Source organism: Schistocerca americana, chromosome 4 (assembly GCF_021461395.2).
Source record: "Schistocerca americana isolate TAMUIC-IGC-003095 chromosome 4, iqSchAmer2.1, whole genome shotgun sequence".
NCBI classification, from domain to species: Eukaryota; Metazoa; Arthropoda; class Insecta; order Orthoptera; family Acrididae; genus Schistocerca; species Schistocerca americana.
Genome location: NC_060122.1, coordinates 49,641,192 through 49,785,370, shown reverse-complemented (window position 1 = coordinate 49,785,370; position 144,179 = coordinate 49,641,192). Strand labels below are relative to the sequence as shown.

Sequence of the window (144,179 nt, the reverse complement as noted above, 5' to 3'; positions counted from 1 at the left end):
TTCCTTATTAATAGAGGACACCCCTTGATGCAGCTGTGCTGATCATCTTATGCCAACTCATATTTCTGTAGAATCTGCCCTGCGAGTTGATGTGAGATGAGCCATCAACTTCTCTACCACACTACCCGAAATATGTGGGATGATGAGATAGTAGCTAAGCCAGCCATACATTTCCTGAAGGAAGGTGGATTTTGCAGTACACACTTTACATATGATGCATATTGTAGACGCATTTCAAATTTTCATTATTTAATTATTTCCTTGTTGTGGGTGCCAGTGTACCCCCTAGTTCTCTGGTTGCCTCAGTCCAGTTATGCCCTGCTCACCATAGTGATTTGCCTGGACAAAATGTGAAGAAGCCTTAAAATTGTACAGAGAAACTGCTCTAGCAGCTTCCGTATTATGTGCTTAAATGCGCCAACAGTGGAGAATTCATCCATTGATGGTAGCTCTGTTGAGCTTCACTCTTACACATTAACTTTGAGCCCTCAGTTTTGATGTCATGTTTCCCTTTCTATATTCTGCAAACCACTATGAGGTGCACAGCAGAGGGTACACCCCATTTTACCCATTATTAAGGTATCTTCCTGTTCCATCCATGTATCGAATGTGAGAAGAAAGATTGTGGGAATGCCTCTGAGCATGTGATAATTGTCATCTTATCCTCACAACCCCTGTTTGAACAGTACATAGATGTTAGTAGTATATTCGTAGAGTAACCATTTAAAGCTGGTTCTCGCAACTTTGTTAATAGTCTATCTCAGGGTAGTTTGTCTGCTTTAAAAGTTTGCCATTTCAGTTCCTTCAGTATCTCTGACACTCCCTCATGAATTAAACAAACCTGTGACCATTTGTGCTGCCGTTCTCTGTATACTTTCAATATCCCCTGTTAGTCCCATCTGGTATAAGTCACACACACCTGAACAGTATTCTTGAATTGATTGCACGAGTGATTTGTAAGCAGTATGTTTTGTAGAGTGATTGCACATCTCCAGTATTCTTCCATTAAACTGAAGTCTACCACCTACTTCACCCTCTGATCATTCCATTTCATACCCCAACAAAGTGTTACATGCAGGTATTTGTATAAGTTGGCTGATTCTAGTTGTGACTCATTGATATTGTCATCCAAGAATACCATGTTTTCTCGTTTTGTAAAGTGCAAAATTGTACATTTGTGAACATTTAGAGCAATTTGTCAATCTCTGCACCATGTTGAAAACTTGTCAGGATCTGACTGAATATTTCTGCAGCTTCTCTCAGATAGTGCTTCATTATAGATAACTGCATCTTATGGAAAAAGCCGGGTTTTACTATTAATGTTGCCTGTGAGGTCATTAATATACAGCAAGAACAGCCAGGGTCCCAACACTCTACCCTGGGGCACACCCCAAGTTACTTCTACATCTGATGATGAGTCTCCACCCAAGGTAACATGCTGTGCCATTACTACCAAAAAGTCCTCAATAAAGTCAAAAATTTCACTTTGTACCCCATATGATCGTACTTTTGACAATAAGCATAGGTGAATAAAATGCTTCTTGAAAATCAAGAAACATGGCATCTAAATGATTGACTTGATCCAAAGCTTTCAGTACGGCATGTGGGCGAAGTGTGAGTTGGTTTACACATGATCAGTGTTTTCGAAAACCGAGCTGGTTGGCATCGAGGAGGTCTTTCTGTTCAAGGTACATTATCATGTTTGAGGTCAGAGTATGTTCTAAGAGTCTACATCAAATTAACATCAAGGATGTTGGATGGTAGTTCTGTGGGCCACGTCTACTACCCTTCTCATAGACAGGTGTGACCTGTGCCATTCTCCAATTAGTGGGCATGGCTTTTTGCTCGGGGCAGATATGGTAGTGTAGTGAGAATAGGGGCTAACTCAGCTGCAAATTCAGTATAGAATATGATGGGGATTCTGTGGTGTCACCACCAGACACTACACTTGCTAGGTGGTAGCCTTTAAATCGGCCGCGGTCCGTTTGTATACGTCGGAACCGTGTGTCGCCACTGTCAGTGATTGCAGACCAAGCGCCGCCACACGGCAGGTCTAGAGACTTCTGAGCACTCGACCCAATTGTACAGATGACTTTGCTAGCAATGCTATACTGACAAACTATGCTCTCATTTGCCGAGATGATAGTTAGCATAGCCTTCAGCTACGTCATTTGCTACAACCTAGCAAGGCGCCTTTACCAGTTTATATTGAGATTGTAATTAATGTATCAACAAGAGCGATGTTATCCAATTATGGATTGAAGTTAAGTATTCCTGCAACTACATTCTTTTCTTACTAGACTCAACTACTTTACCTTGTTCCAGACCTCACGCCAGTCTGCATGAACTTCAACGCATGCATTTCGGCCTCCTCTAGCAACACAGTTTTGGCTCTTCTGCCAACACATCAGATTCCATCTGGCTTGAAGTACTGTTCATTTAATTCATCTTTTCAATGGTACAAGGACTAAATTGGGGCAATTCTCCTGGGTTTTGAAAATGGAGTTAAGCATTTCAGCTTTAGCTTTGCTACCATGAGTTTCAGATCCCGTCTCATTCTCTAGGGAATGGACCTGAACTTCAGTGCCACTTACAGCCTTTACATATGAGCAGAATTACTTTGGATTTTTTAAATGTCATTTGACAATATGATGCTATGGTGGTCATTGAAGGTAATATACATTGCTCTCTTGACAGCCAAACATGTTCATTCAGCATATCTCTGTCTATACTCCATCAACTTGAAAGGAGGCAAAAAATCAAAACGAGAATTGGTACCTGGGATGTCAGAACTCTGCTACAAGCAGGAAAACTAGAAAACCTTAAAAGAAAAATGGAAAAGAATCATATGGACCTCGTAGGAGTTGCTGAGGTAAGATGGAATGGACATGGAGAGTTGCAGTCAGATGAATATGTATTCTACTACTCAGGAGGAGAAGTAAAAGGAATTAATGGAGTAGGAATGATTATGACAAAGGAATTGGATAAATGTGTGGAATATGTAGACTATGCAAATGACCGGGTTATTGGTGTAAGGCCGAAAGGAGCACAAAAAGATTTACTTATTGTCCAGGTGAATATGTCAACTTCAGAACATGATGACCAAATTGTAGAGGAAACGTACAATGTAATAGAGAGAATAATGGACGAAAATAAAAAACGCTGCAAAATAGTATTGGGAGACTGGAACGCCATTGTGGTAGAAGGGAAAGAGGGAAAGATAGTAGGCAGTCATGGTCTTGGAAAGAGAAATGACAGAGGTGAATGGTTAATTCACTTCTGCAGGGAAAGGCAGCTGATAGTGACAAACACATGGTTCAAGAACCATAAGAGGAGGCTCTACACTTGGAAATCACCAGGGGGTAAATATAGAAACCAAATCGATTTTATACTGGTAGATGAAAGATACAGGAATGGAATCAACAAGGTGCACACATTACCAGGTGCAGATATTAATAGTGACCACAACTTACTTATGGCAGAAATAGAAATAAGAATGAAAAAACTGAAAAAGGTGACAATGGTGAAGAAGTGGGATTTAGAGAAGATAAGGTCCAACAAAGAACAAATTACAGAAATGCTGTCTCGGGACTTTCTAAACACATTACGAGACAAAGAAGCACCTGATAATGCCAACGAGTACTGGAATATGCTGAAAGAAGGAATCATTAATGCAGGACAGCAAAATATAGGATATGTAAAAGGGAAAAGGGGAAAAAAACCATGGGTCACACGAGAAATGGTTTCCAAGATGGAGGAGAGAAGAAAATTGAAAAACAAGAACACTGAAGATGCAAGAAAGATATACCGGAGGTTAAATAACGAACTGCGAAGAGGAACAGAGCAGGCTAGGAAAAAATGGCTAAAAGAGGAATGTGATGAAATTGAAGAACTGGACAGGAAGGGAAGATATGACTTACTATACAACAGAGTAAAGACTAGGACATGGGAACCAAACAGAGCAGGAAGTGCTACTATGGAAATTTTGAGTAAAGACGAAGAGGTAGTGTACAAAGATCATGATGATGTCCTCCAGAGATGGGAAGAATATATAAAAGAGCTATATGACACAAATAGCAAACCAGAAACTCTGGAACTTGAATCACACAACAGTGTAAGTGATGAAGAGAAAGGACCGACCATCATAATGGAAGAAGTAAAGTCTGCCATTGCTGCAATGAAAAATGGCAAAGCAGTAGGTACAGATACAATACCGGGAGAAATACTAAAATGTTTGAACCACAATGGAATAAGAGAAATATTGAGGTTATGTAATAAAATATGACAGTGGTGAATGGCCTGAGGACTTTTTGACAACAATAATGATTCCATTACTGAAAAAACAAGGAACCAAGAAATGCAGTGAGCACAGAACAATCAGCCTCATTTCACATGCAGTCAAAGTGATGTTAAGAATAATTAATAAAAGACTTGAAAAAGTAATAGAGGAGAATCTCGGTGAGGAGCAGTTTGGCTTTAGATGGAATACGGGCACAAGAGATGCAATAGGGCTCCTACGAAATTTGGGAGAAAGGTTTATTGAAAAAGGAAGAGACCTATATATGTGCTTCATCGATTTAGAAAAGGAATTTGACAATGTGGTTTGGGACACGCTGGCGACTATTATGAGGGAAAAGAGTGGACTGGAGAACCAGAAGACTTATAAACTCATTGTACCTTAATCAAAAAGTTTCAGTTAAAGTGAGAGGAGAAAGTACAAACTGGATCAGACTAGGTAAAGGAGTAAGACAAGGATGCTGTTTATCACCTACCCTTTTCAACCTGTACTTGGAAAATATGATTGATTAATGCTCATTAGATGACAAAGGAGTAGAAATTGGAGGAAGAAGAGTAGGGTGCATGAGATTTGCTGATGACATGGTCCTTCTAGACACAGAGGAAAAAGAATTACAAGATTTGGTGGACACCATTGCAACTAACGGAAAAAAATATGGAATAAAAATTAACACAAATAAAACAAAAGTATTGGCAATAGGAGGAAATAAGGAAATAAAAATTGTGCTGAATGGAGAAACACTAGAACAGGTGAAAAATTTTAAGTATCTTGGAAGCAGGATAGACACCGACTGGAAGTGCACCACAGAAATTAAAACAAGGATAGCAATGGCAAAACAGGTGTTTTATAACAAAAGGAGAATCTTCTGCAGTGGTCTGGACAGAGAACTCAGAAAGAGACTCATAAAATGTCATGTGTGGAGTGTTCTTCTATATGGCACTGAAACATGGACTATGAGGAAAAAAGACAGAGAAAGGCTGGAGGCTTTTGAGATCTGGACATGGCAGAAGATGGAAAGAATAAGTTGGATGGACAGAGTAAAAAATAAAGAGGTACTGAGAAGAGTGGTAGAGAAAAGACAGTTACTAGATGTAATAAAGAGAAGAAAAAGAAATTGGATTGGGCATATATTAAGAAAGAATGACGGACTGATAAAAACAGTTTTAGAAGGTTATGTAGAAGGGAAAAGGAAGCGAGGAAGGAAGAGATTCCAGATACTGGATGACATGATGGACGGTACAACATACAGCAGCCTTAAGAAGGAAGCATTGGATCGCAGAAAATGGAGAGGCAAAGGACCTGCTAATATAGCAGATAACTGATGATGATGATGATGATGATGACGATGATGAACACTTTCATTGTAATCAGGAGAACAGGAAGAAACTTTGAGAAGGCCTTCCCTTTCCATATTCTCAAGGCATGGAAAGGTATTGCTTGGTCCCAAAAAAGAGTCAAATAACTATGTAATGGAACACTTCTAGTTGAAACTGCTAATTCAACCCAGGTATCTAAGCTTCCGGGATCTAAGGACCTAGATGAATACCCACTAGAGGCCTTAACTTTAGTGAGGGTGTTGTTACTAGCTCCAATATGCTATATCTGTCTCGAGGTTTGTCCATTTGTTCCTAACCCAGAGTGATGGTAAAAATTGGAAGAATTTGGCTGTACCTCTATGGGATGTAATGGGAGTGCTACATGTGGCCATTGCTGAGGCTCAGCTCACAAAACAGGCAATTATTGTATACTTCTTGCAAAATATATGAACTGCTCCTAGGATCACCCAGTGTGGAGCAAGAAGTGCGAGGTTTTACAACAAGGAATGGAAAATTCAGGAGTTGAAAGTCAAGCTATGGTGAAGCTATAAAAGCTTTCAGAGCTACGCAATCTCACGTTCTTGCTACTTCTTTCACATGAGCCCTTAAGACGCCAATTGCTGAGCGTGATGCCTCTGCACAATCTCAGACCACAGATTAAAGTATGAGCTATGAACTTGTTGGAGAACCTGTGGGGGAAATGCTCCAGTTGAAACTGAAGTCTTCGAAAGCCATCAGCAGTGGGTGTCACCATCTAAGGCACACACCACTACCCACCATCAGAAACAAACTAAGCCATACCTCTAACCCATCTGTAAAGAAAAACGTCATTCAAAAAGTAATTCAAAGTCCAAGAAAGTGGTAGCTAAACCTTCAGATTGGTGAGCTTTCTCCCTCTCTGGTGGGAACTAAGCTTTGGAAAATACGGCCTTCCAGTGACAGGATCTGGAGAGCTAAGAACTGGCTAACATTCCCCCTGATCTCACCAGCAAATCACCTCTGAAGGAGAAAGAAAAGACCAACCATCACTAAACAATGGTTGCCACATGAACTTCTGCATTGCAGTTGTATTTAAATTGATACCGCTCACATTTGGAAGAATGACAGCTCCTGGTCCAGGAGAAACACTTCTGCATCTGGTGACAAGATACTCATTTTAAAGTCAGACACATCAGCATTATGAGGTTACCACCCCTACAGGAAAAATGATGACACTGGAGGTAGGGCTAAAGGTGGAGTGACTGTTTTCATTGATGACAGTCACCCCTCCTCACCTATCCCTCTTACCACGACCATGGCAGTAATAGCTGAGAAAGTTCTCACACCCTTTAATATCACAGCATGTTCTTTGTGCCTTCCACCTAATGATGATTTGGTTGTAAACATACTGACAGAACTCTTCAGGCACTCCCACACCCATTCCTCATGGGGGACTTAAGTGCACACATTGTGTTGTAGGGCTCACCTACCACTTGCTGCAGCGGTCAGATGCTCTAGCGATTCATCCGTTCTGAGAATATCTGCTTTCTGAACTTGGGTCAGATGATGCACTTTTCCACAGCTCCAATGTCTTTTTTCAGCCACTGACCTTTGTTATTATTCCCCAGCTGCTGCAGACTGAGTTCAGTGGGAAGTGGCTACAGATTCACATTCCAGTGTCCTCTTCCCAGTGTGGATCATTCTGTCGACAGGGGCTGACAGGAGACCATGCAGATGGATGATAGAAAGGGCAAATGGGTTGCAGTATAGTTGATAGGCTATTTTTGAACAAAAGGATTGTGCACAGGACACAGTGGTCCATATCAGTTGTGAGATCCATTCAGCTGCTGCAGAGTCCATCCCCCAGTCTAGTAGCCACCTCAGATGATGGCCTGAGCCTTGGTGGAATTAAGACTAGATTGGCAATCAGGGCCAAATGAACAGTTCTGCAGAACTTCAAACACCATCCAAATACAGGAACCCCCCTGCGGGTCCGGGGATTAGAATAGGCCCGAGGTATTCCTGCCTGTCGTAAGAGGCGACTAAAAGGAGTCCATCCCCCTCACGGGGGTAGTTAGCGCCTGCGTCCGGAGACGGACGGTTTCACGACCTATAATCGTGGTCTTTTTGGTTTTTCACTTCTCGTTTCTTCCTTCCTTTTGTTGGTTCCTTTCTTTGCTCTTCTCCACTTCACTGTCTTCCATACTCTTTCCCTTGACTTTTCCTTGCCTTCTCATTGCCTTCTTCTCCTTGCCTTCTCATTGCCTCCTTCTCATTGCCTTCTTCCCCTTGCCTTCTCTGGTCTCCACCTCGGTGTTTGAGACAGTCTGTCCTCTTTCTCCCTCTCCCTTCTTTTTCCTCTTCTTCCTTCCTCCCTGTGCGTGTCTGAAGGCCGACCCACGCGTTCGCACGCGTAGCCGGTGACGGGGTAACGCGTAAGTCCCCGCCCTGGGTAGACATGTAAGGCACGCGCGTACCCCCTGGTAAAGGCCAGGCCCGGGGAGGGGTGATTGCCTGAGCTGATACCTTCTGACCATGCCGATTGGTCCCTCCATCTGTTTCTCGGGAGGTGTGACCTGAGGTGTAAACATTCACCTAAGGCGGGAGTGCCCTCTGAGAGGGTCCCCACAAGGAAGGAGCGCGCCATCGGACACGCTGGCAATCATGGGGGATTCCTCCGCAATGGATTCTACTCCATCGCTTTCGACTTCGACCCACAAACGGAAACGTGACCAGCCAACAGTGACAAAAGTACTACCGCCTGCCCCACAGTTCCTCGTAGTTTCTCGATCTGAGGACGGAAAGGATTTTTCCTCTGTCAACCCTTTCGTTATTCAGAAGGGCGTAGATGCCATAGCCGGATCTGTCAAATCTTGTACCAGGTTGCGTAACGGTACGTTATTACTAGAAACTGAGAGTGCCTTTCAGGCTCAAAAACTGCTTCGGGCCACACTCTTGTACACGTTCCCTGTCCGGGTGGAGGCCCACCGCACTTTGAATTCATCTCGTGGTGTAGTCTATAGTAGCTCTCTCGACGGATTGACTGACGAGGAGCTTCAATCTTTCCTCGCTGAGCAGGGCGTGACAGCTGTCCATCGGGTCATGAAAAAGGTCAATAATGACCTTGTACCGACCCGGACACTTTTCTTAACCTTCGATAGTGTTAAGCTGCCATCGCGCATCAAGGCGGGCTACGAGGTTATTTCTGTTCGCCCCTATGTCCCGACACCTACGCGCTGCTACCAGTGTCAGCGTTTCAATCACACTCGACAGTCTTGCTCCAATGCGGCTAAATGTGTCACTTGTGGCAGGGATGCCCATGAGGGTGACTGTCCACCTCCGTCTCCTCGTTGTGTGAACTGTCAGGGTGACCATGCCGCATCCTCCCGCGACTGTCCTGTCTATAAGGAAGAACGCTGTATCCAGGAAATTCGAGTCAAAGAGAAAGTGTCCACCTCGGCTGCTCGCAAGCTATTAGCTAGTAGGAAGCCCACGCTGCTCCCAGCGGGGAAATACAGCACTGTCCTCGCCTCTCCTCGGACTACCCGGGAGGTAGCAACCCAGACATGCGATCTGACCTTCAGCACCACGGTCGTCCGTTCGGCCAGTGCTAAGATCGCACGGTCGACGTCTCCTCTTCCTCCCATCACCCCACAGACACCAGCCACTTCCTCAGCTTCTGCTCAGTCGAAGACCCCGAAGTCAGATGCACGGGCCTTCAAGAAGGAACCATCCCGTGCAGACTTCCTCCGTCCCTCGACCTCCCAGCCTTCGACCGGTACTTCCACCAAACGTCCTTCTAAAAAGGCGCATAGGAAGCACAGTTCTCCTTCTCCGCCGCGGCGCCTTTCTTCTCCTGCGCCACCCAGCGGTTGCCGCCCCAGGCCGTCATCCGTTTCGCCTGGCCGCACCGCTGGTAGCCGAACATCTGGCCGTTCACCGGCGGAGGAAGCTCCCCCTCCCAGCCATCCTCCCGAGATGGCCGATGACCCTATAGACCCCATGGACGATGACTGTCCGCCTCCTGCTAGCGGCGGCAGTGGTCGCTCGAAGCCAGGCCCTAAGCGGCCTTCGAGGTGACCCCTTCTCTCATCTTCCTTTTCTTACGATGGCACTTATTAACTGGAATATTCGCAGCATTCGCTCCAACCGAGAGGACTTGAAGTTGCTGCTCCGCTTGCATCGTCCGCTCGTCGTAGCCCTCCAGGAAACGAAGCTACGCCCATGCGATCAAATTGCCTTGGCACACTACACCTCTGTGCGTTTTGACCTACCCCCTGTGGTAGGTATCCCCGCTCATGGAGGGGTTATGTTGCTGGTCCGGGATGATATTTACTACGATCCCATCACGTTGCACACCGGCCTGCAGGCAGTTGCCATCCGCATTACTCTCCCCACTTTTAAGTTTTCCTTTTGTACCGTTTACGCTCCATCGTCATCTGCCGTTACCAGGGCAGACATGACGCAACTTATTGCTCAGCTACCTGCACCATTTTTGTTAACTGGAGACTTCAATGCCCACCATCCTCTTTGGGGCTCTCCAGCATCCTGCCCGAGGGGCTCCTTGTTAGCAGACCTTTTCAACCAGCTCAATCTTGTCTGCCTCAATACTGGCGCCCCTACTTTTCTTTCGGACACATCTCATACCTATTCCCATTTAGACCTCTCTATATGTACTCCCCAACTTGCACGCCGGTTTGAGTGGTATGCACTTGCTGATACATATTCGAGCGACCACTTCCCGTGTGTTATCCATCCTCCTGCAGCATACTCCCTCTCCGTGCTCCTCTCGTTGGACCATCTCCAAGGCAGACTGGTGGCTCTTCTCTTCCAGGGCGACCTTTCAGGATCAAACCTTCACAAGCTGCGATCGTCAGGTCGCACACCTCACAGAAGTCATTCTCGCTGCTGCTGAATATTCCATCCCTCACCCTACTTCTTCTCCACGTCGCGTACCGGTCCCCTGGTGGACCGCAGCATGTAGAGACGCTTTACGTGCTCGTCGACGTGCTTTACGCACCTTTAAACGCCACCCTACAGTGGCGAATTGTATTAATTATAAACAATTACGTGCTCAGTGTCGTCGTATTATTAAAGAAAGCACGAAAGCCAGCTGGGCTGCTTTCACAAGCACCTTCAACAGTTCTACTCCTTCTTCTGTTGTCTGGGGTAGCCTGCGCCGGCTATCTGGCACTAAGGTCCACTCCCCAGTTTCTGGCTTGAAGGTCGCGAATGAAGTCCTTGTGGCCCCTGAGGCTGTCTCCAATGCCTTCGGCCGCTTTTTCGCCGAAGTTTCGAGCTCCGCTCATTACCACCCTGCCTTCCTCCCCCGCAAACAGGCAGAGGAGGCTAGGCCACCTGACTTCCGCTCCTCGAATTGTGAAAGTTATGATGCCCCATTCACCATGCGGGAACTCGAAACCGCACTTGCCCGATCACGGTCCTCCGCTCCAGGGCCAGATTCTATTCATATTCAGATGTTGAAGAACCTTTCTCCTGCGGGTAAAGGTTTTCTTCTTCGTACATACAATCGCATCTGGATTGAGGGACATGTTCCTGCATGCTGGCGCGAGTCTATTGTTGTCCCGATTCCTAAGCCGGGGAAGGACAAGCACTTGCCTTCCAGTTATCGACCCATCTCGCTTACCAGCTGTGTCTGTAAAGTGATGGAGCGAATGTAACTCTAGATTGGTTTGGCTGCTCGAGTCTCGACGCCTACTTACCAATGTACAATGTGGATTTCGTAGGCGCCGCTCTGCTGTTGACCATCTGGTTACCTTGTCGACCTTCATTATGAATAACTTCTTGCGGAAGCGCCCGACCGCGGCTGTGTTCTTTGATTTGGAGAAGGCTTACGACACCTGTTGGAGGGCGGGCATTCTCCGCACCATGCATACATGGGGCTTTCGCGGTCGCCTCCCTCTTTTTATTCGTTCCTTTTTAATGGATCGACAGTTTCGGGTACGTGTGGGTTCTGTCCTGTCCGACACCTTTCGCCAGGAGAATGGGGTGCCACAGGGCTCAGTTTTGAGCGTCGCTCTCTTCGCCATCGCGATCAATCCAATAATGGATTGCCTCCCAGCTGATGTATCAGGCTCCCTTTTCGTGGACGATTTTACCATCTATTGCAGCGCGCAGTGTACACGTGTCCTGGAGCGCTGTATTCAGCGTTCTCTTGACCGTCTTTACTCCTGGAGTGTCGCCAATGGCTTCCGTTTTTCTGCCGAGAAGACGGTCTGTATTAACTTCTGGCGCTACAAAGAGTTTCTCCCACCGTCCTTACGACTCGGTCCCGTTGCTCTCCCACTCGTGGAGACAATCAAATTTTTAGGCCTTACCTTTGACAGGAAACTTAGCTGGTCTCCACATGTCATATTTGGCCGCCCGTTGTACCCGTTCTTTAAATGTCCTCCGTGTTCTCAGTGGTATGTCGTGGGGAGCGGATCGAACCGTCCTACTTCGTCTATATCGGTCGATCGTCCGCTCCAAGCTGGATTATGGGAGCTTCGTATACCCCTCTGCACGGCCATCCATCTTACGCCGCCTCAACTCCATACAACATCGGGGTTTACGACTTGCGATCGGAGCATTTTATACCAGTCCCGTAGAGCGTCTTCATGCTGACGCTGGCGAATTGCCACTCACTTATCGGCGCGATATACTGCTTTGTCGGTATGCCTGTCGGCTACTGTCAATGCCCGACCATCCGTCTTATCGTTCCTTTTTTGACGACTCTCTTGACCTTCAATACGGGTTGTATGTCTCTGCCTTGCTACCCCCTGGAGTTCGCTTTCGTCGCCTCCTTCAACACCTTCATTTTTCACTCCCTGCAACCTTTCAAGTGGGCGAGAGCCGCACGCCACCTTGGCTCCAGGCTCAGGTCCGCGTTCACCTCGACCTCAGCTCGCTCCTAAAAGAGGTCACCCCCGGTTCGGTCTACCACTCCCGTTTTTTGGAACTTCGTTCGAAGTTCAACAACATGACTTTCATTTATACAGATGGCTCTAAGACCAATGACGGGGTCGGGTGTTCCTTTATTGTCGGGGCACAAAGTTTCCAATACCGGCTCCATGGCCATTGTTCGGTCTTCACAGCTGAGCTCTTTGCCCTCTACCAGGCTGTTCTTTACATCTGCCGCCACCGACATTCTGCTTATGTCATCTGCTCAGATTCCCTGAGCGCCATCCAGAGCCTCAGTGATCCGTACCCGGTTCACCCTTTCGTACACCGGATCCAACGCTCTCTTCAGCAGCTGGTGGACGTCGGTACGCCGGTTAGCTTTATGTGGGTTCCTGGCCATGTCGGTATCCCTGGGAACGAAGCTGCAGATGCCGCGGCCAAGGCTGCGGTCCTCCAGCCTCAGACAGCTTCTTGTTGTGTCCCTTCGTCCGATTTTAGCAGGGTCATTTGTCGGCGCGTTGTGTCGCTGTGGCATGCCGATTGGGCTGCACTTACCGACAACAAGCTTCGGGCCTTAAAACCTCTTCCCGTGGCTTGGACGTCCTCCTCACGCCCTTCTCGGCGGGAGGAGGTCGTTTTAGCAAGGTTAAGAATTGGACACTGCCGGTTCAGCCATCGCCATCTGCTGACGGCAGAGCCGGCGCCGTTCTGCCCATGTGGGCACTTGCTGACGGTTAGACACATTTTAATGTCCTGTCCAGATCTTAACACACTGCGCCTCGATCTTAACCTGCCTAATACTTCAGATGCCATTTTAGCGGATGACCCACGAGCAGCTGCTCGTGTTCTTTGTTTTATCAATTTGACAAACCTCGCTAAGGACATTTGATGATGTTTTTTAATCCTATGCCTGTCAGTCTGTCTTTTATCGTGTTTTCCCTTTTAGTTGTTGTGGTCAACTTGTGCCTCGCGGTGCATTCTTAGAGTAGTTAGGGCGCTAATGACCATTGAAGTTGTGCGCCCGAAAACCACAAAAAAAAAAAAAAAAAAAAAAAAAAAAAAAAAAAAAAAATACAGGAAACCTTCATGCCTACAGATCTGTGAGAGCACATGGGAGGTGAGTGATAAAAGAACAGGTCTTCCTGGAAGAAATTCTTGACGTATAATAATTGGTCCACTTCTGCTGTGCAAGTTTGGGACTCAGTAAAGTGGATTTCAGGCAAGCGCAGTACACTTCCCCTTACAGGCTTGCCAAGGAATTTGGTGTTGATAGACATGACAAGCCATGGCGCAGGTTTTAGCTGAAAACATTTTTACTGTCACCAAGTCATCCAGACAAGCTCCTGCTTTACAGGTGTTCCATAGGATTGCAGAGATTAGGAAATTCAATTTCTTGTCATGTAATGAGGAAGTCCACAACCTTCTGTTCTCCATTTGGCAACTGGAATTAGCTTTGTCTGTAGCCAGAGACACAGCTCCAGGACGTGATAAGATCCACTATGTCAGGCTTTGTCATCTGTGCTCTGAACTGAAAGGATGGCTCCTTTGTTGATTTAGTCAGATCTGGTTTCATGGACACTACCCCCATGAATTTGAAGGAGGCAATATTAATTCCATTCTGGAAACCAGGCAACGACCTTAGTGCCCCTAACAGTTACTGGGGTGTAGTCCTTACAAGTGGTATGGGTAAGACTCGTCAACGCATGGTCAACTGCCACCTCCTCTGGTTGCTTGTGTCGTGAGGTCATGTGATCCCCTAGTGGTGTGATTTCAGCCCTTACACTACAATTCCACTCTGGACAGTCAAAATTTACTGGAGACAGCGATACAGGAATCCTTGTTATGCTGAAACCATTTGGTTTGGGGAATTGTTAGACATCCAGAAAGTATGAAACGTTTTGCAGGTACAACATCCTTTGCCAACTTCATGAATGGGGACTACATAGACATCTGCCACTTTTTATCCAGTTCTTTCTTGTGGACCGGCATTTTTGATACACATGGGAAATGCCTTGGGTGACTGATATGTTAAAGAGAATTGTCATGCTAGGCAGTGTATTCAGTGAAATTTCCTGGCAGATTAAAACTGTGTGCCGGACCGAGACTTGAACTCGAGACATTCACCTTTCGCATGCAAGTGCTCTACCATCTTAGGTACCCAAACATGACTTAAGCACTCTCTGCTGCAGAGTGAAAATCTCATTCAGTTTACTCAGTGTCACACTGTTCGCCATCACTGTCAGTGGCATTTCCTCCACAGTCAGGAGAACTGTCAAATACTCTTTGTTTGTGGATGACTTTGCAATCTTCTACTCTTCCTCTGATCTTACAACAGTGACAATGTAGCTGAAAACCTGGACCAGGACTACTGCTTTTTGGTAATCACCAGAGAAGATTACACACGCCAATTTTAACTGTCCTTGTCAAAGTTTTAACCAACCAGTATTCACAATGAGGGACAATATTTTACGTTTTCGAGAAACTGAGCACTTTTTGGGTTTATTACTTGACTCAAAATTAACTTGAAAGACATATGAACAAAGGGCTTTCAGTCACTAAACACTTTTAACTGCCTTAGTGTACAAATAAGGGACGCTTGACAGGTCCTCCCTCTTGCAGTTTTATACGGCATTTGTTCAATCACTTTTAGTTTACGGCAGTGTGGTCTATATATCAGTCCTTATTTCCTATCTCAAGGTGTTAGGTGCTGTCCACCATGAGGACATTCTGATATTCACTGGAGCCTTTTGGACCAGTCCATTTCAGTCTCTCTGGATTTGGCTGGACAGGTGCTGAAAATCTCTCTGTCCCAACTTTGGTTTCGTCCATTTTAAGCACGTACCACAGTTTTATTGTCGTTTATACAGATGGATCACAGGACAAGAATGTCTTCAGTTTTGCTGTTTTCCCTCAATGGGTTTTCAAAGTGTGTCTTCCAGAATAATTCACAAATTATGATGCAGAGTTAAATGACATTCTAATGGCACTGAAGGGGATACAGACATCACCGTACAAGGTTTCTTGTCTGTTTCGACTTGCTTAGTTTACTACAAGAACTTCACCAATTGTATCCGGAAATCTGGAAGACCAGTTGATTCAACACATCAATGACTCACTATAGTGATGCAAACACTGTGGCAAGGAAGTGATAATTTGCTGGGTACCTGGCCACATCATGATACAAGGAAACTATATGGCCAACAAAGCCACTGAGGATTCATGTTAGAATGGTGCTGTTCATCAGTGTCCCATTTTGTTGCATGCCATCATCTCATTTTCTGACAAATGCATCATGTCAGTAGGAGACTAAATGGTTGCATGAGACACAAAACTAACTTAATTCTTGTTGTCATCTGTCTTCTGACTGGTTTTATGTGGCCCATCGGAAATTCCTCCTTGGTGCCTACCCCTTAATCTCAAAGCAGCACTTGCAAGCCATGTCCTCAATTATTTGTTGGATGTATTCCAATCTCTGCCTTCCTCTTCAGGTTTGCCCTCTACAGCTTCCTCTAGTACCATGTAAGTCATTCCCTGATGTCTTAACGTCTTATTATCCTGTCCCTTCTCCTTTTAGTGTTTCCCATGTATTCCTTTCCTCACCGATTCTGCGTAGAACCTCCTCATTCCTTACCTTATCGTCCACATAATTTTCAACATTTGCCTGCAGCACCATATCTCATATGCTTTGATTCCCTTCTGTTCTGGTTTTCCCACAATCCGTGTTTCACTGACATACAACACTGCTCCAGACGTACATTCTGAAAAATTTCCTCCTCATGTTAAGGCTTGTGTGTGACACTAGTAGACTTCTGTTAGCCTTTCTGACAGGGCTAGTCTGCTTTTGATTTCCTCCTTGCTCCACTGGTCATTGGTTATTTTGCTGTCTAGGTAGCAGAATTCCTTAACTTCATCTACTTCATGCCCATCAGTCTTGATGTTAAGTTTCTCACTCTTCTCATTTCTGCTACTTTTCATTACTTTCGTCTTTCTTTGATTTACACTCAGTCCATATTATGTACTCATTACATTGTTCATTCCATTCAGCTTATCATGTAATTTATCTTCACTTTCACTCAGGATAGCAATGGCATCAGTGAATCATATCATTAATATCCCTTTGCATTTTATTTTAATTCCAGTCATGAAGCATTCTTTTATTTCTATCATTGCTTCTTTGATGCACAGATTGAACAGTAGGGAGGAAAGACTACATCCTGTCTTTCACACTTTTTAATCTGAGAACTTCATTTTTGGTCGTCCTCTCTTATTATTCCTTCTTGGCTCTTGTATATATTGTATATTAGTGTCTGTCCCTATAGCTTACCCCTATTTTTCTCAGAATTTTGAACATCTTGACCAGTTTACATTGGCGAATGCTTTTTCCAGGTCAACAAATCCTATGAATGTGTCTTGATTTTTCTTTGGTGTTCCTTCCATTATCAACTGCAATGTCAAGATTGCCTCTCTGCTCCTTTTGTAAAGCCAAACTGATCGTCATCTAGCACATCCCCAATTTTCTTTTCCACTCTTCTGTGTATAATTATTGTCAGAAACTTGGGTGCCTGAGCTGCTAAGCTGACTGTGTGATAATTCTTGCACTTGTCAACTCTTGCAGTCTTCGGAATTGAGTGGATGATATTTTCCTGAAAGTCAGATGATACGTCCCCAGACTCATACATTCTATACACCAATGTGAACAGTCAATTTGTTGCCACTTCTCCCAATGATTTTAGAAATTCTGATGGAATCTTATCTGTCCCTTATGCCTTACTTAATTTTAAGTCTTCCGAAGCCGTCTTAAATTGATTCTATTAATGGATACCCTATCTCTTCTAAATTGACTTATGGTTCTCCTATCACATCTGAAAAATCTTTCCCCTCATAGAGGCCTTCAATGTACCCTTTACACCTATCTGCTCTCACCTCTGCATTTAACAGTGGAATTCCCATTGCATTCTTCATATTATTACCCTTGTTTTTTGTGTCACCAAAGGTTGTTTTGACTTTCCTGTATGCTGAACTTCTTTGATTTGTTCGGAATTTCCATGGAGCCTTTTTGTCTTAGCTCCCTGTGGTTCCTATTTATTTCCTTCCTCAATGACTTGTATCTCTATGTTCCTGAGTTTCCCTGAACTTTTTGTACTTCTTTCATTCATTGATCAACTAAAGTATTTCTTCCGTACTCTGGTTTCTTCACAGTTACCTTCTTTGTACCTCTGTTCTTCTTTCCAACTTCTGTGATTGCACTTTTAAGAGATGTCCATTCCTCTTCAGCTGTATTGCCTACTGAGCTGTTCCTCACTGTGCTGTCTATAGCCTTATAGAACTTAAAAGTGCATCTCATCATCCCTTAGTATATCTGTATCCCACTTTTTTGAGTATTGATTCTTCCTGACTATTCTCTTGAACTTCAGACTACTCTTCATCACTATTTCGATAGAGTCTGTACCTGCTCCTGGGTATGCCTTACAGTCCAGTATCTGATTTCCGAATCTCTGTATTGCCATGATGTAATCTACCTGAGATCTTTCCTTATCTGCATGCCTTTTCCAAGTATACCACCACCTCTTGTGATTCTTGAACAGAGTATTTGCTATTACTAGCTGAAATTTATTACAGAACTCAATTGGTCTTTCACCTCTAACTCTCCATGTCCCAGGCCCATATTCTCCTGTATCCTTTTCTTCTTCTCCATCCCCTAAAACTTCATTCCAGTCCCCCATGACTATTTTATTTTCATCTCCCTTAATGTACTGTATTGCCCTTTCAACATCCTCATGTACTTTCTCTGTATTTTCATCTTCAGCTTGTGGCATCAGCACGTACGAGGTGTGGCTAGAAAAAAAAACGGACTAGTACTGGTGAAACAATAAAACGAATGCAATAAGGCTGAAAGTCGCGTGGCCTGTCACGTGACTCTCGCTCCACCTACTGCTAGAGTTTCATCTGCCTCCTGCACCCAGTCTCCCCGTGGCGTCTGTTTTAAGTAGTTGAGTGTACTGTGCATCAGAAAATGTTGAGTGTACAGAAAGAACAGCGTGTTAACATCAAATTTTGTTTCAAACTACGAAAATCTGCAAGTGAAACGTTTGTAATGTTACAACAAGTGTACGGAAATGATTGTTTATCGCGAACACAAGTGTTTGAGTGGTTTAAACGATTTAAAGATGGCCGCGAAGACACCAGTGATGACACTCACACTGGCAGACCATTGTCAGCAAAAACTGATGCAAACATTGAAAAAATCGGTAAACTTGTTCGACAAGATCGCCGTTTAACAATCAGAGCAGTGTCTGAGTTAACAGGAGTTGACAAGGAAAGTGTTAGGCAGATTCTTCATGAAAGTTTCAACATGAACAAAGTGTGTTCAAAAATGGTTCCAAAGTGTTTCACAATTGAACAGAAGGAACGCCGAAGAATGATTTGTTCTGACATCCTGGAAAACATTGAAAGTGATCCCACCTTCTTACAAAATGTTATTACTTGCGATGAATCGTGGTTCTTTACTTACGATCCCGAAACTAAACACCAATCGATGCATTGGAAAACTCCTGGTTCTCCACGACAAAAAAAAAAGCACGAATGTCAAAATCGAAATTCAAGGCAATGATTGTTTTTTTTGACATCAAAGAGATTGTGCACATTGATTGGGTACCAGAGGGACAAACAGTGAATCAACATTACTACATTAGCGTCCTGGCTACCCTACATGAGCGAGTACGGAGAAAACGGAACGATTTGTGGAGAAAAAAGTCACGGATCCTTCACCAAGACAATGCCCCAGCTCACAGTGTGTTGTCAGTGAAGACATTTTTGGCAAAACACAACATTCCCATCTTAGATCATCCACCCTACTCACCTGATTTGGCCCCCTGTGACTTTTTTCTTTTCCCTAAAGTCAAGTCAGCTTTGAAAGGAACTAGATTTGAGACTGTTGAAGCAGTAAAAGAAAAAGCGACTGAAGTAATGTATGGACTTACCGAAAATGATCTGCAGCATTGCTATGAACAGTGGAAAATTCGTATGGAGCGGTGCAGAGACCGAGGAGGAGAATACATTGAAGGAGATAACATGAAATTGTAAATAATTGTAAATAAATGTTTTTTCCAGCAGCAGTATGGTTTTTTTCTAGCCGCACCTCGTATACCAGAACTATTGTTGCTGGTGTCAATTTGTTGTCGATTCTGACAAGAACAAACCTATCACTGAACTGTTCACTATTCCACACTCTCTGCCATACCGTCCTATTCATAATGAATCCTACACCTATTATACGATTTTCTGCCGCTGTTTATAGTACCTTATACCCATCTGACCAGAAATCCTTGTCTTTCCATTTAACTTCGCTGACCACTAATATATCTAGATTGAGCCTTTGCATTTCCCATTTCAGATTTTCTAGCTTCCCTACCACATTCAAGCTTCTTACATTCCATGCCGTGGGATGCAGGATGTTATCCTTTAATTGATCATTCAATCTTTTTCTCATGGTCACCTCCCCCTTGACAGTCCCATCCTGGAGATCCGAATGGAGGACTAGTCCAGAATATTTTGGCATTGGAGAGATCATGACACTATCTGTTACAGGCCACATGTTCTGTGAATTCACACTACATGTATTTAATACAGAGGTTTCCATTGTCTTCTGCATCCTCATGACATTGATCATTGCTGATTCTTTCGCCTTTAGGAGCAGCTTCGTACTCAAGGACAAGAGAGTGCTCTGAAAATCTGTCAACTCCTCTGCCCACTTCGACAAGGCTGAGACAGCATCTATGACGACAGGTCATACAAGGAATGTCAAGAAAGGTAGGAAGATATATTTCTTTGGCAAGGCAGACAGGATACAAATTTCAAGATACTCAGCAGTGTGCAACAAATATTCAGTGATGAGGATGAAGAGCTGGAGAACAAATGGAAAAAAATTCAAAGGCATCATTCAATATGCCCTAGACAAGTATGTTTTGAGTAAGGTTTTAAGGGATTGGAAAGATCCATCATTGTTTAATAGCCATGTTAGAAAAGTGCTATGTAAACAAACAGCACTTCATCTCAGATTCAAGAGAAGTAAAATCCTAGCTGACAAACAAAAGCTGAATGAAGCAAAAATGAGCGTAAGGAGAGCAATGAGAGAAGTGTTCAATGATTTCAAAAGTAAGATGTTGTCAACCAACCCGAGTAAAAACCATGAGAGATTTTGGTATGTAAAATCAGTAAGTGGGTCAAAATCATCTACTATTCTCTCAGTGACCACACTGGCACCAAAACGCAAGATAACAAAGAGAAGGCCAAAATACTGAATTCAGTCTTCCAAAGTTGTTTCACCATGGAAGATCATAACACTGTCCATCCTTTCAATCATTGTGCGAACGTTGAAATTAGATGGGAGATATTGAGATAATTGATAGCGGTATTGAAAAGCGGCTACAATTGCTTAGTAGTGGAAAGGCTGCAGGACCAGATGAGACACCTGTGAGATTCTGTAAAGATTATGCAAAAGCACTTACTCCCTTCCTAGCAGTAATTCATCATAGATCGTTTGAACAATGAAAGGTACCTAGCAACTGGAAAAAAGTGCAGCTCATTCCTGTTTAATAAGAAAGGCTGTAAGACAGATCCACATAATTATAGACCTATATCATTGATGTCAATCTGTTGTAGAATTATGGAACATGTTTTACGCTAAAAAATTGACTTCTTGGAAGAAAATCAACATGGATTCCACACAGATCGTGCAAAACTCAGCTGGCTCTGTGTCTCCACGAGATCACAGCGCAGTGGACAATGGCGCTCATGCTGATGTTATGTTCCTTGACTTCAGTAGGGCATTTCATAGCTTTCTGCATTGCCGTTTAATGAAAAGAGGGGGGGGAGGGGAAATTCGAGCTTACGGAGTATCAGAACAGACCAGCCCCTCTGTGGGTCTGGGGGCTAGAACCCGAGATATTCCTGCCTGTCATACGAGGTGACTAAAAGGAGTTTCACACATTTCAGCCTCTATGTGATGGTCCCCTGTAGGGTTTATTTATTTATTGTTCCATTGGACCACATTTAGGAGAAGTCTCCATGGTCATGGAACGAGTCAATACATGAAATTATAACACAATTGTAGAAACAGATAAAATGAAATATAAGAAATATATTCAGGCGACAAGTCGTTAGTTTAAATAAAGAAAATCAAGACTGTAGCACTGGAATTTGCTTAATTTTTTAGCTATTCCAGGAGCTCCTTGACAGAATAGGAGGAGTGAGCCATGAGGAAACTCGTCAGTTTAGACTTAAAAGCGTTTGGGCCACTGCTAAGATTTTTGAGTTCTTGTGGTAGCTTATTGAAAATGGATGCAGCAGAATACTGCACTCCTTTCTGCACAAGAGTCTAGGAAGTGCATTCCACATGCAGATTTGATTTCTGCCTAGTATTAACTGAGTGAAAGCTGCTAACTCTTGGGAATAAGCTAATATTGCTAACAACAAACGACATTAAAGAAAATACATACTGTGAGGGCAGTGTCAAAATTCCCAGACTATTGAATAGGGGTCGACAAGAGGTTTTCGAACTTACACCATACATAGCTCAAACAGCTCATTTTTGAGCCAAAAATACCCTTTTTGAATCAGAAGAATTACCCCACAAAATAATACCATATGACATAAGCGTATGAAAATATGCAAAGTATACTACTTTTCGTGTTGAAATGTCACTTATTTCAGATACTGTTCTAATGGTAAGTAAAGCAGCATTTAGTTTCTGAACAAGATCCTGAACATGGGCTTTCCACAACAGCTTACTATCTATCCGTATGCCTAGGAACTAGAACTGTTCCGTCTCGCTTATAACATGCCCATTCTGTCTGACTAAAATGTCAGTTCTTGTTGAATTGTGAGTTAGAAACTGTAAAAACTGAGTCTTACTGTGATTTAGCATCAAATTATTTTCCACAAGCCACTAACTTATATCATGAACTACATTATTTGATAATGTTTCAATATTACACACAAGATCCTTCACTACCAAGGTGGTGTCATCAGCAAACAGAAAAATTTTTGAATCACCTTGTAATACTAGAAGGCATATCATTTATATAAATAAGAAACAGCAGTGGCCCCAGCACCGACCCTTGGGGAACACCCCATTTAACAGTGCCCCATTGGGACTGAACATCATTACCACTCTCAATATTGCGGAGGATTACCTTCTGCTTTCTGTTCTTAAAGTAGGAGGCGAACCAATTGTAAGCTACTCCCCTTACTCCATAATGTTCCAACTTCTGCAGTAATATTTTGTGGTCAACACAGTCAAAAGCCTTCGTTAAATCAAAGAAAACACCTAACGTTCGCAACCTTTTATTTAATCCGTCCAAAACCTCACAGAGAAAAGAGGCTATAGCATTTTCAGTTGTTAAGCCATTTCTAAATCCAAACTGTACATTTGACAGCAAATTATGTAAATTTAAATGCTGCAGTAACCTTGAATATACAACCCTCTCGATAACTTTAGCAAACACCGATGGCATAGAAATAGGTCTATAATTGTCAACATTATCCCTGTCTCCCGTTTTATAAAGTGGCTTCACTACTGAGTACTTTAATCGGTCAGGAAACCGACCACTCCTAAAGGAAAAGTTACAGATATGGCTAAGTACTGAGCTAACATACGTGGAACAATACTTCAGTATTCTGCTAGATACCCCGTCATATCCATGAGAGTTCTTGGTCTTTAGTGATTTAATTATTAACTCAATCTCCCTCTTGTCAGTATCATGGAGGAGCATTTCAGGTAACAGTCTCGGAACACTTTTTTCTAAGAGCGCTATATGATTCCCTGTTGGGACTAGGTTTCTATTTAGTTCACCTGCTATATTCAGAAAGTGATTATTAAGAACTGTACATATATGCGACTTATCAGTAACACGGACATCCCCACTACGCACTGATTCTATATTCTCGACCTGTCTCTGCAGACCAGCCACTTCCTTTACGACTGACCATGTGGTTTTAATGTTATCCTGAGACTTAGCTATTCTATCTGCATACCACATACTTTTTGCCTTCCAAATAACTTTTTTAAGCACCTTACAATACTGTTTGTAATGGGCTGCTGCACTTAGATTTTGACTGTTTCCAACGTTTTGATATAATTGCCACTTTGTTCTACAAGATATTCTTATCCCATTAGTCAGCCACCCAGGCTGCCTGTTTGTGCTAGTACCCTGTTTTGAACATTCTAATGGAAAGCAACTTTCAAAGAGCACGAGAAAAGTCTTGAGGAAAGCATTATATTTATCGTCTACTGTATCAGCACTATAAACATCTTGCCACTCTTGTTCCTTGATAAGGTTTACAAAAGTCTGTACAGCAACTGGATCAGCTTTCCTAAAAAGTTGGTAACTATATTTAACATGCGTTGCAGCACAAGAATCTTTTAGACTTAAAATTTGTGCATCATGATCTGAAAGGCCATTCACCTTTTTGCTAACAGAATGCCCTTCTTATAATGACGAATGAACAAAAATATTGTCTATGGTTGTTCTACTGTTCCCCTGCACTCTCATTGGAAAGAATATGGTTTGCATAAGATTATATGAATTATCACTTATACAATTAATATTGAAGTCACCACATATAACTAACTTCTTGTATTTCCTATAAAGTGAACCAAGAACCTCCTCTAGCTTTAGCAAAAATGTTGTGAAATCGGAGTCTGGGGATCTATAAATAACAGTAGCAAGAAGTTTAGCTCCACTAAATTTAACCACACCTGCACAACATTCAAACACCTTTTCAGTGCAGTACTTTGAAACATCAATTGACTCAAATGAGATACCATTTTTTACATACATGGCTACTCCCCCACACCGCAAAGAGCTCCTAGAAAAGCTGCCAGCCAACCTGTATCCTGGTAAAGGAAGCCTCTGAATTATCTCCTTATTTAAGAAGTGTTCAGATATACCAATAATTTCAGAGTCAACATCTATAAGCAGTTCACTAACTTCATCTCTAATACCTTGTATATTTTGATGAAATATACTAACTCCCTCATTAATCGGATACCCAAGCTTTGTAGAATGTGGTTTCTTTGTTAGAGAGACTTCCATTAAGCAGAAATACCTACCAGTTGACTTCAATCTAAACAAGGTTTGACCTCCATTCTACAAAATTTTTTCAAAGAGCGAACCAATTGGGGAAGGGCACCTTACAAGGCGTATCGTGTCCATCATGCATTGACATCTTTAGCACACTTTCTTGTCGTCGCATTGCAGTCCTGCCCATTCTCCATCTCATGGGAGAGGACACCTTCCTGCGTGCATTTTCCACAATTCACTATGCAGCATCGATTTCTGCATCGACAATGAACATGGACTTCTTTGCACCTGATAGCCAGCATGGTAGCCAGTCCGTAGTGGTGGGGCCACCATGTACCCTGTTTGTTGTAGTCCCCTGACCACACAGTGATTGCTCTGCTGATGATGCCTGTGCCGTTAACTCCCTGTGTATGCCAAGGGGTAGACGCCCAGCCCCCTGGGGCAGCAGGACTCCCGATAATGGCCATCCTGACAGGTGGCCTTTGCTGCAGCTAGGCGGTGCCCATGGGGAGGGCCCCTGGTTGGAGTGGGTGGCATTAGGGCAGATCACACGTGATGAAGTGTAGTCCATCATCTCTTGCTGGTGGTGAAACACCAGCAGTCTCTAAGCGATGACGAACTCGATTAAATGCACAGAAGTATGACCCCAAATCATTCCCCTCCCTGGCCACACCATGGGAGGAACATCAGGCTAAAGATGGCAGCGGATTTTATTCGCCCCGGTACCTTGTATGTTCAAGAGCTGATGAGGAAACTTTCATGACGATGAAGCCTCAGTTTTTTGTTGAGCATTTAGAGGACAAGTTCAGGGAGGTGGAGGGCTTAAATGAGATCTGTGTCAGTCTTGATCAAAACAGAGTCCTCTGCCACGTCACGGGAGTTACTCACTTCTGACATGGAGGGGAATGTTTCTGTAGCCATCGCGCCCCATAAGAGCTTAAATATGGTCCAGGGTATCACAGATACCTTCTTTTGCAGTCCAACGATGAGCTGCACGCCAATTTAGAGCAGCGAGGTGTATATTTCATCCAGTGTGTCCACTGGGGTTGGAAGGATGATCAGGTTGCCACCAGTTCCTTCAACTTGGCCTTTGAGGGTGATATGTTGCCCGAGAAGGTCAAGGTGATGGTGTACCGGTGTGATGTAAAGCCCTATATCCCTCACCCAATGCGGTGCCTTAAGTGCTGTAAGTTTGGTCATGTGTCTTCCTGCTGTACTTCCAGCATAACATGCCAAGATTGCGGACGCCCATCACATCCCAATATTCCATGTGCCCCGCCTCCCATCTATGTCAGCTGCAGAGAGCACCATTTGCCTTGCTCCCCTGACTGCAGGATTCTCCAGAAAGAAAGGAAAATCATGGAGTACAAGACCCTGGACCAACTGACCTACACTGAGACTAAGAGAAAATTTGAACATCTGCTGCCTGTGCGTATGACATCGTCTTATGCTGCCGCTACAACAGTTTTGACACCATCAGCTCCGCCAACCCAGGTCACCTCTCGGAGCCAGAAGAGTACACCTGCCCCCTTGACAGTGGGGGGCATTTCTGTCCCAGTTGCTCCTGCACCACCTACTTCAGGAGCAACACCCCCTCAACCATCAGGGACATCCGTCCCCATTTCTAAGCTGGAGGAGCGTAAGTCGTCTTCGGGTTCTCTAGTGGGAAAGATGACACCCGCCAGTGTCTGAAGATTCCAAAAGCAGCTGGCTGTAGGGCTTCATGCTCATACCCAGTCCCGGAGACTGAGCCAGTGAAGTCCTCCCAGCCAGGGAAACCCAAGGAGCAGCGAGAGATTTCCAAAATGAAAACTCCCAAGACCAAGGAAACTGTGGTGGCACCCAAACCACTGCTACCTACAAGCTCTGTGGCTGAGGATGGGGTGGAGGTTTTGGTGTCTGCTGAGGACCTAGATCTCGCCAGAACCTCAGACACAATGGATATAGACTGCTCAGGCAATAAATCAGAGGCAGCGCATGACTCTGAGGCGTAAACTGCCTCATTAAATGTTCCATGCCTTCCCAGTCTCACGATGTCATCCTCCAGTGGTGGCAGAGCTACGGCAACTGTTGCACTTTACACCTGCTACCTGCATTGCTCTCCAGGAAACATGGTTCCCAGAAATGCAGATTCCTGCCTTCCACAGATATAAGGGATATTACATGAACCATAGTGACTACAATAGTGTCAGGTGGAATTGGCATTTATGTCCTAAACTTGGTCTGTAGCTGAAGCTCTGGCTGTCAGAATAAGGATGATGTGGGAAATAACTGTCTGCAATGTATACCTTCCTCCAGATGGTGCAGTACCCCTGAATGTATTAGTTGCACTGATTGATCAACTCTCTAAACTTCTCCTACTTCTGGGAGATTTTAATGCCCATAACCCCTTGTGGGTTGGTACTACGCTCACTGGCAAGGTCAGAGATCTCAAAACTTTACTGTTGCAATTCGACCTCCTCCTCTTACATACTGGGTCCACCACACATTTCATTGTGGCTCATGGTAGTTACTCGGCCATTGATTTATCAATTTGCAGCCCAGGACTTCTCCCAGCTATCCACTGGAGAGCGCATGATGGCCTGTGTGGTAGTAGTTGTTAGTTGGTCTATGGAGGAACGTGTTAGTGGAGTGGTGATAAGAAAAAATTGTTCCTAGCAATTAATTTCAGTTTGAAAAAGGTTTTTTGTCCCTATCAGGTGGACTTTTTATGTGCAATTTTAAACCCTGGACATTAGTTTTATTTGTAAATTTATTTCCTACGGAGATTGTATAATTTTACGGGATGTAACACTCACTACTCTAACAGTCTCATTATGTGTACTATTTAAATGAACCACACAAAATTATATGCTTTTGTGTGATGAATAGTCAAATGCTGCAGGCTTTGTTTAGTGCAGTAAAACAAACTAGAAGCATTTAGACAACACTTATTTAATTGTAAAAATAAATGTTATGTAGCATAAATTAAAAATTTCAAATCATTTTTGCCTTGATCCCAGTTTAAACATCGGGCTCCCAGAGACCCCTCCTTGTGGTATGAAATGGAAAAAATTTCCCATGCTTCATGACAGAGCATATGGGAACAATGCAGGAGACCTGCACTGCCATACTAGGCAGGGTCCTAATGGAGGTGGTTTGCCATTGCCTTCCTCCAACTGTAATGGGGAGATGATGATGATGATGATGATGATGATGATGATGATGATGATGATGATGATGATGGGGACACAACAACACCCAAACATCTCGGGGCAGGTGAAAAATCCCTGACCCCGCCGGGAATCAAACCTGGGACCCAATGCTTGGGAAGTGAGAACGCTACAGTGAGACCATGAGCTGTGGAGCTCGTGGCATACGTTACAGAAAAGTCACCTCTTGAGTTACGGTTTAAATGACTTCCAGCTGTTGATACACTACCAAATACAGCAGCGGCCTCGTTTGTACTGTGCGTACAGTTACAATGCAGTGAGGCCAGTACACTGATGCTAGCAGTCAAATATGTGTTGTTATGGGTGAATACTATCGATGGCCACTTGGAGGGGTGTGTCACCATGTTTTAAGTATGTTTGTAGTTGGCTGTAGGTGTATGAACTTGCAATAGTTCCCATGTCAGTAGTGAGAGGTTGGCTGTCATCAGTATGCTCTGATGACTGACTGTGCCCTCTGGGAAGCTCTTCATAACTGTATTACGCTGTAAAAAATCATTTACACACATCTTTGTCAAATTACTTTGAAAAAATTACTTCACTACAGTCTTGACACTATCGTATAACATTTCATTGTAGTTTCTTTGGAAAGGATGTTGAATAGTTAACTGTCTACTCAGCAGAATTTAATGTAATGCTGGTGGTGAGCATTGCTTGAAAACTGAGAAACCAAAATGAAGGAGAGTTAAGGCCTAGATAGCAACAAGCTCAGTGTGCTGACCAGAATTTGCTTAGTGAGCTACAGTGCGAGAACAGAAAGATTAGGGAATGGTTCAAGAATGGACAAACCAACATTTCAATTTGTCTTTGTGACAGTAATCTCACATTTTTGCTGGTAAGTAGTGTGGGATAGGGTAAGGATGACCTGCTAACGTGGAAAACACCAAGGAACGCACAGCCACATAGTTTGTCGATTGCAAACATAATTTGATATCTAGTGGGGTTATACAACGTGATGTCCAGTCAGAGCTGGGTGCCTGGTGTGGCGGCTAGAGTCTCGCAATCTACTAACCACTGCACAATGTGAATTTCCAACACACCATCCTACAGTTGACCATCTCATAACCTTGTCAACCCGTGTCATTTCTGCGGAAATAACACTGTACGTGCATTTTTTGACCCGGAGAAAATGTAAAATACTTGCTTGAGGACTGGTATACTCCGTACTCTCTACACATGGGGCTTCTGAGGCTGCCTGCACCATTCCCTTCAGGAATTTTTAAAAGACAACTTTCAAGGTACATAAGGGTTTTGCTTGTCAACCCCATTTATCCAGGAAAATGCTGTGCCTCAGGGATCCGTCCTGAGTGTTGTCCTCCTTGCTGTCACCTTTGATACTGTTATGGCCTGTATCTCGCAGGGCGTATCGGGCTCCCTTTTCATTGATGATTTTTCGATCTATTGCATTCTCCCACAGACTGGTCTCATTGAGCAGCGTCTTCAGTGATTGTCTTTACTCACGGAGCATTGACAAAGGCTTTTGTTTTTCCACTGACAAAACGGTTTGTAGGAATTTCTGACAGTGCAATGGGTTTCTTCCACTGTCTTTACATCTTGAGCCTGTTGCTCTTCTGTCTGCTGAAACTGTGAAATTCCTGGGGCTCATGCTTGATAGGAAATTTTCTTAGTCCTCCCACATCTTACTTGGCTGCCTGCTATACCCTGTCCCTCAATGTCCCATCAACAGCACTTCCTGGGGAGTGGATTGGACCTTCCTCCTCCAGTCCAACAGATCCCTTGTCCATTCAAAACTAGGCTATTGGTGTTCTTTTTATGCATCCATCTTGCACCATCATGGCATCTGTTTGGCTGCTGAAGCATTTTACGCTAGCCCAATTGAGAGTATGAATGCAGAAGCTGCTGAATTACCACAGTCATACTGGTGTGATGTTCTCCTCAACAGGTGCACATGATGTTTGTCTGCCATGCCTGGCTACCCATCCTCTCCCCTCTTTCTTGATGATTCTTTTCACCACCAGTGTTAGGTGCATCCTTCTTCTGTTACTTCCCTTTTGGCTGCTGCTCCAGCATGCTTAAATACATGCTACCTGACACTTTACCAACCTCGGCTTCTTGCGGCAGCCTGTGTTCACTCCAGACTTCATAAGAACACTAATCCAGATTTGATCTATTGCATAAGTTTCTCAACCTTCGCACAGAACGTAGCAATAGCACATTTGTGTACACTGATGGCAGTAAGACTGACTGTGGTATCACGTGTGCCTTTGTCATTTGCATTGACAAATTTCGGTACCAGCTTCCAAAACACAGCTAAGTATTTACAGCAGAGCTCTTTGTTCTGTATCAAGCCACGCATTACATTTGGCAACACAGGCTTTTCAATTGTTATCTGCTCCAGTTCTCTCATATCCCTTCAGATCCCCAGTGCTGCACAAGGTCCATCCCTTAGTGCAACTTGTTCAAGAAAGCTTCCACTTGCTCACTCTTTATGGAGCTACTGTGATGTTTATGTGGGTACCTGGTCATGTCGGTCTGATCAGAAACGCAGCTTCTCTTGTTGCTGCCAAGGCAACAGACTACCTCAGCCTGTTAGTTCTTCCATACCGTCTGATGATCTCTGTGTTGCCATCAGTCCGCAGGTGGTACCCTTGGGCATCACCACTGGTCCCCCCTTCATGGGAACAAGCTCCAGCAAAGTCCATCTGCTTGTCATCAGCCTTTGACAGTTTGGCATTTCCTGACAGAATTCCCTTTTTTCAACCACTTATCTTCTCATTTATGTTTGCTGCCTGAGTTATTACCCATTTTAGCGAAAGCTCCACAGGCGGTTGATCCTGTCTTACCTTTAATCTATCGTAGCAATACAGCAAATGACATTTAATATTTAGTTCAGGACCTCTGTTGTCTCTATGGAAAATTTTATGCAACTTTCTCCACAAGGAATTTTTCAGTTTTAACTGTCTCTCTTCTGTAGATTCGACTTAACGTGCACTTACTTTTAACTTCTTTTTTGTCTTAGTTTTCAGATGCTCTGACATGGGCACATATGACCTTAGTTGTTCTTATGCCCTAGAATAAAACAAATAAAACAATCAAAGTGTTAAGAACATACTTGATGGGGTTTCTAAAAACAAATTCAAATTCAAATTGAATTTAATGAAGATTTCAGATGTGGAAACCTTTTGCAGCTTTGACTGGGCTCCCTTTATGAGTGCTGACAGGAAATGCACAATTGGGTTCTTTAGAAGTGAAGCAGTGTTTCTTCATGTATAAGGAACTATTGAACTCAGTGTCCATGACTTGGTGTGAAAGCTGAAGTGATTTGTGTAATCTGATATAACAGAACCCTGGACATGGGACAAAAATAGTTAATGTAGCTGATGTAAATCAAAGTAATTCCATTGGCAACTTTTGATCTGTATTTTCAGAACCTTCTTGCCCCTTTGTGGCCATAACTTATGGCTTAAAATCCTTTTACTATAACCATTTTTTAGGGGAAGAGTAAAGGAAAAAATATGTGAATGATGTACTTGGCTAAATGACATACATAGATAATTTAAAAGTAAAATAGTTCATAAACTGAAATAAGATATTTGTTCTATTACATTGTAGTGGTAAAATTGAGCAAATTGGAATATATTTTGCAATAAATATTTAATTATCAGTCCTTTGCCTTTTAACAACGACAGTATTGCTGAACAGCCTTGAATTCTCTGCATAACAGTTACTCTTGACACATGCACTGAAGACTAAGTTTATTATAAATCAGCATTGTACTGTAAGTGACAGTTGCATGGCATTAGATTGTTAGCCATCTGCCTCCGGGCCACCCCTCTTACAGACTTTCAGGAAAACCAAGCAGATCTATGCTGATCCATCTTACTTCTTCATCACAATTGGACTTGTAGCAATATAACTGATTTTAATTCTGAATATTGTCTTTTTAATGAATAATATAAGATGATTTGAATTACTAGCACATTAGTAAATCCACAAAACATTAATTCTTACTGCAAAAATGTGTTTAGTTCGTATAAGTTGTTAAGCTTGGATATATTCATTCAATGGTGTCATGTTTCTCTAACTAAGATTCAAGAAATTGAAATTCCTTTTCAAACTTAGTGAAGAGGCAGGACATTGAAAGACAGTAAGTACCATCATATAAAATCAGTGTCTCTGACAGGATTTAGATCTTGTTTTCCTGTCAGCTCTCTCACACTACCTGTTTGTTGTTTTACTCCTCCATTTGGCCTCCTGTCTCTCTTCTGCATTCAGATTCTCATCTGAGATCATGAAAACTTTGTACTGCCTGTCCCAATTTGTCATTGGCATTGACTGAATTTTTAAAGATGATTTCAATATTTCATTTATATTTACTGATTTAGCCTATATGACGACTGCAGGGTTGTCTTACTGACCTCCAAAGTGGGAGATAGTGCCACTTTCTTCCAAGGTTGTCTTCAGTGTGGCTATTGTGTGAGGATGAACACTGTGAGCAGCAACATACCTTCCAGCAGCAGGTCAAACATGTTCTTTTATGCAGTTCATATTGATGCTCAAGCTAACTGACTATGTGCTAGATTGCCATGTGAAATGTATATTTACGTGATGAGCCTCATATGATTGAATTTTGTTGCAAGAAGAATGAAATAGTCACCTACTGCTCCAGTGTAAACTTAGAGGTGGACTGTGGTGTGTCTTCCAAAATGTGGAGTTTCAATGGAGTAGTTAAAACACCGTAGGATAGAAGAGCTCATGTCAAAGAATTGGATAAGTAGTTCACTGTGACTTTTCATATTAGAGCACAAGCATTACACATGCACCTAAAATTAAGTAGCTTGTCCCCAAGTTGACCTGGAAAGGAAAGTTGCTACTCACCATTAAACAGAGATGCTGAGTTGGAGATAGGCACAACAAAAAGACTGTCACAAATATAACTGGTTATAGTAGTTACAGGCACTCCTTTTAGGGTATGCAGTACTGTAGTCCAATGTAACACAAATGAATATTGACAAATACTTAACACAGGTTTGTGTATGCTTTTACTTCCAGTTCCAAGAACATCTACCAGCCAGTGCAAGCAGCTGCTTTTTATGCCGTGAAGTGGTGGGAATTACAGGGACTCCCATGACTGCCCTCACCAACACCAGCAGAATTAGCTTCAGCCAGAGGCTGGCTGAAATTATACATATGAGGAATGTAGAAATTGACAGAAAAGGAATGCTCTGTGAAGCATGCTGTTCTGAAATTAATGAGATAGATGAGAAGGAAATGCGAGTAAAGCAGCTTAAGAAATTAATTATACTTCGTGTGCTCGCCAGGGACCCTGATTATGGTAAGCACTGCAGATGTTCCACAATTGAGTCACATTATCTGATTTTTAGTGTTTATGATAATTTTGTCTTGAAACAAATTATTGTGATTTCAGCACATGGGAAAGGGTGGGGAGGGGAATGGTGTGATCATTCTAGTTCAGAGTGGTTTATGGCGGTTATGGAACACTGAGAACCCTGCTATTTTGGTGGAACACCTTGCTTATTTTGAAGGTTAATAAATGTAAAAAACTGAGAATCCTGTTTTATTCAGTGATTACTTCAATTTTCAATTATAACAAACAAAATAGAGATCAGAACAAAACAAAAAATCCTTTTGCAGTTTTCCAAAAAGTTTTATTGTTCTGGTATCCTGGTTGGAGACAGTAAGAAAATTATGAAACATGTCCAGTGAAATGTTCTAAACAGCATTACTCTCCTTTGATTTTCATAGCATTTACTTGTGTGCTCCTAAATCCAGAAATTTAGGTGTAAAGAAAACAAAGTTCACAAGAGATGGCATGCAGTATGGCATCTGAACTACAGAATTCTATATACTGTGCACCTAAATGTGTTAATCATTGGCCTAGTTCTTTGCAACCTTCATCAGATACAGCTTTGAGGACTCGTGTCTTTGGCACACATTGCAACACACTTCTGTGCTATACTGTTGTTTATTACTTCCGCTATCTCTGAAGGAGCTGTGTCAGTGTGGGTTTTATCACAAATGTGTTGCTTTAAATGAGTGGTTCCTGACTGGAAACAAAATAATGCAAAGCTGTATATGTGGAATACGTACCTACTAGACGTGATGTTTCCATCGCTAACCAATCAAATTGTACTCTATACTTCACTGATTAGATCCCCCCTATTTACTTCCTCAATGTGTATGCATTGATTCCAGTCTTACTGCTCACTGCATTGGCTGTCCCATGTTGCAGGATTATTTACACATACATGAGAAGACATTACTGGATGTAGCCAAGCATTATAGACATATTGAATGTCTTCAGAGTGAAACATTATCGAGGCCTGATGAAAGAAATTTGACTTCTACTGCAATAGCACATTGAAACAACTGAATAGTGACACATAAAAATTTCTTTTGCACTCTGGGTATCAGTCTGTTTCCTTCCTAACCCAAATCTCCACAGTAGTGTACCCTGTATATTAGCCTTCTTTGCTTGCGGGTCTACTATATTTCTGTGGGATATCTGACATTGCAGTGCATTTGGACTGAAAGGCCAATATTACATCAGGCATGAATATTTATAAAAGTGTGGTGTCTGTTCCTTTGGATGTCTATTAATTAATTAATTAATTTATTTATTTATTTATTTATTTAGCGTCCAATAGATCACACACGTGATACAGGATTTGTCATTTGATTACACGTAACTCATAACAACACATACACAAAATAAATGGACGAACATATACAAACAGCCAAACAAATTACATACACATAGTACATAAGTAGTGTACAAGAACTTATTACACAAAAACAAAAGTACGTGCTCATGATAAACAATCACAGACCATGAACTACGCCTTGTACACAAAATGTATTACAGATGATTAACAGATTTTTCATAAGTACCATAATTATGAAGTTGAAAACACAATTAAATTAGTTTAAATTTTTTAAAAAGTAAGTACAGGTTTCAATCCACAGTTTGAGACAGGTCTTTGCTTACTCTAGTAGCATTTTTCCATCAAGTATTTTTTTTTACTTAATGCTTTAATTATTTTTACCTTTCAATTCTTTAATTGCCTAACATGTTTCTGACTTCTAGTTTTTGCTACATAGGGAATGTGGAAGTCTTTACAATGCCTTGTATTGTGATCATGGTAGCTTGAGTTGATTTGGAGATCGCAGTTATTTTTACTGACCGTTTCCAGGCATTTAAAGATATATATCAATGGTATTGTCAGTATCTTCAGTTGTCTGAATAAGGGTCTACAGTGAGTTTGTGGTGGGCTGTGTGTCATGATACGAATAGCTCTTTTTTGCATAATAAAAATGTCATTTAGTCTTGACCTGGTTTTCTCCCCAAAAGCTTGTGCCACAGCTAGCAACTGATCGGAAATAACTAAAGTACACCGCTCTAATATATTCCTTGCTACATACCTTGGATATTATTCTTAAGGCAAAACATGCTGAGCCAAGTTCCTGAGTAATATAAAAACTGTATTCATTCCAGTTAAAATCTTGGTCAATTCGCATTCCCAGAAACTTCGTGGTGCACATTTTTTCTATTTCTTTGCTATCCAGCATAAGGCACATATTTTCCCCTTGTCACTTTCTCCCTTACTGTATAAAGTTCGTTTCCTTTCTATTTAATGTCAGCTTATTTTAATATAACCATGACTGTATGTATGAGCATTTTTTCTGCTGTAGTACACAGTGATTCTTTTTTATCACTAATTACGATACTCGTGTCATCTGCAAATAGTAGAATTTTGGCTGGGCTATCTGGAGCCTGTATGTCATTGATATAAACTAGAAATAACAATGGGCCCAGAATGCTGCCCTGAGAAACAACTATTTAAATTTGTTTTGGTTCAGATATGGGTTTAAAATTGTGAAGATTCTTGGATGACCTCAGCTCAACAACTTGTGATCTGTTTTGCAGATAGGATTCAAACCAATTTTTAACGGTACCCCTGAAGCATATTGCTTCAAGTTTCCCTAGTAATATTACATTGTTCACAGTATTGAAGGCTTTGGCTAAATCTAGATTAATTCCAACAACCTGTTTATTTGACTCAAAATTTCTTACTATTTCTGTGCAATATGGCTGTTTCTGTACTGTGCCATGTTGACTGTTACTTATTAGTTTATGTTTTTCTAGATATTTTGTAACCCTGATTTTCATAAATTCCTCAAGTATTTTGGAGAAGTATGGGAGGAGAGATATAGGTTGGTAATTTTCTATTTTATGTCTGTCACCATTTTTGTGTAGAGGTATCACTTTAGAGATTTTATTTTATCCGGAAATATCTCTTCACTAAGGGACAAGTTTGCTATGTGCACTATAGGTTCGACAACACGTGGAGCAATTTTTTAATTATTGATACAGGTACATCATCCAAACCAGAGGACAATTTGGATTTCAAGCATTTAATGACTTTTAGAACTTAATGCTCGTCTGATGGGATTGCCATCATGCTGGTATTTACCATTGGAGACATCACTGTTAATTGTTGCTTAAAGTAAGGGGAATATTAACAAAATAATTGTTTACATTATTTGCCATGGCTTTTTTTCTATGGGGATATTTTCATTATTTTTAAGATGGATTTCCTGTTCTCTAGTTTGACACAATTTATTTTCATTTTTCTTTTTTTACCACATCATTCTGGACTTGTTACTAGCCTGCCTTATTAATCTATCATTACTTAATAATTTCGCTTTTGATATTACTTTGTGGTAAGTCTGTTTGTATGTTCTCACATACTCAACAAACTGCTGATCATGACATGTTTTTAACTTTAAACTTAGTAATTTCGTGGTTTCACTTGACGTTTTAATTCCGGGTGTACTCCAGGTCCCTTTGGATCCAGATGATCTGTAACTCAAAAGCTTTTTTGGGAAGCACATTTCAAAGTATGCCATAAAAGTGGAAGCAAATGTATTGTAAGCATCATTTGTGTTTGTTTGTGCCAAGACCTCTGGCCAAACTGCATTTTTAACATTATTTTTGAACTGATTACAATTTTCAGTAGAGAAAAATCGTTTGTACTCCTTTTTATTTTCCCCTCCTTGGGAGTTGCAGTGAGATTAAAGGTTAGTGCATTATGATCTGATAATCCTATATTCACATTTGTAACTGCAACTTCATGTGTGACCACATTTGAGAGGATGTTATTTATTAGGCTTTCACTGGAATCTGTTGTTCTAGTGGGAGCTGATACGTGGGGAAACAAGTTGAAGCTTTTAGTATGTCTAAAAACAAGTATTTTACTGAACTCTGGACCAATAGATTAATATTAAAGTCACCACAAAGAATTATGGCAGAGTTCTCATTTGAGAAAAATGTCGAGCATTTCTTCCAAATTCTTAAGAGAGACTTCAGTATCTCCAGATGGTGATCTGCGAATTGCTGCAACAATTACTTTCTTTTCTATGATTAATGGTTTAGCCTCATATCTTATCTTAAATTTAAGCTTGGGATTTAGATAAATGCATACACCACCACCTTTGACATTTTGCCTATAGTACTGACTGGCAAGTTTATAATGTGTGTGACCAAAAGGACTTAAACTATATCTGTACATTGTATAAGGCTCAGTCACAACTTCTGTGCATGTCTATGACAGGTGGTGTGGGCAGCCTATCAAGTTAGGCTGTGGTCTCCTGATCTCACATTTTGTGCTCGCTTACTCAGTTGTGCAGGACTCTTGACACTTGTCTCACTCCTCTGTCAACACAGCTTCCCTTTCATGTCGTTTGTCCCCTAACACTGCAGTCAGGTGTCATGTGGTGTAATTATTTAATACAATGATGTCTTATATTCTGTACCTTATCTTCTATACTTCTTCTCAAACTCTGTTATAATTACTTTAAAATTCAAAATTGATGCCTTTGACGCATCACATTTAAATAAATAACTTACTATGTCACTTTTGACTTAACAAATTATTTATTCCCTTCATCATCACACTCGTGAACTACACTAAAAGATCACCTTCATTCAGTATAAAAGAGACACTCACAATAATTTTGAAGGTTCCTCTTCTGTGTCTCACAACATACATCAGTTGTTGAAATAACTCCGTCGGCAGCCTATTGCTTTACAGGACAGTGTGGTGACCCCACAGAATACTTATTTTAACACATGTAGTTTGGCACCCAAAGCTGCTGCGATAGCTGTACAGTGCTGAAGGTGCATATTGTCCCCTGATGTAAGTCACCACACACAAAATAGAAATCACACTAATGAACAATATCTGTACGTTTATGTTTGACATGTTTTCTATTGCTCTTTTCATAATGTGTACACAAAACTTCTTTCAAAATGGCATTCATTGATAAGAAGTCATTGATATGTGCATCTCTCCTCTGGAGTGGTACGTACAAGCACAGTCTGTGAACATGGTGCCCAGTGAACACAGTCCAAAGTTTTTTAAAATTTTTTTTTCCTATATGCCATGAATGTGGATTTCTTTTTGTAACTATGGCTTCTGAGATTGGTTATAGCCTCAGTACATCATTGTCCATGATAAAATACGCAAATTTACCCTCAATTGCAGCCATAATTTAAGAGCATGTCACTAAAGTGAACATAAAGTACTTGAAAGATGTTTTCTCTCTGTGTGTACAATAGTATCCAGTGCAGAACAACAGCGGCTACGGTCACCAGAGGCTGGACCCAGTACTGCAGGTGCAGCGAAGTCACCTGGTGAGTAAGAGCCCGTGAGTAAGAGTAAGAGCCCACTGTGGCAGGCTTACATTCCTGCTTTGTACACTAGAGAATCAAATGTATCTGGACACCTATTAGCGGACATTAAGATTTTGTGTTCTCCTTTGAGGACTTGAACTCTTCTGGGGACACTTTGACATTTCGAAATCTCTGTGGGTGGATGCCAGCCCATTCTTCCTTGATAGCTGATACCAGACAAGGTAGAAATATTGGACACAGGGTATGGAGTGAAAATGCCATTTTTAACTAATCCCTAAGACGATCCATTGCTTTCAGGTTGGAACATCGGCAGGCAAGCCTTCTTCAGGAATGCCACTGGTTATAAGCCTTTGCCTAACAATGCTGATACATGAGAGGTACAAGTGTTGAGCTGATCAAATTGGTCGTTGTCTGTGAACTGTTCCTCTGCTGTGTATAGTACACAATACTGTCAAATATGTACTTACCCTTCTGCATTTATCATATCCTGAATAACAATAAGGGGAGAACAAGTTAAAGAGGAGAAATTGCATATTGTTACACTGCCTGCTCTGCACTGCATTGTTGGCAGTAGAGGTAATGGCAGATAATGTTCACTTAGTAGTCACCACATCCAAATTCTTCCGTCAGACACCCACAGAGTATAGCACTGTTTGTCACTCCAAATCTCGTTTCCACTCATCCACTCACCAGCAGTCATAGGTGTTTATGCTACAGTCAGTGTGACTTTATGTTGAACAGAAATATGTTGTTTCCAGAAGCTGCTCAGCCATTGTAACCAGTTTTTCTAACTCCCTGTACACAGCCATTTCCTTAGCGGGCTTCTAGCTGCACTTCAAAACTGAAGAGTGACTGCAGCAGCTAACTGCAAGCTGGTTTTTACTATTTCCTACCACAATGATAGAAGCACTTGTCCATCAGCATACTGTGTGTGCCTGGTCTTCATGTAGCATTGGTTGTTCCTTCACATTTTCACTTAACTGTCACATCGCTGACAGCTGACTTGGGCAAGTTTGGAAGGGCTGAAATTCATCCCTGTGTTAATTATTCAGGTGTAATGCAAAGAAAAGTCCATGTTCAGTGTACTCAGATCCCTGACTGATGAATTCTGCTTACAAAACAGTATTACCTGCCACTTCTTGTAATATACATGATGGCAGTATCTGTTCCCGTAAGAACAATTACCCTGGATGACCATGCAGCTTTGCTAGAAATGAAATAATTAAATGGACACCCTAGCTGAAAACAGGCGGTCATGTACTTCATTGGGGACATGTTGAAAATGTGTGTCCCGACCTGGACTCATTCCCGGGATCGTCTGTGTACATGGCAGACGCTCTATCCATTTGAGCCACCGCGGGCACGGAGGATAGTGCGTCTGCAGGGACTTATCCCTTGCACACTCCCCGTGAGATCCACATTCCCAACATATCCACACCACTACATTCGTAGTGTGCCTAACAGATGTTTGCTGATCATACTCATTACTTGTGGCAGATTAATCTACCAAGTCCCGTTCGAGTTTGGGCATATCGTGTGCGTTCGCACAAGAAGGTCAATGTCCGGGAAGCCGTATTTTAACTATATATGATGGTAGTATCTGTTCTTGAAAGAACAATTACCTTGGATGACCATGCAGCCTTGCTAGAAATGAAATGGTAATTAAATGGATCGAGCGTCTCCCATGTAAGCAGAAGATCCCGGGTTCGAGTCCCGGTCGGGCCACACATTTTCAACATTTCCCCAATGAAGCACATCACCGCCTGTTCGCAGCTAGGGTGTCCATTTAATTATCATTTCACTTCCTATAATAGTAGATCCACCTCTCATTGAATTAAAATGCTCAGTTGCACGTTACATAAGGGTGCCCAGGTATTTTGATTGGATAGTGGGTTTATAGTTCTTATCTATGTGATTTCTGCAACCCCTTAGTCAGTTCACCATTCACAATTGAATTAGAATCCAGAAATCACAATATATTTTATTATATTTATGTTTTTGAATATTGAGGACTTTGATTTGGGGCGAGTATTTACTGACTTACAGAAATACAAAGTTTACCTATATAGCTGTGGAAATATGTGTGCTGAGAATTACAGGGAGGGAAAAGGAAACAGAAAAATGGACAGGGAACAGGCAGGAGTAGGAGACGTAGTGGGGAGGTAGTGGAGATGAGTGACAAATGTAGTGATGGAGTGAGTGACAGATAGGATAAGACAATTACATGCTCCTATCCTAGAGAGGTGAGTGGGGGGAACATTGAGGTGACAGTCTGGTGAGAGGCATTGAGTGGATATCAGGCTACATGGACTACAAGCTGCAATGCCTGTAGCTTGAGACCAGAATACCAGGAGAAGCCAGGGAAGAGGCTTAATCAAACAGTGGGACTCCAATGAATGAATGAATGATGTGAGTAGAAGAAACTGAGGATGATTTGTATTTTAAAACTGAACATTTTTGTACAACCTATTAGGGTAGTAACTTAAATGGAAATATTGGGGTGTGAATCTAGTTTACAAATGGTCATAGCTGATGCGTTCAGCACTACCATAAATAATTTGATACTAACATTTTCAGGGGCTCCCTTAACCTTTCTGTGGTCAATCAGACATAAAGGTCCTGCCAAAATGTTTGTTTCAGAATCTGCACAACCATAGGAATGTTCCATTTCATTGTGTACTGTAATCTGTTGTTCAGTTTATGTACAATTAAAACCCAGAAGCTGACAGGTGATGCTAGAATGTGTTTTTTTTTCTTTGTTGGTACAGAAGTGAGTACAGTATGTTTTGTAGCAGGAGCTTCCTATCTTTGGCTTAATTGTGGATGGAAAAGACAGTGTAGATATTATTTATCTTTGTTACATTATTTGCTAGGTATATACTATTTGACATATATTTTCACTGATAACTCATTCTTGAAGAAAACTGATGTCTGTGTCTTGTAACTAAAATTAATGCATGTCTTTATTAATGAAAATCATATAAAAATCGTGACTGTAGTTGGAAATCTACCACCACAAATGTACATATACTGTTCTTTTGATGTACTGTTTTTCTTCTTTCTCGTGAGATAGTGTACTGGAGACATTTGTTTTCTTTTCCTTATTTTGTCTTGAATGTCTCAATAGTTTCTTGGAATTAATTGTTTACAATTATTTATGGAGCTGTCTTTTGAATTACGGGGAGGGTGGTTATGAAGAATACAGTCAGCAGAAATAAGATTTCTATGATCTACTTTATAACATATGAAAGCTGATCACCTCTGAAATGAAGGTGCTGGGAGTGTATAGTAGAGTGAAAACAACTGAAGCATGTGGGATGAATGTGTCAATGCTTTTGGAGAGAATGGCTGATAATACAGTATCACTTCCTGTTCACTAGATTTGTCTCTGGTGCCAGTACCTTTGTTCATAAAATATTTCCCATCAAGACTTTCACTACAGTTTGATCCCAGACCAATCTGTTAGTCTTTCTGCCTCACCTCTCTACAGGGAGTCCAGCAGGGAGCTGCCTTGCCCCATCTGCCACCCACACTCGTGGTCATATGTCCCACCTAATGTGGATGATCCATGCACATGGAGAGAGATGTGCTCAGGTAGCCATGAACATTAGAACTTCATTGGAACACAGAAGGCACATGATAATGTTGGGCAAGTGAAACAGCTTCCTAGTGCAAGCAACATAAAAATACTCCTGATATGCTGTAAGGTTGTCACTAATATGAGCTAAGCTGAGCACTGCAAGTTGCACTGATGATGTCCTAGATTCCAATGTTGCTGTGCTCAGAGGAAAAGTGTTGACTGTAACAGCAGCCAAAAGTATGAACTGTCATCCCCATGGAGGAGATGGCAGTGGCATCCATGAGGCACACACCTGGAAGAAAAATACAGAAATTGGGCCAAGACATCAGTAAGGAGGGATGATGATGTGGAATGGTGCAGGTAGAAAGATACCAGGATGAAAGAAAGAAGTGGCACAAGGCATTTTAACACGGAGCAAAACCATTCAAACACTATGCAGAAGCACTTGAACACAGAGATGAAGGCTACCTAATGGATCACAAGACACTGGTAAAAAGCTTCCAGAGACAAAAAAGGAATTATAAAAGCACTAGAAGAGAGATGTTCCTGAGTGGACAAGAGGAAGAGTGTTTCATTGTGGCACAGATGGTACATGCCAACATGAAGCAAATGAAACAACTTTCTGATGAAGGCAAGGAAGAGAATGCCCTGATGCATGAAAAGATTGCCACTAATATGAAAACTATTCTTGAAGCTTCCAGTTGAGCACCCTGTCTGTAACAACTGACAAACACTGCTGTAGGTTGCACTGGCAATGCCAATATTGTGGGCCGCATTCTTATTAATATAGTCATGCATTCCAAAGTAGATAGTTGATGTCGAGTCTGGAACTTGGGTTGGCTAGTGAGCCACTGCACATTCCCCTACAAAGGCTATGTAGTGGAGAAATACTGTTAAGTTGTCCAGTGTTGCATGGCTCCAGGGTGGAAACCGTGCAGTGTCTGTCATTGGCAAGATCCGCTGCACTGAGGGTGAGTTTCAGTTTCAAGCCTGTTAAGATGCCAGCAACTGACATACCTCTGTTGTGTGGCATAAGGCAGAATTGTAAAGCACCAGCCAGATGCTACTCCACCCACTTCCACCTCATTCCTATTATGTCTCCTAATCCATCCTGTTCCCATACGCATCAGATTTTCTTTCTGTCTCACCTCTACAAAAAATCCACCTGAGAAATAATCTGCCTCACCTGCCACTCATTCTCCTCACTACTTGTACCCATCTGTAAGTAAAGAAAGGAGTGTTACATTGAATGTGTTTGATGTGGCATTATTACTGCACAAACAGCAAAAATGTGGTAAGTGATAAACATTTTTGCTATTACTTTCTGTGGGGTATCTGTGAGAGAAATTCATCATAATTTGAAATTATTGGTGAAGTTTTCTGCAAAACACCAAGTGCTCTCATTGCCAAATACTGGATGAATATAATGTCGGTACATGAATGCAATTAGTGAAGGTGCATAAACAAGCTTACACACAGTTCCTAAATGTTAAACGTGACACTGTGTTAACTGTGTAACATAAGATTGTATGTTTTATTAAGCAGATTTTAAAATTTGATCAATAATTATGTGAAATGATGACAATAAACATTTATTTGTCCCTGCCAGTCTTCAGATAGCAAGCGTGCAACCGGAATAAAGTTCTGGCTTTCTGGAACTCGGTAATATTGATGGTTGTTTATAATTGAGTAGATTAGATGCTCAATTATACACTGATCCGTACTTTTTCTAAAAGATATAAACAATTGATTCTGTTCTTTATCAGGTCGTGTTGAAACACACTTTATCACTAGTTTGTTTTACTTGTGCAGATAAAGTATTTTTTATATTAACACGCAAATTCTTTTTTTGTCAATCAGGCCCTGCTAAGGAGGAAGGCACGCGTCCCATCGCTCAGGTGAGTGAAAGTAGTGGATGCACGTATGAGACTGGCAGAGCAAGTGTGATTTTCACCAGTAGCATATAAAGTTTGGTTCTGTGGCATGTAATGAACCCCACACTGCTTCCTGTCCTCCTCCCAGGGTGAGGACATATTTCATCAGCTCAGGGCTTTGAACCGTTAAAATACTTCCTCCTATTCTGAGCTACTCTGCACACTACCAACTTGCTTAATCAAATAAACTCCTTTATTAATATCCTATTCATCTCCATTTCAGTCTCATTGCATCTCCCATGGCAGTCTGTTTCCTGACATCACAAACTTTGCAACTTCTTTAGCACTGTTAACTGAAATGCTATCTCAAGTCTAAATTACTTGCTAAATGAACCAAAAAATATCTCAAAGACCACTCATATACTGGCTCTTAATTTAAAACAAGTAACTCTCTTTAATTATTAATGTCAAGTCATGTGTCATTGGTTAGTGTACAGAATCTTACTGACAGCTCGACTTCATCTTCGTTCTCCTGGTGTAATGGCAGTTGTCATGATGCTGACAGTTCTAGGGGGAAGGCACATTGCTGAACAAGAATGAGACAGCAAGGAATAAACCCATGGACTGGTTGTTTGTGTTGCCATCATCATTTGTGAAAGTGGCATGGCTGGACCATGTAAAATTTGGGGATTTGTGTGGATGCTGATAACCACGCCATTGAGTGCCCCCTAACCAGGTATCATCATCATCATGATAGAATAAAACACTGAAATCATCATGAACTGTGAAGAACGATAAACTAATTATCGTTATCCCACCCTCCAGATATGCTGCATCAATCTCCACTAGATTTTGTGTGTTGTGGTTGGCAGGTGTTACTAGAGGAGGCCAAAATGCATGCGTTTTAACTCACGCAGGTTGACGTGAGGTCTCGAAGAGGACAAGGAAATTAGAATTTAGAAAAACTGACTTAGCTGGTGGAATACTTAACTTTAATCCATTAATGATGAACGTCTGTCTTGATGGTACATGATTCACAATATCAATAGTAACTGATATGGGCCCCTTGCTAGGTCGTAGCAAATGAGGTAGCTGAAGGCTATGCTAAACTATCGTCTCGGCAAATGAGAGCGTATTTTGTCAGTGAACCATCACTACAAAGACGGTTGTACAGCTGGGGCGAGTGCTAGGAAGTCTCTCTAGACCTGCCGTGTGGTGGCGCTCGGTCTGCAATCACTGATAGTGGCGACACGCGGGTCCGATGTATACTACCGGACCGCGGCCGATTTAAAGGCTACCACCTAGCAAGTGTGGTGTCTGGTGGTGACACCACATTATGCACAACAGAGAAGGGTATAAAAGTTTAAAGCCATCATTTGAATTAAAAAAAAAAAAAAATCACTTTGTGGTGGTGACCATTGTTCATCGGTACTATAGGCATTGTGAGATGTACACCTTTACCAAAGCGATGTGTTACACCATAGTTGATACTCATTAAACATGACAATAAATATTCCTTAAAATCGACACTTATCACTTACTGTTGTCTAAAATGCTTACTGATTGCAGTTGGGAACTGAGATTTCTCCATTTTTGAGCAAATATCACAAACACAAATGACAGGTACTCGCAATTGCAAACACATTTCAAAGTACCTTTCTAGAATGATATCAGACTCATTCTCCTTCATACATTCATGGCCTATCCAACTTCCTAAACTCTTCTGAAAATACTTTCCTGCTTGTGAAATAACTACCAAGTAAACTACTTTGAGAGGTATACTTGTCATAGTGTTTGTTATGTTTGACACGTGTTGATTTGTAATTCAATAAAACTACCTTAGTGTACTTAAGCACATGCATCACAAATTGTGCAGTGTGATTTCAAAGTAACTGTTTAGTTACTTTTGTCGTTAGGGATTTGCTTTCAGTAACATTAATATAGGTCTCTGGTATATTAAACAGAATTTAATGATCATTCTTGTGATCTTTCAGATCTTGCATTGACTTACTTGCCAGCTCCCATGACCATGGCAAACAGTCCTTTATCCAGTAAGTGGTTTTTTTTTCGTACATCTTGTTGTTTAGGACCAATATGTGGCACAAATCTTAAAGGTCGGGAATGTGTCAGATAAAATAAAATATTTAAGAAACCAAAAAAGAGGAGCCATAAGTTTATGTAAATGCAGTCAAGAATGTAACACAGGAATGGCCGCTGAGGTGCCACCTCTCCATCTCTTTCCTCCTCCTCCTCTTTCCTAATCATGACATTATTCCAATGGAATATTAGTGGCCTTCAATCCAAAAAGATGACTTGCGGCTGCTCTTGGAATCGCAGCCTCTGCTAGTTCTCTGCCTGCAGGAAACAAAATTGCATCCTCCTGACTGATTTGAGCTTTTGTATTTCTTCCCAGTCTGCTTTGACTCCCTCTCTCCAAAGATGGCATTCCATATCGTAGGAGGAGAGAGGGGAGTCATGCTGCTCATATGGAAGGACGTTCAAAGTCAACCTTTCTCCCTGACTACCCAGCTTGAAGCTATTCCTGTCCGCGTTTTACATTCCTCTCCTGAACTTTTCCATATGTACTGTTTACATCCCTCAGTCATTCGGTGTCGTGGACAATCTTCATCCAGCTTACTGGCCAACTCCCTCACCCCTTTCTGCTGCTCGTTGACTGTAATGCACACCATTCTCTTTGGAAATCTCCCAGAACCTGACAGAGAGGTGCCCTCTAGGCTGAACTTCTCAGTCACCTTAACCTCATTTGCCTTATCGTGGGAGTACCCATCTTCCTTTTATACTACATGCACTCCTACCCATATCTGGAAATCTCCTGCACTGCCCAATTTGCCCATCATCTCATCACTGTCTCTAGTACGTACTCGAGCAACCATTTACCATTTGCTATCCATTTTCTGACTCCTACGCCACATATATGCACACCCAAATGGCAACTTTCTAGGGATGACTCGAGATTTACTGTTCCCTGGCACCCTTTGAGTAACATAATTTCTCCAGTTGTGATGGCCAGGTAGAGTATCTTACAAATGCCATCATTACCACCACACAATATTCCATTCTCGCCCTTCATCTTTACTGTGCCATGTCCCAGTGCCTTTATTGACTGAGCTGTGTTGTGACTCAACTCACATGCAGAGATGTGTTCTCCATGTTTTTAACCATCATTCTATGATGGCAAACTGCATTCATTATGAACAGTTGCATGCACAGTGTCATTGCACCCTTCAGGATAGCAAAAATCTAGCTAGATTTCCTTAACTAGTTCTTCTAACAGTTCCACTACCTCATCTGTTGTATGGGCCCTGCAGGACCAAGATCCATTGGGCTGCTATTCTGCGGAGATTTCAAGCTCCACCCACTATCATTCTGCCTTCCTCCACCAGAAACAAGTGGAGGAGGCTTGGGTAGTACCCTTATTTTGGCAGATTATCGAGTGCTACAAGCTGCCTTTAGTATGAGGGGGCGAGAACTTGCTCTCACTTCCTATCGATCCTCCAACACAGTGCTGGACGATGTTTGCATTCAGATGTTGCTAAACCTTTCTTTTGTGGGCAAGCACTTGCTCTTTCTTATGTACAACTGCATCTGGGCAGAGGGCGCCATTTGCCAGATGCCAGCATAAAGACACTGTCATTCCCATACCCATACCCAAGCCCAGTACGGAAAAATACCTTCCTTCTAGTTACTGCCCCATTTCTCCCACAAGCTGTGTTTGCAAACTGATGAAACATGTAATTCATGCCTGGCTGGTATAGTGACTAGAGTGTGGCAATTCACTGACCACTGTACTGTGCAGATTTTGATCAGGCCGTCCTGCAGCTGACCATCTCATCACTTTGTCAACGTGTGTCGCGAATGGTTTTCTGTGGATATATCAGACACTGCCAGTGTTTTTAAATTTGCAGAAAGCCTGAAACACCTTCTGAAGGATGGGTATTCTTGATCTCTCTACATGTGGCACTTCTGAGGCCACATGCCCCATGTCCTTCAGGTATTTTTAAAGTATTGATTTTTCAAGGAATGTTGGTACTGCCTTGTCAGACACCTTTACCAGGAAGTTGGTGTGCCTCAGGGTACTGTTTTGAGTGTGACCCTCTTTGCTATTGCCTTTAACCTTATTATGTCCTGTCTCCTGCAGGTCATCTCCAGCAATCTACTGTTGCTCACCTCTACCCTGTTACCCTCCCACACCTTGTCCCAGCCTCCTCCTTACCCCCACGTGATTGCCTGTTTAATCATGTGCAACTGCTCGCAGCCTGGCTTCAGCTGCCAGAGAGTGTGATCACGTGTGTGAGAGTTGCATTTGCGTGAGTATGTGAGTGTATGTTATCTATATATAACAGAGGCCTTGTTCACTGAGAGCTCACTTTCTTACAGTTTTTGTTTTTTTTTGTCGTGCCTGTGTGCCTTCCATGGTATTGTTAAATTCATTTCTGAAAATTGCGATGGCTTGGGGCATTGAGGTGCTGAGGTAGGGGTCAGTGTACACTCATCAGCAAACAAACAATTGTGCCTTATTAGACAAAAGCCTGGAAAGATCAGACCATTTGGCAATAGTGCCGTAAAAACCACACCAGGGATTGATCTCGGTGAGATGAGTGTCATTGGTGTGGTAAATGTGAGGTGTCTGATACTCAGTATTCATGCTAGTGATCGCTTACTTAACTGCATAGGTTATGGACCTGACTCTCGGAATGTTCAATTCACTGACATAAGCACACTCTTAGCCTTAGTATATTTATTGGCATTCAGATTGTAAGTGCTCACTGTCTACCATTCAAGCAACTAAGAATGGAAGACCAGTTTTACCAACAAGTTTTTTGTTTTCCACTGCCACTCATATTCTTCATTTTGCAGCTTGAAAATATATCTCTGCATGTTTTGGAATAAAGGTTAAGGCCTCAAAATTACCTGCTCTTCCCAAATCCATTCTCCATGGTGAAATGATAGAAGCATTGCACGGTAACCTGAAGGTGCAGAGTTCAAAGCTACACATTTCCATTTTTTTATTGTTTTTGCAAATTCACTAGAAAGAGAGACAGATTTTTTTGACATTTATGCAAATAATGGAATTGTGTGTCTGAGTAATGAAATAGCTGCTCTTGTTGTGTGTGGGCTTCACTCTGTTTCAGGTACGTGTATTAAACTACCTGTAGCTAAAGTCATGAAAGTTATAATGTTTTATGATAGAGAAAATAACCAACAACAAAAGCAACATTTGAAGAGCTCTTCTTAAAAGACAGAATGAAACATGATACCTTGAACAGTTCATGATAAGAAATGTTACACACTACTACAACCACACTTAATACTTACCATCCTTAAATGTTTAAAGCAGTGGTTAAAATTTCCCAGAGTACTTTGACAAAGTGTGAACAAATAATGATGTACTTTTGCACCTACATATAGCCATTAAAGCTCTAATGAATGGGCAGGCAGCATTATCAAATTAGTTATCAACATTACTGGGTCAGCTACTTGTCAGAGAATATTAACTATAATCTATTAAATCTATTATGAACTACCAGAAAAAAGAATGCCAACAATTAAAAGCTTCCAGATGCATTTGAACTCGGATGCTGGCATCTTAAGTACTCACTTATGTGCCTTTACTGATGTAGATGTAGAATGGGTGCCAAGTTTGATATAATTATTTGAACACAAACCAGATCTCATGGCAAAGAATAGAAACAGTAAAACTAATGATTCACAGTATCATCCAGTTGCAGGCCTAGGTAAGCCAAGTGTTGCAACAAAACATTTGATCATATTCCATCAGATCTCATCTGTCACATGTGCCAAACTATAACTTCACTTTCCATTACAGTGCTTGTGTATAGTCCAGCACAATATCAACATTGTGAAGTGCGCTTCCACAAACATTTCTACAGCAAAAAGAGATCAAATTTCTTCACGGGGTTTACAATACTATTCAGGTTTTCATCACACAATGTTTGTCTTGTACGGGAGTGCTAGTGTACTGCATATCGTGCTTGAAAACGGGAACAGGGAGAGGGGGAAGATAAGGAAGATGATGGCGAGGTGAGTTGCAGTCTTGTGTTAGACCATCATAGCAACAATAGTTGCGGGCACAGATCAGTGGAAGATGTCATGGAAGGCCTTAGAACATCACTGAGACCCTAATTACAAGTAACAGACATAAGAAATAAATGAATACACCTTTGGTAGTCGTTACCCATGCCCTGGCTCCAACTCAAACCATTAATGTTTGCTTGACTGTGATATTCCTGTGGTGCTGCTTGTGAGTGGATGACTGTAACTGGGGTATTGTCAGAGGTGTTAGTCATCAGAAATGGCATATTAGTCCAATGCTGATTTCTCTCTTGTCATGCTGATAAATGGCAAAAATGTTTAAGGAAATTTTGTTCAAATATGTGGCCTGTCCTCAGTGTAAGCTGTGCAAGGTTAAGCAAACGTCTGCAGTATGCAGATGATTTGGCTTTCCATCCATGCTTGTCACATATCTGGCAGAGTCGTGAATTTCTATGTATCCTGTGTTGACATGACAAATATTAAGGGGTAGTAACGTGCATTTTTAAAGCTATACAAATTCACCCCAAGGGTGACTATGGGAGTGGAAGTTGCCTGAGTATTGGGAACTTTGGATAAAATATCAACCTGTGTGATTGATGAATCTTTGGAATGTCAGAAGTCTACCCCTACTGTAAACAGAATTTTAAAGAATTTTGTTGAAGGAGGCACTATCAGCAGAATGCCTGGCTCAAGATACTGAGCACACAGCAGGATAACACATAGCTTGCCTGTAAGAGCCAACTAATCCCTCCCCTAGATACGAAGCAGTTGTAGTGAGTGACCAACTTCCCAGTTCCAATGATGCAGTTAGTTGAGGGCCAAGGAAAGCTGTACTGCACGCACAATGATCCACTATAAAACAGGAACTCAGTGAGGAAATGTTACACTGGCTGGCAGCCACAGAGCTACATCTGAATGCAATGTGAAAAAATGTATTTTTTACAGATAAGTTGTCTTACCAAGACCAAACCGTAGTTTAGCAGCCGCGAGGGTCCAGACATAATGGCAAATAAGTGGTGACAACAGGTAGTACTAGCCGATTGCCAGTTTCCCGGGGGCGTCGGTTTCCCCGCCGGGGGCGTCGGTTTCCCCGCCGGGGGCGTCGGTTTCCCCGCCGGGGGCGTCGGTTTCCCCGCCGGGGGCGTCGGTTTCCCCGCCGGGGGCGTCGGTTTCCCCGCCGGGGGCGTCGGTTTCCCCGCCGGGGGCGTCGGTTTCCCCGCCGGGGGCGTCGGTTTCCCCGCCGGGGGCGTCGGTTTCCCCGCCGGGGGCGTCGGTTTCCCCGCCGGGGGCGTCGGTTTCCCCGCCGGGGGCGTCGGTTTCCCCGCCGGGGGCGTCGGTTTCCCCGCCGGGGGCGTCGGTTTCCCCGCCGGGGGCGTCGGTTTCCCCGCCGGGGGCGTCGGTTTCCCCGCCGGGGGCGTCGGTTTCCCCGCCGGGGGCGTCGGTTTCCCCGCCGGGGGCGTCGGTTTCCCCGCCGGGGGCGTCGGTTTCCCCGCCGGGGGCGTCGGTTTCCCCGCCGGGGGCGTCGGTTTCCCCGCCGGGGGCGTCGGTTTCCCCGCCGGGGGCGTCGGTTTCCCCGCCGGGGGCGTCGGTTTCCCCGCCGGGGGCGTCGGTTTCCCCGCCGGGGGCGTCGGTTTCCCCGCCGGGGGCGTCGGTTTCCCCGCCGGGGGCGTCGGTTTCCCCGCCGGGGGCGTCGGTTTCCCCGCCGGGGGCGTCGGTTTCCCCGCCGGGGGCGTCGGTTTCCCCGCCGGGGGCGTCGGTTTCCCCGCCGGGGGCGTCGGTTTCCCCGCCGGGGGCGTCGGTTTCCCCGCCGGGGGCGTCGGTTTCCCCGCCGGGGGCGTCGGTTTCCCCGCCGGGGGCGTCGGTTTCCCCGCCGGGGGCGTCGGTTTCCCCGCCGGGGGCGTCGGTTTCCCCGCCGGGGGCGTCGGTTTCCCCGCCGGGGGCGTCGGTTTCCCCGCCGGGGGCGTCGGTTTCCCCGCCGGGGGCGTCGGTTTCCCCGCCGGGGGCGTCGGTTTCCCCGCCGGGGGCGTCGGTTTCCCCGCCGGGGGCGTCGGTTTCCCCGCCGGGGGCGTCGGTTTCCCCGCCGGGGGCGTCGGTTTCCCCGCCGGGGGCGTCGGTTTCCCCGCCGGGGGCGTCGAATGCTTCCTCAGCAGCAGGCCGTATGCCCACATTTTGAAGAAGGTGGTGCTGCATTTAGTGTGAATGCTATATTGTGGAGGGGAATTCATGCTACAGGAGGAATATTCACTTGTGTATAGGTCTGCTCATTCAACTGCAGCTGTCCAAGATAGACATTAATGTAATGGACTGGCTGTGAGAGACTGCTGACTTGAACACAATGGAAGTTATGTATGTGTAAGTAGCATGAACACACAGAGAACTGGCTGTGAAACACACCATTTATAGCTGATGCTCTTTTGGACTGCTTTTTTTGAAGCCTCGGTGGGGTTGTTTCTTCTGACAAATGGGTCCAATGCCTCACAGATTCAGTGCCAGGGTGCATGACTGAAGTCAGAAGTAATGGGGCATTCTGGATAAAATGTTATGGACTGAGAACATTTTACTTTCTTTCCTTGTTCTTCTGTGCAGTGTTCTGCCAGTGAGAGCCAGCACAAAATCTCTTGGTGACGGAAAAATATCAAAGATGAGAGAAAGAAATTTGAGCTAGTTCTAGTTGGCATTATCCTTGTACCTGAAATAAATTTATTTTAATTTAATATTTTGAGTATTACATTCCCTTTACTTGCTCTCTGCCTACATACATGAAATGAATAAGCCAAGAGTGCCCCTTTTTAGGGCTATTTTTTGTTATGTCAAATTCATCTCTCTCCCACTCTATTGCCACCCATCAGTCTCGGCCAAAAATGTGCAAAATACATCTCTCTCTCTCTCTCTCTCTCTCTCTCTCTCTCTCTCTCTCTCTCTCTCTCTCTCACTCTCTCTCTCTCTCTCTCTCTCTCTCTCTCTCTCTCTCTCTCTCTCTCTCTCTCAAACACACACACACACACACACACACACACACACACACATCGGCAAATTGGACAAAACGTGTTTATTTCTTGTCTGAATCCTGGGCTACAGCAATGAACTTTGTCCACAGATTGTTCTTCCTTCATGTAATGGAGGAAAAATGCATGCATCATGTAATTTCCCCATGCATCCTCCACAGCCTGACTAAACACAGCTTTGTTAGAGGCCATCTGATCTCGACTGTCGGTCATTTGTCCCAATCAGTGCTACCTAACAATAGCAAGACCGTGCACTCAATTTGCTTACTAAATCACAATCTGTCTTACATCACTGCACCCTTCGGTAAGAGTTATAGATTTGGTGAGTGGGAAGTAACTATACTGCCACTCATCTCAGACATTTCATACTTGCAGAACTGCAGTGCGAAAGGTGGGAGGTAGGGTGGGTGGGAGGGATGTAGGAGGGAAGTCAGTATGGAACTGATGTAGCAGAAAATCAGTTGTAAAGTAAGCACCACTTGGTGTTAGGCTCATACTCACCCAGTTTATGGACTGCAGTTGTTCTTGTTGTTGTTATTGTCAGTCCGAATGGGGTTTGATGCAGTTCTCCACTCTGGTCTACCTTGTGCAAGCATCCTTGGCTCTCTGTAACCATTATTAAATTCATTATCATGTGTTTAAATCTGGTAGGAGGCATACAGTAATGATTGTAACACAGTACCACATGGAATGACTTCAGTGCAGTCACCACCAGCAACTTCTGTGCAAATAACTGGTCAGAGAATTCTGTACTGCCTTCACAGAGTGAATAAAAGTACTTGTTGCTCATGAGGTACTGCAGTGCTGGAAGTTAAGCCGCGTCCTGTTAGCAACTGACACAAGCTGAGTGGACCAAAATCCATTTAGTTCACTTTCAGAGGACTAATTCCAGACCACTGCCGTAGCCCCTCAATGAGCTATGGACATATGTGGACGTGTTTAGTCAGATGTTTTTACCTATTTTTCCACTTTTTGTTTCCATTTTAATTTCTTGTATTTCCTTTGTTTTGACTGCCATTGGGACCCTAGTTGTTGGGCTGCCCCAGTCCAATTATGCTCTTACTCAAGTCACTACTCGACAAAAAATTCTTATTTGCAGTTTCCTCTTTATTGGATGTGTTCACATTAGTCACATTGTGTTGCTGCTGTCATAATATCAGCTTCCATCCCTGTTAGCCATGACCACAGAGATATGCATGGCCAAAATACAAAGTTGCTTCAAAATTGTCCACAGCAACTGCTCTAACAGCTTCCCAATTAAATGCTCGAATATACCAAAATGGGGTAATGATGCATTGCCTGTAGTTCTGTCAAACTGTGCTCTTACAGATTACTTTAAAGACTTCAGTTTTGAAATTTCCTTTCCCCTCCAAGTGATGTAGGACTTGCCTTATGCATGTCAAGGAATCCAAATTTGCACTGCAGTTGGATTTTGTGTAAATGTTACATTAGTTTCTTGTAAAAGTTGTAACAGCAGTCCCTGACAGGAATGCCTGATGTTAAGTCATCAGTACTGAGTACCACACTTGTTGATGATAGTTTTGTTGGTTAAGCTGTGTATCCAAATTGGCATATAGTTCCTTTAGTTGCTGGATATAAAATTTTCCAATTGTTTAAACTCCCACACCTTTATGCTGGTTCTTCATGCTGTCATTGTTGCTCTCTGCAGTGTTGCTATGAACATGTGCTAGGCTGTTACAGTATTTGTGATTTATGATGCCATATATCATTGCTACCAATGTCACATAGTACACTTCAAGACACCTACACTATCTTCTTTGTAAATTAGATATACTTTTCTGCGTATCACCTTAACACTGTCCACAGTATGAAGTGGCTTTCACCTAGTCATTCACTATGAAACACACAAGTCTCACTTGTTCTGTGTGTACAGGTACAAATCAGTGAGGCTGATACACTGATGCCAGTTGCCACTGATGCATTTTTACAGGAGAATGCCATCAATAGCGATTTGGATGCCTACAGTGCTATATTTCAATCACATTGCAGTCTGCTGTAGCAGTGTGAACAACAAGAGCTATTCAGTGTAGTTTGGGGGCTAACTGAGCATGTGCTAATAAACACAAAATACATAGAAAATAACTATCCAAACCGTAACCAACAATGTACCTTGAACAAACTGCTTGCATCTGTAAGAAGCTCCCTAACAGGGTAGTGTGACTCAATTGAAATGAAAACTTATGTGCTGGCCACGCATGTTAAGTATCTGTGGGCATACCCTCGACACATTAAGCCTCCTTACCTCTGGGGCAGCTATTAGCATGTTGGAATCCAAAATATGAACTTTGATGAAGAATTACTCTAACACAACAACACTCTGGAACAGGTTAGTACACCCCTAAATAGACAAAGCTCATAAAATCATAATGTATTGTTGAGGCCAGTGTCCTCCAGTTTTGTAGGTATGCAGTCATTACAGTACTTGCAGATAGTTTAAAGTGTTTCGATCAGGATTCTCGGTATTCATGTGGCCTTTATGGCTTCCTATCAACATCACACTACTAATAAAAAAGAAAGTGAGTCACATAGTTGTAAGCTGCCACAACTCTGCTACACTACATGGCATGTCATTTGCGACGTGTACTACGTGAACTGCTGTGGCTCAACGCTTTGGGATCTGCTGGTTCTCAGTAACTTGAAATCCAATGGAGACACTATCAGAATTGTACATGACATAATTTCTCTATCTCCTAACTGTGACAGTCTGTAATTTTATAATGGTCTGTTATTCCTTTCCCCTTTCTTGAGGGGTGTTCATTCCAGCAAACTAAGCTGTACCATTATTTCGGTCACTGGCAGTGTCCTTACACCAGCCTCCAAACACCAATGTTGCCTTGCTTTTTGTGGGCACCTTTGTCCTTCTCTGTGACAGTGGCTGTATATGGCAGCTGTAATGAATTCAGACAATTAAAATTAAAATGTTTTGTGGTTCTTCACTTGGATCATTATGCAGTTTCCATCAATCTCACTTTTATAAAATTCCACATGTATGTACATGCCACAGCACCTGATTCCTTATCTCCATCACTATTTTAATTTAGCAACTTCTTGACATTAAAATGAGCATGTGCAGTGAGAAGACAACCACTGCCACATATCAAGATGTTTGATTTACACTCAAATTCTGTTGATGTAAAGTTATTCAGCTTCTTAATATTTTTGCAGATGCCGCAGAAGTTGAGGATGGAGGAGCTGTTGGCAGGTGAGATATTTGCTTTCTTCAGTAGCTGAATTACACATTAAAGTTACGACTTTAATATTTTATTATGTGGTACTTTATTTTTCATCTTTTTCTTTGACATTAATATTCCATTGGTGGTGTGCTAAATAATTTTTGTGAAACAGTTTTTAAAAACTCTATACTATAACTTAACACTGGATGTTAATTATGTCATACATAATTCATACTGAAAATTGGCGGTGTTATTGTAACTACGAAAGATTGGTTACAAATGTGCAGTTGCATTGAAAATGTGTACTGTGGTAAATTGTGAGGGAAATGTGGTCAAAGAGAAAAAAGACAAATTTTTAAGTACCAAATTGACATTTAGAAATTTGTCATTGTAATGTTAAGCAAACATTACAAATAGGCACACTACGATAAGTAGTAATGAATTTTGCCACCTGACTGATGTGTGAATTAGCCTGATACATCTGGGTGCCACAGTTACTCTCAATCCCCCGCCTGCCAAGAGTGTTGTTGACTACCCGGTGACAACATGCTACTGAGTACAAGGTGGCTGACTTGTTGGTGGCTTCACAACTTGTGTACTGCATTCTCGAGACCCATCTCATACTCCTCTCGCCCCCTCTACTCCCATACCAGCTTCCCTAATTTGAAAATTTTGGAGTTCCCCTTAACTTAAGTTTCACAATCCTTCCCTCAGTACTAGCCACCCCTACACTGCCCTTTCCCGTGCCTAGCTCTGTACCTGTACCTGTACCTGTACCTGTACCTGTACCTGTACCTGTACCTCCTATGTTACACCCTCTGCCACCCCATCCCCTCTATGACATTTGCATTAAATCTGTCCACCACAACTCCTCACGCAGTTGGCCTGCAGGTTTATGACAATTTATCTTGTTGGCAGAGGGACAGAACGCAACAATGTAATTCCTGGCTTAGCCTTTTACTGCTTATTTCCAGATTAACCCTTTCATGGCCAATCGAACGTCTTAGGCTGATGCATAACGTTGTAGTGTTTCCTACAAGTTAAAACAACTCAGACTATACATACTGGAGACTTAAATCATCATAAATAATATAATTTGTTTCGCTGTTCACTTCAGTCTGTTGGGATAACTTTCTGGATCCACAACTGTAGAAATCATGTGGTTTTGTAGCAAAGAGCCATGTTCAAAGTGTATTTTCACTCCAAAGGAAGTATGTCAAGATCATTGAACAGAGAGCAGAGAAGATGAAATCTGAGGGTGCAAGATCAGATGAAAAGGGTGGGTGCAAAATGACTTCTCAACCCAGTTGTTCTATAGTGTTTGTTGCCAGTCTAGCAGAATGCTGGTGACTGTTACTGTGGAATAGCACCACTTCACACAGTCTTCCTGGATGTTTTTCTGGAACTATATCTGCAAGATGTCTGTTGTTGACAAAAAATACCAACAGGAAAGTTTCACCTCATGCAAGCAACTCGTAGTACACCACATGGTCACCTACATCTACATCTACATGATTACTCTGCAATTCACATTTAAGTGCTTGGCAAAGGGTTTATCCAACCACAATCATACTGTCTCTCTACCATTCCACTCCTGAACAGCGCATGGCAAAAACGAACACCTAAACCTTTCTGTTGGAGCTCTGATTTCTCTTATTTTATTTTGATGATCATTCCTACCTATGTAGATTGGTCTCAACAAAATATTTTCGCTTTCAGAAGAGAAAGTTGGTGATTGAAAATTCATAAATAGATCTCGCCGCAATGAAAAACGTCTTTGTTTTAATGACTTCCATCCCAACTCGCATATCATATCTGCTATACTCTCTCCCCTATTACGTGATAATACAAAACGAGCTGCCCTTTTTTGCACCCTTTCGATGTCCTCTGTCAATCCCACCTGGTAAGGCTCCCACACCCCGCAGCAATATTCTAACACCGTACCTCTGCACAATATCCATAACATTATCTTGTGTGGATGCTCAAATGTCTATGTGGCACTGCTATTCTGTTTGGACTAAAGCATTCCTTTCCGTTCTTTCTCTTACATTAGCATAAAAACAAAATTTCTAGTCATCAGTAACAATACAGGTTAGAAATGGCCAGTGGTATTCACCCACTAATCAAGAACAAGCAAGAGGGTAATGTACATACGGCCAACCACTGATTTATATGGTTTGGCATGTGGTACCCATATGATTTATTGTTGAACCTTCTCCTTTGTATTCAAATGCTGCACAGTGACGGAATGGTCATACTTCATCACATTTTCTGGTTCTTGAGTTCAATGATGTGCATCATCGTGGATTAATGCATCCAGATGATCTTCATCAAATGCTGAAGGTCTTTCTGAAAATGGAGGATCAATAATGTCAAAACAATCATCCTTTAAATTAGAAAATCTTTCCTTGCCATGCTCTGTCCTATGGCATTATCCCCATACATGGTGAAAACGTTACCATTGAAACCACATATTCATAAACTCCACTGTTCTCATTTTGCCGACTTAGCCATTTTAAATTAAAATGTAGCAGTGCTTTGTGTCAACATAATATTCATAGAATGACAATTTACCTAAAAGAATGTGTCCACATTAAGTGAGAACAAGGTAATGTACTTCGTAAAAATGGTGGAAAAGACAACTGTATCCTTTGATCCCTAGGCATATGAACTTGTCTTAGATCACATGTAATGCCCCCAACAACACAAAACACAATGATGGGAAAGGCTGACTTAAAGCATACATTGTGTGCTCACTCTTACATTATTGGTATCGGCTGCATAAGTAACAATAACACAGTGCACAGTGTTCACTTAAGACGTCTCTCTGTTTTTGCTCCCAACATTTAATGTTCTAATGATGTACCAACATCATAATGCATTGATGGTGGGTGGTTTAAATAAAAAATATGTACAAATGAAATGAGTTTCGTGACAAGGCTGAAGATATATCGGTACATAGGACACTGCATAGAACTGTATGGAACATTGTAGATGTAACTGTAGATGTGCTCCAAGGAAGTGTGTGGGGCCCTTGATATTGATGTTTTATATTAATGACATCACAGACATTCTTCTTCTTTTTGTTTTTCTGTTTGGGGTATCTAATGACCACATACTAATTTCAATGCTTCCTCCTTTGTTCTTCTTCCAGGTTTCCTTCGTCTTCACTATCTATCCTTTTTTCTTCCTCAGACCATTCTGACCCTGTCTTCCTCTTCTTCTTCCTGCCTTGGAATGCTTCCATTTGCAACACTTTCTTCTTGAAATCCTATCATTATGCTGGGTCTTTTTCTTGTATTTCTTTCCAAATCTTTCCTAACTACTTGAATCTGTCCTGTTGTTGACATCTTGTCCCAAAGATGTTTAGCAATCTGCTCATGGATTTCCTAGCAGCCTGAGGATTTTTCAAATGATTCTTAATTCTAGGACTTCAAGTTTGTATAACTCATAATTCAACATTAAACATTCACTTGCATAGAGACATTCTGGTTTTACTACTGTGCTATAGTGCTGTATTTTCAAATTTTTAGACACACACACCTTGTTGTAAATGTTCGTGTTTATATCATATGCTTTCTCCATTTTACATACTATTTTGTCTACAGCTAATATTTTTGAAGCCATTGCCTTGTATCTTTCCTCCCAAATATTTAAATTTATAAACCCTCTTTATCAGTTCATTACCTGTTACTAGGATTTCTGGGTCATTTTTTTATGTTTGCCCTAAAACATTTTTCCTACAGAAACTTTTAAAGCTGCTTTGTTAGGTATTCCTTCTAAGAGGTTGATATGTATTTCTGAATTTGTTATATTTTTATAAAGAATGGCATAATCATTTGCAAATACTAGACACTGAATTTCAGTATCTCTTTTTCCTGAAGTCTCCAGTCTCATTGTGACAGCTTATGTTCTTTGCCTTTTGTTTCAATTATCTTACTATTTCCTCTAAGATGCAGTTGAGGTGGCGTGGAAACATGTTGTCACCCTGCATTTCACCTGTTATTTTGAGTGCCTTAGGTGTTTCACACCAAAACTTTACTTATGCTTCAGTGTGTGGGTGTTTCACGAATAAGGTTTGCTAGTTTAGTGTAATGCCAAGTTTTTGAGTCACTTTACCCACTGTTTACCTGTCAATCAAATGCTTTTCTAAAACCTGTAAATGTTAAAACTATGTCTTAAAATTCGTATGGACTAAAAGTTGAAATTCTGTTCTGAGCCAGATTCGATCTTTCTAAATCCACTCTGATATTCTCCCAAATGGCTGTCAAGTGTTACTTCTACCTTGTTTAGTAATATTGTTAAAAATATAATACAGCCCACTGGCAACAGATACATACCTGTGCAATTATTTAGATAATGCCTATGACTTTTTTGTGCACAGGATGGATAGGAGCCACTTTCCAGTCTTCTGGAATCTTTTCAGTTTCCCATATTTCTTCAGACATAATCTGAAGGTTAGTTGTCATTTCTGCTTGACACCAGTTATGGTTGACATGATTTTATTTCTTCTCCACTGGCTTTGTTGTTTTTCAGGGTTTTTGTTTGTTTGTTTGCTGTAGGTGGTAGATCTGCTTCCATGTTTTCATCAAATATCTGGAAATTCTAGCTAACACTTCAGTTATCTACAGTTCAAGAATTGATCAAAGTACTTTCTTAGTAATTTACATGTGTGGTTATTGCTTAGACCTATTTTACCATTTTCGTCTCTGATGTAAATACATTGGAGCATGATATCACTTTTTGAATAAAACCATGACTGTATGTATGAGAGCATTTTTTCTGCTGTAGTACACAGTGATTCTTTTTTATCACTAATTACGATACTCGTGTCATCTGCAAATAGTAGAATTTTGGCTGGGCTATCTGGAGCCTGTATGTCATTGATATAAACTAGAAATAACAATGGGCCCAGAATGCTGCCCTGAGAAACAACTATTTAAATTTGTTTTGGTTCAGATATGGGTTTAAAATTGTGAAGATTCTTGGATGACCTCAGCTCAACAACTTGTGATCTGTTTTGCAGATAGGATTCAAACCAATTTTTAACGGTACCCCTGATGCATATTGCTTCAAGTTTCCCTAGTAATATTACATTGTTCACAGTATTGAAGGCTTTGGCTAAATCTAGATTAATTCCAACAACCTGTTTATTTGACTCAAAATTTCTTACTATTGCTGTGCAATATGGCTGTTTCTGTACTGTGCCATGTTGACTGTTATTTATTAGTTTATGTTTTTCTAGATATTTTGTAACCCTGATTTTCATAAATTCCTCAAGTATTTTGGAGAAGTATGGGAGAAGAGATATAGGTTGGTAATTTTCTATTTTATGTCTGTCACCATTTTTGTGTAGAGGTATCACTTTAGGGATTTTATTTTATCCGGAAATATCTCTTCACTAAGGGACAAGTTTGCTATGTGCACTATAGGTTCGACAACACGTGGAACAATTTTTTAATTATTGATACAGGTACATCATCCAAACCAGAGGACAATTTGGATTTCAAGCATTTAATGACTTTTAGAACTTAATGCTCGTCTGATGGGATTGCCATCATGCTGGTATTTACCATTGGAGACATCACTGTTAATTGTTGCTTAAAGTAAGGGGAATATTAACAAAATAATTGTTTACATTGTTTGCCATGGCGTTTTTTCTATGGGGATACTTTCATTATTTTTAAGATGGATTTCCTGTTCTTTAGTTTGACCCAAATTTTTTTTCTTTTTTTTTTTTACCTCATCATGCTGGACTTGTTACTAGCCTGCCTTATTAATCTATCATTACTTAATAATTTTGCTTTTGATATTACTTTGCGGTAAGTCTGTTTGTATGTTCTCACATACTCAACAAACTGCTGATCATGACATGTTTTTAACTTTAAACTTAGTAATATCATGGTTTCATTTGATGTTTTAATTCCGGATGTACTCCAGGTCCCTTTGGATCCAGATGATCTGTAACTCAAAAGCTTTTTTGGGAAGCACATTTCAAAGTATGCCATAAAAGTGGAAGCAAATGTATTGTAAGCATCTTTTGTGTTTGTTTGTGCCAAGACCTCTGGCCAAACTGCATTTTTAATATTATTTTTGAACTGATTACAATTTTCAGTAGAGAAAAATCGTTTGTACTCCTTTTTATTTTCCCCTCCCTGGGAGTTGCAGTGAGATTAAAGGTTAGTGCATTATGATCTGATAATCCTATATTCACATTTGTAACTGCAACTTCATGTGTGACCACATTTGAGAGGATGTTATTTATTAGGCTTTCACTGGAATCTGTTGTTCTAGTGGGAGCTGATACGTGGGGAAACAAGTTGAAGCTTTTAGTATGTATAAAACAAGTATTTTACTGAACTCTGGACCAATTGATTAATATTAAAGTCACCACAAAGAATTATGGCAGAGTTCTCATTTGAGAAAAATGTCTAGCATTTCTTCCAAATTCTTAAGAGAGACTTCAGTATCTCCAGATGGTGATCTGCGAATTGCTGCAACAATTACTTTCTTTTCTATGATTAATGGTTTAGCCTCATATCTTATCTTAAATTTAAGCTTGGGATTTAGATAAATGCATACACCACCACCTTTGACATTTTGCCTATAGTACTGACTGGCAAGTTTATAATGTGTGTGACCAAAAGGACTTAAACTATATCTGTACATTGTATAAGGCTCAGTCACAACTTCTGTGCATGTCTATGACAGGTGGTGTGGGCAGCCTATCAAGTTAGGCTGTGGTCTCCTGATCTCACATTTTGTGCTCGCTTACTCAGTTGTGCAGGACTCTGACACTTGTCTCACTCCTCTGTCAACACAGCTTCCCTTTCATGTCGTTTGTCCCCTAACACTGCAGTCAGGTGTCATGTGGTGTTATTATTTAATACAATGATGTATTATATTCTGTACCTTATCTTCTATACTTCTTCTCAAACTCTGTTATAATTACTTTAAAATTCAAAATTGATGCCTTTGACGTATCACATTTAAATAAATAACTTACTATGTCACTTTTGACTTAACAAATTATTTATTCCCTTCATCATCACACTCGTGAACTACACTAAAAGATCACCTTCATTCAGTATAAAAGAGACACTCACAATAATTTTGAAGGTTCCTCTTCTGTGTCTCACAACATACATCAGTTGTTGAAATAACTCCGTCGGCAGCCTATTGCTTTACAGGACAGTGTGGTGACCCCACAGAATACTTATTTTAACACATGTAGTTTGGCACCCAAAGCTGCTGCGATAGCTGTACAGTGCTGAAGGTGCATATTGTCCCCTGATGTAAGTCACCACACACAAAATAGAAATCACACTAATGAACAATATCTGTACGTTTATGTTTGACATGTTTTCTATTGCTCTTTTCATAATGTGTACACAAAACTTCTTTCAAAATGGCATTCATTGATAAGAAGTCATTGATATGTGCATCTCTCCTCTGGAGTGGTACGTACAAGCACAGTCTGTGAACATGGTGCCCAGTGAACACAGTCCAAAGTTTTTTAAAATTTTTTTTTCCTATATGCCATGAATGTGGATTTCTTTTTGTAACTATGGCTTCTGAGATTGGTTATAGCCTCAGTACATCATTGTCCATGATAAAATACGCAAATTTACCCTCAATTGCAGCCATAATTTAAGAGAATGTCCCTAAAGTGAACATAAAGTGCTTGAAAGATGTTTTCCTCTCTGTGTGTACAATAGTATCCAGTGCAGAACCACAGCGGCTGCGGATACCCAAGCCTGGAACCAGTACTGGGGCTGAGGACATACGTGCAGTGAAGTCACCTGGTGAGTAAGAGTAAATTTACACGTAATTGCAGCCTTAACTAAAGCAGTACATAAAGTACTTAAGACGTTTTACTCTCTGTGTGTACAATAGTAGGCAGTGCAGAACAGCAGCAGCTACGGTCACCAGAGGCTGGACCCAGTACTGCAGGTGCAGCGAAGTCACCTGGTGAGTAAGAGTAAGAGCCCACTGTGGCAGGCTTACATTCCTGCTCTGTACACTAGAGAATCAAATGTATCTGGACACCCATTAGTGGACATTAAGATTTTGTGTTCTCCTTTGAGGACTTGAACTCTTCTGGGGACACTTTGACATTTCGAAATCTCTGTTGGTGGATGCCAGCCCATTCTTCCTTGATAGCTGATACCAGACAAGGTAGAAATATTGGACGCAGGGTATGGAGTGAAAATGCCATTTTTAACTAATCCCTAAGACGATCCATCGCTTTCAGGTTGGAACATCGGCAGGCAAGCCTTCTTCAAGAATGCCACTGGTTATAAGCCTTTGCCTAACAATGCTGATCCATGAGAGGTGCAAGTGTTGAGCTGATCAAATCGGTCGTTGTCTGTGAACTGTTCCTCTGCTGTGTATAGTACACAATACTGTCAAATATGTACTTACCCTTCTGCATTTATCATATCCTGAAGTACAATAAGGTGGTGGTGGTGGTGGTGGTTAGTGTTTAACGTCCCGTCGACAACGAGGTCATTAGAGACGGAGCGCAAGCTTGGGTTAGGGAAGGATTGGGAAGGAAATCGGCCGTGCCCTTTCAAAGGAACCATCCCAGCATTTGCCTGAAACGATTTAGGGAAATCACGGAAAACCTAAATCAGGATGGCCGGAGACGGGATTGAACCGCCGTCCTCCCGAATGCGAGTCCAGTGTGCTAACCACTGCGCCACCTCGCTCGGTACAATAAGGGGAGAACAAGTTAAAGAGGAGAAATTGCATATTGTTACACTGCCTGCTCTGCACTGCATTGTTGGCAGTATAGTTAATGGCGGATAATGTTCACTGAGTAGTCACTCCATTCAAATTCTTCCGTCAGATACCCACGGAGTATAGCACTGTTTGTCACTCCAAATCTCGTTTCCACTCATCCACTCAACAGCAGTCATGGGTTTTTATGCTACAGTCAGTGTGACTTTATGTTGAACAGAAATGTTGTTTCCAGAAGCTGCTCAGCCACTGTAACCAGTTTTTCTAACTCCCTGTACACAGCCATTTCCTTAGCGGGCTCCTAGCTGCACTTCAAAACTGAAGAGTGACTGCAGCAGCTAACTGCAAGCTGGTTTTTACTATTTCCTACCACAATGATAGAAGCACTTGTCCATCAGCATAATCTGTGTGCCTGGACTTCATGTAGCATTGGTTGTTCCTTCACATTTACACTTAACTGTCACATCGCTGACAGCTGACTTGGGCAAGTTTGGAAGGGCTAAAATTCATCCCTGTGTTAATTATTCAGGTGTAATGCAAAGAAAAGTCCATGTTCAGTGTACTCAGATCCCTGACTGATGAATTCTGATTACAAAACAGTATTACCTGCCACTTCCTATAATATATATGACGGCAGTATCTGTTGCCGAAAGAACAATTGCCATGGATAACCATGCAGCTTTGCTAGAAATGAAATGATGATTAAATGGATGGAGCGTCTGCCATGTAAGCAGGAGATCCCGGGTTCGAGTCCCGGTCGGGCCACACATTTTCAACATTTCCCCAATGAAGTACATCACCGCCTGTTTGCAGCTAGGGTGTCCATTTAATTATCATTTCACTTCCTATAATAGTAGCTCCACCTCTCATTGAATTAAAATGCTCAGTTGCCCGTTACATAAGGGTGCCCAGGTATTTTGATTGGATAGTGGGTTTATAGTTCTTATCTATGTGATTTCTGCAACCCCTTAGTCAGTTCACCATTCACAATTGAATTAGAATCCAGAAATCACAATATATTTTATTATATTTATGTTTTTGAATATTGAGGACTTTGATTTGGGGCGAGTATTTACTGACTTACAGAAATACAAAGTTTACCTATATAGCTGTGGAAATATGTGTGCTGAGAATTACAGGGAGGGAAAAGGAAACAGAAAAATGGACAGGGAACAAGCAGGAGTAGGAGACGTAGTGGGGAGGTAGTGGAGATGAGTGACAAATGTAGTGATGGAGTGAGTGACAGATAGGATAAGACAATTACATGCTCCTATCCTAGAGAGGTGAGTGGGGGGAACATTGAGGTGACAGTCTGGTGAGAGGCATTGAGTGGATATCAGGCTACATGGACTACAAGCTGCAATGCCTGTAGCTTGAGACCAGAATACCAGGAGAAGCCAGGGAAGAGGCTTAATCAAACAGTGGGACTCCAATGAATGAATGAATGAATGATGTGAGTAGAAGAAACAGAGGATGATTTGTATTTCAAAACTGAACCTTTTTGTACAACCTATTAGGGAAGTAACTTAAATGGAAATATTGGGGTGTGAATCTAGTTTATAAATGGTCATAGCTGATGCGTTCAGCACTACCATAAGTTATTTGATACTAACATTTTCAGGGGCTCCCTTAACCTTTCTGTGGTCAATCAGACATAAAGGTCCTGCCAAAATGTTTGTTTCAGAATCTGCACAACCATAGGAATGTTCCATTTCATTGTGTACTGTAATCTGTTGTTCAGTTTATGTACAATTAAAACCCAGAAGCTGACAGGTGATGCTAGAATGTGTTTTTTTTTCTTTGTTGGTACAGAAGTGAGTACAGTATGTTTTGTAGCAGGAGCTTCCTATCTTTGGCTTAATTGTGGATGGCAAAGACAGTGTAGATATTATTTATCTTTGTTACATTATTTGCTAGGTATATACTATTTGACATGTATCTTCACTGATAACCCATTCTTGAAGAAAACTGATGTCTGTGTCTTGTAACTAAAATTAATGCATGTCTTTATTAATGAAAATCATATAAAAATCGTGACTGTAGTTGGAAATCTACCACCACAAATGTACAGATACTGTTCTTTTGATGTACTGTTTTTCTTCTTTCTCGTGAGATAGTGTACTGGAGACATTTGTTTTCTTTTCCTTATTTTGTCTTGAATGTCTCAATAGTTTCTTGGAATTAATTGTTTGCAATTATTTATGGAGCTGTCTTTTGAATTACGGGCAGGGTGGTTATGAAGAATACAGTCAGCAGAAATAAGATTTCTATGATCTACTTTATAACATATGAAAGCTGATCACCTCTGAAATGAAGGTGCTGGGAGTGTATAGTAGAGTGAAAACAACTGAAGCATGTGGGATGAATGTGTCAATGCTTTTGGAGAGAATGGCTGATAATACAGTATCACTTCCTGTTCACTAGATTTGTCTCTGGTGCCAGTACCTTTGTTCATAAAATATTTCCCATCAAGACTTTCACTACAGTTTGATCCCAGACCAATCTGTTCATCTTTCTGCCTCACCTCTCTACAGGGAGTCCAGCAGGGAACTGCCTTGCCCCATCTGCCACCCACACTCGTGGTCATATGTCCCACCTAATGTGGATGATCCATGCACATGGAGAGAGATGTGCTCAGGTAGCCATGAACATTAGAACTTCATTGGAACACAGAAGACACATGATAATGTTGGGCAAGTGAAACAGCTTCCTAGTGCAAGCAACATAAAAATACTCCTGATATGCTGTAAGGTTGTCACTAATATGAGCTAAGCTGAGCACTGCAAGTTGCACTGATGATGTCCTAGATTCCAATGTTGCTGTGCTCAGAGGAAAAGTGTTGACTGTAACAGCAGCCAAAAGTATGAACTGTCATCCCCATGGAGGAGATGGCAGTGGCATCCATGAGGCACACACCTGGAAGAAAAATACAGAAATTGGGCCAAGACATCAGTAAGGAGGGATGATGATGTGGAATGGTGCAGGTAGAAAGATACCAGGATGAAAGAAAGAAGTGGCACAAGGCATTTTAACACGGAGCAAAACCATTCAAACACTATGCAGAAGCACTTGAACACAGAGATGAAGGCTACCTAATGGATCACAAGACACTGGTAAAAAGCTTCCAGAGACAAAAAAGGAATTATAAAAGCACAAGAAGAGAGATGTTCCTGAGTGGACAAGAGGAAGAGTGTTTCATTGTGGCACAGATGGTACATGCCAACATGAAGCAAATGAAACAACTTTCTGATGAAGGCAAGGAAGAGAATGCCCTGATGCATGAAAAGATTGCCACTAATATGAAAACTATTCTTGAAGCTTCCAGTTGAGCACCCTGTCTGTAACAACTGACAAACACTGCTGTAGGTTGCACTGGCAATGCCAATATTGTGGGCCGCATTCTTATTAATATAGTCATGCATTCCAAAGTAGATAGTTGATGTCGAGTCTGGAACTTGGGTTGGCTAGTGAGCCACTGCACATTCCCCTACAAAGGCTATGTAGTGGAGAAATACTGTTAAGTTGTCCAGTGTTGCATGGCTCCAGGGTGGAAACCGTGCAGTGTCTGTCATTGGCAAGATCCGCTGCACTGAGGGTGAGTTTCAGTTTCAAGCCTGTTAAGATGCCAGCAACTGACATACCTCTGTTGTGTGGCATAAGGCAGAATTGTAAAGCACCAGCCAGATGCTACTCCACCCACTTCCACCTCATTCCTATTATGTCTCCTAATCCATCCTGTTCCCATACGCATCAGATTTTCTTTCTGTCTCACCTCTACAAAAAATCCACCTGAGAAATAATCTGCCTCACCTGCCACTCATTCTCCTCACTACTTGTACCCATCTGTAAGTAAAGAAAGGAGTGTTACATTGAATGTGTTTGATGTGGCATTATTACTGCACAAACAGCAAAAATGTGGTAAGTGATAAACATTTTTGCTATTACTTTCTGTGGGGTATCTGTGAGAGAAATTCATCATAATTTGAAATTATTGGTGAAGTTTTCTGCAAAACACCAAGTGCTCTCATTGCCAAATACTGGATGAATATAATGTCGGTACATGAATGCAATTAGTGAAGGTGCATAAACAAGCTTACACACAGTTCCTAAATGTTAAACGTGACACTGTGTTAACTGTGTAACATAAGATTGTATGTTTTATTAAGCAGATTTTAAAATTTGATCAATAATTATGTGAAATGATGACAATAAACATTTATTTGTCCCTGCCAGTCTTCAGATAGCAAGCGTGCAACCGGAATAAAGTTCTGGCTTTCTGGAACTCGGTAATATTGATGGTTGTTTATAATTGAGTAGATTAGATGCTCAATTATACACTGATCCGTACTTTTTCTAAAAGATATAAACAATTGATTCTGTTCTTTATCAGGTCGTGTTGAAACACACTTTATCACTAGTTTGTTTTACTTGTGCAGATAAAGTATTTTTTATATTAACACGCAAATTCTTTTTTTGTCAATCAGGCCCTGCTAAGGAGGAAGGCACGCGTCCCATCGCTCAGGTGAGTGAAAGTAGTGGATGCACGTATTAGACTGGCAGAGCAAGTGTGATTTTCACCAGTAGCATATAAAGTTTGGTTCTGTGGCATGTAATGAACCCCACACTGCTTCCTGTCCTCCTCCCAGGGTGAGGACATATTTCATCAGCTCAGGGCTTTGAACCGTTAAAATACTTCCTCCTATTCTGAGCTACTCTGCACACTACCAACTTGCTTAATCAAATAAACTCCTTTATTAATATCCTATTCATCTCCATTTCAGTCTCATTGCATCTCCCATGGCAGTCTGTTTCCTGACATCACAAACTTTGCAACTTCTTTAGCACTGTTAACTGAAATGCTATCTCAAGTCTAAATTACTTGCTAAATGAACCAAAAAATATCTCAAAGACCACTCATATACTGGCTCTTAATTTAAAACAAGTAACTCTCTTTAATTATTAATGTCAAGTCATGTGTCATTGGTTAGTGTACAGAATCTTACTGACAGCTCGACTTCATCTTCGTTCTCCTGATGTAATGGCAGTTGTCATGATGCTGACAGTTCTAGGGGGAAGGCACATTGCTGAACAAGAATGAGACAGCAAGGAATAAACCCATGGACTGGTTGTTTGTGTTGCCATCATCATTTGTGAAAGTGGCATGGCCGGACCATGTAAAATTTGGGGATTTGTGTGGATGCTGATAACCACGCCATTGAGTGCCCCCTAACCAGGTATCATCATCATCATGATAGAATAAAACACTGAAATCATCATGAACTGTGAAGAACGATAAACTAATTATCGTTATCCCACCCTCCAGATATGCTGCATCAATCTCCACTAGATTTTGTGTGTTGTGGTTGGCAGGTGTTACTAGAGGAGGCCAAAATGCATGCGTTTTAACTCACGCAGGTTGACGTGAGGTCTGGAACAGGACAAGGAAATTAGAATTTAGAAAAACTGACTTAGCTGGTGGAATACTTAACTTTAATCCATTAATGATGAACGTCTGTCTTGATGGTACATGATTCACAATATCAATAGTAACTGATATGGGCCCCTTGCTAGGTCGTAGCAAATGAGGTAGCTGAAGGCTATGCTAAACTATCGTCTCGGCAAATGAGAGCGTATTTTGTCAGTGAACCATCACTACAAAGACGGTTGTACAGCTGGGGCGAGTGCTAGGAAGTCTCTCTAGACCTGCCGTGTGGTGGCGCTCGGTCTGCAATCACTGATAGTGGCGACACGCGGGTCCGATGTATACTACCGGACCGCGGCCGATTTAAAGGCTACCACCTAGCAAGTGTGGTGTCTGGTGGTGACACCACATTATGCACAACAGAGAAGGGTATAAAAGTTTAAAGCCATCATTTGAATTAAAAAAAAAAAAAAATCACTTTGTGGTGGTGACCATTGTTCATCGGTACTATAGGCATTGTGAGATGTACACCTTTACCAAAGCGATGTGTTACACCATAGTTGATACTCATTAAACATGACAATAAATATTCCTTAAAATCGACACTTATCACTTACTGTTGTCTAAAATGCTTACTGATTGCAGTTGGGAACTGAGATTTCTCCATTTTTGAGCAAATATCACAAACACAAATGACAGGTACTCGCAATTGCAAACACATTTCAAAGTACCTTTCTAGAATGATATCAGACTCATTCTCCTTCATACATTCATGGCCTATCCAACTTCCTAAACTCTTCTGAAAATACTTTCCTGCTTGTGAAATAACTACCAAGTAAACTACTTTGAGAGGTATACTTGTCATAGTGTTTGTTATGTTTGACACGTGTTGATTAGTAATTCAATAAAACTACCTTAGTGTACTTAAGCACATGCATCACAAATTGTGCAGTGTGATTTCAAAGTAACTGTTTAGTTACTTTTGTTGTTAGGGATTTGCTTTCAGTAACATTAATATAGGTCTCTGGTATATTAAACAGAATTTAATGATCATTCTTGTGATCTTTCAGATCTTGCATTGACTTACTTGCCAGCTCCCATGACCATGGCAAACAGTCCTTTATCCAGTAAGTGGTTTTTTTTTTCATACATCTTGTTGTTTAGGACCAATATGTGGCACAAATCTTAAAGGTCGGGAATGTGTCAGATAAAATAAAATGTTTAAGAAACCAAAAAAGAGGAGCCATAAGTTTATGTAAATGCAGTCAAGAATGTAACACAGGAATGGCCGCTGAGGTGCCACCTCTCCATCTCTTTCCTCCTCCTCCTCTTTCCTAATCATGACATTATTCCAATGGAATATTAGTGGCCTTCAATCCAAAAAGATGACTTGCGGCTGCTCTTGGAATCGCAGCCTCTGCTAGTTCTCTGCCTGCAGGAAACAAAATTGCATCCTCCTGACTGATTTGAGCTTTTGTATTTCTTCCCAGTCTGCTTTGACTCCCTCTCTCCAAAGATGGCATTCCATATCGTAGGAGGAGAGAGGGGAGTCATGCTGCTCATATGGAAGGACGTTCAAAGTCAACATTTCTCCCTGACTACCCAGCTTGAAGCTATTCCTGTCCGCGTTTTACTTCCTCTCCTGAACTTTTCCATATGTACTGTTTACATCCCTCAGTCATTCGGTGTCGTGGACACTCTTCATCCAGCTTACTGGCCAACTCCCTCACCCCTTTCTGCTGCTCGTTGACTGTAATGCACACCATTCTCTTTGGAAATCTCCCAGAACCTGACAGAGAGGTGCCCTCTAGGCTGAACTTCAGTCACCTTAACCTCATTTGCCTTATCGTGGGAGTACCCATCTTCCTTTTATACTACATGCACTCCTACCCATATCTGGAAATCTCCTGCACTGCCCAATTTGCCCATCATCTCATCACTGTCTCTAGTACGTACTCGAGCAACCATTTACCATTTGCTATCCATTTTCTGACTCCTACGCCACATATATGCACACCCAAATGGCAACTTTCTAGGGATGACTCGAGATTTACTGTTCCCTGGCACCCTTTGAGTAACATAATTTCTCCAGTTGTGATGGCCAGGTAGAGTATCTTACAAATGCCATCATTACCACCACACAATATTCCATTCTCGCCCTTCATCTTTACTGTGCCATGTCCCAGTGCCTTTATTGACTGAGCTGTGTTGTGACTCAACTCACATGCAGAGATGTGTTCTCCATGTTTTTAACCATCATTCTATGATGGCAAACTGCATTCATTATGAACAGTTGCATGCACAGTGTCATTGCACCCTTCAGGATAGCAAAAATCTAGCTAGATTTCCTTAACTAGTTCTTCTAACAGTTCCACTACCTCATCTGTTGTATGGGCCCTGCAGGACCAAGATCCATTGGGCTGCTATTCTGCGGAGATTTCAAGCTCCACCCACTATCATTCTGCCTTCCTCCACCAGAAACAAGTGGAGGAGGCTTGGGTAGTACCCTTATTTTGGCAGATTATCGAGTGCTACAAGCTGCCTTTAGTATGAGGGGGCGAGAACTTGCTCTCACTTCCTATCGATCCTCCAACACAGTGCTGGACGATGTTTGCATTCAGATGTTGCTAAACCTTTCTTTTGTGGGCAAGCACTTGCTCTTTCTTATGTACAACTGCATCTGGGCAGAGGGCGCCATTTGCCAGATGCCAGCATAAAGACACTGTCATTCCCATACCCATACCCAAGCCCAGTACGGAAAAATACCTTCCTTCTAGTTACTGCCCCATTTCTCCCACAAGCTGTGTTTGCAAACTGATGAAACATGTAATTCATGCCTGGCTGGTATAGTGACTAGAGTGTGGCAATTCACTGACCACTGTACTGTGCAGATTTTGATCAGGCCGTCCTGCAGCTGACCATCTCATCACTTTGTCAACGTGTGTCGCGAATGGTTTTCTGTGGATATATCAGACACTGCCAGTGTTTTTAAATTTGCAGAAAGCCTGAAACACCTTCTGAAGGATGGGTATTCTTGATCTCTCTACATGTGGCACTTCTGAGGCCACATGCCCCATGTCCTTCAGGTATTTTTAAAGTATTGATTTTTCAAGGAATGTTGGTACTGCCTTGTCAGACACCTTTACCAGGAAGTTGGTGTGCCTCAGGGTACTGTTTTGAGTGTGACCCTCTTTGCTATTGCCTTTAACCTTATTATGTCCTGTCTCCTGCAGGTCATCTCCAGCAATCTACTGTTGCTCACCTCTACCCTGTTACCCTCCCACACCTTGTCCCAGCCTCCTCCTTACCCCCACGTGATTGCCTGTTTAATCATGTGCAACTGCTCGCAGCCTGGCTTCAGCTGCCAGAGAGTGTGATCACGTGTGTGAGAGTTGCATTTGCGTGAGTATGTGAGTGTATGTTATCTATATATAACAGAGGCCTTGTTCACTGAGAGCTCACTTTCTTACAGTTTTTTTTTTTTTTTGTCGTGCCTGTGTGCCTTCCATGGTATTGTTAAATTCATTTCTGAAAATTGCGATGGCTTGGGGCATTGAGGTGCTGAGGTAGGGGTCAGTGTACACTCATCAGCAAACAAACAATTGTGCCTTATTAGACAAAAGCCTGGAAAGATCAGACCATTTGGCAATAGTGCCGTAAAAACCACACCAGGGATTGATCTCGGTGAGATGAGTGTCATTGGTGTGGTAAATGTGAGGTGTCTGATACTCAGTATTCATGTATGCCCCATATGCTAGTGATCGCTTACTTAACTGCATAGGTTATGGACCTGACTCTCGGAATGTTCAATTCACTGACATAAGCACACTCTTAGCCTTAGTATATTTATTGGCATTCAGATTGTAAGTGCTCACTGTCTACCATTCAAGCAACTAAGAATGGAAGACCAGTTTTACCAACAAGTTTTTTGTTTTCCACTGCCACTCATATTCTTCATTTTGCAGCTTGAAAATATATCTCTGCATGTTTTGGAATAAAGGTTAAGGCCTCAAAATTACCTGCTCTTCCCAAATCCATTCTCCATGGTGAAATGATAGAAGCATTGCACGGTAACCTGAAGGTGCAGAGTTCAAAGCTACACATTTCCATTTTTTTATTGTTTTTGCAAATTCACTAGAAAGAGAGACAGATTTTTTGACATTTATGCAAATAATGGAATTGTGTGTCTGAGTAATGAAATAGCTGCTCTTGTTGTGTGTGGGCTTCACTCTGTTTCAGGTACATGTATTAAACTACCTGTAGCTAAAGTCATGAAAGTTATAATGTTTTATGATAGAGAAAATAACCAACAACAAAAGCAACATTTGAAGAGCTCTTCTTAAAAGACAGAATGAAACATGATACCTTGAACAGTTCATGATAAGAAATGTTACACACTACTACAACCACACTTAATACTTACCATCCTTAAATGTTTAAAGCAGTGGTTAAAATTTCCCAGAGTACTTTGACAAAGTGTGAACAAATAATGATGTACTTTTGCACCTACATACAGCCATTAAAGCTCTAATGAATGGGCAGGCAGCATTATCAAATTAGTTATCAACATTACTGGGTCAGCTACTTGTCAGAGAATATTAACTATAATCTATTAGATCTATTATGAACTACCAGAAAAAAGAATGCCAACAATTAAAAGCTTCCAGATGCATTTGAACTCGGATGCTGGCATCTTAAGTACTCACTTATGTGCCTTTACTGATGTAGATGTAGAATGGGTGCCAAGTTTGATATAATTATTTGAACACAAACCAGACCTCATGGCAAAGAATAGAAACAGTAAAACTAATGATTCACAGTATCATCCAGTTGCAGGCCTAGGTAAGCCAAGTGTTGCAACAAAACATTTGATCATATTCCATCAGATCTCATCTGTCACATGTGCCAAACTATAACTTCACTTTCCATTACAGTGCTTGTGTATAGTCCAGCACAATATCAACATTGTGAAGTGCGCTTCCACAAACATTTCTACAGCAAAAAGAGATCAAATTTCTTCACGGGGTTTACAATACTATTCAGGTTTTCATCACACAATGTTTGTCTTGTATGGGAGTCCTAGTGTACTGCATATCGTGCTTGAAAACGGGAACAGGGAGAAGGGGAAGATAAGGAAGATGATGGCGAGGTGAGTTGCAGTCTTGTGTTAGACCATCATAGCAACAATAGTTGCGGGCACAGATCAGTGGAAGATGTCATGGAAGGCCTTAGAACATCACTGAGACCCTAATTACAAGTAACAGACATAAGAAATAAATGAATACACCTTTGGTTGTCGTTACTCATGCCCTGGTTCCAACTCAAACCATTAATGTTTGCTTGACTGTGATATTCCTGTGGTGCTGCTTGTGAGTGGATGACTGTAACTGAGGTATTGTCAGAGGTGTTAGTCATCAGAAATGGCATATTAGTCCAATGCTGATTTCTCTCTTGTCATGCTGATAATTGGCAAAAATGTTTAAGGAAATTTTGTTCAAATATGTGGCCTGTCCTCAGTGTAAGCTGTGCAAGGTTAAGCAAACGTCTGCAGTATGCAGATGATTTGGCTTTCCATCCATGCTTGTCACATATCTGGCAGAGTCGTGAATTTCTATGTACCCTGTGTTGACATGACAAATATTAAGGGGTAGTAACATGCATTTTTAAAGCTATGCAAATTCACCCCAAGGGTGACTATGGGAGTGGAAGTTGCCTGAGTATTGGGAACTTTGGATAAAATATCAACCTGTGTGATTGATGAATCTTTGGAATGTCAGAAGTCTACCCCTACTGTAAACAGAATTTTAAAGAATTTTGTTGAAGGAGGCACTATCAGCAGACCCCCCTGCGGGTCCAAGGATTAGAATAGGCCCGCGGTATTCCTGCCTGTCGTAAGAGGCGACTAAAAGGAGTCCATCCCCCTCACGGGGGTAGTTCGCGCCTCCGTCCGGAGACGGACGGTTCCACGACCTATCATCGTGGTCCTTTTGGTTTTTTCACTTCTCGTTTCTTCCTTCCTTTTGTTGGTTCCTTTCTTTGCTCTTCTCCACCTCACTGTCTTCCTTACTCTTTCCCTTGCCTTCTCCTTGCCTTCTCATTGCCTTTTTCTCCTTGCCTTCTCATGGCCTTCTTCTCCTTGCCTTCTCAGGTCTCCGCCTCGGCGTTTGAGACAGTCTGTCCTCTTTCTCCCTCTCTCTCTTCTTTTTCCTCTTCTTCCTTCCTCCCTGTGCGTGCCTGAAGGCCGACCCACGCGTTCGCATGCGTAGCCGGTGACGGGGTAACGCGTAAGTCCCCGCCCTGGGTAGACATGTAAGGCACGCGCGTACCCCCTGGTAAAGGCCAGGCCCGGGGAGGGGTGATTGCCTGAGCTGATACCTTCTGACCATGCCGATTGGTCCCTCCGTCTGTTTCTCGGGAGGTGTGACCTGAGGTGTAAACATTCACCTAAGGCGGGAGTGCCCTCTGAGAGGGTCCCCACAAGGAAGGAGCGCGCCATCGGAGACGCTGGCAATCATGGGGGATTCCTTCGCAATGGATTCTACTCCATCACTTTCGACTTCGACCCACAAACGGAAACGTGACCAGCCAACAGTGACAAAAGTACAACCGCCTGCCCCACAGTTCCTAGTAGTTTCTCGAACTGAGGACGGAAAGGATTTTTCCTCTGTCAACCCTTTCGTTATTCAGAAGGGCGTAGATACCATAGCCGGATCTGTCAAATCCTGTACCAGGTTGCGTAACGGCACCTTATTACTAGAAACTGAGAATGCCTTTCAGGCACAAAAACTGCTTCGGGCCACCCTCCTGTACACGTTCCCTGTCCGGGTGGAGGCCCACCGAACTTTGAATTCGTCTCGTGGTGTGGTCTATACTGGCTCCCTCGACGGATTGACTGACAAGGAGCTTCAATCATTCCTCGCTGAGCAGGGCGTGACGGCTGTCCATAGGGTCATGAAAAAGGTCAACAATGACCTTGTACCGACCCGGACAATTTTCTTGACCTTCGATAGTGTTAAGCTGCCATCGCGCATCAAGGCGGGCTACGAGGTTATTTCTGTTCGCCCCTATATCCCGACACCTACGCGCTGCTACCAGTGTCAGCGTTTCAATCACACTCGACAGTCTTGTTCCAATGCGGCTAAATGTGTCACCTGTGGCAGGGATGCCCATGAGGGTGACTGTCCACCTCCGTCTCCTCGTTGTGTGAACTGTCAGGGTGACCATGCAGCATCCTCCCGCGACTGTCCTGTCTATAAGGAAGAACGCTGTATCCAGGAAATTCGGGTCAAAGAGAAAGTGTCCACCTCGGCTGCTCACAAGCTATTGGCTACTAGGAAGCCCATGCTGCTCCCAGCGGGGAAATACAGTACTGTCCTCGCCTCTCCTCGGACTACCCGGGAGGTAGCAACCCAGACATGCGATCTGACCTTCAGCACCACGGTCGTCCGTTCGGCCAGTGCTAAGATCGCGCGGTCGACGTCTCCTCTTCCTCCCATCACCCCACAGACACGAGCACCTTCTTCAGCTTCTGCTAAGACGAAGACACCGAAGTCAGATGCACGGGCCTTCAAGAAGGAACCATCCCGTGCAGACTTCCTCCGTACCTCGACCTCACAGCCTTCGACCGGTACTTCCACTACACGTCCTTCCAAAAAGGCGCATAGGAAGCACAGTTCTCCTTCCCCGCCACGGCGCATTTCTTCTCTTGCGCCACCCAGCGGCTGCCGCCCCAGGCCGTCATCCGTTTCGCCTGGCCGCACCGCTGGTCGCCGTACATCTGGCCGTTCACTGGCGGAGGAAGCTCCCCCTCCCGGCCATCCTCCCGAGATGGCCGATGACCCTATAGACCCAATGGACGATGACTGTCCGCCTACTGATAGCGGCGGCAGTGCTCGCTCGAAGCCAGGCCCTAAGCGGCCTTCGAGGTGACCACTTCTCTCATCTTCCTTTTCTTACGATGGCACTTATTCACTGGAATATTCGCAGCATTCGCTCCAACCGAGAGGACTTGAAGTTGCTGCTCCGCTTGCACCGTCCGCTTGTCGTAGCCCTCCAGGAAACGAAGCTACGCCCATGAGATCAAATTGCCTTGGCACACTACACCTCTGTGCGTTTTGACCTACCCCCTGTGGTAGGTATCCCAGCTCATGGAGGGGTTATGTTGCTGGTCCGGGATGATATTTACTACGATCCCATCACGTTGCACACCGGCCTGCAGGCAGTTGCCATCCGCATTACTCTCCCCACTTTTACGTTTTCCTTTTGTACCGTTTACACTCCATCGTCATCTGCCGTTACCAGGGCAGACGTGATGCAACTTATTGCTCAGCTACCTGCACCATTTTTGTTAACTGGAGACTTCAATGCCCACCATCCCCTTTGGGGCTCTCCAGCATCCTGCCCGAGGGGCTCCTTGTTAGCAGACCTTTTCAACCAGCTCAATCTTGTCTGCCTCAATACTGGCGCCCCTACTTTTCTTTCGGACACATCTGAAACCTATTCCCATTTAGACCTCTCTATATGTACTCCCCAACTTGCACGCCGGTTTGAGTGGTATGCACTTTCTGATACATATTCGAGTGACCACTTCCCGTGTGTTATCCATCTCCTGCAGCATACCCCCTCTCCGTGCTTCTCTAATTGGACCATCTCCAAGGCAGACTGGGGGCTCTTCTCTTCCAGGGCGACCTTTCAGGATCAAACCTTTACAAGCTGCGATCGTCAGGTCGCACACCTCACGGAAGTCATTCTCGCTGCTGCTGAATATTCCATCCCTCACCCTCTTTCTTCTCCACGTCGCGTACCTGTCCCCTGGTGGACCGCAGCATGTAGAGACGCTTTACGTGCCCGTCGACGTGCTTTACGCACTTTTAAACGCCACCCTACAGTGGCGAATTGTATCAATTATAAACGATTACGTGCTCAGTGTCGTCGTATTATCAAAGAAAGCAAGAAAGCCAGCTGGGCTGCTTTCACAAGCACCTTCAACAGTTTTACTCCTTCTTCTGTTGTCTGGGGTAGCCTGCGCCGGCTATCTGGCACTAAGGTCCACTCACCAGTTTCTGGCTTGAAGGTCGCGAATGACGTCCTTGTGGCCCCTGAGGCTGTCTCCAATGCCTTCGGCCGCTTTTTCGCAGAGGTTTCGAGCTCCGCTCATTACCACCCTGCCTTCCTCCCCCGCAAACAGGCAGAGGAGGCTAGGCCACTTAACTTCCGCTCCTCGAATTGTGAAAGTTATAATGCCCCATTCACCATGCGGGAACTCGAAAACGCACTTGGCCGATCACGGTCCTCTGCTCCAGGGCCTGATTCTATTCATATTCAGATGCTGAAGAACCTTTCTCCTGCGGGTAAAGGTTTTCTTCTTCGTACATACAATCGCATCTGGATTGAGGGACATGTTCCCGCATGCTGGCGCGAGTCTATTGTTGTCCCGATTCCTAAGCCGGGGAAGGACAAGCACTTGCCTTCCAGTTATCGACCCATCTCGCTTACCAGCTGTGTCTGTAAAGTGATGGAGCGAATGGTTAACTCTAGATTGGTTTGGCTGCTCGAGTCTCGACGCCTACTTACCAATGTACAATGTGGATTTCGTAGGCGCCGCTCTGCTGTTGACCATCTGGTTACCTTGTCGACCTTCATTATGAATAACTTCTTGCGGAAGCGCCCGACCGCGGCTGTGTTCTTTGATTTGGAGAAGGCTTACGACACCTGTTGGAAGGCGGGCATCCTCCGCACCATGCATACATGGGGCCTTCGCTGTCGCCTCCCTCTTTTTATTCGTTCCTTTTTAATGGATCGACAGTTCAGGGTACGTGTGGGTTCTGTCCTGTCTGACACCTTTCGCCAGGAGAATGGGGTGCCACAGGGCTCAGTTTTGAGCGTCGCTCTCTTCGCCATCGCGATCAATCCAATAATGGATTGCCTCCCAGCTGATGTATCAGGCTCCCTTTTCGTGGACGATTTTACCATCTATTGCAGCGCGCAGTGTACACGTGTCCTGGAGCGCTGTCTTCAGCATTCTCTTGACCGTCTTTACTCCTGGAGTGTCGCCAATGGCTTCCGTTTTTCTGCCGAGAAGACGGTCTGTATTAACTTCTGGCGATACAAAGAGTTTCTCCCACCGTCCTTAAGACTCGGTCCCGTTGCTCTCCCAATCGTGGAGACAACCAAATTTTTAGGCCTTACATTTGACAGGAAACTTAGCTGGTCTCCACATGTGTCATATTTGGCTGCCCGTTGTACCCGTTCTTTAAATGTCCTCCGTGTTCTCAGTGGTCTGTCGTGGGGAGCGGATCGAACCGTCCTACTTCGTCTATATCGGTCGATCGTCCGCTCCAAGCTGGATTATGGGAGCTTCGTATACTCCTCTGCACGGCCATCCATCTTACGCCGCCTCAACTCCATACAACATCGGGGTTTACGACTTGCGATCGGAGCATTTTATACAAGTCCCGTAGAGAGTCTTCATGCTGACGCTGGCGAATTGCCACTCGCTTACCGGCTACTGTCAATGCCCGACCATCCGTCTTATCGTTCCTTTTTTGACGACTCTCTTGACCGTCAATACGGGTTGTATGTCTCTGCCCTGCTACCCCCTGGCGTTCGCTTTCGTCGCCTCCTTCAACACCTTACTTTTTCCCTCCCTGCAACCTTTCGAGTGGGCGAGAGCCGCACGCCACCTTGGCTCCAGGCTCAGGTCCGCGTTCACCTTGACCTCAGCTCACTCCCAAAAGAGGTCACTCCCAGTTCGGTCTACCACTCCCGTTTTTTGGAACTTTGTTCGAAGTTCATCGACATGACTTTCATTTATACAGATGGCTCTAAGACCAATGACGGGGTCGGGTGTTCCTTTATTGTCGAGGCACAAAGTTTCAAATACCGGCTCCATGGCCATTGTTCGGTCTTCACAGCTGAGCTCTTTGCCCTCTACCAGGCTGTTCTTTACATCTGCCGCCACCGACATTCTGCTTATGTCATCTGCTCAGATTCCCTGAGCGCCATCCAGAGCCTCAGTGATCCGTACCCAGTTCACCCCTTCGTACACCGGATCCAACGCTCTCTTCAGCAGCTGGCGGACGTCGGTTCTCCAGTTAGCTTTATGTGGGTTCCTGGCCATGTCGGTATCCCTGGGAACGAAGCTGCAGATGCCGCGGCCAAGGCTGCGGTCCTCCAGCCTCGGACAGCTTCTTGTTGTGTCCCTTCGTCCGATTTTAGCAGGGCGATTTGTCGGCGCATCTTATCTCTGTGGCATGCCGATTGGGCTGCACTTACCGACAACAAGCTTCGGGCCTTAAAACCTCTTCCCGTGGCTTGGACGTCCTCCTCACGCCCTTCTCGGCGGGAGGAGGTCGTTTTAGCCCGGTTAAGAATTGGACACTGCCGGTTCAGCCATCGCCATCTGCTGACGGCTGCGCCGGCGCCGTTCTGCCCATGTGGGCACTTGCTGACGGTTAGACACATTTTAATGTCCTGTCCAGATTTTAACACACTGCGCCTCGATCTTAACCTGCCAAATAATTTCGATGCCATTTTAGCGGATGACCCACGAGCAGCTGCTCGTGTTCTTCGTTTTATCAATTGGACAAACCTCGCTAAGGACATTTGATGATGCTGTTTTTTAATCCTATGCCTGTCAGTCTGTCTTTTATCGTGTTTTCCCTTTTAGTTGTTGTGGTCAACTTGTGCCTCGCGGTGGATTCTTAGAGTAGTCAGGGCGCTAATGACCATTGAAGTTGTGCGCCCTAAAACCACAAAAAAAAAAAAAACAACTATCAGCAGAATTCCTGGCTCAAGACACTGAGCACACAGCAGGATAACACATAGCTTGCCTGTAAGAGCCAACTAATCCCTCCCCTAGATACGAAGCAGTTGTAGTGAGTGACCAACTTCCCAGTTCCAATGATGCAGTTAGTTGAGGGCAAGGAAAGCTGTACTGCACGCACAATGATCCACTATAAAACAGGAACTCAGTGAGGAAATGTTACACTGGCTGGCAGCCACAGAGCAACATCTGAATGCAATGTGAAAAAATGTATTTTTTCACAGATAAGTTGTCTTACCAAGACCAAACAGTAGTTTAGCAGCCGCGAGGGTCCAGACATAAAGGCAAATAAGTGGTGACAACAGGTAGTACTAGCCGATTGTCGGTTTCCCCGCCGGGGGCGTCGGTTTCCCCGCCGGGGGCGTCGGTTTCCCCGCCGGGGGCGTCGGTTTCCCCGCCGGGGGCGTCGGTTTCCCCGCCGGGGGCGTCGGTTTCCCCGCCGGGGGCGTCGGTTTCCCCGCCGGGGGCGTCGGTTTCCCCGCCGGGGGCGTCGGTTTCCCCGCCGGGGGCGTCGGTTTCCCCGCCGGGGGAGTCGGTTTCCCCGCCGGGGGCGTCGGTTTCCCCGCCGGGGGCGTCGGTTTCCCCGCCGGGGGCGTCGGTTTCCCCGCCGGGGGCGTCGGTTTCCCCGCCGGGGGCGTCGGTTTCCCCGCCGGGGGCGTCGGTTTCCCCGCCGGGGGCGTCGGTTTCCCCGCCGGGGGCGTCGGTTTCCCCGCCGGGGGCGTCGGTTTCCCCGCCTCAGTAGCAGTCCGTATGCCCACATTTTTAAGAAAGTGGTGCTGCATTTAGTGTGAATGCAATATTGTGGAGGGGAATTCATGCTACAGGAGGAATATTCACTTGTGTATAGGTCTGCTCATTCAACTGCAGCTGTCCAAGATAGACATTAATGTAATGGACTGGCTGTGAGAGACTGCTCACTTGAACACAATGGAAGTTATGTGTGTGTAAGTAGCACGAACACACAGAGAACTGGCTGTGAAACACACCATTTATAGCTGATGCTCTTTTGGACTGCTTTTTTTGAAGCCTCGGTGGGGTTGTTTCTTCTGACAAATGGGTCCAATGCCTCACAGATTCAGTGCCAGGGTGCATGACTGAAGTCAGAAATAATGAGGCATTCTGGATAAAATGTTATGGACTGAGAACATTTTACATTCTTTCCTTGTTCTTCTGTGCAGTGTTCTGCCAGTGAGAGCCAGCACAAAATCTCTTGGTGACGGAAAAACATCAAAGATGAGAGAAGGAAATTTGAGCTAGTTCTAGTTGGCATTATCCTTGTACCTGAAATAAATTTATTTTAATTTATTATTTTGAGTATTACATTCTCTTTACTTGCTCTCTGCCTACATACATGAAATGAATAAACCAAGAGTGCCCCTTTTTAGGGCTATTTTTTGTTATGTCAAATTCATCTCTCTCCCACTCTATTGCCACCCATCAGCCTCGGCCAAAAATGTGCAAAATACATCTCTCTCTCACTCTCACTCACTCTCTCACTCTCTCACTCTCTCACTCTCTCACTCTCTCACTCTCACACTCACACTCACACTCACACTCACACTCACACTCACACTCACACTCACACTCACACTCACACTCACACTCACACTCACACTCACACTCTCTCTCTCTCTCTCTCTCTCTCTCTCTCTCTCTCTCTCTCTCTCACACACACACACACACACACACACACACACACACACACACACACACACACACACATAGGCAAATTGGACAAAACGTGTTTATTTCTTGTCTGAATCCTGGGCTACAGCAATGAACTTTGTCCACAGATTGTTCTTCCTTCATGTAATGGAGGAAAAATGCAACTGTGGACACTGCATCATGTAATTTCCCCATGCATCCTCCACAGCCTGACTAAACACAGCTTTGTTAGAGGCCATCTGATCTCGACTGTCGGTCATTTGTCCCAATCAGTGCTACCTAACAATAGCAAGACCGTGCACTCAATTTGCTTACTAAATCACAATCTGTCTTACATCACTGCACCCTTCGGTAAGAGTTATAGATTTGGTGAGTGGGAAGTAACTATACTGCCACTCATCTCAGACATTTCATACTTGCAGAACTGCAGTGCGAAAGGTGGGAGGTAGGGTGGGTGGGAGGGAGGTAGGAGGGACGTCAGTATGGAACTGATGTAGCAGAAAATCAGTTGTAAAGTAAGCACCACTTGGTGTTAGGCTCATACTCACCCAGTTTATGGACTGCAGTTGTTCTTGTTGTTGTTATTGTCAGTCCAAATGGGGGTTTGATGCAGTTCTCCACTCTGGTCTACCTTGTGCAAGCATCCTTGGCTCTCTGTAACCATTATTAAATTCATTATCATGTGTTTAAATCTGGTAGAAGGCATACAGTAATGATTGTAACACAGTACCACATGGAATGACTTCAGTGCAGTCACCACCAGCAACTTCTGTGCAAATGACTGGTCAGAGAATTCTGTACTGCCTTCACAGAGTGAATAAAAGTACTTGTTTCTCAAAGGTGCTGCAGTGCTGGAATTTAAGCCGCATCCTGTTAGCAACTGACACAAGCTGAGTGGACCAAAATCCATTTAGTTCACTTTCAGAGGACTAATTCCAGACCACTGCTGTAGCCCCTCAATGAGCTATGGACATTTGTGGACGTGTTTAGTCAGATGTTTTTACCTATTTTTCCACTTTTTGTTTCCATTTTAATTTCTTGTATTTCCTTTCTTTTGACTGCCATTGGGACCCTAGTTGTTGGGCTGCCCCAGTCCAATTATGCTCTTACTCAAGTCACTACTCGACAAAAAATTCTTATTTGCAGTTTCCTCTTTATTGGATGTGTTCACATTAGTCACATTGTGTTGCTGCTGTCATAATATCAGCTTCCATCCCTGTTAGCCATGACCACAGAGATATGCATGGCCAAAATACAAAGTTGCTTCAAAATTGTCCACAGCAACTGCTCTAACAGCTTCCCAATTAAATGCTCGAATATACCAAAATGGGATAATGATGCATTGCCTGTAGTTCTGTCAAACTGTGCTCTTACAGATTACTTTAAAGACTTCAGTTTTGAAATTTCCTTTCCCCTCCAAGTGATGTAGGACTTGCCTTATGCATGTCAAGGAATCCAAATTTGCACTGCAGTTGGATTTTGTGTAAATGTTACATTAGTTTCTTGTAAAAGTTGTAACAGCAGTCCCTGACAGGAATGCCTGATGTTAAGTCATCAGTACTGAGTACCACACTTGTTGATGATAGTTTTGTTGGTTAAGCTGTGTATCCAAATTGGCATATAGTTCCTTTAGTTGCTGGATATAAAATTTTCCAATTGTTTAAACTCCCACACCTTTATGCTGGTTCTTCATGCTGTCATTGTTGCTCTCTGCAGTGTTGCTATGAATATGTGCTAGGCTGTTACAGTATTTGTGATTTATGATGCCGTATATCATTGCTACCAATGTCACATAGTACACTTCAAGACACCTACACTATCTTCTTTGTAAATTAGATATACTTTTCTGCATATCACCTTAACACTGTCCACAGTATGAAGTGGCTTTCACCTAGTCATTCACTATGAAACACACAAGTCTCACTTGTTCTGTGTGTACAGGTACAAATCAGTGAGGCTGATACACTGATGCCAGTTGCCACTGATGCATTTTTACAGGAGAATGCCATCAATAGCGATTTGGATGCCTACAGTGCTATATTTCAATCACATTGCAGTCTGCTGTAGCAGTGTGAACAACAAGAGCTATTCAGTGTAGTTTGGGGGCTAACTGAGCATGTGCTAATAAACACAAAATACATAGAAAATAACTATCCAAACCGTAACCAACAATGTACCTTGAACAAACTGCTTGCATCTGTAAGAAGCTCCCTAACAGGGTAGTGTGACTCAATTGAAATGAAAACTTATGTGCTGGCCACGCATGTTAAGTATCTGTGGGCATACCCTCGACACATTAAGCCTCCTTACCTCTGGGGCAGCTATTAGCATGTTGGAATCCAAAATATGAACTTTGATGAAGAATTACTCTAACACAACAACACTCTGGAACAGGTTAGTACACCCCTAAATAGACAAAGCTCATAAAATCATAATGTATTGTTGAGGCCAGTGTCCTCCAGTTTTGTAGGTATGCAGTCATTACAGTACTTGCAGATAGTTTACAGTGTTTCGATCAGGATTCTCGGTATTCATGTGGCCTTTATGGCTTCCTATCAACATCACACTACTAATACAAAAGAAAGTGAGTCACATAGTTGTAAGCTGCCACAACTCTGCTACACTACATGGCATGTCATTTGCGACGTGTACTACGTGAACTGCTGTGGCTCAACGCTTTGGAATCTGCTGGTTCTCAGTAACTTGAAATCCAATGGAGACACTATCAGAATTGTACATGACATAATTTCTCTATCTCCTAACTGTGACAGTCTGTAATTTTATAATGGTCTGTTATTCCTTTCCTCTTTCATGAGGGGTGTTCATTCCAGCAAACTAAGCTGTACCATTATTTCGGTCACTGGCAGTGTCCTTACACCAGCCTCCAAACACCAATGTTGCCTTGCTTTTTGTGGGCACCTTTGTCCTTCTCTGTGACAGTGGCTGTATATGGCAGCTGTAATGAATTCAGACAATTAAAATTAAAATATTTTGTGGTTCTTCACTTGGATCATTATGCAGTTTTCATCAATCTCACTTTTATAAAATTCCACATGTATGTACATGCCACAGCACCTGATTCCTTATCTCCATCACTATTTTAATTTAGCAACTTCTTGACATTAAAATGAGCATGTGCAGTGAGAAGACAACCACTGCCACATATCAAGATGTTTGATTTACACTCAAATTCTGTTGATGTAAAGTTATTCAGCTTCTTAATATTTTTGCAGATGCCGCAGAAGTTGAGGATGGAGGAGCTGTTGGCAGGTGAGATATTTGCTTTCTTCAGTAGCTTAATTACACATTAAAGTTACGACTTTAATATTTTATTATGTGGTACTTTATTTTTCATCTTTTTCTTTGACATTAATATTCCATTGGTGATGTGCTAAATAATTTTTGTGAAACAGTTTTTAAAAACTCTATACTATAACTTAACACTGGATGTTAATTATGTCATACATAATTCATACTGAAAATTGGCGGTGTTATTGTAACTATGAAAGATTGGTTACAAATGTGCAGTTGCATTGAAAATGTGTACTGTGGTAAATTGTGAGGGAAATGTGGTCAAAGAGAAAAAAGACAAATTTTTAAGTACCAAATTGACATTTAGAAATTTGTCATTGTAATGTTAAGCAAACATTACAAATAGGCACACTACGATAAGTAGTAATGAATTTTGCCACCTGACTGATGTGTGAAATAGCCTGATCCATCTGGGTGCCACAGTTACTCTCAATCCCCCGCCTGCCAAGAGTGTTGTTGACTACCCGGTGACAACATGCTACTGAGTACAAGGTGGCTGACTTGTTGGTGGCTTCACAACTTGTGTACTGCATTCTCGAGACCCATCTCATACTCCTCTTGCCCCCTCTACTCCCATACCAGCTTCCCTAATTTGAAAATTTTGGAGTTCCCCTTAACTTAAGTTTCACAATCCTTCCCTCAGTACTAGCCACCCCTACACTGCCCTTTCCCGTGCCTAGCTCTGTACCTGTACCTGTACCTGTACCTGTACCTGTACCTCCTCTGTTACACCCTCTGCCACCCCATCCCCTCTATGACATTTGCATTAAATCTGTCCACCACAACTCCTCACGCAGTTGGCCTGCAGGTTTATGACAATTTATCTGGTTGGCAGAGGGACAGAACGCAACAATGTAATTCCTGGCTTAGCCTTTTACTGCTTATTTCCAGATTAACCCTTTCATGGCCAATCGAACGTCTTAGGCTGATGCATAACGTTGTAGTGTTTCCTACAAGTTAAAACAACTCAGACTATACATACTGGAGACTTAAATCATCATAAATAATATAATTTGTTTCGCTGTTCACTTCAGTCTGTTGGGATAACTTTCTGGATCCACAACTGTAGAAATCATGTGGTTTTGTAGCAAAGAGCCATGTTCAAAGTGTATTTTCACTCCAAAGGAAGTATGTCAAGATCATTGAACAGAGAGCAGAGAAGATGAAATCTGAGGGTGCAAGATCAGATGAAAAGGGTGGGTGCAAAATGACTTCTCAACCCAGTTGTTCTATAGTGTTTGTTGCCAGTCTAGCAGAATGCTGGTGACTGTTACTGTGGAATAGCACCACTTCACACAGTCTTCCTGGATGTTTTTCTGGAACTATATCTGCAAGATGTCTGTTGTTGACAAAAAATACCAACAGGAAAGTTTCACCTCATGCAAGCAACTCGTAGTACACCACATGGTCACCTACATCTACATGATTACTCTGCAATTCACATTTAAGTGCTTGGCAAAGGGTTTATCCAACCACAATCATACTGTCTCTCTACCATTCCACTCCTGAACAGCGCATGGCAAAAACGAACACCTAAACCTTTCTGTTGGAGCTCTGATTTCTCTTATTTTATTTTGATGATCATTCCTACCTATGTAGATTGGTCTCAACAAAATATTTTCGCTTTCAGAAGAGAAAGTTGGTGATTGAAAATTCATAAATAGATCTCGCCGCAATGAAAAACGTCTTTGTTTTAATGACTTCCATCCCAACTCGCATATCATATCTGCTATACTCTCTCCCCTATTACGTGATAATACAAAACGAGCTGCCCTTTTTTGCACCCTTTCGATGTCCTCCGTCAATCCCACCTGGTAAGGCTCCCACACCCCGCAGCAATATTCTAACACCGTACCTCTGCACAATATCCATAACATTATCTTGTGTGGATGCTCAAATGTCTATGTGGCACTGCTGCTCTGTTTGGACTAAAGCATTCCTTTCCGTTCTTTCTCTTACATTAGCATAAAAACAAAATTTCTAGTCATCAGTAACAATACAGGTTAGAAATGGCCAGTGGTATTCACCCACTAATCAAGAACAAGCAAGAGGGTAATGTACATACGGCCAACCACTGATTTATATGGTTTGGCATGTGGTACCCGTATGATTTATTGTTGAACCTTCTCCTTTGTATTCAAATGCTGCACAGTGACGGAATGGTCATACTTCATCACATTTTCTGGTTCTTGAGTTCAATGATGTGCATCATCGTGGATTAATGCATCCAGATGATCTTCATCAAATGCTGAAGGTCTTTCTGAAAATGGAGGATCAATAATGTCAAAACAATCATCCTTTAAATTAGAAAATCTTTCCTTGCCATGCTCTGTCCTATGGCATTATCCCCATACATGGTGAAAACGTTACCATTGAAACCACATATTCATAAACTCCACTGTTCTCATTTTGCCGACTTAGCCATTTTAAATTAAAATGTAGCAGTGCTTTGTGTCAACATAATATTCATAGAATGACAATTTACCTAAAAGAATGTGTCCACATTAAGTGAGAACAAGGTAATGTACTTCGTAAAAATGGTGGAAAGGACAACTGTATCCTTTGATCCCTAGGCATATGAACTTGTCTTAGATCACATGTAATGCCCCCAACAACACAAAACACAATGATGGGAAAGGCTGACTTAAAGCATACATTGTGTGCTCACTCTTACATTATTGGTATCGGCTGCATAAGTAACAATAACACAGTGCACAGTGTTCACTTAAGACGTCTCTCTGTTTTTGCTCCCAACATTTAATGTTCTAATGATGTACCAACATCATAATGCATTGATGGTGGGTGGTTTAAATAAAAAATATGTACAAATGAAATGAGTTTCGTGACAAGGCTGAAGATATATCGGTACATAGGACACTGCATAGAACTGTATGGAACATTGTAGATGTAACTGTAGATGTGCTCCAAGGAAGTGTGTGGGGCCCTTGATATTGATGTTTTATATTAATGACATCACAGACATCCTTCTTCTTTTTGTTTTTCTGTTTAGGGTATCTAATGACCACATACTAATTTCAATGCTTCCTCCTTTGTTCTTCTTCCAGGTTTCCTTCGTCTTCACTATCTATCCTTTTTTCTTCCTCAGACCATTCTGACCCTGTCTTAATCTTCTTCTTCCTGCCTTGGAATGCTTCCATTTGCAACACTTTCTTCTTGAAATCCTATCATTCTGCTGGGTCTTTTTCTTGTATTTCTTTCCAAATCTTTCCTAACTACTTGAATCTGTCCTGTTGTTGACATCTTGTCCCAAAGATGCTTAACAATCTGCTCATGGATTTCCTAGCAGCCTGAGTATTTTTCAAATGATTCTTAATTCTAGGACTTGAAGTTTGTATAACTCATAATTCAACATTAAACATTCACTTGCATAGAGACATTCTGGTTTTACTACTGTGCTGTAGTGCTGTATTTTCAAATTTTTAGACACACACACCTTGTTGTAAATGTTCATGTTTATATCATATGCTTTCTCCATTTTACATACTATTTTGTCTACAGCTAATATTTTTGAAGCCATTGCCTTGTATCTTTCCTCCCAAATATTTAAATTTATAAACCCTCTTTATCAGTTCATTACCTGTTACTAGGATTTCTGGGTCATTTTTTTATGTTTGCCCTAAAACATTTTTCCTACAGAAACTTTTAAAGCTGCTTTGTTAGGTATTCCTTCTAAGAGGTTGATATGTATTTCTGAATTTGTTATATTTTTATAAAGAATGGCATAATCATTTGCAAATACTAGACACTGAATTTCAGTATCTCTTTTTCCTGAAGTCTCCAGTCTCATTGTGACAGCTTATGTTCTTTGCCTTTTGTTTCAATTATCTTACTATTTCCTCTAAGATGCAGTTGAGGTGGCGTGGAAACATGTTGTCACCCTGCATTTCACCTGTTATTTTGAGTGCCTTAGGTGTTTCACACCAAAACTTTACTTATGCTTCAGTGTGTGGGTGTTTCACGAATAAGGTTTGCTAGTTTAGTGTAATGCCAAGTTTTTGAGTCACTTTACCCACTGTTTACCTGTCAATCAAATGCTTTTCTAAAACCTGTAAATGTTAAAACTATGTCTTAAAATTCGTATGGACTAAAAGTTGAAATTCTGTTCTGAGCCAGATTCGATCTTTCTAAATCCACTCTGATATTCTCCCAAATGGCTGTCAAGTGTTACTTCTACCTTGTTTAGTAATATTGTTAAAAATATAATACAGCCCACTGGCAACAGATACATACCTGTGCAATTATTTAGATAATGCCTATGACTTTTTTGTGCACAGGATGGATAGGAGCCACTTTCCAGTCTTCTGGAATCTTTTCAGTTTCCCATATTTCTTCAGACATAATCTGAAGGTTAGTTGTCATTTCTGCTTGACACCAGTTATGGTTGACATGATTTTATTTCTTCTCCACTGGCTTTGTTGTTTTTCAGGGTTTTTGTTTGTTTGTTTGCTGTAGGTGGTAGATCTGCTTCCATGTTTTCATCAAATATCTGGAAATTCTAGCTAACACTTCAGTTATCTACAGTTCAAGAATTGATCAAAGTACTTTCTTAGTAATTTACATGTGTGGTTATTGCTTAGACCTATTTTACCATTTTCGTCTCTGATGTAAATACATTGGAGCATGATATCACTTTTTGAATAAAACCATGACTGTATGTATGAGAGCATTTTTTCTGCTGTAGTACACAGTGATTCTTTTTTATCACTAATTACGATACTCGTGTCATCTGCAAATAGTAGAATTTTGGCTGGGCTGTCTGGAGCCTGTATGTCATTGATATAAACTAGAAATAACAATGGGCCCAGAATGCTGCCCTGAGAAACAACTATTTAAATTTGTTTTGGTTCAGATATTTGTTTAAAATTGTGAAGATTCTTGGATGACCTCAGCTCAACAACTTGTGATCTGTTTTGCAGATAGGATTCAAACCAATTTTTAACGGTACCCCTGATGCATATTGCTTCAAGTTTCCCTAGTAATATTACATTGTTCACAGTATTGAAGGCTTTGGCTAAATCTAGATTAATTCCAACAACCTGTTTATTTGACTCAAAATTTCTTACTATTGCTGTGCAATATGGCTGTTTCTGTACTGTGCCATGTTGACTGTTATTTATTAGTTTATGTTTTTCTAGATATTTTGTAACCCTGATTTTCATAAATTCCTCAAGTATTTTGGAGAAGTATGGGAGAAGAGATATAGGTTGGTAATTTTCTATTTTATGTCTGTCACCATTTTTGTGTAGAGGTATCACTTTAGAGATTTTATTTTATCCGGAAATATCTCTTCACTAAGGGACAAGTTTGCTATGTGCACTATAGGTTCGACAACACGTGGAACAATTTTTTAATTATTGATACAGGTACATCATCCAAACCAGAGGACAATTTGGATTTCAAGCATTTAATGACTTTTAGAACTTAATGCTCGTCTGATGGGATTGCCATCATGCTGGTATTTACCATTGGAGACATCACTGTTAATTGTTGCTTAAAGTAAGGGGAATATTAACAAAATAATTGTTTACGTTGTTTGCCATGGCGTTTTTTCTATGGGGATACTTTCATTATTTTTAAGATGGATTTCCTGTTCTTTAGTTTGACCCAAATTTTTTTTCTTTTTTTTTTTACCTCATCATGCTGGACTTGTTACTAGCCTGCCTTATTAATCTATCATTACTTAATAATTTTGCTTTTGATATTACTTTGCGGTAAGTCTGTTTGTATGTTCTCACATACTCAACAAACTGCTGATCATGACATGTTTTTAACTTTAAACTTAGTAATATCATGGTTTCACTTGATGTTTTAATTCCGGATGTACTCCAGGTCCCTTTGGATCCAGATGATCTGTAACTCAAAAGCTTTTTTGGGATGCACATTTCAAAGTATGCCATAAAAGTGGAAGCAAATGTATTGTAAGCATCTTTTGTGTTTGTTTGTGCCAAGACCTCTGGCCAAACTGCATTTTTAACATTATTTTTGAACTGATTACAATTTTCAGTAGAGAAAAATCGTTTGTACTCCTTTTTATTTTCCCCTCCTTGGGAGTTGCAGTGAGATTAAAGGTTAGTGCATTATGATCTGATAATCCTATATTCACATTTGTAACTGCAACTTCATGTGTGACCACATTTGAGAGGATGTTATTTATTAGGCTTTCACTGGAATCTGTTGTTCTAGTGGGAGCTGATACGTGGGGAAACAAGTTGAAGCTTTTAGTATGTCTAAAAACGAGTATTTTACTGAACTCTGGACCAATTGATTAATATTAAAGTCACCACAAAGAATTATGGCAGAGTTCTCATTTGAGAAAAATGTCTAGCATTTCTTCCAAATTCTTAAGAGAGACTTCAGTATCTCCAGATGGTGATCTGCGAATTGCTGCAACAATTACTTTCTTTTCTATGATTAATGGTTTAGCCTCATATCTTATCTTAAATTTAAGCTTGGGATTTAGATAAATGCATACACCACCACCTTTGACATTTTGCCTATAGTACTGACTGGCAAGTTTATAATGTGTGTGACCAAAAGGACTTAAACTATATCTGTACATTGTATAAGGCTCAGTCACAACTTCTGTGCATGTCTATGACAGGTGGTGTGGGCAGCCTATCAAGTTAGGCTGTGGTCTCCTGATCTCACATTTTGTGCTCGCTTACTCAGTTGTGCAGGACTCTGACACTTGTCTCACTCCTCTGTCAACACAGCTTCCCTTTCATGTCGTTTGTCCCCTAACACTGCAGTCAGGTGTCATGTGGTGTTATTATTTAATACAATGATGTATTATATTCTGTACCTTATCTTCTATACTTCTTCTCAAACTCTGTTATAATTACTTTAAAATTCAAAATTGATGCCTTTGACGTATCACATTTAAATAAATAACTTACTATGTCACTTTTGACTTAACAAATTATTTATTCCCTTCATCATCACACTCGTGAACTACACTAAAAGATCACCTTCATTCAGTATAAAAGAGACACTCACAATAATTTTGAAGGTTCCTCTTCTGTGTCTCACAACATACATCAGTTGTTGAAATAACTCCATCGGCAGCCTATTGCTTTACAGGACACTGTGGTGACCCCACAGAATACTTATTTTAACACATGTAGTTTGGCACCCAAAGCTGCTGCGATAGCTGTACAGTGCTGAAGGTGCATATTGTCCCCTGATGTAAGTCACCACACACAAAATAGAAATAACACTAATGAACAATATCTGTACGTTTATGTTTGACATGTTGTTTTCTATTGCTCTTTTCATAATGTGTACACAAAACTTCTTTCAAAATGGCATTCATTGATAAGAAGTCATTGATATGTGCATCTCTCCTCTGGAGTGGTACATACAAGCACAGTCTGTGAACATGGTGCCCAGTGAACACAGTCCAAAGTTTTTTAAATTTTTTTTCCTATATGCCATGAATGTGGATTTCTTTTTGTAACTATGGCTTCTGAGATTGGTTATAGCCTCAGTACATCATTGTCCATGATAAAATACGCAAATTTACCCTCAATTGCAGCCATAATTTAAGAGCATGTCACTAAAGTGAACATAAAGTACTTGAAAGATGTTTTCTCTCTGTGTGTACAATAGTATCCAGTGCAGAACAACAGCGGCTACGGTCACCAGAGGCTGGACCCAGTACTGCAGGTGCAGCGAAGTCACCTGGTGAGTAAGAGTAAGAGCCCACTGTGGCAGGCTTACATTCCTGCTCTGTACACTAGAGAATCAAATGTATCTGGACACCTATTAGTGGACATTAAGATTTTGTGTTCTCCTTTGAGGACTTGAACTCTTCTGGGGACACTTTGACATTTCGAAATCTCTATGGGTGGATGCCAGCCCATTCTTCCTTGATAGCTGATACCAGACAAGGTAGAAATATTGGACACAGGGTATGGAGTGAAAATGCCATTTTTAACTAATCCCTAAGACGATCCATTGCTTTCAGGTTGGAACATCGGCAGGCAAGCCTTCTTCAGGAATGCCACTGGTTATAAGCCTTTGCCTAACAATGCTGATACATGAGAGGTACAAGTGTTGAGCTGATCAAATTGGTCGTTGTCTGTGAACTGTTCCTCTGCTGTGTATAGTACACAATACTGTCAAATATGTACTTACCCTTCTGCATTTATCATATCCTGAAGTACAATAAGGTGGTGGTGGTGGTGGTGGTTAGTGTTTAACGTCCCGTCGACAACGAGGTCATTAGAGACGGAGCGCAAGCTCGGGTTAGGGAAGGATTGGGAAGGAAATCGGCCGTGCCCTTTCAAAGGAACCATCCCAGCATTTGCCTGAAATGATTTAGGGAAATCACGGAAAACCTAAATCAGGATGGCCGGAGACGGGATTGAACCGCCGTCCTCCCGAATGCGAGTCCAGTGTGCTAACCACTGCGCCACCTCGCTCGGTACAATAAGGGGAGAACAAGTTAAAGAGGAGAAATTGCATATTGTTACACTGCCTGCTCTGCACTGCATTGTTGGCAGTATAGTTAATGGCGGATAATGTTCACTGAGTAGTCACTCCATTCAAATTCTTCCGTCAGATACCCACGGAGTATAGCACTGTTTGTCACTCCAAATCTCGTTTCCACTCATCCACTCAACAGCAGTCATGGGTTTTTATGCTACAGTCAGTGTGACTTTATGTTGAACAGAAATGTTGTTTCCAGAAGCTGCTCAGCCACTGTAACCAGTTTTTCTAACTCCCTGTACACAGCCATTTCCTTAGCGGGCTCCTAGCTGCACTTCAAAACTGAAGAGTGACTGCAGCAGCTAACTGCAAGCTGGTTTTTACTATTTCCTACCACAATGATAGAAGCACTTGTCCATCAGCATACTCTGTGTGCCTGGACTTCATGTAGCATTGGTTGTTCCTTCACATTTACACTTAACTGTCACATCGCTGACAGCTGACTTGGGCAAGGTTGGAAGGGCTAAAATTCATCCCTGTGTTAATTATTCAGGTGTAATGCAAAGAAAAGTCCATGTTCAGTGTACTCAGATCCCTGACTGATGAATTCTGCTTACAAAACAGTATTACCTGCCACTTCCTATAATATATATGACGGCAGTATCTGTTGCCGAAAGAACAATTGCCATGGATAACCATGCAGCTTTGCTAGAAATGAAATGATGATTAAATGGATGGAGCGTCTGCCATGTAAGCAGGAGATCCCGGGTTCGAGTCCCGGTCGGGCCACACATTTTCAACATTTCCCCAATGAAGTACATCACCGCCTGTTTGCAGCTAGGGTGTCCATTTAATTATCATTTCACTTCCTATAATAGTAGCTCCACCTCTCATTGAATTAAAATGCTCAGTTGCCCGTTACATAAGGGTGCCCAGGTATTTTGATTGGATAGTGGGTTTATAGTTCTTATCTATGTGATTTCTGCAACCCCTTAGTCAGTTCACCATTCACAATTGAATTAGAATCCAGAAATCACAATATATTTTATTATATTTATGTTTTTGAATATTGAGGACTTTGATTTGGGGCGAGTATTTACTGACTTACAGAAATACAAAGTTTACCTATATAGCTGTGGAAATATGTGTGCTGAGAATTACAGGGAGGGAAAAGGAAACAGAAAAATGGACAGGGAACAAGCAGGAGTAGGAGACGTAGTGGGGAGGTAGTGGAGATGAGTGACAAATGTAGTGATGGAGTGAGTGACAGATAGGATAAGACAATTACATGCTCCTATCCTAGAGAGGTGAGTGGGGGGAACATTGAGGTGACAGTCTGGTGAGAGGCATTGAGTGGATATCAGGCTACATGGACTACAAGCTGCAATGCCTGTAGCTTGAGACCAGAATACCAGGAGAAGCCAGGGAAGAGGCTTAATCAAACAGTGGGACTCCAATGAATGAATGAATGAATGAATGAATGAATGAATGATGTGAGTAGAAGAAACAGAGGATGATTTGTATTTCAAAACTGAACCTTTTTGTACAACCTATTAGGGAAGTAACTTAAATGGAAATATTGGGGTGTGAATCTAGTTTATAAATGGTCATAGCTGATGCGTTCAGCACTACCATAAGTTATTTGATACTAACATTTTCAGGGGCTCCCTTAACCTTTCTGTGGTCAATCAGACATAAAGGTCCTGCCAAAATGTTTGTTTCAGAATCTGCACAACCATAGGAATGTTCCATTTCATTGTGTACTGTAATCTGTTGTTCAGTTTATGTACAATTAAAACCCAGAAGCTGACAGGTGATGCTAGAATGTGTTTTTTTCTTTGTTGGTACAGAAGTGAGTACAGTATGTTTTGTAGAAGGAGCTTCCTATCTTTGGCTTAATTGTGGATGGCAAAGACAGTGTAGATATTATTTATCTTTGTTACATTATTTGCTAGGTATATACTATTTGACATATATTTTCACTGATAACTCATTCTTGAAGAAAACTGATGTCTGTGTCTTGTGACTAAAATTAATGCATGTCTTTATTAATGAAAATCATATAAAAATCGTGACTGTAGTTGGAAATCTACCACCACAAATGTACAGATACTGTTCTTTTGATGTACTGTTTTTCTTCTTTCTCGTGAGATAGTGTACTGGAGACATTTGTTTTCTTTTCCTTATTTTGTCTTGAATGTCTCATTAGTTTCTTGGAATTAATTGTTTACAATTATTTATGGAGCTGTCTTTTGAATTACGGGGAGGGTGGTTATGTAGAATACAGTCAGCAGAAATAAGATTTCTATGATCTACTTTATAACATATGAAAGCTGATCACCTCTGAAATGAAGGTGCTGGGAGTGTATAGTAGAGTGAAAACAACTGAAGCATGTGGGATGAATGTGTCAATGCTTTTGGAGAGAATGGCTGATAATACAGTATCACTTCCTGTTCACTAGATTTGTCTCTGGTGCCAGTACCTTTGTTCATAAAATATTTCCCATCAAGACTTTCACTACAGTTTGATCCCAGACCAATCTGTTCGTCTTTCTGCCTCACCTCTCTACAGGGAGTCCAGCAGGGAACTGCCTTGCCCCATCTGCCACCCACACTCGTGGTCATATGTCCCACCTAATGTGGATGATCCATGCACAAGGAGAGAGATATGCTCAGGTAGCCATGAACATTAGAACTTCATTGGAACACAGAAGGCACATGATAATGTTGGGCAAGTGAAACAGCTTCCTAGTGCAAGCAACATAAAAATACTCCTGATATGCTGTAAGGTTGTCACTAATATGAGCTAAGCTGAGCACTGCAAGTTGCACTGATGATGTCCTAGATTCCAATGTTGCTGTGCTCAGAGGAAAAGTGTTGACTGTAACAGCAGCCAAAAGTATGAACTGTCATCCCCATGGAGGAGATGGCAGTGGCATCCATGAGGCGCACACCTGGAAGAAAAATACAGAAATTGGGCCAAGACATCAGTAAGGAGGGATGATGATGTGGAATGGTGCAGGTAGAAAGATACCAGGATGAAAGAAAGAAGTGGCACAAGGCATTTTAACACGGAGCAAAACCATTCAAACACTATGCAGAAGCACTTGAACACAGAGATGAAGGCTACCTAATGGATCACAAGACACTGGTAAAAATCTTCCAGAGACAAAAAGTTAATTATAAAAGCACAAGAAGAGAGATGTTCCTGAGTGGACAAGAGGAAGAGTGTTTCATTGCGGCACAGATGGTACATGCCAACATGAAGCAAATGAAACAACTTTCTGATGAAGGCAAGGAAGAGAATGCCCTGATGCATGAAAAGATTGCCACTAATATGAAAACTATTCTTGAAGCTTCCAGTTGAGCACTCTGTCTGTAACAACTGACAAACACTGCTGTAGGTTGCACTGGCAATGCCAATATTGTGGGCCGCATTCTTATTAATATAGTCATGCATTCCAAAGTAGATAGTTGATGTCGAGTTTGCAACTTGGGTTGGCTGGTGAGCCACTGTACATTCCCCTACAAAGGCTATGTAGCGGAGAAATACTGTTAAGTTGTCCAGTGTCGCATGGCTCCAGGGCGGAAACCGTGCAGTGTCTGTCATTGGCAAGATCCGCTGCACTGAGGGTGAGTTTCAGTTTCAAGCCTGTTAAGATGCCAGCAACTGACATACCTCTGTTGTGTGGCATAAGGCATGATTGTAAAGCACCAGCCAGATGCTACACAACCCACTTCCACCTCATTCCTATTATGTCTCCTAATCCATCCTGTTCCCATATGCATCAGATTTTCTTTCTGTCTCACCTCTACAAAAAATCCACCTGAGAAATAATCTGCCTCACCTGCCACTCATTCTCCTCACTACTTGTACCCATCTGTAAGTAAAGAAAGGAGTGTTACATTGAATGTGTTTGATGTGGCATTATTACTGCACAAACAGCAAAAATGTGGCAAGTGATAAACATTTTTGCTATTACTTTCTGTGGGGTATCTGTGAGAGAAATTCATCATAATTTGAAATTATTGGTGAAGTTTTCTGCAAAACACCAAGTGCTCTCATTGCCAAATACTGGATGAATATAATGTCGGTACATGAATGCAATTAGTGAAGGTGCATAAACAAGCTTACACACAGTTCCTAAATGTTAAACGTGACACTGTGTTAACTGTGTAACATAAGATTGTATGTTTTATTAAGCAGATTTTAAAATTTGATCAATAATTATGTGAAATGATGACAATAAACATTTATTTGTCCCTGCCAGTCTTCAGATAGCAAGCGTGCAACCGGAATAAAGTTCTGGCTTTCTGGAACTCGGTAATATTGATGGTTGTTTATAATTGAGTAGATTAGATGCTCAATTATACACTGATCCGTACTTTTTCTAAAAGATATAAACAATTGATTCTGTTCTTTATCAGGTCGTGTTGAAACACACTTTATCACTAGTTTGTTTTACTTGTGCAGATAAAGTATTTTTTATATTAACACGCAAATTCTTTTTTTGTCAATCAGGCCCTGCTAAGGAGGAAGGCACGCGTCCCATCGCTCAGGTGAGTGAAAGTAGTGGATGCACGTATTAGACTGGCAGAGCAAGTGTGATTTTCACCAGTAGCATATAAAGTTTGGTTCCGTGGCATGTAATGAACCCCACACTGCTTCCTGTCCTCCTCCCAGGGTGAGGACATATTTCATCAGCTCAGGGCTTTGAACCGTTAAAATACTTCCTCCTATTCTGAGCTACTCTGCACACTACCAACTTGCTTAATCAAATAAACTCCTTTATTAATATCCTATTCATCTCCATTTCAGTCTCATTGCATCTCCCATGGCAGTCTGTTTCCTGACATCACAAACTTTGCAACTTCTTTAGCACTGTTAACTGAAATGCTATCTCAAGTCTAAATTACTTGCTAAATGAACCAAAAAATATCTCAAAGACCACTCATATACTGGCTCTTAATTTAAAACAAGTAACTCTCTTTAATTATTAATGTCAAGTCATGTGTCATTGGTTAGTGTACAGAATCTTACTGACAGCTCGACTTCATCTTCGTTCTCCTGGTGTAATGGCAGTTGTCATGATGCTGACAGTTCTAGGGGGAAGGCACATTGCTGAACAAGAATGAGACAGCAAGGAATAAACCCATGGACTGGTTGTTTGTGTTGCCATCATCATTTGTGAAAGCGGCATGGCTGGACCATGTAAAAATTTGGGGATTCGTGTGGATGCTGATAACCACGCCATTGAGTGCCCCCTAACCAGGTATCATCATCATCATGATAGAATAAAACACTGCATTCATCATGAACTGTGAAGAACGATAGACTAATTATCGTTATCCCACCCTGCAGATATGCTGCATCAATCTCCACTAGATTTTGTGTGTTGTGGTTGGCAGGTGTTACTAGAGGAGGCCAAAATGCATGCGTTTTAACTCACGCAGGCTGGCGTGAGGTCTGGAACAGGACAAGGAAATTAGAATTTAGAAAAACTGACTTAGCTGGTGGAATACTTAACTTTAATCCATTAATGATGAACGTCTGTCTTGATGGTACATGATTCACAATATCAATAGTAACTGATATGGGCCCCTTGCTAGGTCGTAGCAAATGAGGTAGCTGAAGGCTATGCTAAACTATCGTCTCGGCAAATGAGAGCGTATTTTGTCAGTGAACCATCACTACAAAGACGGTTGTACAGCTGGGGCGAGTGCTAGGAAGTCTCTCTAGACCTGCCGTGTGGTGGCGCTCGGTCTGCAATCACTGATAGTGGCGACACGTGGGTCCGGCGAATACTACCGGACCGCGGCCGATTTAAAGGCTACCACCTAGCAAGTGTGGTGTCTGGTGGTGACACCACATTATGCACAACAGAGAAGGGTATAAAAGTTTAAAGCCATCATTTGAATTTAAAAAAAAAAATAATCACTTTGTGGTGGTGACCATTGTTCATCGGTACTATAGTTATTGTGAAATGTACACCTTTACTAAAGCGATGTGTTACACCATAGTTGATACTCATTAAACATGACAATAAATATTCCTTAAAATCGACGCTTACCACTTACTGTTGTCTAAAATGCTTACTGATTGCAGTTGGGAACTGAGATTTCTCCATTTTTGAGCAAATATCACAAACACAAATGACAGGTACTCGGAATCGCAAACACGTTTCAAAATACCTTTCTAGAATTATATCAGACTCATTCTCCTCCATACATTCATGACCTGTCAAACTTCCTAAACTCTTCTGAAAATACTTTCCTGCTTGTGAAATAACTACCAAGTGAACTACTTTGAGAGGTATACTTGTCATAGTGTTTGTTATGTTTGACAGATGTTGATTAGTAATTCAATAAAACTACCTTAGTGTACTTGAGCACGTGCATCACAAATTGTGCTGTGTGATTTCAAAGTAACTGTTTAGTTACTTTTGTTGTTAGGGATTTGCTTTCAGTAACATTAATATAGGTCTCTGGTACATTAAACAGAATTGAATGATCATTCTTGTGATCTTTCAGATCTTGCATTGACTTACTTCCAGCTCCCATTACCATGGCAAACAGTCCTTTATCCAGTAAGTGGTTTTTTTTCATACATCTTGTTGTTTAGGACCAATATGTGGCACAAATCTTAAAGGTCAGGAATGTGTCAGATAAAATAAAATGTTTAAGAAACCAAAAAAGAGGAGCCATAAGTTTATGTAAATGCAGTCAAGAATGTAACACAGGAATGGCCGCTGAGGTGCCACCTCTCCATTTCTTCCCTCCTCCTCTTTCCTAATCATGACATTATTCCAATGGAATATTGGTGGCCTTTGATCCAAAAAGATGACTTGTGGCTGCTCTTGGAATCGCAGCCTCTGCTAGTTCTCTGCCTGCAGGAAACAAAATTGCATCCTCCTGACTGATTTGAGCTTTTGTATTTCTTCCCAGTCTGCTTTGACTCCCTCTCTCCAAAGATGGCATTCCATATCGTAGGAGGAGAGAGGGGAGTCATGCTGCTCATATGGAAGGACGTTCAAAGTCAACATTTCTCCCTGACTACCCAGCTTGAAGCTATTCCTGTCCGCGTTTTACTTCCTCTCCTGAACTTTTCCATATGTACTGTTTACATCCCTCAGTCATTCGGTGTCGTGGACACTCTTCATCCAGCTTACTGGCCAACTCCCTCACCCCTTTCTGCTGCTCGTTGACTGTAATGCACACCATTCCCTTTGGAAATCTCCCAGAACCTGACAGAGAGGTGCCCTCTAGGCTGAACTTCTCAGTCACCTTAACCTCATTTGCCTTATCGTGGGAGTACCCCTCTTCCTTTTATACTACATGCACTCCTACCCATATCTGGAAATCTCCTGCACTGCCCAATTTGCCCATCATCTCATCACTGTCTCTAGTACGTACTCGAGCAACCATTTACCATTTGCTATCCATTTTCTGACTCCTACGCCACATATATGCACACCCAAATGGCAACTTTCTAGGGATGGCTCGAGATTTACTGTTCCCTGGTACCCTTTGAGTAACATAATTTCTCCAGTTGTGATGGCCAGGTAGAATATCTTACAAATGCCATCATTACCACCACACAATATTCCATTCTTGCCCTTCATCTTTACTGTGCCATGTCCCAGTGCCTTGATTGACTGAGCTGTGTTGTGACTCAACTCACATGCAGAGATGTGTTCTCCATGTTTTTAACCATCATTCTATGATGGCAAACTGCATTCATTATGAACAGTTGCATGCACAGTGTCATTGCACCCTTCAGGATAGCAAAAATCTAGCTAGATTTCCTTAACTAGTTCTTCTAACAGTTCCACTACCTCATCTGTTGTATGGGCCCTGCAGGACAAAGATCCATTGGGCTGCTATTCTGCTGAGATTTCAAGCTCCACCCACTATCATTCTGCCTTCCTCCACCAGAAACAAGTGGAGGAGGCTTGGGTAGTACCCTTATTTTGGCAGATTATCGAGTGCTACAAGCTGCCTTTTGTACGAGGGGGCGAGAACTTGCTCTCACTTCCTATCGATCCTCCAACACAGTGCTGGACGATGTTTGCATTCAGATGTTGCTAAACCTTTCTTTTGTGGGCAAGCACTTGCTCTTTCTTATGTACAACTGCATCTGGGCAGAGGGCGCCGTTTGCCAGATGCCAGCATAAAGACACTCATTCCCATACCCATACCCAAGCCCAGTAAGGAAAAATACCTTTCTTCTAGGTACTGCCCCATTTCTCCCACAAGCTGTGTTTGCAAACTGATGAAACATGTAATTCATGCCTGGCTGGTATAGTGACTAGAGTGTGGCAATTCACTGACCACTGTACTGTGCGGATTTTGATCAGGCCGTCCTGCAGCTGACCATCTCATCACTTTGTCAACGTGTGTCGCGAATGGTTTTCTGTGGATATATCAGACACTGCCAGTGTTTTTAAATTTGCAGAAAGCCTGAAACACCTTCTGAAGGATGGGTATTCTTGATCTCTCTACATGTGGCACTTCTGAGGCCACATGCCCCATGTCCTTCAGGTATTTTTAAAGTATTGATTTTTCAAGGAATGTTGGTACTGCCTTGTCAGACACCTTTACCAGGAAGTTGGTGTGCCTCAGGGTACTGTTTTGAGTGTGACCCTCTTTGCTATTGCCTTTAACCTTATTATGTCCTGTCTCCTGCAGGTCATCTCCAGCAGTCTACTGTTGCCCACCCCTACCCTGTTACCCTCCCACACCCTGTCCCAGCCTCCTCCTTACCCCCACATGATTGCCTGTCTCATCATGTGCAACTGCTTGCAGCCTGGCTTCAGCTGCCAGAGAGTGTGATCACGTGTGTGAGAGTTGCATTTGCGTGAGTATGTGAGTGTATGTTATCTATATATAACAGAGGCCTTGTTCACTGAGAGCTCACTTTCTTACAGTTTTTTTTTTTTTTTGTCGTGCCTGTGTGCTTTCTATGGTATTGTTAAATTCATTTCTGAAAATTGCGATGGCTTGGGGCATTGAGGTGCTGAGGTAGGGGTCAGTGTACACTCATCAGCAAACAAACAATTGTGCCTTATTAGACAAAAGCCAGGAAAGATCAGACCATTTGGCAATAGTGCCGTAAAAACCAGACCAGGGATTGATCTTGGGGAGACGAGTGTCATTGGTGTGGTAAATGTGAGGTGTCTGATACTCAGTATTCATGTATGCCCCATATGCTAGTGATCGCTTACTTAACTGCATAGGTTATGGACCTGACTCTCAGAAGGTTCAAATCACTGACATAAGCACACTCTTAGCCTTAGTATATTTATTGGCATTCAGATTCTAAGTGCTCACTGTCTACCATTCAAGCAACTAAGAATGGAAGACCAGTTTTACAAACAAGTTTTTTGTATTCCACTGCCACTCATATTCTTCATTTTGCAGCTTGAAAATATATCTCTGCATGTTTTGGAATGAAGGTTAAGGCCTCAAAATTACCTGCTCTTCCCAAATCCATTCTCCATGGTGAAATGAGAGAAGCATTGCATGGTAACTTGAAGGTGCAGAGTTCAAAGTTACACATTTCCATTTTTTAATTGTTTTTGCAAATTCGCTAGAAAGAGAGACAGATTTTTTGGACATTTATGCAAATAATGGAATTGTGTGTCTGAGTAATGAAACAGCTGCTCTTGTTGCGTATGGGCTTCACTCTGTTTCAGATACATTTATTAAACTACCTGTAGCTAAAGTCATGAAAGTTATAATGTTTTATGATAGAGAAAATAACCAACAACAAAAGCAACATTTGAAGAGCTCTTCTTAAAAGACAGAATGAAACATGATACCTTGAACAGTTCATGATAAGAAATGTTACACACTACTACAACCACACTTAATACTTACCATCCTTAAATGTTTAAAGCAGTGGTTAAAATTTCCCAGAGTACTTTGACAAAGTGTGAACAAATAATGATGTACTTTTGCACCTACATACAGCCATTAAAGCTCTAATGAATGGGCAGGCAGCATTATCAAATTAGTTATCAACATTACTGGGTCAGCTACTTGTCAGAGAATATTAACTATAATCTATTAGATCTATTATGAACTACCAGAAAAAAGAATGCCAACAATTAAAAGCTTCCAGATGCATTTGAACTCGGATGCTGGCATCTTAAGTACTCACTTATGTGCCTTTACTGATGTAGATGTAGAATGGGTGCCAAGTTTGATATAATTATTTGAACACAAACCAGATCTCATGGCAAAGAATAGAAACAGTAAAACTAATGATTCACAGTATCATCCAGTTGCAGGCCTAGGTAAGCCAAGTGTTGCAACAAAACATTTGATCATATTCCATCAGATCTCATCTGTCACATGTGCCAAACTATAACTTCACTTTCCATTACAGTGCTTGTATATAGTCCAGCACAATATCAACATTGTGAAGTGCACTTCCACAAACATTTCTACAGCATAAAGAGATCAAATTTCTTCACGGGGTTTACAATACTATTCAGGTTTTCATCACACAATGTTTGTCTTATATGGGAGTCCTAGTGTACTGCATATCGTGCTCGAAAAAGGGAATGGGGAGAAGGGGAAGATAAGGAAGATGATGGCGAGGTGAGTTGCAGTCTTGTGTTAGACCATCATAGCAGCAATAGTTGCGGGCACAGATCAGCGCAATTTCCCTAAATCGCTCCAGGCAAATGACGAGATGGTTCCTATGAAAGGGCACAGCCGACTTCCTTCCCCATCCTTCCCTAAACTGATGAGACCGATGACCTCGCAGTTTGGTCTCTTCCCTCAAAACAGCCCAGCCAGCACAGATCAGTGGAAGATGTCATGGAAGGTCTTAGAACATCACTGAGACCCTAATTACAAGTAACAGACATAAGAAATAAATGAATACACCTTTGGTTGTTGTTACCCATGCCCTGGCTCCAACTCAAACCATTAATGTTTGCTTGACTGTGATGTTCCTGTGGTGCTGCTTGTGAGTGGATGACTGTTACTGAGGTATTGTCAGAGGTGTTAGTCATCAGAAATGGCACATTAGTCAAATGCTGATTCCTCTCTTGTCATGCTGATAAATGGCAAAAATGTTTAAGGACATTTTGTTCAAATATGTGGCCTGTCCTCAGTGTAAGCTGTGCAGGGTTCAGCAAACGTCTGCAGTATGCAGATGATTTGGCTTTCCATCCATTCTTGTCACATATCTGGCAGAGTCGTGAATTTCTATGTATCCTGTGTTGACATGACAAATGTTAAGGGGTAGTAACGTGCATTTTTAAAGCTATACAAATTCACCCCAAGGGTGACTATGGGAATGGAAGTTGCCTGAGTATTGGGAACTTTGGATAAAATATCAACCTGTGTGATTGATGAATCTTTGGAATGTCAGAAGTCTACCCCTACTGTAAACAGAATTTTAAAGAATTTTGTTGAAGGAGGCACTATCAGCAGAATGCCTGGCTCAAGATACTGAGCACACAGCAGGATAACACATAGCTTGCCTGTAAGAGCCAACTAATCCCTCCCCTAGATACGAAGCAGTTGTAGTGAGTGACCAACTTCCCAGTTCCAATGATGCAGTTAGTTGAGGGCCAAGGAAAGCTGTACTGCACGCACAATGATCCACTATAAAACAGGAACTCAGTGAGGAAATGTGTTACACTGGATGGCAGCCACAGAGCTCCATCTGAATGCAATGTGTAAAAATGTACTTTTCACAGATAAGTTGTCTTACCAAGACCAAACAGTACTTTAGCAGCCGTGAGGGTCCAGACATAATGGCAAATAAGTGGTGACAACAGGTAGTACTAGCCGATTGTCAGTTTCCTGGGGGCGTTGGTTTCCCCCGTAGGGGGCGTTGGTTTCCCCCGTAGGGGGCGTTGGTTTCCCCCGTAGGGGGCGTTGGTTTCCCCCGTAGGGGGCGTTGGTTTCCCCCGAGAGGAGCATGAATGCTTCCTCAGTAGAGGGCCGTATGCCCACATTTTGAAGAAAGTGGTGCTGCATTTAGTGTGAATGCTATATTGTGGAGGGGATCTCATGCTACAGGAAGAATATTCACATGTGTATAGGTATGCTCATTCAACTGCAGCTGTCCAAGATAGACATTAATGTAATGGACTGGCTGTGAGAGACTGCTCACTTGAACACAATGGAAATTATGTGTGTGTAAGTAGCAGGAACACACAGAGAACTGGCTGTGAAACACACCATTTATGGCTGATGCTCTTTTGGACTGCTTTTTTTGAAGCCTCGGTGGGGTTGCCTCTTCTGACAAATGGGCCCAATGCCTCACAGATTCATTGCCAGGGTGAATGACTGAAGTCAGAAATAATGGGGCATTCTGGATAAAATGTTATGGACTGAGAACATTTTACTTCCTTTCCTTGTTCTGCTGTGCAGTGTTCTGCCAGTGAGAGCCAGCACAAAATCTCTTGGTGACGGAAAAATATCAAAGATGAGAGAAGGAAATTTGAGCTAGTTCTAGTTGGCATTATCCTTGTACCTGAAATAAATTTATTTTAATTTAATATTTTGAGTATTACATTCTCTTTACTTGCTCTCTGCCTATATACATTAAATGAATAAATCAAGAGTGCCCCTTTTTAGGGCTATTTTTTGTTATGTCAAATTGATCTCTCTCCCACTCTATTGCCACCTATCAGACTCGGCCAAAAATGTGCAAAATACCTCTCTCTCTCTCTCTCTCTCTCGCTCTCTCTCTCTCTCTCACTCACACACACACACACACACACACACACACACACACACACACACTCAGGCAAATTACAAATTGGAAAGTCTCTCATGACCAAATAAGAAAACAGGGCATTTATTTGATGGAGTACATGTGTTTCCTCATGCTGTATGTAGAATGAGAAACAATATGACATTTAATTTCTGTTGGACAAAACGTGTTTATTTCTTGTCTGAATCCTGGGCTACAGCAATGAACTTTGTCCACGGATTGTTCTTCCTTCATGTAATGGAGGAAAAATGCAACTGTGGACACTGCATCATGTAATTTCCCCATGCATCCTCCACAGCCTGACTAAACACAGCTTTTGTTAGAGGCCATCTGATCTCGACTGTCAGTCATTTGTCCCAATCAGTGCTACCTAACAATAGCAAGACCGTGCACTCAATTTGCTTACTAAATCACAATCTGCTTACATCACTGCACCCTTCAGTAAGAGTGATAGATTTGGTTAGTGGGAAGTAACTATACTGCCAGTCATCTCAGACATTTCATACTTGCAGAACTGCAGTGCGAAAGGAGGGAGGTAGGGTGGGTGGGAGGGAGGTAGGAGGGAAGTCAGTATGGAACTGATGTAGCAGAAAATCAGTTTGTAAAGTAAGCACCACTTGGTGTTAGGCTCATACTCACTCAGTTTATGGACTGCAGTTGTTCTTGTTCTTGTTCTTGTTGTTGTTGTCAGTCCGAATGGGGTTTGATGCAGTTCTCCACTCTGGTCTACCTTGTGCAAGCATCCTTGGCTCTCGGTAACCATTATTAAATTCATTATCATGTGTTTAAATCTGGTAGGAGGCATATAGTAATGATTGTAACACAGTACCACATGGAATGACTTCAGTGCAGTCACCACCAGCAACTTCTGTGCAAATGACTGGTCAGAGAATTCTGTACTGCCTTCACAGAGTGAATAAAAGTACTTGTTTCTCAAAGGTGCTGCAGTGCTGGAATTTAAGCCGCATCCTGTTAGCAACTGACACAAGCTGAGTGGACCAAAATCCATTTAGTTCACTTTCAGAGGACTAATTCCAGACCCTGCTGTAGCCCCTCAATGAGCTATGGACATTTGTGGCCGTGTTTAGTCAGATGTTTTTACCTATTTTTCCACTTTTTGTTTCCATTTTAATTTCTTGTATTTCCTTTCTTTTGACTGCCATTGGGACCCTAGTTGTTGGGCTGCCCCAGTCCAATTATGCTCTTACTCAAGTCACTACTCGACAAAAAATTCTTATTTGCAGTTTCCTCTTTATTGGATGTGTTCACATTAGTCACATTGTGTTGCTGCTGTCATAATATCAGCTTCCATCCCTGTTAGCCATGACCACAGAGATATGCATGGCCAAAATACAAAGTTGCTTCAAAATTGTCCACAGCAACTGCTCTAACAGCTTCCCAATTAAATGTTCGAATATACCAAAATGGGATAATGATGCATTGCCTGTAGTTCTGTCAAACTGTGCTCTTACAGATTACTTTAAAGACTTCAGTTTTGAAATTTCCTTTCCCCTCCAAGTGATGTAGGACTTGCCTTATGCATGTCGAGGAATCCAATTTTGCACTGCAGTTGGATTTTGTGTAAATGTTACATTAGTTTCTTGTAAAAGTTGTAACAGCAGTCCCTGACAGGAATGCCTGATGTTAAGTCATCAGTACTGAGTACCACACTTGTTGATGATAGTTTTGTTGGTTAAGCTGTGTATCCAAATTGGCATATAGTTCCTTTAGTTGCTGGATATAAAATTTTCCAATTGTTTAAACTCCCACACCTTTACGCTGGTTCTTCATGCTGTCATTGTTGGTCTCTGCAGGGTTACTATGAACATGTGCTAGGCTGTTACAGTATTTGTGATTTATGATGCCGTATATCATTGCTACCAATGTCACATAGTACACTTCAAGACACCTACACTATCTTCTTTGTAAATTAGATATACTTTTCTGCATATCACCTTAACACTGTCCACAGTATGAAGTGGCTTCCACCTAGTCATTCACTATGAAACACACAAGTCTCACTTGTTCTGTGTGTGCAGGTACAAATCAGTGAGGCTGATACACTGATGCCAGTTGCCACTGATGCATTTTTACGGGAGAATGCCATCAATAGCAATTTGGATGCCTACAGTGCCATATTTCAATCACATTGCAGTCTGCTGTAGCAGTGTGAACAACAAGAGCTATTCAGTGTAGTTTGGGGGCTAACTGAGCATGTGCTAATAAACACAAAATACATAGAAAATAACTATCCAAACCGTAACCAACAATGTACCTTGAACAAACTGCTTGCATCTGTAAGAAGCTCCCTAACAGGGTAGTGTGACTCAATTGAAATGAAAACTTATGTGCTGGCCACGCATGTTAAGTATCTGTGGGCATACCCTCGACACATTAAGCCTCCTTACCTCTGGGGCAGCTATTAGCATGTTGGAATCCAAAATATGAACTTTGATGAAGAATTACTCTAACACAACAACACTCTGGAACAGGTTAGTACACCCCTAAATAGACAAAGCTCATAAAATCATAATGTATTGTTGAGGCCAGTGTCCTCCAGTTTTGTAGGTATGCAGTCATTACAGTACTTGCAGATAGTTTAAAGTGTTTCGATCAGGATTCTCGGTATTCATGTGGCCTTTATGGCTTCCTATCAACATCACACTACTAATACAAAAGAAAGTGAGTCACATAGTTGTAAGCTGCCACAACTCTGCTACACTACATGGAATGTCATTTGCGACGTGTACTACGTGAACTGCTGTGGCTCAACGCTTTGGAATCTGCTGGTTCTCAGTAACTTGAAATCCAATGGAGACACTATCAGAATTGTACATGACATAATTTCTCTATCTCCTAACTGTGACAGTCTGTAATTTTATAATGGTCTGTTATTCCTTTCCCCTTTCATGAGGGGTGTTCATTCCAGCAAACTAAGCTGTACCATTATTTCGGTCACTGGCAGTGTCCTTACACCAGCCTCCAAACACCAATGTTGCCTTGCTTTTTGTGGGCACCTTTGCCCTTCTCTGTGACAGTGGCTGTATATGGCAGCTGTAATGAATTCAGACAATTAAAATTAAAATATTTTGTGGTTCTTCACTTGGATCATTATGCAGTTTTCAACAATCTCACTTTTATAAAATTCCACATGTATGTACATGCCACAGCACCTGATTCCTTATCTCCATCACTATTTTAATTTAGCAACTTCTTGACATTAAAATGAGCATGTGCAGTGAGAAGACAACCACTGCCACATATCAAGATGTTTGATTTACACTCAAATTCTGTTGATGTAAAGTTATTCAGCTTCTTAATATTTTTGCAGATGCCGCAGAAGTTGAGGATGGAGGAGCTGTTGGCAGGTGAGATATTTGCTTTCTTCAGTAGCTTAATTACACATTAAAGTTACGACTTTAATATTTTATTATGTGGTACTTTATTTTTCATCTTTTTCTTTGACATTAATATTCCATTGGTGGTGTGCTAAATAATTTTTGTGAAACAGTTTTCAAAAACTCTATACTATAACTTAACACTGGATGTTAATTATGTCATACATAATTCATACTGAAAATTGGCGGTGTTATTCTAACTACGAAAGATTGGTTACAAATATGCAGTTGCATTGAAAATGTGTACTGTGGTAAATTGTGAGGGAAATGTGGTCAAAGAGAAAAAAGACAAATTTTTAAGTACCAAATTGACATTTAGAAATTTGTCATTGTAATGTTAAGCAAACATTACAAATAGGCACACTACGATAAGTAGTAATGAATTTTGCCACCTGACTGATGTGTGAAATAGCCTGATCCATCTGGGTGCCACAGTTACTCTCAATCCCCCGCCTGCCAAGAGTGTTGTTGACTACCCGGTGACAACATGCTACTGAGTACAAGGTGGCTGACTTGTTGGTGGCTTCACAACTTGTGTACTGCATTCTCGAGACCCATCTCATACTCCTCTCGCCCCCTCTACTCCCATACCAGCTTCCCTAATTTGAAAATTTTGGAGTTCCCCTTAACTTAAGTTTCACAATCCTTCCCTCAGTACTAGCCACCCCTACACTGCCCTTTCCCGTGCCTAGCTCTGTACCTGTACCTGTACCTGTACCTGTACCTGTACCTGTACCTGTACCTCCTCTGTTACACCCTCTGCCACCCCATCCCCTCTATGACATTTGCATTAAATCTGTCCACCACAACTCCTCACGCAGTTGGCCTGCAGGTTTATGACAATTTATCTGGTTGGCAGAGGGACAGAACGCAACAATGTAATTCCTGGCTTAGCCTTTTACTGCTTATTTCCAGATTAACCCTTTCATGGCCAATCGAACGTCTTAGGCTGATGCATAACACTGTAGTGTTTCCTACAAGTTAAAACAACTCAGACTATACATACTGGAGACTTAAATCATCATAAATAATATAATTTGTTTCGCTGTTCACTTCAGTCTGTTGGGATAACTTTCTGGATCCACAACTGTAGAAATCATGTGGTTTTGTAGCAAAGAGCCATGTTCAAAGAGTATTTTGACCCTAAAGGAAGTATGTCAAGATCACTGAACAGAGAGCATAGAAGATGAAATCTGAGGGTGCAAGATCAGATGAAAAGGGTGGGTGCAAAATGACTTCTCAACCCAGTTGTTCTATAGTGTTTGTTGCCAGTCTAGCAGAATGCTGGTGACTGTTACTGTGGAATAGCACCACTTCACACAGTCTTCCTGGATGTTTTTCTGGAACTATATCTGCAAGATGTCTGTTGTTGACAAAAAATACCAACAGGAAAGTTGCACCTCATGCAAGCAACTCGTAGTACACCACATGGTCACCTACATCTACATCTACATGATTACTCTGCAATTCACATTTAAGTGCTTGGCAAAGGGTTCATCCAACCGCAATCATACTATCTCTCTACCATTCCACTCCTGAACCGCGCATGGCAAAAACGAACACCTAAATCTTTCTATTGGAGCTCTGATTTCTCTTCTTTTATTTTGATGATCGTTCCTACCTATGTAGATTGGTCTCAACAAAATATTTTCGCTTTCAGAAGAGAAAGTTGGTGATTGAAAATTCATAAATAGATCTCGCCGCAATGAAAAACGTCTTTGTTTTAATGACTTCCATCCCAACTCGCACATCATGTCTGCTATACTCTCTCCCCTATTATGTGATAATACAAAACGAGCTGCCCTTTTTTGCACCCTTTCGATGTCCTCCGTCGATCCCACCTGGTAAGGCTCCCACACCCTGCAGCAATATTCTAACACCGTACCTCTGCACAATATCCATAACATTATCTTGTGTGGATGCTCAAATGTCTATGTGGCACTGCTATTCTGTTTGGACTAAAGCATTCCTTTCCGTTCTTTCTCTTACATTAGCATAAAAACAAAATTTCTAGTCATCAGTAACAATACAGGTTAGAAATGGTCAGTGGTATTCACCTACTAATCAAGAACAAGCAAGAGGGTGGGTAATGTACATACGGCCAACCACTGATTTATATGGTTTGGCATGTGGTACCCGTATGATTTATTGTTGAACCTTCTCCTTCGTATTGAAATGCTGCACAGTGACGGAATGGTCATACTTCATCACATTTTCTGGTTCTTGAGTTCAATGATGTGCATCATCATGGATTAATGCATCCAGATGATCTTCATCAAATGTTGAAGGTCTTTCTGAAAATGGAGGGTCAGTAATGTCAAAACAATCATCCTTTAAATTATAAAATCTTTCCTTGCCGTGCTCTGTCCCATGGCATTATCCCCATACATAGTGAAAACGTTACCATTGAAACCACATATTCATAAACTCCACTGTTCTCATTTTGCCAACTTAGCCATTATAAATTAAAATGTAGCAGTGCTTTGTGTCAACATAATATTCATAGAATGACAATTTACCTAAAAGAATGTGTCCACATTAAGTGAGAACAAGGTAATGTACTTCGTAAAAATGGTGGAAAAGACAACTGTATCCTTTGATCCCTAGGCATATGAACTTGTCTTAGATCACATGTAATGCCCCCAACAACACAAAACACAATGATGGGAAAGGCTGACTTAAAGCATACATTGTGTGCTCACTCTTACATTATTGGTATCGGCTGCATAAGTAACCATAACACAGTGCACAGTGTTCACTTAAGACGTCTCTCTGTTTTTGCTCCCAACATTTAATGTTCTAATGATGTACCAACATCATAATGCATTGATGGTGGGTGGTTTAAATAAAAAATATGTACAAATGAAATGAGTTTCGTGACAAGGCTGAAGATATATCGGTACATAGGACACTGCATAGAACTGTATGGAACATTGTAGATGTAACTGTAGATGTGCTCCAAGGAAGTGTGTGGGGCCCTTGATATTGATGTTTTATATTAATGACATCACAGACATCCTTCTTCTTTTTGTTTTTCTGTTTAGGGTATCTAATGACCACATACTAATTTCAATGCTTCCTCCTTTGTTCTTCTTCCAGGTTTCCTTCGTCTTCACTATCTATCCTTTTTTCTTCCTGAGACCATTCTGACCCTGTCTTCCTCTTCTTCTTCCTGCCTTGGAATGCTTCCATTTGCAACACTCTCTTCTTGCAATCCTATCATTCTGCTGGGTCTTTTTCTTGTATTTCTTTCGAAATCTTTCCTAACTACTTGAATCTGTCCTGTTGTTGACATCTTGTCCCAAAGATGCTTAACAATCTGTTTGGTTAACCTGTTGCTGTTCACTCTGTATAAATGTCCAAAAAATAATAGTCAGCTCTTCTGCAGCATTTCAATTGTTTTTCCTATGCTGTAATATACTTCATTACTTCTTAATATTCATACTCATGGATTTCCTAGCAGTCTGAGTACTTTTCAAATGATTCTTAATTCTAGGACTTGAAGTTTGTATAACTCATAATTCAACATTAAACATTCACTTGCATAGAGACATTCTGGTTTTACTACTGTGCTGTAGTGCTGTATTTTCAAATTTTTAGACACACACATCTTGTTGTAAATGTTCATGTTTATATCATATGCTTTCTCCATTTTACATTCTATTTTGACTACAGCAAATATTTTTGAAGCCATTGCCTTGAATCTTTCTACCCAAATATTTAAATTTATAAACCCTCTTTATCTGTTCATTATCTGTTACTAGGATTTTTCCTACAGAAACTTTTAAAGCTGCTTTGTTACGTATTCCATCTAAGAGGTTGATTTGTATTTCTGAATTTGTTATATTTTTATAAAGAATGGCATAATCATTTGCAAATACTAGACACTGAATTTCAGTATCTCTTTTTCCTGAAGTCTCCAGTCTCATTGTGACAGCTTATGTTCTTTGCCTTTTGTTTCAATTATCTTACTATTTCCTCTAAGATGCAGTTGAGGTGGTGTGGAAACATGTTGTCACCCTGCATTTCACCTGTTATTTTGAGTGCCTTAGGTGTTTCACACCAAAACTTTACTTATGCTTCAGTGTGTGGGTGTTTCACGAATAAGGTTTGCTAGTTTAGTGTAATGCCAAGTTTTTGAGTCACTTTACCCACTGTTTACCTGTCAATCAAATGCTTTTCTAAAACCTGTAAATGTTAAAACTATGTCTTAAAATTCGTATGGACTAAAAGTTGAAATTCTGTTCTGAGCCAGATTCGATCTTTCTAAATCCACTCTGATATTCTCCCAAATGGCTGTCAAGTGTTACTTCTACCTTGTTTAGTAATATTGTTAAAAATATAATACAGCCCACTGGCAACAGATATATACCTGTGCAATTATTTAGATAATGCCTATGACTTTTTTGTGCACAGGATGGATAGGAGCCACTTTCCAGTCTTCTGGAATCTTTTGTTTCCCATATTTCTTCAGACATAATCTGAAGGTTAGTTGTCATTTCTGCTTGACACCAGTTATGGTTGAGATGATTTTATTTCTTCTCCACTGGCTTTGTTGTTTTTCAGGGTTTTTGTTTGTTTGTTTGCTGTAGGTGGTAGCTCTGCTTCCATGTTTTCATCAAATATCTGGAAATTCTAGCTAACACTTCAGTTATCTACAGTTCAAGAATTGATCAAAGTACTTTCTTAGTAATTTACATGTGTGGTTATTGCTTAGACCTATTTTACCATTTTTGTCTCTGATGTAAATACATTGGAGCATGATAGCCCTTTTTGAATAAAACCATGACTGTATGTATGAGAGCATTTTTTCTGCTGTAGTACACAGTGATTCTTTTTTATCACTAATTATGATACTCGTGTCATCTTTAAATAGTAGAATTTTGGCTGGGCTGTCTGGAGCCTGTATGTCATTGATATAAACTAGAAATAACAGTGGGCCCAGAATGCTGCCCTGAGAAACAACTATTTAAATTTGTTTTGGTTCAGATATGGGTTTAAAATTGTGAAGATTGTTGGATGACCTCAGCTCAACAATTCTTCTTGCGATATTTCAGAGAAATGGCTATTCGCAACAGCAGATTAAGAAAGCCCTGCAAATAAAAACTGCAGAAAAATCACAGGAAAATAATGAGGAAGTGGAAAGTGAAGTGAAATCTACAGCCTTTCTCCCATACATGGGTGATATTTCTTCTAAAATTGCTAGAATCTTGAAGAAACATAAAGTGGATGTGATATTCCGCCCACCCACTAAGACTGCAGCCTTGTTGGGATCTGTTATGGATGATCTGCTCTTGCAAAAGGTGGGAGTTTATGAAATCCCTTGTGAGTGTGGAAAATGTTACATAGGGCTACCACATGCACTGTACAGGAACGATGCGTCGAACACCTGCGGTACACACGTGTTCTTCAGTCCAACAAATCGGCAGTTACTGAACATTGCATTTCTACTGGCCATGCCATGGATTATATAGATGTTAAGATTTTAACTACTGCTTCATCTTTCTGGGACTCAGTTGTTAAGGAAGCTGTAGAAATACAACTAGCCGACAACCTGCTAAACCATGACGAAGGATTTCATCTTGACAATGCTTGGAAACCACTTATTTCACACCTTTGTTCAGAAAGAATTTCTGCATCTTCACTTCTGACAGATGTTACCTCTTTTAAAAATTAATTATTTATTTACAAGCACGGTGGATTCGCAGCAGCACTATTTTGTTTGCACTCTGTGCTTATATGTTTATCTTTGCTATATAAATCTTAACTTTGACTAGTGCAGTAGTGGCGACTTTGATATCTTTGACGCATGCGCTTTTAATCCTCAGCAGCTTTGTATCACATGACTCTCCATATAAATAGGCATGCGCAAATGCTATGAACTCAGTCTCCGACTCGCCTTGAAGACTGCTGGGAGGTTTCTAGCTTAAATATTACAAGAAGAATTGTCGCTGTCCCGAAAGATGATGGAACAATTTAGTTGTTTACAGTTCAAGAGTTGATAAAAGTACTTTATTAGTAATTTACAGGTGTGGTTATTGCTTGGACTTATTTTACCATTTTCATCTGTGATGTAAATACATTGGAGCATGGCAGCCCTTTATAGAATTTTTAAATGTCTGACACAGAGTTTGGAACGATAACAAAGATTCTCCAACTCATCTTTCCTGCAGACATTATTGGTATTGTAGTAGTAGTAGTAGTAGTAGTAGTTGTTGTTGTTGTTGTTGTTGTTGTTGTTGTTGTTGTTTTTTAACAGTCATAGAACACACACACACACACCCTAAAAGACCACTTTCATTCATTCAGTATAAAAGAGAGAATTGTTATAATTCCAACATTCCTCTTCTGTGTCTCACTGCATGTATAATTTATTGAAATAACTTCCCTTTGGAAGCCTATGCATCAGCAGGACAATGTGGTGACCCACGGAGTACCTATTTACACAGCCAAGCACATAGTTTCTCACTGAAAGCTGCTGTTAAAACTCTCCAGTGCTGAAGGTGCATATTGTTCCATGTCGAAAATTCACCATATAGAAAATGAAAATAAATCTAATGAACAATATGACAGGTTGTTTTATGTTATTATTTTCATACTGTATTAATGACATTTTTTAAAATGTCATTCATTAAGAAGGCATCACTCCTTTGAAGTGGTATGTACAAGCATATTCCATGAAAGTTGTGTGCTAATTGACACTGTCTAAAAGTTTCCTTTTTACACAGACCATGAATGTGGCTTTCTGTTTCTTTGTAATGTCTTCTGAGATTGATTAGAGGCTCAGTATGTCAACAGTGTGTGTTAAAATTAACATATGTTCCAGTCATTGCAGCCATAATGTGGAATTGTAGAAGGAGCACATCACTAAAGCAGTAAATAAAGTTATTAAGAGATGCTTTCCTCTTTGTGTGTACAGTTGCAGCTGCTGGAAGACGGCGGCAACTCGAGGAAGATGCCGTACCCAGTAAAGAAGCGAGAGCTGGAGGTGCCAGGCACTCAGTGGGTGAGTAGTAGTGAGAGCCCACAGTGGGAGGCTTGTGAATCAAATGTATCAGGACAACTATTAGTGGACATTAAGATGGAGTGTGTCCACCCTTCTCCTTTACGGTGGCTTGAACTCTTCTGTTTGTACTTCCATTGAGATGTCTGAACCTCTGTGAAGGAATGGCAGCCCATTCTTCCTCGAGAGCTAAACCCAAAGAAGGTAGAGATGTTGGACATCAGGTTTGGAATGATGTCACCATTATGACTCGTCCCGAAGATGATCCGTTGCTTTCAGGTTGGAACATTGGCACCCAAGTTCACTTCAGGAATGTCATTGTCCATAAACCTTCGCCTCACAATGCTGCTCAGTGACAGGCGGCATTGTTGAGCTGATTGTCAGTCTTTGTGTCTGAACACTTCCTTTGCTGTAGACAGTACACTACCGTCAAATACATAATTGTCCTTCTGAATTTAGCATTTTTTAAAGTGCAATAAGAGGACAAGAAGTTAACAATGAGGAATTGCATACTGTAACACTGCCTCCTCTTCACATGATTGTTGGTACTAAAGATGATGGCAGGTAAAGTTCAGCCAGCATTCAGCTAACCCAAATCCTTCAGTCACATTGCCATGGAATATAGAATGATTTGTCACTTCACTCCTAGTCCCCTGCTTCCAGTTGTCCACTGTCCAGTGGACATTGCTCATTACGTGACCTTCAGTATTGTTTAGTGTTGACAACAGGAGTGTGCGGTTTTGAGAAACTGCTCAGCCATTGCTACCAGGACTGCGGAGAGTGAGGGGTGGCCATGGGGCAAGGCACATGAGCCCCACCTAAAAATATAGCAAACCAATTTTATTAGCAATGTAATGTAAGTGGAGTGGCTCCAAATGTTTGTATAAGTTAAACGTGTGTGTGTGTGTGTGTGTGTGTGTGTGTGTGTGTGTGTGTGTGTTTTTCTCATGCCACCAGTTGGTAGCTTGGTAACACTGCCCCCCCACCCCTCCGGGGGCACGCCATTCCTTGGTGGGTTCATTCTTGGCTACCATGGGGCCCCAGGCTTTGCAGTACCTTTTCCCTTTTGTGTTGTATGTCAATCATCTTGCTGTTCTTTTTCCCCTTGGGGAACATGTCTGGGGTATTCTTGGGAATGTCCAGCATTCTGTCACTGATGTACAAACATCTCACCTTTGTCTTCCGCTCCATTTTCCTTTCTCTGTTCCCCTTCTCTTGTTCCTCCGCTTCTGTGTTCGAGGGTCCTCTTTTTCTCTTCTTGCTCCCTGTGTGCTCCTAAAGGCTGGCCCATGCATCTGTGCATAACAGGTAACTGGGTGACTCATAATTCCCAGCCCCGTGTTGACAGGTCGGATTCTCTCGTTCCTCCTGCTGTAGGCCAGTCTCAGGGTGGGGTGTGTGCTTGAGCAGTAAACTTTCCAAATTGCCATACATTCCAAACCCAATGTGCTGCTACCAATGTCATCATTTTAACCACTCTATAACATCTTGTCAACACCAGCCACATGTCACCTGTGGTAGGGATGCGCACGAGGGTGATCGTCCACCTCTATCTCCCTGCTGTATCAACTGCAAATGCGGCCATGCGAATTCATCTTAGGAGTGACCAGTGAATCTTGGTGTGCACGTTGTTCAAGAGATCCAGTTGAAGGAAAAGGTGCCTTATCCAGTTACTGGGTAGTCACAAACCGTGTGTTCTCCTGTCTGGCATCTATTTCTGTTTTTGTTACCCCTTACTCCATGAAAGACGTGGCCAGGCTGACATACAACCTCCAATTCAACTCTGAGGACATGAAATTGCCCAGTGTCAAGGTAGCATCGCCACCCCTCCGTCATGCTTTGCAAGAAACTGTCGAACTCTTGCCTCAAGGGTCCAAGCAACCAGCTACACAACCTGTAGGCCGGAAAGGCCAGAAGGAGTACTCCCATGAAGACTTACTCTGTCCCTCCAGCCAAACAACACTGGAGTCATCAACTGGGAGGGCTCAAAGAAGTCCTCCAAAGGCAAACAGTCCTCCTTTTGCCACCCTGAAGATCCTCTTTGATGATGTCGGCACGTAATACCTTAGCCCGGCCAGCCACCATGATGCAGATGTTAACTAAAAACTGTTTTTCGGCACTGGACTCCACAGACAGCCCGCACAAGCGATCTGATGTTTCTGTCTGACTCCATGGAGCAGGATCCTCCTGTGTCTGCACTCTGTAGTAGCACCTCTTCCTAGGCTGTCACTCAGCATCTGCCGAGGTGACACCCCAACGTCTGTTCATCATGACTGTTCTCCAATGAAACATTCACCACCTTCAGTCCCACAATGAGGATTTGCGACTGCTTTTAGTGTTGAAGCACCCCCTTGTACTCTGCTTTCAGGAAACGAAATTGTGCCCTCATGACCGCTTTGAGCTTTCAAATTTCTTACTGATTTGCTTTGATCTTCCCTGTTGTAACCATGACTGGAATGGCTGCAGGTATGCTGTCAATGAAAGTGCAGTGGTACCGAATGGGAGCAGTCTGCAAACAAACAAGACAGATGAACAGGAAAGGAAAAACAGACGCAACGACAGATGACTGAGCAAGATACTGAGACACAAAGACCAACAACAAGCAATAAGCAACGGTGTCACAAGTGAAAACCTCATAAATCGACAAAGGCCACTCGTACATGGAAAGGACAACTGAGGTGTTCATGATGGCCAACCCAGAGGCCATGGCAGCTGAGGGAGATGCCGATCCACCTGGGGGCGGGGAGGGCTGGTGTCAGGCTGGCAGGGAGGCAACAATTGGGGCAGTGGTGGTGACTCAAGGACCACATGTGTACCTGAAGGAGGTAGTGGTTGAGGAGTTGGTGCGGGAGTCCCGCAGGGGAACGTGGGCGGAGCTGGTTATGATTGCGGCACTCCAACCCTTTCAGCGTGTGCACTGATGTCACATACCACCCATGGGTTGCGATGACTGGCAGGTGTCCAACCCGCCTTGCTCCTGTAAACGCAGGCCCACACTACTGTGCTGGGGCCGTAATGCTGAGAGGGACAAGAGCAGGGGCAGGAAGAGGATGGCATCAGCAAATGCAGCAGGGTCTGTGGCTGTCACCCATGGAGGATTTCCTCTGAACTACGTCCGTCAATTGGCGTGGTGTGATAGGTGCTCAAGAACAGGGTGAGGGCCGATGTGGTTGGAGATGTTCAGACTGCCTTTGTCAGCTGTATAAACGTGTGGCCAAGCCTCTCTGCTGCACCATTGGAGGATATGTTTGATACCATTGGCCCTCAGTGGTGAGAACCTGGGCCAGGGCCACGAGTGTGGCCTCCTTGGCGGTGGCCGCCACACGGTCAACATATGGGTATTTGGAGTAGGTGTCAATGATAAGTAACCACACAGACCCCAAAAACGGGCACTCAGAATCAAGATGGGTGCGATGCCATGGCTGGTGAGGTACAAGCCAGGGTGCAAATGACTGGTGACGCGCACGCAAAGTGCACCCACGGATGAGCCTGTCAACATCATCATTGATGTCTGGCCAATGCATGTGTGAACGAGCCAAAAATTTCATGTGGGACATACCCCAGTGCCCACAGTGTAACAAACTGAGCACTTGATGCCACAAATCTGGAGGGATGTCCACCTGATGGGATCAGACGCCATGGCTAACAGGAGGACATCATCGACCGTGGAGAGACTGTGGTACAGTGGGTGCCAGGGGCTGAAGTTGGTCCACATCCAATGAGTAATATAGATGGGCTACCAGTGGACCGCATAGCGGAGGACCTGCCACAAGACAGGGTCTCAGCATGTAGCTGTGGCAATGTGAGCAGCCATAAGAAGCAGAGCATTCAGCATGTCCTGGTGGGTGGAATCAATGTGGAAACAGAGGACCATCTGTTCGTCAAACACAATTTCAGGACCTGCTGGGAGATGTGACAAAGCGTCTGCATTAGCATCATAGGCGGTTGGCTTATACTGGATGGTGTAAGTGTAATTCCATAAAAATAATGCCCAGTGCTGGATACGATGAGCCGTCCACTCTGGAATGTGGGAGTGGAGCCCAAAAAGCATAACTAAGGGTTTATGGTCTGTTAGGAAAGTTAACTTTGCTCCAAAGAGATAGTTGTGAAACTTTTGGACGCCGAACACTATTGCCAGGGCCTCCTTCCAATCTGGGAGTAGTTGTGTTGTGCTGGGGTAAACATCTTAGGATCATAAGTGATGGGCTGTTCAGAGCCATTGACATTCTGATGCATGAGGGGGGGGCCCCAATGCCGTATGCTGATGCATCAGCTGCCACAACCAAGGGGTGGTCCGTAAAGAAGGAAGTAAGGCAAGGGGCAGAGTTAAGCATCACCTTTAAACAGAGAAAAGCCTGGTCACAATCAAAATGTACCCCTTTGTGACACAAGTGAATTAGGGGTTGAGCTACAGAGGCAGTCTGGGGTAAGAGCTTCAAGTGACAAGTAACCTTGCCCAAAAACACCTGGAGTTCAGATAAGTCCTTGGGATGAGGGGGGGCCTTCAATGGCCACAACATTGACCTGAAGGGCAAATGCCATCTTTGCTAAGCCAGTGGCCTAAGTATTCCACTTCTGGTTGAAAGAAAAACATCACATGTCTAGCTGACAGCGTAAACCTGCAGACTGCTGAGTGTGAAGTAAGGCACTGAGGTTTTGCAAGTGTTCCTGGCGGGAATGACCTGTACCCAAGACGTCATTCAGACAATTCCTGCAGGGCTGCCTAAGCTGCTCCAGGAACTGCTGGAAAATGGCTGGCACCGAATAGTCAACAAATGGTAGGTGCTTGTACTTGTACAATCAGAAAGGCATGTTGATAATCATGATGTTCCAGGAATTGGCATCTGAGGGTAACTGGTGGTATGCCTCAGCCAGGTCGATCTTTGAAAAGTTCTCTCCCTCGGCAAACTTGGTGAGAAGGTCTTCCTGTCAGGGAATGGGGTAAGTGTCTATGAGGGACTGAGCATTGACAGTAGCGCAATGTCCCCACTCAGCCGAAGGGACCCATTGGGTTTCTGTATGACCACCAAAGGTTTCGCCCAGGCACTACAAGTCACAGGCTCCAGAATGCCAGTAACCTGGAGCCGATACAGTTCCTACTTGACCGGAAGGGGTGGGGCCCAGAAAAAGTGAGGCTGCACTTCCAGCCGAAGTGTGATGTGTGCCTGAAAATCTGAATCACATCAGAGATCAGTGACAAACAATGGCACAGAAGCTGAGCACAGATTGCCCAGGTCCTGAAAAAGAACAGCTGTGGAAACGACCTCAACTTCATCAGAAATTGAGAAGTTAAACAGTTGAAATGCATCCAGGTCAACAATATTCGAAGCCAATGGATAGTAGACGACAAATAGGGTAAGGAGCTGGGGAACGTGTTTGTAAATTGCCTGGACAATGAACTGCCCATGAAGGGGAATTGAACCATCTCTGGAGGTGACCAACTGCCGAGAGGTAGGTGACAACTCAAGAGAACCCAGTCGCATGTATGTTGCCATATTAATCATGGAGACAGTGGCCACAGTGTTGACCTGAAAATGTCATCCTCCGTGAAAAGGCTGAATGTGAGGAAAAGCTAAAAGCTACCGCACCGATGGGTCATCCAGTGGGACAATCGATTGCAGAGCATGTATGGTATGTTGAAGCCCAGGAGGGGCAGGACTGAAGCGGGTCGAGCAACTGCGACAAGCCGATTGGATGTGGCCCTCGTTGTCACACAGCATACACGTTTTTGAGTAGTGGGAAGATTCAGCTCGAGAATGTGTGGTAAAGGACTGTGGGCAAGATGGAAGTGGACCGCCCGACCGGCGACTGGAGACACAGATGCCATAGACACATCAGGCAAAGAGGAGTCCCAACATAACTGGCCTCTGTTGGCTGGGTCACAACAACTCACGAGGGTGGTTGTGGCATTGGCCGTGAAGGAAAGTGCGGTGGAACTGAAAGGGAGCAGCCCGTGAACAAACAAAATGGGGGAATGGGACAGGAAGGACAAGCATGACGACAGATGACAGAGAAAGACACCAAGAACAACAAGCAATAAGCAACGGGGTCACAAGTGAAAACCTCACAAAATCAACAATGTTCACTGGTACATGGAAGTAAGCCAAGTAAACGTGATGTCTGTAAGCCAGATATCGAGAGACTTAGGCGGATATCGGACTGCTTCATTGAGTGAGAGGCAGGCACTTAAATACATGATAGGGTATGTCACTATTGGCCGCTACCTTCCCCACTTTTGCTGCTTGGTGACTTTAATGCAAATCATCCCTTTTGGGGTTCCCCAGGACCTGTCAGAGAGGTGCCATCTTGGCTGACCTGCTTAACGAACTTAACCTCTCCTGTGCCTTAATACTGGAGCACCCACTTCCCTGTCCAACTCCTCGCACACCTATTCCCATTTGGACCTATCCTTCTACACTGCCCAGCTTCCCCATCACAGCTTTCTAGGGCTAACTGCCAGCTTTACTCCTCCCTTCCTCCCTGGCAACCTTCAAGGAATGAGATTTCCCAGTTTTGATGACTAGGTCGAATATCCCACATTTGTGGGATATGTTATCCTTACTGGGATATGTTATCCTTACTGCTGAAGAACGTTCCATCCCCCACACTTCCTCTCTACCATGTCGTGTCCCAGTCCCTTAATGGACTGAGGCATGCTGCGATGCAGTTTGCACATGTAGATGTGCTCTCCACATTTTTAACCCCCACCCTAGTCTGGAAAACTTCATTCATTATAAACACATGCGTGCAAAGAGTCATCTTGTTCTTCAGGATACCAAAAGAGCTAGCTGGATTTCATTCACTAGTTCTTTTATCAGTACCACACATTGCTGTGTCATGTGGGCCAACATCAGACGGCTCTCTGGAACAAAGATCCATTCCCAGTTTTCTGGTTTAACAGTAGCTGATGATCTCATTGTGGACGCTATTGCTATCTTCAACACCTTGGGATGCCATTTTGCAGAAGTTTCCAGCTCTTCCTACCACCACCCTACCTTTCTCCATCAGAAACAATTGGAGGGGGCTCAGGTGAGACACTTCCCTTCTCGGAATCATGAGTGAGTGCTACAAACCTGTCTTCACTATGACAGAGCTAGATCATACTCTCAGCTCATCCTGATCCTCCACCTCAGGGCCAGACACCATCCACATTCAGATGTTGCAGCACCTTTCTCTTGTGGGCAAGTGCTTTCCACTAAAAACCTCCCTTCTGGCTATCCCCCCCCCCCACCCCACCCCCATATATCGTACCAGATGCATTTTCAAGGTGATGGAATTTGGATGATTCATGACTGGCTCGTGTGGTGGCTTGAATCTCACAATTTACTGATGGATGCTCAGTGTGGATTTAGAGTGTGGCGTTCTGCAGTTGACCATCTCATTACGTTGTCCACCCATTTTATGAATGGTTTTCTGTGAAAATCCTAGACTGGGCTGTGTTTTTTGATTTGGAGAAGGCCTAAAACACCTGCTAGAGAACTGGTATCCTCTGTACTCATAAAATGTTGGGCTTCCGTAGGCACCAACCCTGATTTCTTCAGGTATTTTTACAAGACTGAGTTTTCAAGTTGCATGTGGGTTCTGCCTTGTTGGACATCTTTATCCAGGAAAATGGTGTGCCTCAGTATTCCACCCTGAGTGTCATCCTCTTTCTTATCACCATTAACCCTGCAATGGCCCGTATCCCGCCAGGCATCTCCAGTTCTCTTTTTGTAGACGACTTTGCCATCTATTGCAGTTCTCCATAGACCTGTCTCACTGAGCAGTGTCTTCAGCACTGTCTTGATAGTCTTTACTACTGGAGCATTGACAATGGCTTACGCTTTTCCCCTGATAAAACCATCTGTATGAATTTCTGGCAGCAAAAATGATTTCTCCCACCATCTCTACACCTTCGTCCTGTTGCTCTTCCATTCATTGAAACTACAAAATTTTTGAGGCTCATGATCAATAGGAAACTCTATTGATCCTCCCATGTGTCTTACCTGGCAGCCCGCAGCTGTACGAGGTTCCCCAGTCTCCTACATGTCCTCAATGATACTTCGTGGGGTGCCGATCAAACCACTCTCCTCAGTTTGTTGCGGACCCTTGTCCATTCAAAATGCGACTATGGGTGCTTTGTTTAGGAGTTTGCACACCCATCCCTCTTATGCTGTCTCAACACTATCCACCATCATGGCGTCTGTTTGGCCAAGGACACCTTTTACACCAGCCCAGTTTAGGGTCTGTATGCTGACAATGTTGAACTACAACTGTCCTACTGTCATTACTTTCTCCTCAGCAATTATGCATGCCATTTGTCTGCCAAGCATGGCCACTCTGCCTATGCATCCTTCTTCAATGATACCTTTGATCATCAGTACGGGACTCGTCCCTCTTCTGTTACCTCCTGGAGTCCACTTTCGCCACATGCTATGGCGATTTAACTTCACACTACCGGCAACTTTCCTAGTGGGTATGAACTGTTCATCACCTTTCCTTTGCAAAGTGGCCCATGTTAATCTCGGCCTTCCTTCATTTCCAAAGAACCCTACTCCAGCCTTGATCTGTTGCCTTCAGTTTCATGACCTTTGAATGGAATGTCGCTATAGTACTTTTGTATACACTGATGGGTCTCAGACTAATCATGGGGTCAGGTATGCCTTCGTCATTGGCACCCGTGTCTTTTGATATCGGCTGCCGGCACACTCCTCAGTATTTACAGCCAAACTTTTTGCCTTGTATCAGGCCACGGATTACATAGGGGACACAGCCTTCACAATTGTGTCCTTCACTCAGACTCACTCACTGCCTTCCAAAGTCTATGCGCACTGTACACTGCTCATCTCTTAGTGCAGCAGTTCCAGGTAAACTGTCACTTGCTCACTATTGGTGGAACCAGTGTCATGTTCCTGTGGGTCCCTGGTCATGTCAGTCTGCCAGGAAACAAGGTTGCTGATGCTGCTGCCAAGGTTGCAGTCCTTGTACCTCAGCCTGCAATTACCTATATTCTTTCCAATGATCTCTGTATTGCCACCTGTCAGGAGGTGCTGTCCCTTTGGCATTGTCAGTGTTCATCCCTTCACAAGAATAAGCTTTGGCTTATTAAGCCTCTGCCAGTGCCTTGAATGACTGCCGTGGAGATTATTTTAATTGGGCTGCATATTGGGCACAGCCTTTTTAGCCATTGTCATTTGCTAAGTGGAGCTACCCCACCACTTTGTTCTCATCACCCCCAAATTTTAACTGTCCACTACTTCCTGCTGGAATGCCCTTTTTAACAATTTACATTCCAGCCTGGGTTTGCCATCTGATTTATCAGCCATTTTAGAGAATGATGCGAGAGCTGTCAACTGCGTTTTACTTTTCATCCGCCGAAGCACTATGACGAAGGCCAATTAATTTTTAGTTTCGGACCTCCATTTCTGTATGTTTTTTTTTTTTTTTTTTTTTTTTTTTTTTTTTTTTTTTTTTTTTTGCCTTGTTTCCATGTGCCTGGTTTTAGCTGTCTCCTGTTCTGTCAATTGGGACAGATGTGAAGTTGTTTAACTTCTCTCTGTGTTCGTGGTCTATAGTCTTGACTTGGGTGCGCATGACCCCAGTTGTTTTTTGTGTCCTAAAGCCAAATGAAACAAACAAAACAAAACTGCTTGGTGAGTAGATTTTTTTCCTATCCAATTACATTATGTTGTAAAAATGGATTATTTTTTGTTGTTATACTAATTCAATTTAATTTTTATCTTACAGAAAGTTTGACATGAAACATAGCATAGTCAGGAATTATTGGTGATACAGAAAAAATACTCATTGAGATAGAATGTAGAGTAAATGTAATTTCTTACTAAACACTAAACTTATCTTAACATCTTGTTCTCTTGATTTATCTCTGGTGCCAGTGCCTTGCTCATAAAATATTTCCCATCAGTACTTTCACTACAGTCTGTTCCCAGACCAATCTGTTTGTGTTCCTGCCTCACCTCTTTACAGGGAGTCCAGCAGGGAACTCTCTTGCCCCATCTACCACCCACACTCGTGGTCATACATTTCACCTATTGTGGATCTATGCACAAGGAGAGAAATGTGCTGAGTTTGTCACAAACATAAGAACCTCATTGCTACAAAGAAGACGCATGATGATGTTGGGCAAGTGCAACAGATTTCCAGTGAAAGCAAGCTAAAAACAGTGCTGATACACTTTCAGGTTCTCACTAATATGATACGAACTCTGTAAGGTGTAAGTTGAGCACTGCAAGCTACGCTGGTGATGTCCTAGATTCCAATGATGTTGCACTCAGAGGAAAAATTGATACTGTCACAACAGCAAAAATATGACAACTCTCATCCCCATGGAGGAGATAACAATGCCATCCAGGAGGCACACCTGGAAGAAAAATACAGGAAATGGCTAGGACATCATTAGGGAGGAACGGTGTGGTGGAACGGTGCAGGCAGAAAAACATGAGAATGAAGGAATGAAGTGACACAAGACAGAGACAAGTTAGAACAAGTAATTATAAGGCAAATAATCACAGAACATGGGAGAATAATTGTGCAGAGTCATCTGCAACCCAAAGGAAATGTGAAGAATGTTTTTTGAACATAGAGCAAAACCATTCAACCACTGTCAAGAAGCACTTGAACACAGAGATGAACTCTACCTAATGAAACACAAGACACTGGTAAGAAGTTTCCAGAGACAAAAAAGTAATAAAAAAAGCCAAAAAGAGAGATGTTCCTGAATAGCCAAAATGAATAGTTTTTCATTGCGACACAGATTGCACATGCCAACATGCAGCAAATGAAACAGCTCTCTGGTGAAGGCAAGGTAGAGAACGCCCTGATCCACTAAAAGATGTCGCTAAAATGAAAACTATTCTTTAAGCTTTCACTTGAGCCCTCTGTCTGTAATAAGTCAGAAACACTCCTGTAGGCACCTACAGTGTAGGTTGGACTGGCAATGCCAATATTGTGGGCTGCATTCTTGTTAATATAGTCATGGCACTCAGAAGCACATACTTGATATCGAGTCTGGAACTTTGAATGGCAAGTGAGCCACTGTGAATTGACCTACAAAGTCTGTGCAATGGAGAAATGCTGTAAAGCCCAGTGTCACATGGCTCAAATGTGGAAACTATGCAGTGGCTGTCATGGGAAAGATGAGCTGCACTGAGTGTGAGTTTCAGTTTCAGCCCTGTTAGCATGCCAGCAACTGAAAGCCCTCCATTGTGGGGCATAAGGTGGGATTGTGAAGCACCAGCCAGATGCTACACCACACATTTCAACCTCATTCCTGTTATGTCTCCTTCTCCATTCTGTTGCCATACTCATCATCTTTCCTTTCTGACTCACTTCTACAAAGAATCCTCCTGAGAAGTACCCCACCTCATCTGCCACTCATTCTCCTGGCTACTTGTACCCATCTGTAAGTAAAGAAAGGCGTGTTACATTGTATGCATTTGATGTGGCAATTTTAAAGTAGAACAATGAAAATATAGTAATTGGTAAGCATTTTTGCTATTGCTTTCTGTGGGATCTCTCTGAGAAAGATTCATGATAATTTGAAATTATGGGTGAAGTTTTTTGGAAGTCACTAAGTGCTCTCATTGTCAAATACCAGATGAATATAATGTCGGTATATGCCTGCAATGAGTGAAGCTGCATATACAGGCATAGACACAGTTCCTAACTGTTAAACTTGCCACAGTGTGTTAACCATGTAACATAAGATTATATGTTTTAAGTAACAGATTATTACAGCATTTTAAATTTTGATCAGCAATTATGTGAAGTGTTGACAATGAAAGTTTATTTTCCCCTGATTGTCTTCAGATAGCAGCCTGCAACTTCACTAACTGAGTTCCAGAAAGACAGGGTTTTTTAATGTTCACTGTTGTACATAATTGAGTAGATTAGATGCTCAGTTATTCACTGATTAGTAGGCACTCTACAAGACTGAAATAATTGATTCTGTTCATCATCATTCCATGTTGAAACACTATTAGTTAATCAATTATTTGTTTTACTTTTGCAGATAGAGTTTTTTATATTAACTCAAAATGTTTTCTGTCAATCAGGTACAATTCAAAGCGTTCTATCTTCTATTGCTGAGGAGAGTGAAAGTGGAAAGAGCACCGGTACAACTGATGGAGCCATGGTATGTTTCACCAGTAGCAGAAAGTTCGATTTTGTGGCCTGTAATTAACACCACACTACTTCCTGGCCTCCTTTCAGGTGCTCACAAAGTTCATTACATTTGGCCTTTTAGCCATTACAATACTTCCTCCTCTTCTGTACTGCCACGCACTCTACACACTTACTTAAATAAAAAAAAACTACTTCCTTCATATCCTACTCATTTCCATTTCATTCTCATTACATCTCCCATGCCAGTTTGTTTCCTGACACCACAAACATCACAACTTCTTTTCCAATGGAAACTGAAATGCTATCTCAAGTCTAAATTATCTGCTGAATGATCCAAAACATTTCTCAAAGACCAATCATATACTGGCTCTTAATTTAAAACAAGTAACTCTCTTTAATAATTAATGTCAAGTCGTGTGTCATTGGTTAGTATGCAGAATCTTAATGACAGCTCAACTTCATCTTTGTTCTCCTGTGTAATGGTAGTTGTCACAGTGCTCACAGATTTAGGGGGAATCCACAATGCTGAACCAGAATGAAACAGCAAGGAATTAACCCAAGGAGAGATATCATCAGTATGGAGTAAACCACTCAAATCATCATGTACTGTGAAGAACGACAAAGCAACTATTGTCATCTCACCCTGCAGAAATCCTACATCAATCTGCACCAGTTCTCATGTGCAGCACAGAAAGCTCCTAAAGTGTATAAAAGTTTAAAGCCGCCATTTGAACTAAAAAAGACTTTATGGTGGTGACCACTATTCATCAGTACTATAGACATGGTGAGGTAAACAATTTACCAAATCAATAGGTCATATCATAGTTGTTACTCATTAAATATGACAATTAACATTCTTTCAGAATGACAACTACCACTTACTGTTGTCTAAAATACTTACTTATTGCTGTTTGGAAGTGAGTTTTTCTCATTTTTGAGCAAATATCATAAACACAAGTGATAAGTGACTCATTCTCCTCCATATAATCATGGCATGACAAACTTCCTGAAGTCTTCTGATAATACTTTCCTGGTTGCTAAATAAGTACCAAGAGACTACTTCGGGAGATCTACTTGTCTTAGTGGTTGTTGTGTTTGACACGTGTTGGTTAGTAATTCAATGGAACTACCTTAATGTACTTAAACACATGTGTCACAAATTGTGCAGTGTGATGTAAAAGTAACTGTTTAGCTATTTTTGTCCTTTGGGATTTGCTGTCAGTGATATTAAGATAGGTCTTGGTACCTGAAACAAAATCAAATGATAACTCTTGTGATGGTGTTTCAGATCTTGCATTGACCGTGGCAAACAGTCTTTCGTCCAGTAAGTGCTTTAATTTTCATACACCTTGTTTTCTAGGACCAATATTTGGTACAAATCTTAAAGGTCATGGAATATGCCAGATAAAATAAAATGTTTAAGAAACCAAAAAAGAGGAGCTATAAGTTTATGTAAATGCAATCAAGAATGTAACACAGGAATCAGCTTAATTTTTCAAGGAAATCCTCAACACGATAGGAAACTCTTCAATTTTGATTTGAAACTACATGGATTACTGCTAAGAGGTTTGAATTCCTGTGGTAACTTACTGCAAATGGATGCCGCAGTGTACTGCACGCCTTTCTGCTCAAGAGTCAAGAAAGTGTGCCCCATAGGCAGATTGGATTTCTTCCTAGTGTTAACTGAGTGAAAGCTGCTAATTCTTGGGAGTAAGCTGACACTGTTAACAAGAAACGACAGCAAAGAATGTGTGTTTATTGAGAGGCCTATGTCAGATTACCCAGACTAATTAACATGGGTCAGCAGGAGTAACATGAGCTTATACAACTTAATGCCTGAACCACCCATTTCTGAGCCGAAACATCCTTTGGGAAATGGAAGAATTACCCCAAAATATACCACCATACCTCATAAGTGAATGATAATAAACAAAGTATACTAATTTTTGTGTCACACTGTCATTTACTTCATATACCATTCAAATAGTAAAAATGCCAGCATTAAGTCTTTGAACAAGATCCTGAACACGAGTTTTCCACAACAGTTCACTATCCATCTGAACATATAGAAATCTGAACTATTACGTTTCACTAATCATACAGCCATTCTGTGAAATTAAAATGGCTGGTTTTGTTGAATTTTTTGTTAGAAATTGTAAAAACTTATTTTTGCTGTGATTTAGCATTAGTTTATTTTCTACAAGCCATGAACCTATATCTCAAACTGCACTACTTGAAACAATACCAACATTCCACAAAACATTCTTTACTACCAAGCTAGTGTCATCAGCAAACAGAGGGCATACCATTTATATAAATTAGGAACAATAGATATAATACAGAAAACGCACACCACCCTTACGAGGTATGTTGGCCTCAATGAATGTGTTTTGTGACAGCTGAATTCGCTCCCAAAGATAACATGTAAATATATAAACACGGAGCCATAAACTTTGTTCATTAAACATTATACTAGTACAGACGACAGTTTTGTATTGGTGATTGAACAGCAGGTGGATGATCCGTGAAAATTCGAGAAGCGCTTTGAGTCTCATGATGTTACATATTCCCTCCAGTGAGTGGATGCCCAATGGTGCACTAAATTTTCTCACAATACATTGAGAACATCCGAAATATCCTAGCAATTACAGTAAAATATGCATTTTTAAAGTTTTTAATGATGTATGTTGAGAAGATGTTCTCTCCCAGGAGTTGAATAAGGTTAGGCTTGAAACCTATTCAGTACCCTCATCCTCAGGACATTGTAATGTGCAAACTATACAAAGGAAAAGGGAGGGTGAACTGATACTTCTTAAATTCTATGGATATTTATACCAGTATCAGTGTGACTTTAGGCTGCACATGGATACAGACAAAGCAAGCTCCTGGGAACTATTGAAATCCCTCAAGGTTGGCAGCAGAAAAAGCATCATTACTCATTTAAGAGACAGTTTTTCCAAGTTCCTATTTTTATTGCAGGTGAAAGTTAGGTAAATTCTAAGAACATTGAAAAAGTATCATCCCTTTGTTCCACTAGATGATGATAGAGCTGTGTAGGTCAAACAGAGGTAAGGCCAAAAATGTCTTAAATTCTGTAGTCATTGTGAGGTGTTAAATAACTTCATCAAATCAGCAGATTCCCTGGACATTTTATCTGATGAGCCTAAATATAAAGTCCCTCCAGCACATAGACATAAACTTCACAGAGCCCTATTAAGTATGGTGTAGCCATTTGTTCCCTTCTTGTGCTAAGTTCATCCTTGCTACTTTTCACATATGCTGCAGATGCTCTCCTATTATGGTGCCCAGAATGATACTTCTGCTTAATTCCAAAATTGCACCTCCCCTGGCTTAAAGAATGTTTCTTCCTACTTGGTGTGCAGATTTTGACTGAATATGCATGCTGTTTCATTCAAGTTTGGCACAGAACTTTTCTTGAACAAATTTGGCACAGTGCAAATTTCTTATCACCTATAATCTTCTTACTTTTATAACTTTTTGGCTTTCTGGAATACACACAGGACATCTTGTGACTGAAATATGTTATTTGAAATGAAAAGAAAACAGTGACTGACAAACAGAAAAAGCCTGTTTGTATAAAGTTCATGGATAAACTTTTTATTTATTTATTTTTTCTCCTGTGAATAGTTCATCTGAGGAACACATTCCAATTTTAGATCCTCACGGTTTGTTATTTCCTTTTCTTCCATTATGATTTCATTTGTTCACTATATTCTGTCTCTTTGCAGACCATTTTGAACCAGTCTTTTTAGCTACCCTGCCTCGGAATAATTTTATTTTCAATACTTCTTCCTGAAAGATTTCTCTGTTAGCATCTTCTGTCCTTATATAGTTTTTTCTAACTTTTTTTTTTTTTTACTTCACTGACCCAGCTATTTCTGTACTGCTTATCCCACAGCTATTTAAAAATCTTATTTGTAAATCTACTGTCTTGTGTTTGTGATGAAGCAAGCTGGGATAGTTTTACTCCCATTCTTGTTTTGCCATCTGCCTCCTTAAAATTCATTTTGTCACTTTTGAATTAAGTACTATTAACATATGTCAATATAATCTGCATTTTCATAAGAGAGAAACATTGGCCCTCAGTTTTAAAGAACTTAACATCAGATCAAATTTTGTGCTTAATTTTATGTATGTAATTGAATTCCCAGTTTATTTTGACTATTCCTTGTCGGTATCTTCAATTATTAGGTGAAATCAGTAATTGTTTCATAACTTAAATTCTGTTGTTGATGTATAAACAAATCTAAATTCTGTACTAATTATAAACATTTGGGAGACAAAATACTAGTAATCTTAAAGTATCTATTTGGCTCTATTCAGAAACATGTTAGCAAAATTATCTGTTATTTAATCCCAAAGTAATTAATAGCTTTGTCCAAAGTATTGTTTGCATACATTAATTTGTCAATTTGATTATTTAAACAAATAATTCTGTCTAACTCTTGTAGTAGAAGAAACTGTTAAAAAGACGGAATTTTTCGATGTAATCAGTCAATTTAACGAGTTAAGATTTAATTGTAATCTCTGTAAATTAAACTTCAAACAATGTGTAGTTTCAGTACCTATCATTGTGGTAATGTATAAGGGCCTGATTTCTGGTCCTGAGACAGTCAGTCCAGGGCCAAGTTTGAGACGTGGAACCTGTGTTGGTTAGAGCGACAATAATGTATCAACTTAACAGTGAACCTATCTATTTGGACCACATCAGTTTTAAAGGATTTTCTAGCATTCTTAACATCCCCCCCCTCCTCCCCCCTCATGCTGTAGAAATCCTTAAGCCACTTCTACTGGCTATTTCCTCAAGGAAATTCGTTTGTGTTACAGCAGATGCCACATTTTCGGCAGGTATAACAAAATCACCTCCAAATTGATTTCGACCCTTTTTCTTCCTCCTCCTAATCTTATTGGAAAAATGCTGAGTTCAATACATCCTTTGTAAGAAATTCTTACAATTTTCCCTAATACAGTATTAAAATGATGGGTACAGGCCGTCACCTTGTGGTACATGTGTTTTTATTTTGAAGGCTGTGAAATTTCTCCCATAAGATTTACTTTACAGAGTGGTATCTGTAAGTGTTTCATGGATTAGGTTTGTCAGTTTAGACCTTATACCAAATCCTCAAATTATTTTATCTGTAGTTTTTCTGTCAACATAATCAAAAACCTTCTTGTTATCCACAAACATAATACAATATCTTTTGAATTTAGTAATTGGTGATGAATTAGTGACTTGAGATTAAATATTTGATCTGATCATGACCTTCCCTTCATCTAAAGCAAGCTTGATATTCACATTAATGGCTGTCTAGTGTTGTTTTTTATTCTGCTTGATAAAATTTTGGAAAATACTTAGCTGCTACTGACAGTAGAGAGGTTACTATGTAGTTGTTTCCATCCTGTTTATTATCTTTCTTATGCAGTGGATGTATCAAGGTAACTTTCCACTCCTCTGGGATATTTTTTTTTATGTTTTTCAGATTTCATCAAAGAGTAAATTTAGCTAATTTGCCTTATTTGGCAAGGACCATATCAAAAGTTCAGCTAAAATACAATCTTCTCCACAATCTTTCTTATTTCTGAGGGTGTTAATTCCTTCTTCAGTTTGTTGTATAGCTTGTGGTAAATCTTCTTCACAATTTTCATTACTAACTGAGATTTGAAAGTCATGAAAGATCTTGAAAGCATTATTTAACCCAATTTGGCCGTTTTTATTTTAGAAACATATTTGCGGTTTGAAACCTCTTCAATTTGTTCTTCACAGTTTGATATAAAAAACAGGGGATTTATTTCTGTCTATTTGCAAAAGTTTCTCTTTCTCAAAGCTTTATTTGGTATTTCTGATTAATCTGGTAGTTTTCTTTCTTTGTTGTTTAGATTGATCATGATCTAGAATTTTCTTTCAGCATTTTTGCCTTATTCATCTTTTATCCATCTCTGGTATGGTTTCTTTGCATATTTCATTCCACCACATTTTACCTTTATTTTTTATCATTGAATTATTTTTGGTGCTGTGAATATCTTTTTGCAAGCTGCCATGCTTAGTCACTTTAATTTCATGTTGATAGCCTTAAACTGATTCCTTAGTTAGTGAGTCTATCTGCATTATGTTTTAGTAACCTTTGTGAGTTTCTTTGTTCTTTGTTAGACAGAAGTTTTACTTCAAAGTCACCTTTCCTTACTACTTTCAAATTCATAACTTCCATTGTACTTCTTTGTGAAATAGGTACATGACCTAACTGATTTTTTTTCTGACATTTTGTTGTGAGATATCCATGTTTTAGCTTCCCCTGGGAGCTTCCTGAGGTGGGTTGACATCAATTTCAAGAGACAGCTTTGACACAAAATGATTGACCTCAAATGTGTTGGTTCTTCTGTGAGGTGGGTGATATACTACTTGATTTATGAATTTCTTTACTTTCTGTTCATTTCATTGCTATCATGATTTTGGCTTCAAGCCCTTAATGAGCACAGAAAAATATGTGGCAGACAGGTGAAAAACATATTCTTTGAGCCACAGAATTGACAAAACATTCGTTACATGTGCTGTTTCTCCGAATATGTTAAGAAATCACTGGGCAGTTTGAGGCCAGTTTGGTTTCAACATTGTAGTAGTTACAATAAAAATATCTCCCTCCATCATTTGGACAATTCTCATTTGTCTGAGGAGGTCCATTAGCAGTTCGTCTCCTTCTTAAATTACTTTCAGTTACATTTGTGGAAATTCTAAAAGGCCTTGAATTTTTGTGGTGGTTCTTCATTTACAGACTGCATATCAATGTAGTCTGGCAGCCTTGGCAGAATTGCCAAAGCCTAACCCCTCCTCTTGTCCAGGCCAAGTAGGAGTGTCGTAAATATTGCAAGAAAATTTTGATATTTAGATAAACATCTCTTAGCCCGTACCTCAAAATGTCTAATGGAGAAGCCTTGTCAGTGTTTAGTTCTGTGCTTCCAGGAGTCCTGCTGAGTTTTCAACATTTTATGCACAATATTTCGATGACATATTGTGCAGGCTCTTTCAGGTACTGCAAGTCTGGAGTTACACGAAATTGGTGCTAGGTATTCAATCTCTCAAGGAACCATTTATTGTATGTCATGCACCAGTGTATATAACAGAGTTTGATTGCTGGTACCCACTGTGCAATTTCATGCTTTTTGTTGGTTGGGGCCCTCACTGATATTCTGTAACATGCAAATACTGTGTGTTTTTCAGCGGCTCCTATCTCATACCCTTCTAATAGATCTAGATGCACACACATCCCACACATCCTCCCTCCACCAACTCCACCTACTGAAGTCCAGCTAGAAACATTACCTATCCCTTCAGTGGTGGGCAACCTGTGAAACACGTCATGTGATCTAAATGCTAGGCCACAGCCAACCACTGTACTGCATTCTAGGAGGGCAAGACAAACAAGCAGTTACTGTCTGCATAAATGGCACACCACCAAACCCAATGCACTGCTACCAGTGTCATCATTATGACCACAGTCAAATTTCATGGCGACGCCCAGCCAACTGTGTAACTTGGCTACCTTGCCCTCTCTGCTGCACAAGTTGCAATGGTGATCATGCCACCTCCTTCCGAGATTATCGCGTGTATCTCAATGACTGGGTGTCCAGGAGATCTGGATCAAGGAAAAAGATGCCTTACCAGATCACTCGCAAATTGTTGGCTAGTCAGTGACCCTGTGTTCTACCATCAGGCAGTTACAGTACCATTGCTGTTACATCTCACTCCATGAAGGATGTGGACATCCAGATGTGTGATGCGAAATACAGCACTGTGGTTGTTGAATCACCCAGTGTCATAGCAGCTGTGTCGTCGTCGTCGTCCTACTCCTACTCCTACTCCTACTCCTCCTCACCAGCTGTGCAAGAAGCCTCAAACTTTTGTCTCATGGGACAAAGTCACCTGCTACACAACTGAAAGCCCAGGAGGGATGGAATGAATACTCCCACAAAGACTTTCTATGTCCCTTCAGCCAACAAACATTTCAGTCTTCCTATGCCAACCAGAAAGGATCCAAGAAATCAAACAAAGGCAAACAATGTGCTTCTGTATTGGCTCACAGTTCCTCCTCGATGGTGTGGCCAAATGATAACCTTTGCTGACTGACCACCTTGTAGCTGGTATGCATCTCCAGGCGTCTTTCTGCTCTGGACCTCAAGGACAGACAGAATGAGAATGCCAACACCTCTGTAGATCTTACAGAGGCTGATTCTCCAGACCTTCTGCCCTGTAGCAGTGAGCCTTCAAAAGCTGCCACTCAATAGTCATTGAGGTGACACCCCTGCATTTTTCCCTTCTCCCCTCTCCTAATCATGACAATCCACCAATGGAATGTTTGCTGCCTTTGATCCAACAAAGAGGATTTATGGCTGCTCTTGTAATCACAGCCTCTGCTTGTTCTCTGCCTCCAGGAAACAAAATTGAATCCTCATGACCTGCTTTGAGCTCTCGCACGTATTTCCAGTCTACTGTGACATCCCCCTAACCTCACAGCATCATCCAAGGACCGATTCAATGTAATTGGGTGGAGTGATACTGCTCATCAAGGATGATGTTCATAGTCTTCTTGGAAACCCAGCTTCAAGCTATTCCAGTCTGCATTTTACTTCCTATCCTAAACTTTTCCATATGTACTGTTTGCATACCTCACTCAGTCTGTGTCGCTGGACAGTCTTCATGCTTACTGGCCAACTCCCTCACCCCTTTTGGCTGCTCGTTGACTGTAATGCACACCATTCCCTTTGGGACTCTCCCAGAACCTGTTGGAGAGGTGCCTCTTGGCTGACCTTCTCAGTCACCATAACCTCATTTGCTTTATTGTTGGAGTATCCACCTGCCTTTCACACTCCATGCACTCCTACCCCCATCTGGACCTCTTGTGCACTGCCCAATTTACCCATCATCTCATCATTGTCTTTGTTATGCACTCAAGCGACCATTTCCCATTAGCTATCCATTTTCTGACTCCTACCCCACCTACGTGCCAACCCAAATGGCAGCTTTCTAAGGATTTCTAGAGATTTGCTGTTCCCTGGCACCTTTCAGGAAATATTGTTTCCCCAGTTGTGATGCCCAAGTAGAAAATCTTAAAAATTCTATCATTAACACCACACAATGTTCCATTCTCACACTTCATCTTTACTGTGCTGTGTCCCAGACCCTTGTTTGACTGAGCCATGTTGTGACTCAACTCATATGCAGAGATGTGCTCTACATGTTTTTAACATTCTATGAAAGCAAACTGCAGACATTGCAAACTGTTGCTTGAACAGTGTCGTCACACCCTTCAGGATAGCAAGAAATTGGCTGGATTAAATTAACTAGTTCTTTTAACTGTTCCACTCCCTCTTCTGTTGTGTTGCAACCTCAGGTTGCTCTCTGGGACCAAGAATCAATTTCAAATTTCTGTCCTGGTAGCAGCAGATATAGGCATAATAAACCCTATCACTATCTCTATGATCTGTAATTTTATAATGGTCTGTTATTCACTTCCCCTTCCATGATCCTTCAGACTACTCCACCAGGTCATATTTGAGGGGTGTTCTTTCCAGCAAACTATTCTGTACTTCTATTTCAGTCACTGGCATTATCCTTGCACCAGCCTTCATGGATCTAGCAGCTGTAGTCTACATTCCCACCATGTTGACTTGTGTTTTGTGGGCTCCTTAGTCCTGCACTGTGGCAGTGGCTGTAAGTGGCAGCTGGCAGCTCTAGTGAATTCAGACAGTTATGCTCAATTGAAATAGAAATATTTTGTGATTCTTCATTTGTATTATTATGCAGTTTTCGTCAATTGCACTTTAATAAAATTTCACATGTATCTACTTGTCACTGCACCTGATTCGTAATCTGTCATTATATAATTTACCAACTTACTAACACTGAGATGAGCATGTGCAGTGAGATAACATACCACTGACACATTTGAAGGTGTTTCATTTATGCTTAAATTCAGTTCATGTAAAGTTATTCAGCTTTTTAATTTCTTTTTGCAGGAACAGGAAGAGGTACACCCAGAGGAGGTACTGGCAGGTGAGATTTTTGCTTTATTCAGTAGCTTAATTACATGCTAAAGTTATCGCTTTAATATTTTCTTATATGGTATTTTTTTCCATATTTTTCTTGCTAAGGTATTTCAGTGAAACAGTTGTTCAAAATTTTATACTTGAATTTGACACTGGATGTTAATTACATGGTACATAATTCATACTGAAAATTGGCAGTGCCTTTGTAACTACAAAAGATTGGTCACAAATGTGCAGTTGTGTTTAAAATGTATGCGGTGGTAGGTTGTGAGGGAAATGTGATGAAAGAGAAAGAAGACAAATTTCTAAGTACCAAATTGACATTTTAAAATAAGTCATTGTAAAGGTGAGCTAACATTACAAATTGGCACACTACAATAATTAGCAATGTTAAGATCACAGTCCCCTTATTCCGTAGTCGTGGCTCATATTAAAATTATCACCTTGAGATAAATATATTTATGTATAAAACAATCACTCAGCATAGTTGAGCTTCTTAAAGAGGAAAATTGCCAATCTTATTGGGGACTGGATCAAGTTAACCACATTCATGTCCAGTGATTTGAAAACTCATCATCATGTCTCGAAATGAAGAATATTGTCCCTGTAATCCTTCTTCTCTCCTGAATCAGTATTTTGCAACCTCACTGATGTGACGTGTGAAATAGCCTGGGTGCCCCAGTTATCCCTAACCTGCCATGAGGGTTATTGACTACGCATTGACAATATGCTACTGAGTACAAAATGCCTGACTTGGTTGTAGCTTCACAAACTGTGTACTGCATACTCGATACCCATCTCCAATTCTGTCACCCCGTCCACTCCCATATCAACTTCCCTAATTTAAACATATGGGAGTTCCCCTTAACTCATCCTTAAGTTCCACAATCCTCCCTCCCTCATTACTCATTACCCGTGTGCTGCCTTCCTCAAGCATAGCTCCGTCCATATCCCCGTATCTGTCCCTGTGCCTTCTATATTACATCCTGTGCCACCCCACCCCATCCCCTCACTGACATTCTCACTCAATGTGTCCACCACAACTCCGCACAGAGTTGTCCTGCAGGTTTAAGAAAATCTATCTGATTGAGAAAGGGACGGAGTGTGGCAAATGTTATTCAAGGCTTAGCCTTTCACTACTTATTTCCATAGTAACTCTTTCATGACAAACAGAACATCTTAGGCTGGTGCATAAGACTGTAATGTTTTCTGCAAGTTCAAAAAACACACACTATACATAATGGAGACTTAAGTCATCATAAATAATATAGTCTGCTCCACTAATCACTGCAGTCTGCCAATGTTTGGGTAACTTTCTTAATCCACAACAGTAGAAATCACGTGGTTTTGTAGCATTGCTGCCTTGTTTAGACAAAAGCATTCCATTCTATTCCTTCCCTTAAATTAGCACAAAGACACATTTTCTAGTCATCAGTAATGGTGCAGGATAGGAATGATCAGTGGTGTTCACACACTAATCGATGACAAGCAAGTGGATGATGCACATAAGGCCAACCAGTAATTTTTCTGATTTGGCTTGTGGTTCTCATATTCTTCATAGTTGAACCTTCTCCATTGCATTCAAATGCTCCACAATGAGGGAATGAGCATGAGGGACACAATTGTGGGGGTAGGGGATGTTTTAAAACCAATTTCCATCAATTGACTTAAGAGTGTGCTTTTATTTTGCACAATAATGCCATTGGCTTCATAGCCATTCTTGAATGCCTGTTGAAATGTTAATATGTATGTCATGCTGTGTTGTTCTGTTATTGAAAAAAAAACATGTTTCTAACTTTATAGACCCATTTATAGTTTTCAACTGTGCACAATATCAGCCACATCACATATCTTTCAGACATACTCATATCCTGCAATAGAACACACCTTACAAGACCAAAAGTATATTTTTTCAGTAACTCACAGACTGGTCAAACAATCTTAATTTTTCAACATGATCTTCAGAATGGGTATAAAGTTGAAATCATGACTGTGTAAACAAATGAACAAGTAATATTCAAATCATGGAAATTTCTTTAAAAAGAAAGGTAAATGAGATACTGGTAGTCAGTGAGACAGTGTCAGTAAAAGAGGAGGAGAGATTTGTGAAGATAGAATCAGTGGGAGGAAAAGAGATAGGAGCCTGTGTAGACAAAAAGGAAGACTTAGGGACACCATAAATCAGCTTCTTGGTATACATGAACACACAAGTGTGGGAGAGAGAAAATTTTGGTCTGAGGTCTTACACTCTAGTGTATAAGGAAAAACAACTAACTTGGATGCCCCAGAATTATTTTTGAGCTGTTAAGGAGTTGTGGAGTCAGTGAACTTATCAAAGAAAGACAAAAACAGACAGTGTAATTGAGAGAGGTGACATTGTCAGTGGGATATACTGTAAATCAGTGGGAGAAAAATGAGACAGTGGGGGAGAGCCATATACATAGACAGTGACAGTGACAGTGAGGGGGAGGTGGTGAGCATGAAGGCTTCACTAGAGGGAGAGACCGGATGAATGAATTTAGGTAATTGCGTGTTAAAACAGTGGGAATATGTTCACATTGCAAAAACGTTTGGTGAGGAAGGCAAAATGTAGACTGAGGCAGCTGGTTCCTTACTCTACTGTCAGTATTTTAAAGAGGAAAATATTCATCTTACATGTGCTCCAATAGGGGCATTTTACCAGTTGTTTGCCCTATGGTACTATGTGTTGCATGAGATACTGCTGGTGGAACTAGAGTTTGTTTTTTTGTTGTTGGTGATGTAGTAGGTTGAATCAGAGAATGTGGTAGTTTAAAAAAGCGTATTGTTGAGACACTATTGAGTGCACTACCTTCGGTTGCATGTTGCATGGAAAGTTAACCTGTATTGTGGAACATGTGGACACTGAAGTGCATAATCTTCTCATTGAGTAGAGGACAGGGATGTAATAAACATTACTTATCAATAATACAGTGTCTGCTAATGCTTCATTTTCTGTACAAAAGGTAATGTTCATCACTCTGATTTTAGATGCTTTTGCTTCATCTGTATTTCTTCCCACAGGAACAAAGCATCAGGTAAATTAGAATCTTGTGTAAAATTTTCTTATTTCATTTCAGGCATAAAAATACATAAGTGTTTTTCTATGAGAGTGTTGATAGAGAAAAATTCAGGATGGAATGTAACAGTATTATGGGAAGGGAGGTTGCTACTCACCATATAGCAGAGATGCTGAGTTGCAGATAGGCACAACAAAAAGACTGCCATTA

At 41.8% G+C, this 144,179-nt stretch overlaps 3 protein-coding genes across 3 annotated transcripts in view; 1 reads left to right on the top strand and 2 right to left on the bottom strand.

Moving 5' to 3' along the window:
• LOC124612590 (eukaryotic translation initiation factor 3 subunit A-like) overlaps positions 1-49,173 on the top strand; it is a 187,094-nt gene extending 137,921 nt beyond the window's left edge. Inside the window, exons 4-5 of the mRNA XM_047140875.1 lie at positions 32,798-33,080; positions 49,070-49,173. Of these exons, the coding sequence (XP_046996831.1) occupies positions 32,798-33,080; positions 49,070-49,173 (387 nt within the window). The remainder of the gene's footprint in view (positions 1-32,797; positions 33,081-49,069) is intronic.
• Positions 49,174-50,005: 832 nt separating this feature from the next.
• Positions 50,006-52,159, bottom strand: LOC124612589 (extensin-like). Its single transcript, XM_047140873.1, has 2 exons — positions 51,065-52,159; positions 50,006-50,077 (listed from the first exon to the last, which is right to left on the bottom strand). The coding sequence occupies exons 1-2, from the start codon at positions 52,157-52,159 to the stop codon at positions 50,006-50,008; spliced, it is 1,167 nt and encodes a 388-aa protein (XP_046996829.1).
• Positions 52,160-55,821: 3,662 nt separating this feature from the next.
• On the bottom strand, positions 55,822-105,106 carry LOC124612588 (extensin-like). Its single transcript, XM_047140872.1, has 4 exons — positions 105,081-105,106; positions 84,574-84,694; positions 82,535-82,912; positions 55,822-55,905 (listed from the first exon to the last, which is right to left on the bottom strand). The coding sequence occupies exons 1-4, from the start codon at positions 105,104-105,106 to the stop codon at positions 55,822-55,824; spliced, it is 609 nt and encodes a 202-aa protein (XP_046996828.1).
• Between the last annotated feature and the right edge of the window lie 39,073 nt (positions 105,107-144,179).

Excerpts from the sequence above, each read along its gene's own strand:
- LOC124612589 (XM_047140873.1), bottom strand. The coding sequence starts at position 52,159 with ATGTGGGCATACGGCCTGCTGCTGAGGAAGCATTCGACGCCCCCGGCG. Across the intron at positions 50,078-51,064 it reads CGGGGAAACCGACGCCCCCG|GGTCTCAGTGATGTTCTAAG; the intron begins GCGGGGAAACCG and ends ACTTGTAATTAG.
- LOC124612588 (XM_047140872.1), bottom strand. The coding sequence starts at position 105,106 with ATGGAGAATGGATTTGGGAAGAGCAG. Across the intron at positions 84,695-105,080 it reads AATGGATTTGGGAAGAGCAG|CACTGCAGCACCTTTGAGAA; the intron begins GTAATTTTGAGG and ends CTTAAATTCCAG. Across the intron at positions 55,906-82,534 it reads CGGGGAAACCGACGCCCCCG|CTGCCATATACAGCCACTGT; the intron begins GCGGGGAAACCG and ends AATTCATTACAG.